Genomic DNA, 144,179 nt, shown 5'->3' on the forward strand with positions numbered 1-144,179 from the left:
TGGAAAGCAGCTCCTGTATGGAACACTCTCAACACCAGCGACACTCTAGATCTGCTCACCACAAATGTCTGTTTTTCTATCAAAATCTTTAAGCATAGGATTAGCACAGTGCCATCCACGCCGAGATAGAAAAGGACAAAGTCTTTTGCCTTTTGTACAGCAAAGTCTTTAAGCATAGGACTAGCACAGTGCTGTCCTTGCCGAGCTGTAAAATGATAAAAGCCAATTACCACTCCAGGCACAGTATTACAGCTTTGAATTGATAAAATACCAATCAAGCCAACCTGAAATGAGTAAAAGCAACCCCTGACACAGTGTTTCGCTCTAATTAGAGCTCTTCAGAGAGGTATAGCTTTGTCCAGACACAAGGGAGCACCCAGTATAAGTCAAAGAAATACCCTTTCAGGCATAGAGTGACGAATAAAATATGCAAAAAAGAAGCAGAGAGCTCTGGGTAGTTCTCAAGTTTAGCTGGAAAGCAGCTCCTGTATGGAACACTCTCAACACCAGCGACACTCTAGATCTGCTCACCACAAATGTCTGTTTTTCTATCAAAATCTTTAAGCATAGGATTAGCACAGTGCCATCCACGCCGAGATAGAAAAGGACAAAGTCTTTTGCCTTTTGTACAGCAAAGTCTTTAAGCATAGTACTAGCACAGTGCTGTCCTTGCCGAGCTGTAAAATGACAAAAGCCAATTACCACTCCAGGCACAGTATTACAGCTTTGAATTGATAAAATACCAATCAAGCCAACCTGAAATGAGTAAAAGCAACCCCTGACACAGTGTTTCGCTCTAATTAGAGCTCTTCAGAGAGGTATAGCTTTGTCCAGACACAAGGGAGCACCCAGTATAAGTCAAAGAAATACCCTTTCAGGCATAGAGTGACGAATAAAATATGCAAAAAAGAAGCAGAGAACTCTGGGTAGTTCTCAAGTTTAGGTGGAAAGCAGCTCCTGTATGGAACACTCTCAACACCAGCGACACTCTAGATCTGCTCACCACAAATGTCTGTTTTTCTATCAAAATCTTTAAGCATAGGATTAGCACAGTGCCATCCACGCCGAGATAGAAAAGGGCAAAGTCTTTTGCCTTTTGTACAGCAAAGTCTTTAAGCATAGGACTAGCACAGTGCTGTCCTTGCCGAGCTGTAAAATGATAAAAGCCAATTACCACTCCAGGCACAGTATTACAGCTTTGAATTGATAAAATACCAATCAAGCCAACCTGAAATGAGTAAAAGCAACCCCTGACACAGTGTTTCGCTCTAATTAGAGCTCTTCAGAGAGGTATAGCTTTGTCCAGACACAAGGGAGCACCCAGTATAAGTCAAAGAAATACCCTTTCAGGCATTGAGTGACGAATAAAATATGCAAAAAAGAAGCAGAGAACTCTGGGTAGTTCTCAAGTTTAGGTGGAAAGCAGCTCCTGTATGGAACACTCTCAACACCAGCGACACTCTAGATCTGCTCACCACAAATGTCTGTTTTTCTATCAAAATCTTTAAGCATAGGATTAGCACAGTGCCATCCACGCCGAGATAGAAAAGGACAAAGTCTTTTGCCTTTTGTACTGCAAAGTCTTTAAGCATAGGACTAGCACAGTGCTGTCCTTGCCGAGCTGTAAAATGACAAAAGCCAATTACCACTCCAGGCACAGTATTACAGCTTTGAATTGATAAAATACCAATCAAGCCAACCTGAAATGAGTAAAAGCAACCCCTGACACAGTGTTTCGCTCTAATTAGAGCTCTTCAGAGAGGTATAGCTTTGTCCAGACACAAGGGAGCACCCAGTATAAGTCAAAGAAATTCCCTTTCAGGCATAGAGTGACGAATAAAATATGCAAAAAAGAAGCAGAGAACTCTGGGTAGTTCTCAAGTTTAGGTGGAAAGCAGCTCCTGTATGGAACACTCTCAACACCAGCGACACTCTAGATCTGCTCACCACAAATGTCTGTTTTTCTATCAAAATCTTTAAGCATAGGATTAGCACAGTGCCATCCACGCCGAGATAGAAAAGGACAAAGTCTTTTGCCTTTTGTACAGCAAAGTCTTTAAGCATAGGACTAGCACAGTGCTGTCCTTGCCGAGCTGTAAATTGACAAAAGCCAATTACCACTCCAGGCACAGTATTACAGCTTTGAATTGATAAAATACCAATCAAGCCAACCTGAAATGAGTAAAAGCAACCCCTGACACAGTGTTTCGCTCTAATTAGAGCTCTTCAGAGAGGTATAGCTTTGTCCAGACACAAGGGAGCACCCAGTATAAGTCAAAGAAATACCCTTTCAGGCATAGAGTGACGAATAAAATATGCAAAAAAGAAGCAGAGAACTCTGGGTAGTTCTCAAGTTTAGGTGGAAAGCAGCTCCTGTATGGAACACTCTCAACACCAGCGACACTCTAGATCTGCTCACCACAAATGTCTGTTTTTCTATCAAAATCTTTAAGCATAGGATTAGCACAGTGCCATCCACGCCGAGATAGAAAAGGACAAAGTCTTTTGCCTTTTGTACTGCAAAGTCTTTAAGCATAGGACTAGCACAGTGCTGTCCTTGCCAAGCTGTAAAATGACAAAAGCCAATTACCACTCCAAGCACAGTATTACAGCTTTGAATTGATAAAATACCAATCAAGCCAACCTGAAATGAGTAAAAGCAACCCCTGACACAGTGTTTCGCTCTAATTAGAGCTCTTCAGAGAGGTATAGCTTTGTCCAGACACAAGGGAGCACCCAGTATAAGTCAAAGAAATACCCTTTCAGGCATAGAGTGACGAATAAAATATGCAAAAAAGAAGCAGAGAACTCTGGGTAGTTCTCAAGTTTAGGTGGAAAGCAGCTCCTGTATGGAACACTCTCAACACCAGCGACACTCTAGATCTGCTCACCACAAATGTCTGTTTTTCTATCAAAATCTTTAAGCATAGGATTAGCACAGTGCCATCCACGCCGAGATAGAAAAGGGCAAAGTCTTTTGCCTTTTGTACAGCAAAGTCTTTAAGCATAGGACTAGCACAGTGCTGTCCTTGCCGAGCTGTAAAATGATAAAAGCCAATTACCACTCCAGGCACAGTATTACAGCTTTGAATTGATAAAATACCAATCAAGCCAACCTGAAATGAGTAAAAGCAACCCCTGACACAGTGTTTCGCTCTAATTAGAGCTCTTCAGAGAGGTATAGCTTTGTCCAGACACAAGGGAGCACCCAGTATAAGTCAAAGAAATACCCTTTCAGGCATTGAGTGACGAATAAAATATGCAAAAAAGAAGCAGAGAACTCTGGGTAGTTCTCAAGTTTAGGTGGAAAGCAGCTCCTGTATGGAACACTCTCAACACCAGCGACACTCTAGATCTGCTCACCACAAATGTCTGTTTTTCTATCAAAATCTTTAAGCATAGGATTAGCACAGTGCCATCCACGCCGAGATAGAAAAGGACAAAGTCTTTTGCCTTTTGTACTGCAAAGTCTTTAAGCATAGGACTAGCACAGTGCTGTCCTTGCCGAGCTGTAAAATGACAAAAGCCAATTACCACTCCAGGCACAGTATTACAGCTTTGAATTGATAAAATACCAATCAAGCCAACCTGAAATGAGTAAAAGCAACCCCTGACACAGTGTTTCGCTCTAATTAGAGCTCTTCAGAGAGGTATAGCTTTGTCCAGACACAAGGGAGCACCCAGTATAAGTCAAAGAAATACCCTTTCCGGCATTGAGTGACGAATAAAATATGCAAAAAAGAAGCAGAGAACTCTGGGTAGTTCTCAAGTTTAGGTGGAAAGCAGCTCCTGTATGGAACACTCTCAACACCAGCGACACTCTAGATCTGCTCACCACAAATGTCTGTTTTTCTATCAAAATCTTTAAGCATAGGATTAGCACAGTGCCATCCATGCCGAGATAGAAAAGGACAAAGTCTTTTGCCTTTTGTACTGCAAAGTCTTTAAGCATACGACTAGCACAGTGCTGTCCCTGCCGAGCTGTAAAATGACAAAAGCCAATTACCACTCCAGGCACAGTATTACAGCTTTGAATTGATAAAATACCAATCAAGCCAACCTGAAATGAGTAAAAGCAACCCCTGACACAGTGTTTCGCTCTAATTAGAGCTCTTCAGAGAGGTATAGCTTTGTCCAGACACAAGGGAGCACCCAGTATAAGTCAAAGAAATACCCTTTCAGGCATAGAGTGATGAATAAAATATGCAAAAAAGAAGCAGAGAGCTCTGGGTAGTTCTCAAGTTTACGTGGAAAGCAGCTCCTGTATGGAACACTCTCAACACCAGCGACACTCTAGATCTGCTCACCACAAATGTCTGTTTTTCTATCAAAATCTTTAAGCATAGGATTAGCACAGTGCCATCCACGCCGAGATAGAAAAGGACAAAGTCTTTTGCCTTTTGTACAGCAAAGTCTTTAAGCATAGGACTAGCACAGTGCTGTCCTTGCCGAGCTGTTAAATGATAAAAGCCAATTACCACTCCAGGCACAGTATTACAGCTTTGAATTGATAAAATACCAATCAAGCCAACCTGAAATGAGTAAAAGCAACCCCTGACACAGTGTTTCGCTCTAATTAGAGCTCTTCAGAGAGGTATAGCTTTGTCCAGACACAAGGGAGCACCCAGTATAAGTCAAAGAAATACCCTTTCAGGCATTGAGTGACGAATAAAATATGCAAAAAAGAAGCAGAGAACTCTGGGTAGTTCTCAAGTTTAGGTGGAAAGCAGCTCCTGTATGGAACACTCTCAACACCAGCGACACTCTAGATCTGCTCACCACAAATGTCTGTTTTTCTATCAAAATCTTTAAGCATAGGATTAGCACAGTGCCATCCACGCCGAGATAGAAAAGGACAAAGTCTTTTGCCTTTTGTACAGCAAAGTCTTTAAGCATAGGACTAGCACAGTGCTGTCCTTGCCGAGCTGTAAAATGACAAAAGCCAATTACCACTCCAGGCACAGTATTACAGCTTTGAATTGATAAAATACCAATCAAGCCAACCTGAAATGAGTAAAAGCAACCCCTGACACAGTGTTTCGCTCTAATTAGAGCTCTTCAGAGAGGTATAGCTTTGTCCAGACACAAGGCAGCACCCAGTATAAGTCAAAGAAATACCCTTTCAGGCATTGAGTGACGAATAAAATATGCAAAAAAGAAGCAGAGAACTCTGGGTAGTTCTCAAGTTTAGGTGGAAAGCAGCTCCTGTATGGAACACTCTCAACACCAGCGACACTCTAGATCTGCTCACCACAAATGTCTGTTTTTCTATCACAATCTTTAAGCATAGGATTAGCACAGTGCCATCCACGCCGAGATAGAAAAGGACAAAGTCTTTTGCCTTTTGTACATCAAAGTCTTTAAGCATAGGACTAGCACAGTGCTGTCCTTGCCGAGCTGTAAAATGACAAAAGCCAATTACCACTCCAGGCACAGTATTACAGCTTTGAATTGATAAAATACCAATCAAGCCAACCTGAAATGAGTAAAAGCAACCCCTGACACAGTGTTTCGCTCTAATTAGAGCTCTTCAGAGAGGTATAGCTTTGTCCAGACACAAGGGAGCACCCAGTATAAGTCAAAGAAATACCCTTTCAGGCATAGAGTGACGAATAAAATATGCAAAAAAGAAGCAGAGAACTCTGGGTAGTTCTCAAGTTTAGGTGGAAAGCAGCTCCTGTATGGAACACTCTCAACACCAGCGACACTCTAGATCTGCTCACCACAAATGTCTGTTTTTCTATCAAAATCTTTAAGCATAGGATTAGCACAGTGCCATCCACGCCGAGATAGAAAAGGACAAAGTCTTTTGCCTTTTGTACAGCAAAGTTTTTAAGCATAGTACTAGCACAGTGCTGTCCTTGCCGAGCTGTAAAATGACAAAAGCCAATTACCACTCTAGGCACAGTATTACAGCTTTGAATTGATAAAATACCAATCAAGCCAACCTGAAATGAGTAAAAGCAACCCCTGACACAGTGTTTCGCTCTAATTAGAGCTCTTCAGAGAGGTATAGCTTTGTCCAGACACAAGGGAGCACCCAGTATAAGTCAAAGAAATACCCTTTCAGGCATAGAGTGACGAATAAAATATGCAAAAAAGAAGCAGAGAGCTCTGGGTAGTTCTCAAGTTTACGTGGAAAGCAGCTCCTGTATGGAACACTCTCAACACCAGCGACACTCTAGATCTGCTCACCACAAATGTCTGTTTTTCTATCAAAATCTTTAAGCATAGGATTAGCACAGTGCCATCCACGTCGAGATAGAAAAGGACAAAGTATTTTGCCTTTTGTACAGCAAAGTCTTTAAGCATAGGACTAGCACAGTGCTGTCCTTGCCGAGCTGTAAAATGATAAAAGCCAATTACCACTCCAGGCACAGTATTACAGCTTTGAATTGATAAAATACCAATCAAGCCAACCTGAAATGAGTAAAAGCAACCCCTGACACAGTGTTTCGCTCTAATTAGAGCTCTTCAGAGAGGTATAGCTTTGTCCAGACACAAGGGAGCACCCAGTATAAGTCAAAGAAATACCCTTTCAGGCATTGAGTGACGAATAAAATATGCAAAAAAGAAGCAGAGAACTCTGGGTAGTTCTCAAGTTTAGGTGGAAAGCAGCTCCTGTATGGAACACTCTCAACACCAGCGACACTCTAGATCTGCTCACCACAAATGTCTGTTTTTCTATCAAAATCTTTAAGCATAGGATTAGCACAGTGCCATCCACGCCGAGATAGAAAAGGACAAAGTCTTTTGCCTTTTGTACTGCAAAGTCTTTAAGCATAGGACTAGCACAGTGCTGTCCTTGCCGAGCTGTAAAATGACAAAAGCCAATTACCACTTCAGGCACAGTATTACAGCTTTGAATTGATAAAATACCAATCAAGCCAACCTGAAATGAGTAAAAGCAACCCCTGACACAGTGTTTCGCTCTAATTAGAGCTCTTCAGAGAGGTATAGCTTTGTCCAGACACAAGGGAGCACCCAGTATAAGTCAAAGAAATACCCTTTCAGGCATAGAGTGACGAATAAAATATGCAAAAAAGAAGCAGAGAACTCTGGGTAGTTCTCAAGTTTAGGTGGAAAGCAGCTCCTGTATGGAACACTCTCAACACCAGCGACACTCCAGATCTGCTCACCACAAATGTCTGTTTTTCTATCAAAATCTTTAAGCATAGGATTAGCACAGTGCCATCCACGCCGAGATAGAAAAGGACAAAGTCTTTTGCCTTTTGTACAGCAAAGTCTTTAAGCATAGGACTAGCACAGTGCTGTCCTTGCTGAGCTGGAAAATGACAAAAGCCAATTACCACTCCAGGCACAGTATTACAGCTTTGAATTGATAAAATACCAATCAAGCCAACCTGAAATGAGTAAAAGCAACCCCTGACACAGTGTTTCGCTCTAATTAGAGCTCTTCAGAGAGGTATAGCTTTGTCCAGACACAAGGGAGCACCCAGTATAAGTCAAAGAAATTCCCTTTCAGGCATAGAGTGACGAATAAAATATGCAAAAAAGAAGCAGAGAACTCTGGGTAGTTCTCAAGTTTAGGTGGAAAGCAGCTCCTGTATGGAACACTCTCAACACCAGCGACACTCTAGATCTGCTCACCACAAATGTCTGTTTTTCTATCAAAATCTTTAAGCATAGGATTAGCACAGTGCCATCCACGCCGAGATAGAAAAGGACAAAGTCTTTTGCCTTTTGTACAGCAAAGTCTTTAAGCATAGGAGTAGCACAGTGCTGTCCTTGCCGAGCTGTAAATTGACAAAAGCCAATTACCACTCCAGGCACAGTATTACAGCTTTGAATTGATAAAATACCAATCAAGCCAACCTGAAATGAGTAAAAGCAACCCCTGACACAGTGTTTCGCTCTAATTAGAGCTCTTCAGAGAGGTATAGCTTTGTCCAGACACAAGGGAGCACCCAGTATAAGTCAAAGAAATACCCTTTCAGGCATAGAGTGACGAATAAAATATGCAAAAAAGAAGCAGAGAACTCTGGGTAGTTCTCAAGTTTAGGTGGAAAGCAGCTCCTGTATGGAACACTCTCAACACCAGCGACACTCTAGATCTGCTCACCACAAATGTCTGTTTTTCTATCAAAATCTTTAAGCATAGGATTAGCACAGTGCCATCCACGCCGAGATAGAAAAGGGCAAAGTCTTTTGCCTTTTGTACAGCAAAGTCTTTAAGCATAGGACTAGCACAGTGCTGTCCTTGCCGAGCTGTAAAATGATAAAAGCCAATTACCACTCCAGGCACAGTATTACAGCTTTGAATTGATAAAATACCAATCAAGCCAACCTGAAATGAGTAAAAGCAACCCCTGACACAGTGTTTCGCTCTAATTAGAGCTCTTCAGAGAGGTATAGCTTTGTCCAGACACAAGGGAGCACCCAGTATAAGTCAAAGAAATACCCTTTCAGGCATTGAGTGACGAATAAAATATGCAAAAAAGAAGCAGAGAACTCTGGGTAGTTCTCAAGTTTAGGTGGAAAGCAGCTCCTGTATGGAACACTCTCAACACCAGCGACACTCTAGATCTGCTCACCACAAATGTCTGTTTTTCTATCAAAATCTTTAAGCATAGGATTAGCACAGTGCCATCCACGCCGAGATAGAAAAGGACAAAGTCTTTTGCCTTTTGTACTGCAAAGTCTTTAAGCATAGGACTAGCACAGTGCTGTCCTTGCCGAGCTGTAAAATGACAAAAGCCAATTACCACTCCAGGCACAGTATTACAGCTTTGAATTGATAAAATACCAATCAAGCCAACCTGAAATGAGTAAAAGCAACCCCTGACACAGTGTTTCGCTCTAATTAGAGCTCTTCAGAGAGGTATAGCTTTGTCCAGACACAAGGGAGCACCCAGTATAAGTCAAAGAAATACCCTTTCAGGCATAGAGTGACGAATAAAATATGCAAAAAAGAAGCAGAGAACTCTGGGTAGTTCTCAAGTTTAGGTGGAAAGCAGCTCCTGTATGGAACACTCTCAACACCAGCGACACTCTAGATCTGCTCACCACAAATGTCTGTTTTTCTATCAAAATCTTTAAGCATAGGATTAGCACAGTGCCATCCACGCCGAGATAGAAAAGGACAAAGTCTTTTGCCTTTTGTACAGCAAAGTCTTCAAGCATAGGACTAGCACAGTGCTGTCCTTGCCGAGCTGTAAAATGACAAAAGCCAATTACCACTCCAGGCACAGTATTACAGCTTTGAATTGATAAAATACCAATCAAGCCAACCTGAAATGAGTAAAAGCAACCCCTGACACAGTGTTTCGCTCTAATTAGAGCTCTTCAGAGAGGTATAGCTTTGTCCAGACACAAGGGAGCACCCAGTATAAGTCAAAGAAATACCCTTTCAGGCATAGAGTGACAAATAAAATATGCAAAAAAGAAGCAGAGAACTCTGGGTAGTTCTCAAGTTTAGGTGGAAAGCAGCTCCTGTATGGAACACTCTCAACACCAGCGACACTCTAGATCTGCTCACCACAAATGTCTGTTTTTCTATCAAAATCTTTAAGCATAGGATTAGCACAGTGCCATCCACGCCGAGATAGAAAAGGACAAAGTCTTTTGCCTTTTGTACAGCAAAGTCTTTAAGCATAGGACTAGCACAGTGCTGTCCTTGCCGAGCTGTAAAATGATAAAAGCCAATTACCACTCCAGGCACAGTATTACAGCTTTGAATTGATAAAATACCAATCAAGCCAACCTGAAATGAGTAAAAGCAACCCCTGACACAGTGTTTCGCTCTAATTAGAGCTCTTCAGAGAGGTATAGCTTTGTCCAGACACAAGGGAGCACCCAGTATAAGTCAAAGAAATACCCTTTCAGGCATAGAGTGACGAATAAAATATGCAAAAAAGAAGCAGAGAACTCTGGGTAGTTCTCAAGTTTAGGTGGAAAGCAGCTCCTTTATGGAACACTCTCAACACCAGCGACACTCTAGATCTGCTCACCACAAATGTCTGTTTTTCTATCAAAATCTTTAAGCATAGGATTAGCACAGTGCCATCCACGCCGAGATAGAAAAGGACAAAGTCTTTTGCCTTTTGTACAGCAAAGTCTTTAAGCATAGTACTAGCACAGTGCTGTCCTTGCCGAGCTGTAAAATGACAAAAGCCAATTACCACTCCAGGCACAGTATTACAGCTTTGAATTGATAAAATACCAATCAAGCCAACCTGAAATGAGTAAAAGCAACCCCTGACACAGTGTTTCGCTCTAATTAGAGCTCTTCAGAGAGGTATAGCTTTGTCCAGACACAAGGGAGCACCCAGTATAAGTCAAAGAAATACCCTTTCAGGCATAGAGTGATGAATAAAATATGCAAAAAAGAAGCAGAGAGCTCTGGGTAGTTCTCAAGTTTACGTGGAAAGCAGCTCCTGTATGGAACACTCTCAACACCAGCGACACTCTAGATCTGCTCACCACAAATGTCTGTTTTTCTATCACAATCTTTAAGCATAGGATTAGCACAGTGCCATCCACGCCGAGATAGAAAAGGACAAAGTCTTTTGCCTTTTGTACAGCAAAGTCTTTAAGCATAGGACTAGCACAGTGCTGTCCTTGCCGAGCTGTAAAATGATAAAAGCCAATTACCACTCCAGGCACAGTATTACAGCTTTGAATTGATAAAATACCAATCAAGCCAACCTGAAATGAGTAAAAGCAACCCCTGACACAGTGTTTCGCTCTAATTAGAGCTCTTCAGAGAGGTATAGCTTTGTCCAGACACAAGGGAGCACCCAGTATAAGTCAAAGAAATACCCTTTCAGGCATTGAGTGACGAATAAAATATGCAAAAAAGAAGCAGAGAACTCTGGGTAGTTCTCAAGTTTAGGTGGAAAGCAGCTCCTGTATGGAACACTCTCAACACCAGCGACACTCTAGATCTGCTCACCACAAATGTCTGTTTTTCTATCAAAATCTTTAAGCATAGGATTAGCACAGTGCCATCCACGCCGAGATAGAAAAGGACAAAGTCTTTTGCCTTTTGTACTGCAAAGTCTTTAAGCATAGGACTAGCACAGTGCTGTCCTTGCCGAGCTGTAAAATGACAAAATCCAATTATCACTTCAGGCACAGTATTACAGCTTTGAATTGATAAAATACCAATCAAGCCAACCTGAAATGAGTAAAAGCAACCCCTGACACAGTGTTTCGCTCTAATTAGAGCTCTTCAGAGAGGTATAGCTTTGTCCAGACACAAGGGAGCACCCAGTATAAGTCAAAGAAATACCCTTTCAGGCATAGAGTGACGAATAAAATATGCAAAAAAGAAGCAGAGAACTCTGGGTAGTTCTCAAGTTTAAGTGGAAAGCAGCTCCTGTATGGAACACTCTCAACACCAGCGACACTCCAGATCTGCTCACCACAAATGTCTGTTTTTCTATTAAAATCTTTAAGCATAGGATTAGCACAGTGCCATCCACGCCGAGATAGAAAAGGACAAAGTCTTTTGCCTTTTGTACAGCAAAGTCTTTAAGCATAGGACTAGCACAGTGCTGTCCTTGCCGAGCTGGAAAATGACAAAAGCCAATTACCACTCCAGGCACAGTATTACAGCTTTGAATTGATAAAATACCAATCAAGCCAACCTGAAATGAGTAAAAGCAACCCCTGACACAGTGTTTCGCTCTAATTAGAGCTCTTCAGAGAGGTATAGCTTTGTCCAGACACAAGGGAGCACCCAGTATAAGTCAAAGAAATTCCCTTTCAGGCATAGAGTGACGAATAAAATATGCAAAAAAGAAGCAGAGAACTCTGGGTAGTTCTCAAGTTTAGGTGGAAAGCAGCTCCTGTATGGAACACTCTCAACACCAGCGACACTCTAGATCTGCTCACCACAAATGTCTGTTTTTCTATCAAAATCTTTAAGCATAGGATTAGCACAGTGCCATCCACGCCGAGATAGAAAAGGACAAAGTCTTTTGCCTTTTGTACAGCAAAGTCTTTAAGCATAGGACTAGCACAGTGCTGTCCTTGCCGAGCTGTAAAATGATAAAAGCCAATTACCACTCCAGGCACAGTATTACAGCTTTGAATTGATAAAATACCAATCAAGCCAACCTGAAATGAGTAAAAGCAACCCCTGACACAGTGTTTCGCTCTAATTAGAGCTCTTCAGAGAGGTATAGCTTTGTCCAGACACAAGGGAGCACCCAGTATAAGTCAAAGAAATACCCTTTCAGGCATTGAGTGACGAATAAAATATGCAAAAAAGAAGCAGAGAACTCTGGGTAGTTCTCAAGTTTAGGTGGAAAGCAGCTCCTGTATGGAACACTCTCAACACCAGCGACACTCTAGATCTGCTCACCACAAATGTCTGTTTTTCTATCACAATCTTTAAGCATAGTATTAGCACAGTGCCATCCACGCCGAGATAGAAAAGGACAAAGTCTTTTGCCTTTTGTACTGCAAAGTCTTTAAGCATAGGACTAGCACAGTGCTGTCCTTGCCGAGCTGTAAAATGACAAAAGCCAATTACCACTCCAGGCACAGTATTACAGCTTTGAATTGATAAAATACCAATCAAGCCAACCTGAAATGAGTAAAAGCAACCCCTGACACAGTGTTTCGCTCTAATTAGAGCTCTTCAGAGAGCTATAGCTTTGTCCAGACACAAGGGAGCACCCAGTATAAGTCAAAGAAATACCCTTTCAGGCATAGAGTGACGAATAAAATATGCAAAAAAGAAGCAGAGAACTCTGGGTAGTTCTCAAGTTTAGGTGGAAAGCAGCTCCTGTATGGAACACTCTCAACACCAGCGACACTCTAGATCTGCTCACCACAAATGTCTGTTTTTCTATCAAAATCTTTAAGCATAGGATTAGCACAGTGCCATCCACACCGAGATAGAAAAGGACAAAGTCTTTTGCCTTTTGTACAGCAAAGTCTTTAAGCATAGGACTAGCACAGTGCTGTCCTTGCCGAGCTGTAAAATGACAAAAGCCAATTACCACTCCAGGCACAGTATTACAGCTTTGAATTGATAAAATACCAATCAAGCCAACCTGAAATGAGTAAAAGCAACCCCTGACACAGTGTTTCGCTCTAATTAGAGCTCTTCAGAGAGGTATAGCTTTGTCCAGACACAAGGGAGCACCCAGTATAAGTCAAAGAAATACCCTTTCAGGCATTGAGTGACGAATAAAATATGCAAAAAAGAAGCAGAGAACTCTGGGTAGTTCTCAAGTTTAGGTGGAAAGCAGCTCCTGTATGGAACACTCTCAACACCAGCGACACTCTAGATCTGCTCACCACAAATGTCTGTTTTTCTATCACAATCTTTAAGCATAGGATTAGCACAGTGCCATCCACGCCGAGATAGAAAAGGACAAAGTCTTTTGCCTTTTGTACATCAAAGTCTTTAAGCATAGGACTAGCACAGTGCTGTCCTTGCCGAGCTGTAAAATGACAAAAGCCAATTACCACTCCAGGCACAGTATTACAGCTTTGAATTGATAAAATACCAATCAAGCCAACCTGAAATGAGTAAAAGCAACCCCTGACACAGTGTTTCGCTCTAATTAGAGCTCTTCAGAGAGGTATAGCTTTGTCCAGACACAAGGGAGCACCCAGTATAAGTCAAAGAAATTCCCTTTCAGGCATAGAGTGACGAATAAAATATGCAAAAAAGAAGCAGAGAACTCTGGGTAGTTCTCAAGTTTAGGTGGAAAGCAGCTCCTGTATGGAACACTCTCAACACCAGCGACACTCTAGATCTGCTCACCACAAATGTCTGTTTTTCTATCAAAATCTTTAAGCATAGGATTAGCACAGTGCCATCCACGCCGAGATAGAAAAGGACAAAGTCTTTTGCCTTTTGTACAGCAAAGTTTTTAAGCATAGTACTAGCACAGTGCTGTCCTTGCCGAGCTGTAAAATGATAAAAGCCAATTACCACTCCAGGCACAGTATTACAGCTTTGAATTGATAAAATACCAATCAAGCCAACCTGAAATGAGTAAAAGCAACCCCTGACACAGTGTTTCGCTCTAATTAGAGCTCTTCAGAGAGGTATAGCTTTGTCCAGACACAAGGGAGCACCCAGTATAAGTCAAAGAAATACCCTTTCAGGCATAGAGTGACGAATAAAATATGCAAAAAAGAAGCAGAGAACTCTGGGTAGTTCTCAAGTTTAGGTGGAAAGCAGCTCCTGTATGGAACACTCTCAACACCAGCGACACTCTAGATCTGCTCACAACAAATGTCTGTTTTTCTATCAAAATCTTTAAGCATAGGATTAGCACAGTGCCATCCACGCCGACATAGAAAAGGACAAAGTCTTTTGCCTTTTGTACTGCAAAGTCTTTAAGCATAGGACTAGCACAGTGCTGTCCTTGCCGAGCTGTAAAATGACAAAAGCCAATTACCACTCCAGGCACAGTATTACAGCTTTGAATTGATAAAATACCAATCAAGCCAACCTGAAATGAGTAAAAGCAACCCCTGACACAGTGTTTCGCTCTAATTAGAGCTCTTCAGAGAGGTATAGCTTTGTCCAGACACAAGGGAGCACCCAGTATAAGTCAAAGAAATACCCTTTCAGGCATAGAGTGATGAATAAAATATGCAAAAAAGAAGCAGAGAGCTCTGGGTAGTTCTCAAGTTTACGTGGAAAGCAGCTCCTGTATGGAACACTCTCAACACCAGCGACACTCTAGATCTGCTCACCACAAATGTCTGTTTTTCTATCAAAATCTTTAAGCATAGGATTAGCACAGTGCCATCCACGCCGAGATAGAAAAGGACAAAGTCTTTTGCCTTTTGTACAGCAAAGTCTTTAAGCATAGGACTAGCACAGTGCTGTCCTTGCCGAGCTGTAAAATGATAAAAGCCAATTACCACTCCAGGCACAGTATTACAGCATTGAATTGATAAAATACCAATCAAGCCAACCTGAAATGAGTAAAAGCAACCCCTGACACAGTGTTTCGCTCTAATTAGAGCTCTTCAGAGAGGTATAGCTTTGTCCAGACACAAGGGAGCACCCAGTATAAGTCAAAGAAATACCCTTTCAGGCATTGAGTGACGAATAAAATATGCAAAAAAGAAGCAGAGAACTCTGGGTAGTTCTCAAGTTTAGGTGGAAAGCAGCTCCTGTATGGAACACTCTCAACACCAGCGACACTCTAGATCTGCTCACCACAAATGTCTGTTTTTCTATCAAAATCTTTAAGCATAGGATTAGCACAGTGCCATCCACGCCGAGATAGAAAAGGACAAAGTCTTTTGCCTTTTGTACTGCAAAGTCTTTAAGCATAGGACTAGCACAGTGCTGTCCTTGCCGAGCTGTAAAATGACAAAAGCCAATTATCACTTCAGGCACAGTATTACAGCTTTGAATTGATAAAATACCAATCAAGCCAACCTGAAATGAGTAAAAGCAACCCCTGACACAGTGTTTCGCTCTAAATAGAGCTCTTCAGAGAGGTATAGCTTTGTCCAGACACAAGGGAGCACCCAGTATAAGTCAAAGAAATACCCTTTCAGGCATAGAGTGACGAATAAAATATGCAAAAAAGAAGCAGAGAACTCTGGGTAGTTCTCAAGTTTAGGTGGAAAGCAGCTCCTGTATGGAACACTCTCAACACCAGCGACACTCCAGATCTGCTCACCACAAATGTCTGTTTTTCTATCAAAATCTTTAAGCATAGGATTAGCACAGTGCCATCCACGCCGAGATAGAAAAGGACAAAGTCTTTTGCCTTTTGTACAGCAAAGTCTTTAAGCATAGGACTAGCACAGTGCTGTCCTTGCCGAGCTGTAAAATGACAAAAGCCAATTACCACTCCAGGCACAGTATTACAGCTTTGAATTGATAAAATACCAATCAAGCCAACCTGAAATGAGTAAAAGCAACCCCTGACACAGTGTTTCGCTCTAATTAGAGCTCTTCAGAGAGGTATAGCTTTGTCCAGACACAAGGGAGCACCCAGTATAAGTCAAAGAAATACCCTTTCAGGCATAGAGTGACGAATAAAATATGCAAAAAAGAAGCAGAGAACTCTGGGTAGTTCTCAAGTTTAGGTGGAAAGCAGCTCCTGTATGGAACACTCTCAACACCAGCGACACTCTAGATCTGCTCACCACAAATGTCTGTTTTTCTATCAAAATCTTTAAGCATAGGATTAGCACAGTGCCATCCACGCCGAGATAGAAAAGGACAAAGTCTTTTGCCTTTTGTACAGCAAAGTCTTTAAGCATAGGACTAGCACAGTGCTGTCCTTGCCGAGCTGTAAAATGATAAAAGCCAATTACCACTCCAGGCACAGTATTACAGCTTTGAATTGATAAAATACCAATCAAGCCAACCTGAAATGAGTAAAAGCAACCCCTGACACAGTGTTTCGCTCTAATTAGAGCTCTTCAGAGAGGTATAGCTTTGTCCAGACACAAGGGAGCACCCAGTATAAGTCAAAGAAATACCCTTTCAGGCATAGAGTGACGAATAAAATATACAAAAAAGAAGCAGAGAACTCTGGGTAGTTCTCAAGTTTAGGTGGAAAGCAGCTCCTGTATGGAACACTCTCAACACCAGCGACACTCTAGATCTGCTCACCACAAATGTCTGTTTTTCTATCAAAATCTTTAAGCATAGGATTAGCACAGTGCCATCCACGCCGAGATAGAAAAGGACAAAGTCTTTTGCCTTTTGTACAGCAAAGTCTTTAAGCATAGTACTAGCACAGTGCTGTCCTTGCCGAGCTGTAAAATGACAAAAGCCAATTACCACTCCAGGCACAGTATTACAGCTTTGAATTGATAAAATACCAATCAAGCCAACCTGAAATGAGTAAAAGCAACCCCTGACACAGTGTTTCGCTCTAATTAGAGCTCTTCAGAGAGGTATAGCTTTGTCCAGACACAAGGGAGCACCCAGTATAAGTCAAAGAAATACCCTTTCAGGCATAGAGTGATGAATAAAATATGCAAAAAAGAAGCAGAGAGCTCTGGGTAGTTCTCAAGTTTACGTGGAAAGCAGCTCCTGTATGGAACACTCTCAACACCAGCGACACTCTAGATCTGCTCACCACAAATGTCTGTTTTTCTATCAAAATCTTTAAGCATAGGATTAGCACAGTGCCATCCACGCCGAGATAGAAAAGGACAAAGTCTTTTGCCTTTTGTACAGCAAAGTCTTTAAGCATAGGACTAGCACAGTGCTGTCCTTGCCGAGCTGTAAAATGATAAAAGCCAATTACCACTCCAGGCACAGTATTACAGCTTTGAATTGATAAAATACCAATCAAGCCAACCTGAAATGAGTAAAAGCAACCCCTGACACAGTGTTTCGCTCTAATTAGAGCTCTTCAGAGAGGTATAGCTTTGTCCAGACACAAGGGAGCACCCAGTATAAGTCAAAGAAATACCCTTTCAGGCATTGAGTGACGAATAAAATATGCAAAAAAGAAGCAGAGAACTCTGGGTAGTTCTCAAGTTTAGGTGGAAAGCAGCTCCTGTATGGAACACTCTCAACACCAGCGACACTCTAGATCTGCTCACCACAAATGTCTGTTTTTCTATCAAAATCTTTAAGCATAGGATTAGCACAGTGCCATCCACGCCGAGATAGAAAAGGACAAAGTCTTTTGCCTTTTGTACTGCAAAGTCTTTAAGCATAGGACTAGCACAGTGCTGTCCTTGCCGAGCTGTAAAATGACAAAAGCCAATTATCACTTCAGGCACAGTATTACAGCTTTGAATTGATAAAATACCAATCAAGCCAACCTGAAATGAGTAAAAGCAACCCCTGACACAGTGTTTCGCTCTAATTAGAGCTCTTCAGAGAGGTATAGCTTTGTCCAGACACAAGGGAGCACCCAGTATAAGTCAAAGAAATTCCCTTTCAGGCATAGAGTGACGAATAAAATATGCAAAAAAGAAGCAGAGAACTCTGGGTAGTTCTCAAGTTTAGGTGGAAAGCAGCTCCTGTATGGAACACTCTCAACACCAGCGACACTCTAGATCTGCTCACCACAAATGTCTGTTTTTCTATCAAAATCTTTAAGCATAGGATTAGCACAGTGCCATCCACGCCGAGATAGAAAAGGACAAAGTCTTTTGCCTTTTGTACAGCAAAGTCTTTAAGCATAGGACTAGCACAGTGCTGTCCTTGCCGAGCTGTAAATTGACAAAAGCCAATTACCACTCCAGGCACAGTATTACAGCTTTGAATTGATAAAATACCAATCAAGCCAACCTGAAATGAGTAAAAGCAACCCCTGACACAGTGTTTCGCTCTAATTAGAGCTCTTCAGAGAGGTATAGCTTTGTCCAGACACAAGGGAGCACCCAGTATAAGTCAAAGAAATACCCTTTCAGGCATAGAGTGACGAATAAAATATGCAAAAAAGAAGCAGAGAACTCTGGGTAGTTCTCAAGTTTAGGTGGAAAGCAGCTCCTGTATGGAACACTCTCAACACCAGCGACACTCTAGATCTGCTCACCACAAATGTCTGTTTTTCTATCAAAATCTTTAAGCATAGGATTAGCACAGTGCCATCCACGCCGAGATAGAAAAGGACAAAGTCTTTTGCCTTTTGTACAGCAAAGTCTTTAAGCATAGGACTAGCACAATGCTGTCCTTGCCGAGCTGTAAAATGATAAAAGCCAATTACCACTCCAGGCACAGTATTACAGCTTTGAATTGATAAAATACCAATCAAGCCAACCTGAAATGAGTAAAAGCAACCCCTGACACAGTGTTTCGCTCTAATTAGAGCTCTTCAGAGAGGTATAGCTTTGTCCAGACACAAGGGAGCACCCAGTATATGTCAAAGAAATACCCTTTCAGGCATTGAGTGACGAATAAAATATGCAAAAAAGAAGCAGAGAACTCTGGGTAGTTCTCAAGTTTAGGTGGAAAGCAGCTCCTGTATGGAACACTCTCAACACCAGCGACACTCTAGATCTGCTCACCACAAATGTCTGTTTTTCTATCACAATCTTTAAGCATAGTATTAGCACAGTGCCATCCACGCCGAGATAGAAAAGGACAAAGTCTTTTGCCTTTTGTACTGCAAAGTCTTTAAGCATAGGACTAGCACAGTGCTGTCCTTGCCGAGCTGTAAAATGACAAAAGCCAATTACCACTCCAGGCACAGTATTACAGCTTTGAATTGATAAAATACCAATCAAGCCAACCTGAAATGAGTAAAAGCAACCCCTGACACAGTGTTTCGCTCTAATTAGAGCTCTTCAGAGAGGTATAGCTTTGTCCAGACACAAGGGAGCACCCAGTATAAGTCAAAGAAATACCCTTTCAGGCATAGAGTGACGAATAAAATATGCAAAAAAGAAGCAGAGAACTCTGGGTAGTTCTCAAGTTTAGGTGGAAAGCAGCTCCTGTATGGAACACTCTCAACACCAGCGACACTCTAGATCTGCTCACCACAAATGTCTGTTTTTCTATCAAAATCTTTAAGCATAGGATTAGCACAGTGCCATCCACGCCGAGATAGAAAAGGACAAAGTCTTTTGCCTTTTGTACAGCAAAGTCTTTAAGCATAGGACTAGCACAGTGCTGTCCTTGCCGAGCTGTAAAATGACAAAAGCCAATTACCACTTCAGGCACAGTATTACAGCTTTGAATTGATAAAATACCAATCAAGCCAACCTGAAATGAGTAAAAGCAACCCCTGACACAGTGTTTCGCTCTAATTAGAGCTCTTCAGAGAGGTATAGCTTTGTCCAGACACAAGGGAGCACCCAGTATAAGTCAAAGAAATACCCTTTCAGGCATTGAGTGACGAATAAAATATGCAAAAAAGAAGCAGAGAACTCTGGGTAGTTCTCAAGTTTAGGTGGAAAGCAGCTCCTGTATGGAACACTCTCAACACCAGCGACACTCTAGATCTGCTCACCACAAATGTCTGTTTTTCTATCACAATCTTTAAGTATAGGATTAGCACAGTGCCATCCACGCCGAGATAGAAAAGGACAAAGTCTTTTGCCTTTTGTACATCAAAGTCTTTAAGCATAGGACTAGCACAGTGCTGTCCTTGCCGAGCTGTAAAATGACAAAAGCCAATTACCACTCCAGGCACAGTATTACAGCTTTGAATTGATAAAATACCAATCAAGCCAACCTGAAATGAGTAAAAGCAACCCCTGACACAGTGTTTCGCTCTAATTAGAGCTCTTCAGAGAGGTATAGCTTTGTCCAGACACAAGGGAGCACCCAGTATAAGTCAAAGAAATACCCTTTCAGGCATAGAGTGACGAATAAAATATGCAAAAAAGAAGCAGAGAACTCTGGGTAGTTCTCAAGTTTAGGTGGAAAGCAGCTCCTGTATGGAACACTCTCAACACCAGCGACACTCTAGATCTGCTCACCACAAATGTCTGGTTTTCTATCAAAATCTTTAAGCATAGGATTAGCACAGTGCCATCCACGCCGAGATAGAAAAGGACAAAGTCTTTTGCCTTTTGTACAGCAAAGTTTTTAAGCATAGTACTAGCACAGTGCTGTCCTTGCCGAGCTGTAAAATGATAAAAGCCAATTACCACACCAGGCACAGTATTACAGCTTTGAATTGATAAAATACCAATCAAGCCAACCTGAAATGAGTAAAAGCAACCCCTGACACAGTGTTTCGCTCTAATTAGAGCTCTTCAGAGAGGTATAGCTTTGTCCAGACACAAGGGAGCACCCAGTATAAGTCAAAGAAATACCCTTTCAGGCATAGAGTGACGAATAAAATATGCAAAAAAGAAGCAGAGAACTCTGGGTAGTTCTCAAGTTTAGGTGGAAAGCAGCTCCTGTATGGAACACTCTCAACACCAGCGACACTCTAGATCTGCTCACCACAAATGTCTGTTTTTCTATCAAAATCTTTAAGCATAGGATTAGCACAGTGCCATCCACGCCGAGATAGAAAAGGACAAAGTCTTTTGCCTTTTGTACAGCAAAGTCTTTAAGCATAGTACTAGCACAGTGCTGTCCTTGCCGAGCTGTAAAATGACAAAAGCCAATTACCACTCCAGGCACAGTATTACAGCTTTGAATTGATAAAATACCAATCAAGCCAACCTGAAATGAGTAAAAGCAACCCCTGACACAGTGTTTCGCTCTAATTAGAGCTCTTCAGAGAGGTGTAGCTTTGTCCAGACACAAGGGAGCACCCAGTATAAGTCAAAGAAATACCCTTTCAGGCATAGAGTGATGAATAAAATATGCAAAAAAGAAGCAGAGAGCTCTGGGTAGTTCTCAAGTTTACGTGGAAAGCAGCTCCTGTATGGAACACTCTCAACACCAGCGACACTCTAGATCTGCTCACCACAAATGTCTGTTTTTCTATCAAAATCTTTAAGCATAGGATTAGCACAGTGCCATCCACGCCGAGATAGAAAAGGACAAAGTCTTTTGCCTTTTGTACAGCAAAGTCTTTAAGCATAGGACTAGCACAGTGCTGTCCTTGCCGAGCTGTAAATTGACAAAAGCCAATTACCACTCCAGGCACAGTATTACAGCTTTGAATTGATAAAATACCAATCAAGCCAACCTGAAATGAGTAAAAGCAACCCCTGACACAGTGTTTCGCTCTAATTAGAGCTCTTCAGAGAGGTATAGCTTTGTCCAGACACAAGGGAGCACCCAGTATAAGTCAAAGAAATACCCTTTCAGGCATAGAGTGACGAATAAAATATGCAAAAAAGAAGCAGAGAACTCTGGGTAGTTCTCAAGTTTAGGTGGAAAGCAGCTCCTGTATGGAACACTCTCAACACCAGCGACACTCTAGATCTGCTCACCACAAATGTCTGTTTTTCTATCAAAATCTTTAAGCATAGGATTAGCACAGTGCCATCCACGCCGAGATAGAAAAGGACAAAGTCTTTTGCCTTTTGTACTGCAAAGTCTTTAAGCATAGGACTAGCACAGTGCTGTCCTTGCCGAGCTGTAAAATGACAAAAGCCAACTATCACTTCAGGCACAGTATTACAACTTTGAATTGATAAAATACCAATCAAGCCAACCTGAAATAAGTAAAAGCAACCCCTGACACAGTGTTTCGCTCTAATTAGAGCTCTTCAGAGAGGTATAGCTTTGTCCAGACACAAGGGAGCACCCAGTATAAGTCAAAGAAATACCCTTTCAGGCATAGAGTGACGAATAAAATATGCAAAAAAGAAGCAGAGAACTCTGGGTAGTTCTCAAGTTTAGGTGGAAAGCAGCTCCTGTATGGAACACTCTCAACACCAGCGACACTCCAGATCTGCTCACCACAAATGTCTGTTTTTCTATCAAAATCTTTAAGCATAGGATTAGCACAGTGCCATCCACGCCGAGATAGAAAAGGACAAAGTCTTTTGCCTTTTGTACAGCAAAGTCTTTAAGCATAGGACTAGCACAGTGCTGTCCTTGCCGAGCTGGAAAATGACAAAAGCCAATTACCACTCCAGGCACAGTATTACAGCTTTGAATTGATAAAATACCAATCAAGCCAACCTGAAATGAGTAAAAGCAACCCCTGACACAGTGTTTCGCTCTAATTAGAGCTCTTCAGAGAGGTATAGCTTTGTCCAGACACAAGGGAGCACCCAGTATAAGTCAAAGAAATTCCCTTTCAGGCATAGAGTGACGAATAAAATATGCAAAAAAGAAGCAGAGAACTCTGGGTAGTTCTCAAGTTTAGGTGGAAAGCAGCTCCTGTATGGAACACTCTCAACACCAGCGACACTCCAGATCTGCTCACCACAAATGTCTGTTTTTCTATCAAAATCTTTAAGCATAGGATTAGCACAGTGCCATCCACGCCGAGATAGAAAAGGACAAAGTCTTTTGCCTTTTGTACAGCAAAGTCTTTAAGCATAGGACTAGCACAGTGCTGTCCTTGCCGAGCTGGAAAATGACAAAAGCCAATTACCACTCCAGGCACAGTATTACAGCTTTGAATTGATAAAATACCAATCAAGCCAACCTGAAATGAGTAAAAGCAACCCCTGACACAGTGTTTCGCTCTAATTAGAGCTCTTCAGAGAGGTATAGCTTTGTCCAGACACAAGGGAGCACCCAGTATAAGTCAAAGAAATTCCCTTTCAGGCATAGAGTGACGAATAAAATATGCAAAAAAGAAGCAGAGAACTCTGGGTAGTTCTCAAGTTTAGGTGGAAAGCAGCTCCTGTATGGAACACTCTCAACACCAGCGACACTCTAGATCTGCTCACCACAAATGTCTGTTTTTCTATCAAAATCTTTAAGCATAGTATTAGCACAGTGCCATCCACGCCGAGATAGAAAAGGACAAAGTCTTTTGCCTTTTGTACAGCAAAGTCTTTAAGCATAGGACTAGCACAGTGCTGTCCTTGCCGAGCTGTAAAATGACAAAAGCCAATTACCACTCCAGGCACAGTATTACAACTTTGAATTGATAAAATACCAATCAAGCCAACCTGAAATAAGTAAAAGCAACCCCTGACACAGTGTTTCGCTCTAATTAGAGCTCTTCAGAGAGGTATAGCTTTGTCCAGACACAAGGGAGCACCCAGTATAAGTCAAAGAAATACCCTTTCAGGCATAGAGTGACGAATAAAATATGCAAAAAAGAAGCAGAGAACTCTGGGTAGTTCTCAAGTTTAGGTGGAAAGCAGCTCCTGTATGGAACACTCTCAACACCAGCGACACTCCAGATCTGCTCACCACAAATGTCTGTTTTTCTATCAAAATCTTTAAGCATAGGATTAGCACAGTGCCATCCACGCCGAGATAGAAAAGGACAAAGTCTTTTGCCTTTTGTACAGCAAAGTCTTTAAGCATAGGACTAGCACAGTGCTGTCCTTGCCGAGCTGGAAAATGACAAAAGCCAATTACCACTCCAGGCACAGTATTACAGCTTTGAATTGATAAAATACCAATCAAGCCAACCTGAAATGAGTAAAAGCAACCCCTGACACAGTGTTTCGCTCTAATTAGAGCTCTTCAGAGAGGTATAGCTTTGTCCAGACACAAGGGAGCACCCAGTATAAGTCAAAGAAATACCCTTTCAGGCATAGAGTGACGAATAAAATATGCAAAAAAGAAGCAGAGAACTCTGGGTAGTTCTCAAGTTTAGGTGGAAAGCAGCTCCTGTATGGAACACTCTCAACACCAGCGACACTCTAGATCTGCTCACCACAAATATCTGTTTTTCTATCAAAATCTTTAAGCATAGGATTAGCACAGTGCCATCCACGCCGAGATAGAAAAGGACAAAGTCTTTTGCCTTTTGTACAGCAAAGTTTTTAAGCATAGTACTAGCACAGTGCTGTCCTTGCCGAGCTGTAAAATGACAAAAGCCAATTACCACTCCAGGCACAGTATTACAGCTTTGAATTGATAAAATACCAATCAAGCCAACCTGAAATGAGTAAAAGCAACCCCTGACACAGTGTTTCGCTCTAATTAGAGCTCTTCAGAGAGGTATAGCTTTGTCCAGACACAAGGGAGCACCCAGTATAAGTCAAAGAAATACCCTTTCAGGCATAGAGTGACGAATAAAATATGCAAAAAAGAAGCAGAGAGCTCTGGGTAGTTCTCAAGTTTACGTGGAAAGCAGCTCCTGTATGGAACACTCTCAACACCAGCGACACTCTAGATCTGCTCACCACAAATGTCTGTTTTTCTATCAAAATCTTTAAGCATAGGATTAGCACAGTGCCATCCACGCCGAGATAGAAAAGGACAAAGTCTTTTGCCTTTTGTACAGCAAAGTCTTTAAGCATAGGACTAGCACAGTGCTGTCCTTGCTGAGCTGGAAAATGACAAAAGCCAATTACCACTCCAGGCACAGTATTACAGCTTTGAATTGATAAAATACCAATCAAGCCAACCTGAAATGAGTAAAAGCAACCCCTGACACAGTGTTTCGCTCTAATTAGAGCTCTTCAGAGAGGTATAGCTTTGTCCAGACACAAGGGAGCACCCAGTATAAGTCAAAGAAATTCCCTTTCAGGCATAGAGTGACGAATAAAATATGCAAAAAAGAAGCAGAGAACTCTGGGTAGTTCTCAAGTTTAGGTGGAAAGCAGCTCCTGTATGGAACACTCTCAACACCAGCGACACTCTAGATCTGCTCACCACAAATGTCTGTTTTTCTATCAAAATCTTTAAGCATAGGATTAGCACAGTGCCATCCACGCCGAGATAGAAAAGGACAAAGTCTTTTGCCTTTTGTACAGCAAAGTCTTTAAGCATAGGACTAGCACAGTGCTGTCCTTGCCGAGCTGTAAATTGACAAAAGCCAATTACCACTCCAGGCACAGTATTACAGCTTTGAATTGATAAAATACCAATCAAGCCAACCTGAAATGAGTAAAAGCAACCCCTGACACAGTGTTTCGCTCTAATTAGAGCTCTTCAGAGAGGTATAGCTTTGTCCAGACACAAGGGAGCACCCAGTATAAGTCAAAGAAATACCCTTTCAGGCATAGAGTGACGAATAAAATATGCAAAAAAGAAGCAGAAAACTCTGGGTAGTTCTCAAGTTTAGGTGGAAAGCAGCTCCTGTATGGAACACTCTTAACACCAGCGACACTCTAGATCTGCTCACCACAAATGTCTGTTTTTCTATCAAAATCTTTAAGCATAGGATTAGCACAGTGCCATCCACGCCGAGATAGAAAAGGACAAAGTCTTTTGCCTTTTGTACAGCAAAGTCTTTAAGCATAGGACTAGCACAATGCTGTCCTTGCCGAGCTGTAAAATGATAAAAGCCAATTACCACTCCAGGCACAGTATTACAGCTTTGAATTGATAAAATACCAATCAAGCCAACCTGAAATGAGTAAAAGCAACCCCTGACACAGTGTTTCGCTCTAATTAGAGCTCTTCAGAGAGGTATAGCTTTGTCCAGACACAAGGGAGCACCCAGTATAAGTCAAAGAAATACCCTTTCAGGCATTGAGTGACGAATAAAATATGCAAAAAAGAAGCAGAGAACTCTGGGTAGTTCTCAAGTTTAGGTGGAAAGCAGCTCCTGTATGGAACACTCTCAACACCAGCGACACTCTAGATCTGCTCACCAGAAATGTCTGTTTTTCTATCACAATCTTTAAGCATAGTATTAGCACAGTGCCATCCACGCCGAGATAGAAAAGGACAAAGTCTTTTGCCTTTTGTACTGCAAAGTCTTTAAGCATAGGACTAGCACAGTGCTGTCCTTGCCGAGCTGTAAAATGACAAAAGCCAATTACCACTCCAGGCACAGTATTACAGCTTTGAATTGATAAAATACCAATCAAGCCAACCTGAAATGAGTAAAAGCAACCCCTGACACAGTGTTTCGCTCTAATTAGAGCTCTTCAGAGAGGTATAGCTTTGTCCAGACACAAGGGAGCACCCAGTATAAGTCAAAGAAATACCCTTTCAGGCATAGAGTGACGAATAAAATATGCAAAAAAGAAGCAGAGAACTCTGGGTAGTTCTCAAGTTTAGGTGGAAAGCAGCTCCTGTATGGAACACTCTCAACACCAGCGACACTCTAGATCTGCTCACCACAAATGTCTGTTTTTCTATCAAAATCTTTAAGCATAGGATTAGCACAGTGCCATCCACGCCGAGATAGAAAAGGACAAAGTCTTTTGCCTTTTGTACAGCAAAGTCTTTAAGCATAGGACTAGCACAGTGCTGTCCTTGCCGAGCTGGAAAATGACAAAAGCCAATTACCACTTCAGGCACAGTATTACAGCTTTGAATTGATAAAATACCAATCAAGCCAACCTGAAATGAGTAAAAGCAACCCCTGACACAGTGTTTCGCTCTAATTAGAGCTCTTCAGAGAGGTATAGCTTTGTCCAGACACAAGGGAGCACCCAGTATAAGTCAAAGAAATACCCTTTCAGGCATTGAGTGACGAATAAAATATGCAAAAAAGAAGCAGAGAACTCTGGGTAGTTCTCAAGTTTAGGTGGAAAGCAGCTCCTGTATGGAACACTCTCAACACCAGCGACACTCTAGATCTGCTCACCACAAATGTCTGTTTTTCTATCACAATCTTTAAGCATAGGATTAGCACAGTGCCATCCACGCCGAGATAGAAAAGGACAAAGTCTTTTGCCTTTTGTACATCAAAGTCTTTAAGCATAGGACTAGCACAGTGCTGTCCTTGCCGAGCTGTAAAATGACAAAAGCCAATTACCACTCCAGGCACAGTATTACAGCTTTGAATTGATAAAATACCAATCAAGCCAACCTGAAATGAGTAAAAGCAACCCCTGACACAGTGTTTCGCTCTAATTAGAGCTCTTCAGAGAGGTATAGCTTTGTCCAGACACAAGGGAGCACCCAGTATAAGTCAAAGAAATACCCTTTCAGGCATAGAGTGACGAATAAAATATGCAAAAAAGAAGCAGAGAACTCTGGGTAGTTCTCAAGTTTAGGTGGAAAGCAGCTCCTGTATGGAACACTCTCAACACCAGCGACACTCTAGATCTGCTCACCACAAATGTCTGTTTTTCTATCAAAATCTTTAAGCATAGGATTAGCACAGTGCCATCCACGCCGAGATAGAAAAGGACAAAGTCTTTTGCCTTTTGTACAGCAAAGTCTTTAAGCATAGTACTAGCACAGTGCTGTCCTTGCCGAGCTGTAAAATGACAAAAGCCAATTACCACTCCAGGCACACTATTACAGCTTTGAATTGATAAAATACCAATCAAGCCAACCTGAAATGAGTAAAAGCAACCCCTGACACAGTGTTTCGCTCTAATTAGAGCTCTTCAGAGAGGTATAGCTTTGTCCAGACACAAGGGAGCACCCAGTATAAGTCAAAGAAATACCCTTTCAGGCATAGAGTGATGAATAAAATATGCAAAAAAGAAGCAGAGAGCTCTGGGTAGTTCTCAAGTTTACGTGGAAAGCAGCTCCTGTATGGAACACTCTCAACACCAGCGACACTCTAGATCTGCTCACCACAAATGTCTGTTTTTCTATCAAAATCTTTAAGCATAGGATTAGCACAGTGCCATCCACGCCGAGATAGAAAAGGACAAAGTCTTTTGCCTTTTGTACAGCAAAGTCTTTAAGCATAGGACTAGCACAGTGCTGTCCTTGCCGAGCTGTAAATTGACAAAAGCCAATTACCACTCCAGGCACAGTATTACAGCTTTGAATTGATAAAATACCAATCAAGCCAACCTGAAATGAGTAAAAGCAACCCCTGACACAGTGTTTCGCTCTAATTAGAGCTCTTCAGAGAGGTATAGCTTTGTCCAGACACAAGGGAGCACCCAGTATAAGTCAAAGAAATACCCTTTCAGGCATAGAGTGACGAATAAAATATGCAAAAAAGAAGCAGAGAACTCTGGGTAGTTCTCAAGTTTAGGTGGAAAGCAGCTCCTGTATGGAACACTCTCAACACCAGCGACACTCTAGATCTGCTCACCACAAATGTCTGTTTTTCTATCAAAATCTTTAAGCATAGGATTAGCACAGTGCCATCCACGCCGAGATAGAAAAGGACAAAGTCTTTTGCCTTTTGTACTGCAAAGTCTTTAAGCATAGGACTAGCACAGTGCTGTCCTTGCCGAGCTGTAAAATGACAAAAGCCAATTACCACTCCAGGCACAGTATTACAGCTTTGAATTGATAAAATACCAATCAAGCCAACCTGAAATGAGTAAAAGCAACCCCTGACACAGTGTTTCGCTCTAATTAGAGCTCTTCAGAGAGGTATAGCTTTGTCCAGACACAAGGGAGCACCCAGTATAAGTCAAAGAAATACCCTTTCAGGCATAGAGTGACGAATAAAATATGCAAAAAAGAAGCAGAGAACTCTGGGTAGTTCTCAAGTTTAGGTGGAAAGCAGCTCCTGTATGGAACACTCTCAACACCAGCGACACTCTAGATCTGCTCACCACAAATGTCTGTTTTTCTATCAAAATCTTTAAGCATAGGATTAGCACAGTGCCATCCACGCCGAGATAGAAAAGGACAAAGTCTTTTGCCTTTTGTACAGCAAAGTTTTTAAGCATAGTACTAGCACAGTGCTGTCCTTGCCGAGCTGTAAAATGACAAAAGCCAATTACCACTCCAGGCACAGTATTACAGCTTTGAATTGATAAAATACCAATCAAGCCAACCTGAAATGAGTAAAAGCAACCCCTGACACAGTGTTTCGCTCTAATTAGAGCTCTTCAGAGAGGTATAGCTTTGTCCAGACACAAGGGAGCACCCAGTATAAGTCAAAGAAATACCCTTTCAGGCATAGAGTGACGAATAAAATATGCAAAAAAGAAGCAGAGAGCTCTGGGTAGTTCTCAAGTTTACGTGGAAAGCAGCTCCTGTATGGAACACTCTCAACACCAGCGACACTCTAGATCTGCTCACCACAAATGTCTGTTTTTCTATCAAAATCTTTAAGCATAGGATTAGCACAGTGCCATCCACGCCGAGATAGAAAAGGACAAAGTCTTTTGCCTTTTGTACAGCAAAGTCTTTAAGCATAGGACTAGCACAGTGCTGTCCTTGCTGAGCTGGAAAATGACAAAAGCCAATTACCACTCCAGGCACAGTATTACAGCTTTGAATTGATAAAATACCAATCAAGCCAACCTGAAATGAGTAAAAGCAACCCCTGACACAGTGTTTCGCTCTAATTAGAGCTCTTCAGAGAGGTATAGCTTTGTCCAGACACAAGGGAGCACCCAGTATAAGTCAAAGAAATTCCCTTTCAGGCATAGAGTGACGAATAAAATATGCAAAAAAGAAGCAGAGAACTCTGGGTAGTTCTCAAGTTTAGGTGGAAAGCAGCTCCTGTATGGAACACTCTCAACACCAGCGACACTCTAGATCTGCTCACCACAAATGTCTGTTTTTCTATCAAAATCTTTAAGCATAGGATTAGCACAGTGCCATCCACGCCGAGATAGAAAAGGACAAAGTCTTTTGCCTTTTGTACAGCAAAGTCTTTAAGCATAGTACTAGCACAGTGCTGTCCTTGCCGAGCTGTAAAATGACAAAAGCCAATTACCACTCCAGGCACAGTATTACAGCTTTGAATTGATAAAATACCAATCAAGCCAACCTGAAATGAGTAAAAGCAACCCCTGACACAGTGTTTCGCTCTAATTAGAGCTCTTCAGAGAGGTATAGCTTTGTCCAGACACAAGGGAGCACCCAGTATAAGTCAAAGAAATACCCTTTCAGGCATAGAGTGATGAATAAAATATGCAAAAAAGAAGCAGAGAGCTCTGGGTAGTTCTCAAGTTTACGTGGAAAGCAGCTCCTGTATGGAACACTCTCAACACCAGCGACACTCTAGATCTGCTCACCACAAATGTCTGTTTTTCTATCAAAATCTTTAAGCATAGGATTAGCACAGTGCCATCCACGCCGAGATAGAAAAGGACAAAGTCTTTTGCCTTTTGTACAGCAAAGTCTTTAAGCATAGGACTAGCACAGTGCTGTCCTTGCCGAGCTGTAAATTGACAAAAGCCAATTACCACTCCAGGCACAGTATTACAGCTTTGAATTGATAAAATACCAATCAAGCCAACCTGAAATGAGTAAAAGCAACCCCTGACACAGTGTTTCGCTCTAATTAGAGCTCTTCAGAGAGGTATAGCTTTGTCCAGACACAAGGGAGCACCCAGTATAAGTCAAAGAAATACCCTTTCAGGCATAGAGTGACGAATAAAATATGCAAAAAAGAAGCAGAGAACTCTGGGTAGTTCTCAAGTTTAGGTGGAAAGCAGCTCCTGTATGGAACACTCTCAACACCAGCGACACTCTAGATCTGCTCACCACAAATGTCTGTTTTTCTATCAAAATCTTTAAGCATAGGATTAGCACAGTGCCATCCACGCCGAGATAGAAAAGGACAAAGTCTTTTGCCTTTTGTACATCAAAGTCTTTAAGCATAGGACTAGCACAGTGCTGTCCTTGCCGAGCTGTAAAATGACAAAAGCCAATTACCACTCCAGGCACAGTATTACAGCTTTGAATTGATAAAATACCAATCAAGCCAACCTGAAATGAGTAAAAGCAACCCCTGACACAGTGTTTCGCTCTAATTAGAGCTCTTCAGAGAGGTATAGCTTTGTCCAGACACAAGGGAGCACCCAGTATAAGTCAAAGAAATACCCTTTCAGGCATAGAGTGACGAATAAAATATGCAAAAAAGAAGCAGAGAACTCTGGGTAGTTCTCAAGTTTAGGTGGAAAGCAGCTCCTGTATGGAACACTCTCAACACCAGCGACACTCTAGATCTGCTCACCACAAATGTCTGTTTTTCTATCCAAATCTTTAAGCATAGGATTAGCACAGTGCCATCCACGCCGAGATAGAAAAGGACAAAGTCTTTTGCCTTTTGTACAGCAAAGTCTTTAAGCATAGGACTAGCACAGTGCTGTCCTTGCCGAGCTGTAAAATGACAAAAGCCAATTACCACTCCAGGCACAGTATTACAGCTTTGAATTGATAAAATACCAATCAAGCCAACCTGAAATGAGTAAAAGCAACCCCTGATACAGTGTTTCGCTCTAATTAGAGCTCTTCAGAGAGGTATAGCTTTGTCCAGACACAAGGGAGCACCCAGTATAAGTCAAAGAAATACCCTTTCAGGCATTGAGTGACGAATAAAATATGCAAAAAAGAAGCAGAGAACTCTGGGTAGTTCTCAAGTTTAGGTGGAAAGCAGCTCCTGTATGGAACACTCTCAACACCAGCGACACTCTAGATCTGCTCACCACAAATGTCTGTTTTTCTATCACAATCTTTAAGCATAGGATTAGCACAGTGCCATCCACGCCGAGATAGAAAAGGACAAAGTCTTTTGCCTTTTGTACATCAAAGTCTTTAAGCATAGGACTAGCACAGTGCTGTCCTTGCCGAGCTGTAAAATGACAAAAGCCAATTACCACTCCAGGCACAGTATTACAGCTTTGAATTGATAAAATACCAATCAAGCCAACCTGAAATGAGTAAAAGCAACCCCTGACACAGTGTTTCGCTCTAATTAGAGCTCTTCAGAGAGGTATAGCTTTGTCCAGACACAAGGGAGCACCCAGTATAAGTCAAAGAAATACCCTTTCAGGCATAGAGTGACGAATAAAATATGCAAAAAAGAAGCAGAGAACTCTGGGTAGTTCTCAAGTTTAGGTGGAAAGCAGCTCCTGTATGGAACACTCTCAACACCAGCGACACTCTAGATCTGCTCACCACAAATGTCTGTTTTTCTATCAAAATCTTTAAGCATAGAATTAGCACAGTGCCATCCACATCAAGATAGAAAAGGACAAAGTCTTTTGCCTTTTGTACAGCAAAGTCTTTAAGCATAGGACTAGCACAGTGCTGTCCTTGCCGAGCTGTAAAATGATAAAAGCCAATTACCACTCCAGGCACAGTATTACAGCTTTGAATTGATAAAATACCAATCAAGCCAACCTGAAATGAGTAAAAGCAACCCCTGACACAGTGTTTCGCTCTAATTAGAGCTCTTCAGAGAGGTATAGCTTGGTCCAGACACAAGGGAGCACCCAGTATAAGTCAAAGAAATACCCTCTCAGGCATTGAGTGACGAATAAAATATGCAAAAAAGAAGCAGAGAACTCTGGGTAGTTCTCAAGTTTAGGTGGAAAGCAGCTCCTGTATGGAACACTCTCAACACCAGCGACACTCTAGATCTGCTCACCACAAATGTCTGTTTTTCTATCACAATCTTTAAGCATAGTATTAGCACAGTGCCATCCACGCCGAGATAGAAAAGGACAAAGTCTTTTGCCTTTTGTACTGCAAAGTCTTTAAGCATAGGACTAGCACAGTGCTGTCCTTGCCGAGCTGTAAAATGACAAAAGCCAATTACCACTCCAGGCACAGTATTACAGCTTTGAATTGATAAAATACCAATCAAGCCAACCTGTAATGAGTAAAAGCAACCCCTGACACAGTGTTTCGCTCTAATTAGAGCTCTTCAGAGAGGTATAGCTTTGTCCAGACACAAGGGAGCACCCAGTATAAGTCAAAGAAATACCCTTTTAGGCATAGAGTGACGAATAAAATATGCAAAAAAGAAGCAGAGAACTCTGGGTAGTTCTCAAGTTTAGGTGGAAAGCAGCTCCTGTATGGAACACTCTCAACACCAGCGACACTCTAGATCTGCTCACCACAAATGTCTGTTTTTCTATCAAAATCTTTAAGCATAGGATTAGCACAGTGCCATCCACGCCGAGATAGAAAAGGACAAAGTCTTTTGCCTTTTGTACAGCAAAGTCTTTAAGCATAGGACTAGCACAGTGCTGTCCTTGCCGAGCTGTAAAATGACAAAAGCCAATTACCACTCCAGGCACAGTATTACAGCTTTGAATTGATAAAATACCAATCAAGCCAACCTGAAATGAGTAAAAGCAACCCCTGACACAGTGTTTCGCTCTAATTAGAGCTCTTCAGAGAGGTATAGCTTTGTCCAGACACAAGGGAGCACCCAGTATAAGTCAAAGAAATACCCTTTCAGGCATTGAGTGACGAATAAAATATGCAAAAAAGAAGCAGAGAACTCTGGGTAGTTCTCAAGTTTAGGTGGAAAGCAGCTCCTGTATGGAACACTCTCAACACCAGCGACACTCTAGATCTGCTCACCACAAATGTCTGTTTTTCTATCACAATCTTTAAGCATAGGATTAGCACAGTGCCATCCACGCCGAGATAGAAAAGGACAAAGTCTTTTGCCTTTTGTACATCAAAGTCTTTAAGCATAGGACTAGCACAGTGCTGTCCTTGCCGAGCTGTAAAATGACAAAAGCCAATTACCACTCCAGGCACAGTAGTACAGCTTTGAATTGATAAAATACCAATCAAGCCAACCTGAAATGAGTAAAAGCAACCCCTGACACAGTGTTTCGCTCTAATTAGAGCTCTTCAAAGAGGTATAGCTTTGTCCAGACACAAGGGAGCACCCAATATAAGTCAAAGAAATACCCTTTCAGGCATAGAGTGACGAATAAAATATGCAAAAAAGAAGCAGAGAACTCTGGGTAGTTCTCAAGTTTAGGTGGAAAGCAGCTCCTGTATGGAACACTCTCAACACCAGCGACACTCTAGATCTGCTCACCACAAATGTCTGTTTTTCTATCAAAATCTTTAAGCATAGGATTAGCACAGTGCCATCCACACCAAGATAGAAAAGGACAAAGTCTTTTGCCTTTTGTACAGCAAAGTCTTTAAGCATAGGACTAGCACAGTGCTGTCCTTGCCGAGCTGTAAAATGATAAAAGCCAATTACCACTCCAGGCACAGTATTACAGCTTTGAATTGATAAAATACCAATCAAGCCAACCTGAAATGAGTGAAAGCAACCCCTGACACAGTGTTTCGCTCTAATTAGAGCTCTTCAGAGAGGTATAGCTTGGTCCAGACACAAGGGAGCACCCAGTATAAGTCAAAGAAATACCCTTTCAGGCATTGAGTGACGAATAAAATATGCAAAAAAGAAGCAGAGAACTCTGGGTAGTTCTCAAGTTTAGGTGGAAAGCAGCTCCTGTATGGAACACTCTCAACACCAGCGACACTCTAGATCTGCTCACCACAAATGTCTGTTTTTCTATCACAATCTTTAAGCATAGTATTAGCACACTGCCATCCACGCCGAGATAGAAAAGGACAAAGTCTTTTGCCTTTTGTACTGCAAAGTCTTTAAGCATAGGACTAGCACAGTGCTGTCCTTGCCGAGCTGTAAAATGACAAAAGCCAATTACCACTCCAGGCACAGTATTACAGCTTTGAATTGATAAAATACCAATCAAGCCAACCTGAAATGAGTAAAAGCAACCCCTGACACAGTGTTTCGCTCTAATTAGAGCTCTTCAGAGAGGTATAGCTTTGTCCAGACACAAGGGAGCACCCAGTATAAGTCAAAGAAATACCCTTTCAGGCATAGAGTGACGAATAAAATATGCAAAAAAGAAGCAGAGAACTCTGGGTAGTTCTCAAGTTTAGGTGGAAAGCAGCTCCTGTATGGAACACTCTCAACACCAGCGACACTCTAGATCTGCTCACCACAAATGTCTGTTTTTCTATCAAAATCTTTAAGCATAGGATTAGCACAGTGCCATCCACGCCGAGATAGAAAAGGACAAAGTCTTTTGCCTTTTGTACAGCAAAGTCTTTAAGCATAGGACTAGCACAGTGCTGTCCTTGCCGAGCTGTAAAATGACAAAAGCCAATTACCACTCCAGGCACAGTATTACAGCTTTGAATTGATAAAATGCCAATCAAGCCAACCTGAAAGGAGTAAAAGCAACCCCTGACACAGTGTTTCGCTCTAATTAGAGCTCTTCAGAGAGGCATAGCTTTGTCCAGACACAAGGGAGCACCCAGTATAAGTCAAAGAAATACCCTTTCAGGCATTGAGTGACGAATAAAATATGCAAAAAAGAAGCAGAGAACTCTGGGTAGTTCTCAAGTTTAGGTGGAAAGCAGCTCCTGTATGGAACACTCTCAATACCAGCGACACTCTAGATCTGCTCACCACAAATGTCTGTTTTTCTATCAAAATCTTTAAGCATAGGATTAGCACAGTGCCATCCACGCCGAGATAGAAAAGGACAAAGTCTTTTGCCTTTTGTACAGCAAAGTCTTTAAGCATAGGACTAGCACAGTGCTGTCCTTGCCGAGCTGTAAAATGACAAAAGCCAATTACCACTCCAGGCACAGTATTACAGCTTTGAATTGATAAAATACCAATCAAGCCAACCTGAAATTAGTAAAAGCAACCCCTGACACAGTGTTTCGCTCTAATTAGAGCTCTTCAGAGAGGTATAGCTTTGTCCAGACACAAGGGAGCACCCAGTATAAGTCAAAGAAATACCCTTTCAGGCATTGAGTGACGAATAAAATATGCAAAAAAGAAGCAGAGAACTCTGGGTAGTTCTCAAGTTTAGGTGGAAAGCAGCTCCTGTTTGGAACACTCTCAACACCAGCGACACTCTAGATCTGCTCACCACAAATGTCTGTTTTTCTATCACAATCTTTAAGCATAGGATTAGCACAGTGCCATCCACGCCGAGATAGAAAAAGGACAAAGTCTTTTGCCTTTTGTACTGCAAAGTCTTTAAGCATAGGACTAGCACAGTGCTGTCCTTGCCGAGCTGTAAATTGACAAAAGCCAATTACCACTCCAGGCACAGTATTACAGCTTTGAATTGATAAAATACCAATCAAGCCAACCTGAAATGAGTAAAAGCAACCCCTGACACAGTGTTTCGCTCTAATTAGAGCTCTTCAGAGAGGTATAGCTTTGTCCAGACACAAGGGAGCACCCAGTATAAGTCAAAGAAATACCCTTTCAGGCATAGAGTGACGAATAAAATATGCAAAAAAGAAGCAGAGAACTCTGGGTAGTTCTCAAGTTTAGGTGGAAAGCAGCTCCTGTATGGAACACTCTCAACACCAGCGACACTCTAGATCTGCTCACCACAAATGTCTGTTTTTCTATCAAAATCTTTAAGCATAGGATTAGCACAGTGCCATCCACGCCGAGATAGAAAAGGACAAAGTCTTTTGCCTTTTGTACAGCAAAGTCTTTAAGCATAGGACTAGCACAGTGCTGTCCTTGCCGAGCTGTAAAATGACAAAAGCCAATTACCACTCCAGGCACAGTATTACAGCTTTGAATTGATATATATATATATACATACATCCAAAGGATAAGCATCTTTTGACTACCTTAATTCATCCTTAAGCTGAGAAAAGTGTTAAAGGTGAAATTGTTTTCTTTACAACTGTTGAATAGATCAGATTCTTAAGGCATAGTGTGTTCATAAAAGGCCAGGCCATGCGATGGCTTGTGTCTCGACTTGTTTAAAAAACCTTTAATTAATACAGATCATTGGGGAAAATATGTTTTTAATTGAAGGTATGTAGCTCCATTTTGGATCAGATCAATATTTGTCCCAGTTTTTTGGGGAAGGAAACAAATTAGAAATCCCATCACCCATGTTCTGGAATCCAGTGGCATTTTCGGTTTTTTGGGCCGTTGGCAAGAAATATTTGAGGGGGCATGGACAGAACAACTGTGAATTTATTTCCAATTTTCAGCTAATTCATCCATTCTAATGCCAAACAATACTTAATTTTTTATTAAACCTACAAAAACTGGGGCATGCGAAAAAAATCTAGGAAGCTCTAGTGAACCAGCATCTGCCAGCCAAAAACCAGCAAAAGAAGCTTTGAACAAGCATGGATAAAGGCATATCTATTTGTCCTTGGATTGAGGTTGTTTTTTCTTTCAACAATATTTTACAAAGAATTCATATTTTAATCAACCTCGGACTCGAGGGTAAGAGTCAGGGTGACTGGGTGAATGTTTAGTTGCTCAGTGCATAAAAATAAAAATAAATATTTGCACACAGTGCTTTATTTGCTAGGTATCCATAATCCCAAATAAATCCCCCTTCACAATTGGCATTCTCTCCTTAATTTCCATATCCTTCCCTGTCCCATTCCCCCACCCCTCTTTACTTGTGCATAATTTAACTTGACAGTGAGTTACGGCTTCATTGAGCAAGAGAAATAATAGGGTATGGGAGATAGAAGATGGACAGAGAGGTAAAGAGTATGGTATAGAGAGAGCGAGGTGAGGCATAGGGAGTAGAGAGGTAGAGCTAGAGATGAGGTAACAAGATCAAGGAAATAGGAAGAGAAAGAGAAAGAAGGTAAGGAGAGAAAGGGAAGGTGGTACAAAGAAAGATAAAGGGGTAGAAAAAGAAAGAGGCGCATAGATAAAGAGGTGGAGACACAAATAAGGCTTTTGAGTGAGGTAGAGAGAGCTAGCGATAGAGAGCAAGACCTCTGACCCTGGGTCTAGGTCCACTCTCTCCCCGCAGCACCGCTGTGCCGTTTCTTGCCTCCAGACCCCGACCTCCTCCTTGGGAGGTTCGAGGCTGCTGTCCGCTCCTGCGACTGCTGCCTGCTCCAACTGGGACCAGACTGCCTGCAACCACCGTAACCTTTCTCAGCTGGTTTTTTCTTAATTTTTCCTTGTTGTGCAACTGTTATTTTGCCCATCTGTGTCTTGCTCTAATTCTACCACTGTTTTTATGTTCTTGTGCCTGCCTGTTCCTTTCGCCGCTGCTGCCCCTGTTGCCCCTCCCCCTGGAATTCCCCCTGGGAATTCCCCCTGGGAATTCCCCCGCTCCCGCCTACCAGCCTCTCATCCCTCCGACCTCCCCTACTTAATGGTGGCCGCTGCACAGTTGCGCAGCAAACGAGCGCAGCAGGCGACCCACCGGTGCGCCAAAGGCAAGCCCGTCTGCACCCGACCACGACCCAACCGGGGCCAGCACCAGGAACCCTGGATCTCCCACAACCCATTGCTACGACACCACCACCCTCCACTCACTCAACCTAGGAAAACTTAGAGAATGCCAACAGGCCTCGCCGAACACGACCCATGGCCAGTTCTCCTGCCTCCACTGCTGCCAGGCCCTCACTGCCACCTCGGCCTCCAACACCGCCAATGCCAGCACTGGCAACACCCTAAAATGCATCCTCCTCAATGTACGCTCCGTACACAAACACGCCATGGAAATTTGGAACCTACTCGACTCTCTATCGCCCGACATCGCCTCCTTCACAGAGACCTGGACCAACGCATCCTCCGTCCCCGACATCAGCACCGCCATCCCAGACGGATACAAGATCCAGAGGAAAGACTGCAACAACCCCCCAGGAGGGGGCCTCGCCATCACTCACAAGAGCACCCTCCACCTCACCACCTCCAGCGAAACCTTCCCCTCTGCCGAACACCTGCACTTCCTGATCCAGACCAACCCTAAAGCCACACTCCTAGGAACCCTCGTCTATAGACCCCCCAGCCCCCAAACACCCTTTGCCACCACCGTCACCGACTTCATCGCACCCCACGCCATCGCCTCAACAAACTACATACTCATTGGAGACCTGAAAATCCACCTCGACAACCCCAGTGACCCCAACTCCACTATCTTTTGTGACAACCTCGCCAGCATCGGACTTAAACAACTCGTCAACACACCGACCCACAGAGCAATACACACCCTCGACCCCATCTTTGCAGCAGGAAACAGCATCCAATTCAGCCACACAACGCAACCGCCATGGACCGACCACCACTGTGTACATTTTGCCATCAACAAACCCAAGGCACCCAAACCGTCCCCACGCCCACCACGAAGAAACTGGAGCAAGGTTACCGACGAGCAACTTAACTCCACCCTCACCTGAGACAACCACACCTGGGCACCCGACGCAAACAACGCAGCCAGAGAACTCCACACCTGGATCTCCAACTGCGCAGACGAGCTTGCCCCGCTACGCAACCCCAACAGACAATGCCCCAGGAAAGCTGCCTGGTTCACCACCACTCTCTAAGAAGCCAGACGCACCTGCAGATGCCTGGAGAAGAACTGGAGAAACACCAAGGCAACCGAAAACCACACCACCTACAAGGATGCCATGACGGACTACCACAACCAGATCAGAGCCACCAAGAGGAACTTCATCCACAATAAAAACCTGGACAACTCCACCAACACCAAGGACATTTTCAGTGTCATTCAAGAATTCACCAACCCACGCAGCGAAGCCACAGACATCACCCCATCCCAAGACCTCTGCAACAAGCTTGGAACCTATTTCCACCTCAAGATCAAAAACCTCTACGACAAATTCATCGACCATCCACCAGGCGCCACAGATGGCCCCCACCCCCCAGAAACACCAGCAAGCCCACCATCTACATCTGACACCGATTACAGCCGAAGACACTGCCTTGACTATGAAAAGCGTCCACTTGGGGGCCCCCACCGACCCCTGTCCCCCTCACATCTACCACAGAGCCACGGCTGCCATCGCACCTGAACTACAACGCACCATCAACACCACCTTCAAAACAGGCACCTTCCCAGATGACTGGAAGCCCGCAGAAGTCAGACCTCTGCTCAAGAAGCCCACATCTGACCCCACCAACCTCAAGAGCAATCGGGCCCATCTCGCTCCTCCCCTTCGCAGCCAAAGTTGTAGAGAAAATACAACAGGAAACTGAGACGGTTCATTAGAGAGAACGCCGTCCTCGAACAGTCCCAATCCGGATTCTGAAGCAACCGCATCACAGAGACCGCCCTACTTGCCGCCACAGATGACATCCACAGCCTCCGGAACCAAGACCACTCCACAGCCCTCATTCTACTCGACCTATCAGCGGCCTTCGACACTGTCTCCCACCGCACACTAGTCACCAGACTACACAACGCAAGCATACAAGGAACAGCCCTGGACTGGATCCGATCATTCCTCACAGGAAGAAGCCAAAGGATCAGACTCCCACCCTTCCTCTCCGACCCCATGAAAATCACCGGTGGAGTCCCACAGGGTTCATCCCTGAACCCCACACTCTTCAACATCTACATGGCCCCCTAGCAGCCATCGTCTGACAACACGGCCTCAACATCGTATCCTATGCCGACGACACCCAGCTCATCCTCTCCCTCACTAAAGAACCCACCACTGCTAAACTCAACTTCCAGAAAGGAATGTAAGACGTCGCAGTCTGGATAACCAACAGCTGCCTGAAGCTCAACGCAGAGAAGACAGAAGTCTTCATCCTCGGTACCACCCCTTCTGCATGGGACAGCACCTGGTGGCCGACTGCCCTCGAAAGCCCACCTACCCCCTCATACAACGCCAAAAACCTTGGCATCATACTCGACTCATCACTCACCATGAACCGACAGGTCAATGCCGTCAACTCCATCTGCTTCAACACCCTCTGCATCCTCCGCAAGACCTTCAAGTGGATCCCCCTGAGTCAAGGAAGACAGTCACCCATACACTCATCACCAGCAGACTGGACTATGGAAACGCACTCTACACCGGCATCAACAAGTCCCTACTCCACAAACTCCAGACAATACAGAACGCCGCTGCCAGGCTCACCCTCAGCATCCCCCGACACAAACACATCAGTCAACACCTATGAAGTCTCCACTGGCTCCCCTTGGAGAAAAGAGTCACTTTTAAAATCCTCATTCACGCCTACAAATGCCTACACAACAACGGACCCAAATACCTCAACAACAGAATCAACTTCCACGTACCCAAAAGAAACATCTGATCTTCCAACCTCGCACTGGCAGAAACCCCATGCATCCACAGAGCCAGAGCAGGTGAAAGATCCTTCTCTCACATTGCAGCTAAGACCTTGACCGAGCTACCGGCAGACATCAGATGCGCCCCCTCCCTGAACACCTTCAGGAAGACCCTCAAGACCTGGCTCTTCGGCTAAACAGATCTGCGGACCCCCCCTCAGCGCCTTGAGACCCTCACAGGTGAGTAGCGTGCTTACAATTCCCTGATTGATTGATTGAGAGCATAACATGAAGACAGAAGTAGAGCCAGATAGAGGTAGATGTATGTGGAGAAATTAAAAGAAGTATAGTTGCAAGGTAGAGAGTAGTTAGTTAGAAAAGGAAGCAAAATGATAAGGTGTTTAGAAAAAACAGGCCAGCTCAATAGAGAAGTGAGGAAGAGAGAAAGGTACAAAGATGTTTTGAAAGGCCTAAGGTGAGGGGAGGTGTAGAGAAAATCAATGAAGGAGAGAAAAAGTGATGCAGTTTTGATAAAGAGGCAGAGAGAGGAAGGATAACAGAGTTGTGATATATAGAGAAGAGTGATAGATAGATAGATAGATAGATAGATAGATAGATAGATAGATAGATAGATAGATAGATAGATAGATAGATAGATAGATAGATAGATAGATAGATAGATAGATAGATAGATAGATAGATAGATAGATAGATAGATAGATAGATAGATAGATAGATAGATAGATAGATAGATAGATAGATAGATAGATAGATAGAGTAGCTGGATTTATACAGAGTGATAGAGAGATGGAAAGGGTTAATTGGAATATAGAAGAAGGTACAGGGAGATGAGAGATTTTGTTTAACTGCCACCAAATGCATCAGACGAAGAGGGTTAAGGGTAGGCAGGCAGAGCATTGTGAGTTGTCAAATTAAAAAATAATCTGTTATTTCATGCAAATCATTAACAGTTACCTGGGGGTCCTCAATGGGGGAGGGTGTGGACAATTGCCCATGCCTCAAAATGACACTACTGGAAGCCCTTAAAAAATTGTTGGCAAATTATTGATGGCACATGTGCACTATTAGCGTGTGGAAACAGGTTACTATTAATAACTTTCACCTATTAAAGGATCGCTCAGCCACAGAGGCGGAGATCTCCCTATTGAAAAGTATGAAGACATTTAATAAAGTTTCTTTTTTTTAAACTGGTTAGTTATAGTTAAGATCATGTATCCATAGGAGATTTTTTTTTGGTTTGACGATAAGGTTGTCGCCATTTTACTAATCTTCACAAAACTTCCTCAAAAACGTCTCATCCACCTGAGCTCCATGCTGGAAATTTTCAGGGTAATTTGTTGAGTGGGTTCTGAGAAAAAAGTGTCCTTAAAAACATGTTTTCCCGATGCAATTTTCATAGGAACATTTTTATACACGTACAGCCAAAACGGCTGAACAGAATTACATGAAATATGGCAGAAAGCTAGATCTTGGTTCAGAGAGTATGCTTTTTGTGAATTGGTGTAAATCCATTTAGTGGTTTTTGAGAAAATAAGGTTTCATTTTATTTATATATCATACTTTGGAGAATCCGCTTATCCCACACATTTAAAGATACGATCAGATTGGCTTCCATCGCATCAACAAAGATGTGGTGGCAGCCATATAAGGACTCAAAAACTCATTCCCCTGTCCTGCAAAAAGAATAAAAAAACATAGGGAGGCACTGTAGGGATACCCTGCCCCTTTAGGCCTGGTTGGGGGGGTCAGAGAGCGACATACCCTAGGGCAAAAACATTTTCTAGTGGTGCCGCAAATCTACGGAGGATGTGTTGATCTTCGTTGCCGCTGAATTGAAAAAGCTGGACTCCTTCCCTTTTTAATTTTAAGCCCCTCAGGTGGGCCAGGACCTGTGGGTGGCCACAAATATTTTTGATGAGAAAGAAGGTGTGGAGCTCCCCTTCCCAAGCCATTTACAGGCCGCGGGTGATCCCATCACCCAGGCCACTATCCTTTAAATGAGGAGGGGGGCATGCTGCCCCCATCCGGGAGGCATTTTGAGACCTTGGAGGCCCAATCACACGGGGCCAATTGCATTTTTTGGCAAGTGGGCACAAGGCACCTTCCCCAAGCAATTCTTAGTCCATGGAGACTACATCTCCTGGGGCTGATTGTGTTTTTAGGGAGAGGGGGCACACATCACTCCCACCTCAAGCCAGTTATATACCATAGGCCCCATTCCCCATGGACAGTTTTTTTTTAGTGGGAGGTGGGTATGTGCGTCCCCTATCTGAGCCAACCTATGGCCCCGTGGACCCATCACCTGGTGCCAGAAGGCAGCACCCTGGGGACACTGCTGTTTCCTTCACAGGATAGTGCATTCAGGGTATACACATATAATTCTCTGTCTGCACTTTCTCGGGCAAGGAACACAGCTTTTAGATATTTGAAGATGTTTTTAACTGGCCAAATGACTTTAATGGGTCTCTGCAGTACATTTATACCACTGGGACATTATCTAATACTTCTTAGACAGCTAGGCTCTGTGCTTGTTTAATTTACCAAAATGTGAATGGGTAAGCACCCTAAAACCCTTGTCTTTCCTCTGTGAATATCTAGATGTGAGTTTTTTGGAAGCTCATTGGGACTTCATTAACCCTCTACCTTCTGTTCCGTCTCTAGCGTGACATTGTCATATCTACTCTGATGCTTCCTATTTACTTTATTTCATTTACGAAATATGACACCAATAAAGGTAGGCAATGGCATATACAAATTAGAGTTAAAATATGTATTTGACAATTCAGTAAATATATTTTATGCTCTATTAAAATAATTTTATATTATTGTGAACGACGGATTGGAAGACATCACCTGAGTGTCCCAAAGATTGATCACAAGACGTTTAATCATGTTTACAGATTATGCTGAAGTTTCTTGAAGAATCCAAAAATAAAAAGGTAACCGAAGTATCTATAGAAAGGATTTGAAAAAGAGGATCCGGAGACAGGCTGGGAAATTACACTTTAACATCTGTTAAAAGGAAGACAAAAAAAACCATATCTGAGTTAAGATAAAGGAGCAGCATTTTTAGAAACCCACAGATGAGTTGGAGATTTAGCCTGGGAGTCAGGATATTGTGCTTGACTGACTGTAAATGTAATTTATCTTCTTTATAAGACAGTATAACTTAAATAATAAAGGGAACATGTTCAATGCAAATCGCTTGAGGTTACGCATGAGACATTCAGTAGTAACTTTGGGAGCTAAATAAATAATTTTGACATTTTGCTCTGCAAATTCACCTCTTAAATATAACTTTTTGGAATACAACGTTCTAATTCAGAAATGAATGATGGTGAGAATCGGGAGGAAACGGTTCTGGTTAAGCTGAATGCTGGCTAGAGGACAGGAAAGAAAGCATACATGGAATCATTTCATGCTGAAAACAGTTAGAGAGGACCACATAGATTAACTCGGGGCCATAAAATGTTATTGTTGATATAAGTTGCTTGAAAGATGTCATGGACGCATGACTGCTTCCACGTTGAGGATGCTATAGTTAGCAAAAACTGAACAGAGCACAACGAAGTGGAAAGATATTTGAGAATGTGTTGCTTCTCCTTTGGGGAAAGTGCAGCCTGACACTGTTGAAAGGCTGTTGCTTAAAGGCCAACTGCATGGGCACCTAGCTGCGCAATCTACCATCCATGGATAAAGCCAGATAGCATTTACTGAGAAATACAGATGGACTGTATACTCTGCTTAATATTGCCTTCACTGCTACATGTGTGTATGTAAAACCCAGGTTTGCAGATTCAGTGCCACAGTTTGTAAGTGCGGATGGCGTGCACATTATGACAGCAACAGTGGGTTGATTAAAACATCGTTTTAGTTTTGTGTTTCAACCTGCAAACACATAAGCAAGCTATGAAAATATATAGAATAACTTCATATAGTAGACAAAAGGGGATTAAATAAGGAAGGACTATAATAACTACAAAACTACCCAGCAATAAAATTTCAGCACCAATAGCAAATAAAAACATTGAACCCCTGATTGGAAAAATAAATCAGAAGTCAACACATGCACATTTCCGACCTCGTTGTCAGCTTGTGGGAGTCTGAACAACAAAAACATGCTGCCTTGCAAATAGGTCCAACAGGGAAAATGACTGCACCTTATTCCCTGGTGTTTGCAGCAAGAGTTAACTATTGTATAGTTTATTATTGTATGGATAGTGTTCCATGAATTAACTTTGATTACTTTTACACATCTTCGTAGTCCTAATAACCGAGCCTTGAACATTCTGTATGAAAGCTAAAAATGGGTTTGTTTGTTATTGATCACTGAGCGACAGATTTTTCAGGATAGATTTAATAATGACAGACTGACTGGGACTAAGGTATGGCACCATGGGTGAAGTTTATTATATAATACAACATCACTGCTTTGTTAGAGGAGCATTTTGCTGACACTGTCATGTCACCCCATGTCAGATTTCCAGCCTAGCTGAATCCTGTTTACCTCCTGAGAAGGATCGTGCCTAGCTCTACACCAAGACGGGCTCCAAGATGAAACATACCCACAGGTAACTGGGGAGTTAGATCACCCTGGCAGATCCACCTACCCTGAGCACACTAGGATAGGGAGCACTAGGTTGGGTCACAAATATAATTGTACTTATATACAAGCATATTTTCTCTGTAACTGCACAATATTTTACTTTACTATTCTCGTGATGCTGATAACTCTGTTTTGATTCCTCTATTGATTATTGCAGCTCAGGTATTTTATACAAGAATCAAATTGCATCAAAAGATATTTCAAATGCCAATTTGAGTATTTCTTGTGTCACCCTTTGGGCATACAGGAGTTATCAAACAAAATTGTTCTAGATCTGTTTCCATGATTTTCTTGGAGAGTGGGGGTTGTCATGTTCTGAGGTTGCACATATCACCTATTACCTTGCTAGGTTAGGGGTACAGATGGTGCACTGTGAGCTAGCCAGGACTAAGGCCAACATATCCTGATGGTGTGCGTGGACTCAGTCCCGTGCGGTTTTGACATTTATGTTGTCCAACAAATACAGTATGAACCATACGACACCAACCCTACTGATTTTGGGGATGTTCCATTCCCGTTCCGACCCTGGAAAGAAAGTAATTTCATCACTTGACAAGAGTAATTATCAAACTCATATTACAGTCAGAACGGGTCAGTGAGGAGTTTGTGACTACCTACAAATGTGTAAGACATTAGTGTCGTGGGACACCCAATCCCCACCACTGCTTATAGATTTACAGAGACAAAAGTCTCTGAAAGCAAATCTATCTACATGTGAAAAACCACCTGTTCTGAATTAGAAATAGATTTTGGACACATAAATCTAGCTGCTTCAACCAGGATACCAGACTCCCAGAAGCGAATAAATGGTCCCCATTTATAGATCCAGCAAACTAAATCTGTACATGTGAGACTATCGAGCAGTCATAAAAGGTGATTGGCAGCAAAATTAAATTCAAATATTACTGGATGACAGTTGAGCAAAGTACCAGAAGACAAAACCTCTGTTGTGTATATGTTAAATTCCAAATCACAACAAAGTCCTATTGATTATGAATCCATGAGATCTACACACGCACAGCATCAGGAGGTATATTTTAATAACATCTTCATCTTCATCACACCATTTATGGGTATTTGTTTTACTATATCCAGCCAATAAAGGTCTAGTGCTCAGTTGCATTTTAACTAGGCTTGCACTATTAAGTGTCACATACATACACGTTCAAATGCCAAATGCAACAATTACAAAGGATAAAGCTGAATGCACATTCACACACACACACACACACACACACACACTTTGGGCTCAGAAACAAGTGATTCCAAGCCTCCTTCCCTCTTTGTGGCCATACACACAAACAAAATGCCACCAGCTGTGAGTCAAATTCCAACCATGGCTTAGAGAGTAAAGATCAAGATACAATTTAACTCAAAAAGCACACACATTGACATTTAAAAAAAACATGGATGCAACTACTAGCCTCCTTAGTGTTTCAACCTTAGCATACACTGTACAAAATAAGGAAAAGTGCAAGGAGATTTGAGGCTTCAGGCTACATTGTGTTTTCCTTATGTAGCACTTCTGATACAGATTTTAGACGTTTTGTAGTAATCTGATATCATCCAACAGTGACTTCAAGCAATTTATGTCTGAATTACCTTGCCTGACAGAAGCACCAGCCATGCACAGATGTGCAAGTGGCACAGGAGCCACAACTACCAGCATGAGGCCAAGTTCCAAGCAAAAATCAATAATTTTTCTAATAAAGCAATGTAAAGTCCACTTTTCAAGATTGTAGAACATTTAATTAATCCCAAATGCAACGTCTCACTGTCACCCATATCCCAAATTCATGTTCTATGCACTCTTTATATAAATTCTTAATTGAAAAATCCAATGTGGGCTGTAATTAATATTAAGAAACTGCCCAATGTTCAGCCTTTCTTTATCTCCCCACTGAGCATGTTGTCTGTCCACAGTGAGGACATACAAAATGCTCCCGGCCTCAAAAGGCCTTAGACCTGAACAGATGCACACAACCTTTGGCCTGCTGATATTACAGCAGCTCACTCAGACTTATTAGCCATACCTGTGACTACATTTATCAACAGCCTCAGGTAAGGCAGGATTCATAGCCTACTGAGGGGCTCTTTCATCCCATAATAAAAACACCCAAGCCCACAGAGACCAAAACAATCTCTTCCCAATCAAGGCTTTCAATAGATCTTAGTAATGTTTACAAATTTGCCCAACCCATCTCCAAAGTCACAAAGAGCCAAAATCTTAACACACGTCAACCATGGTGTAGGCCAAACAAGGTAGAGAAACCATACAATTTAGAAAGTGAGCTAACCTACTTGAAATTGTAGATGAGGGAAGTCACTTAGCAGACGTACTCAACATGTCTCTCAGCTGCATTTAACAAAATACTAATAGTTTTTACCACCAAAGGGTGTTGTTCTTTTAAGCCTAAGTTTCTTCCATTTTGGATGTCTTAGCCCTACAGACAACCCTCTTAACCTCACTGACTTCCATCAAGCAAAAGTTGAACGCAAGTAACATTCACTAGATAGTTTTAAGACTAGCCGCTTGAGACTAAGTAGAATAGTGAGGTTTTTTAATAAATGCTGGTCAAAAGATGTCCTGAACTGTGACCAACAGATCAAACATGGATACCACAAGCTTTAGATGCGCACCCTAAGCATGAGGATAGAACTCCTTTTGCAAACCTGTAATGTCACCTGAGATGACCACAGAGATACCCAATATCCTTCAAATAAAACTTCTAATGCCCTTTTTCACCTCCCATGACTTGCAATTCCACTCCTATGTGAATGGAAGCTCGATTTATCGTGAAGTAACAGAACATTTGAACCAATTAGAAATCAAAGCAAATCTCTCACGATCATTGACCAATGGATGAGGGATAATAGTATAAAGCTTATGTATAAAAAAAAAGAAATCTATCTCCCATGTTCCACACAGAGCTTCAAGAAAGTAAATACATAGTGCCCAATTCACAAAGAAAGTTGTAAATAAACACTTGTAGATTTACCTCGATGTTTGAGTGTAGATTTACTGCTTTCTGGGATTCACAGGAAATTCCTTCAGATCTGTAAGGGAAGCTGCACTAGGTACAGGTGTCCCTCTGGATTCATGGGAAAAGTATGTGACATTCCCATTGATTTTCAAATCTCGCTTTGTGGAGTTATTTATGGTGGAGAACTTTGCACATGGTGGATAGGATCACTGTGCAAATGTACCTTTTTTTTCTCTGTAGGGAATATATTTTCCCTGTGGAGAAATCCCTCCCCCATTACCCCTCCAAATCTAGGGTCATTCATTCCAGTTCCCTCCCTGCTAAAGGATTTATAACAGCATTGTGCTAGAGTAAAAATGTGACCCTTTCTCGGCTGGACATGGGAGAAAGATGCTTTTTTTAATGCTCAGTGTTGGATTTGGCCCTTTCTGCAGAGTCATCACCAAACCCTTTGCCTTCACTCCTCCTATTTTACTGAATTTTCTTTTTTGTTGGCTTTAGGACTCTGTGCACTTTACCACTGCTAACCAATGCAAAAGTTCTTCTGCTCTCTTCTTTACACATGATGAAAACATCTTACACACAATTGTCACATCTAATTTGCTTATAAGTCCACTGCAAAATAGTACTACATGTACCCAGAGCCTGTAAATTAAATGCTACTAGTGGGCCTGGAGTACTACTTGTACTGCCCACTTAAGTAGCCTGTTAAACATGCGCATGGCCTGCCATTGCAGCCTGTGTGTGCATTTTTCAACTGCGACCTGGCAAGATGATATTCCTTAGCAATGCTGATACTGAGTGTGTTTATCAGAAGGCCTGTCATTCAGGGAAATTGGTCACAAGGCCACACCAGTCGTAACCCCCAGAGCTGCACTTATAATTATAGGACACAGTCAGAATGTTCTTGAGGTTTGTGTATAACTTTGGTGCCATTTGACAAATCTTCATATAATTTTCCCCAAATAAGTTTGATCCACCTCAGCTTTTGCCTAGAAAGTTTTGCAGTTATCCATCCGGTGGGGAACGGGAAAAATGTGGAGTTCAAAAACACATTTCCCCATTCATTTTTCCAGAGGAAAATTGAAGAGTGATACCGCAAAAGCTGCTGAATAGAATTACACAAAGCTTGTCTGAAAGCTTGATCTTGAGCTAGAAAGCATGCCTGTTGTGATTTGGTGTTCAGTAGTTTTTGAATCATCAAGGCTCAAAATCTTTTTATATTTCACGTTGTGGAGCCAACAGATCTTTGGATAAGATCTAATTGGCTGACACTACATCAACAAAGATGTGACAGCAGCCATTTTAGGCTGCGGGACCCAGCCCCCTGCCCTGAAACAAATGCAGAAGCATATAGGGCCAGGGTATCCCCCCACCCTAGGACTGGTGAATGGGGGAGTCCTGCGGGACCTCCCCTGGGGCCCAAAAATATTTTTTTCAAGAAAGGATCCACGAATACACAATAGAAATAAAGAAAGGTATGGGCTCCTGTGCTTGAAAAAAAACAGGGTGAGCCAGGGCCCGTGGGTGGCAAACTCAGTTTTTGAAGTGAGTGAGATGTCTGCCCCCCCGCCTTGAGCCTTGATGAGGCCCTAGGGAACCCATCCCCTTGGGCCATTTCAAAATATAGGGGTCTGGGCATACAGCACCCCCATCCCTGAACCTCAGAGATGCCCCTGGGACCCCCTCCCAAATCTTTACAGGTAAGGGGTGTTTGGGGCTCCCCTCCCTGAGCTGAGATCCGGCTAGGGAACCCCATACCTGGGGACAGATATTTTGCAGTGTCTAGGGACCACATCTCTCTGAAAACTGCAGTCTCCTGCCTGGGAGAGTGCAGGCATACCCTGTCTACACTCTCCTAAGCAGGGAACAGAAGTTTGCTCCTGCCCAGCACTTAAAAAAAATGCTGTTCCTGCTTAGACAGGAGCAAATGGGAATGGTGCCCGCTCCCACCAACACCTAGTATGGTGGTGACTAGGGAGCCATAATGGGTCGTGGGGGCCCTACTGCTCTCCATGTGACCCTGAACAAAGCCAAGATTATGACTGTCCCGGGTGGGCAACGGGACACCTTCCGCAAAGTTGAAAACTGCTGGTCTCCTGCCAGTGGATCCAACGGGAGTCGCATGGGCCCCTGATCCCCCCCCCCCTCGCAAAATCCAACATGAAAATTGCTTTCGGGTGTCCCCAGTTGTTTAATTAAAAAACATGTTTCTGGCTCCTCTATAACCCAAGAGGCCGCTTGCAGGGAGCCAGCAGGCCTCAATGCCCATGGGCTCCCTCCACAACCCTAAACAAAAATTGAAAATGTGGGTTACATGGGTTGGTACGGGGGGAAACAGAAAATAATAACAAAAGAGAAAAATAAATAACAATAAATAAGGAGCAGTTCAATATTTTTCACTGCTCTGCCATGAAGCCCCCCATAATGCCCTGTGAGGGTTTTTAGTTAAAAAATGTTTATCCTAGGAGTATTGGCAAAAACACTTAAAGTGGAATATACAGCTTTTAGTTGCCCTGCCGTTAGAGGTGGATAGGTCACACCTCATAGATAAGTACTGTGACAGCAAAAAGAATGATTCCAAAAATGTACAGAAAGTGTCAGCAAACATTTGCAATCTATTTTGTTCCCATTTCTTTATTAGCATTTCCAATTTACATTCTGCCAGTACTTTACAATATTCATCAGAAATATTACAACCAGCAATGAATTCCAAACAACATTGCATAGAGACCTTTCTTTCATTCACTGTCTCTTAAGAACCTCTTGGTCTCAGGCTGTGGTGGATGGCACAGGTAAGATCAGTGAGGCGGGGTGGGGCGGGGCAAGGTGGGGGTGGTTGAAGTCGACAGAACCCGGGATAGTAAAAATGTAATTAAAAAAAAACACTTACCTTGCTCTCGCCACATTGCTGAGCGCCTCACCACTCTGACCTGTGCCAGTCGCCACTGGTTTCAAGGATAGTTATATATGTGGGTAGCTGTTCATTAGATATTTAACCCTTTAAGAGAGTCTTGGGAGGTTTGGTCCGTGTAATATAATTGTTTTTCTGAGTTCATTATCTTCCTCCACACCAATACACATATATCTGCAACTCTCAGTTTGTGTTACTTTGTCATTAACATCACTTATATTGTTTTAAACAATCTGTCTTAGATATCATCCCCTTATTGTATAAATAAATCATAAATATATATATTTAAGCATGTTTAACAATAACATCCTGCATTTGGTCAGTGGTCAGGTTCTTGCTGACTATTCTAAGCTATCATCTGCTACTAAATTACAGGTCTGCTGTGGGTGGGCATGAAGGAATCTGAGGTGTGGGATCAGGCTGCCACCAACTGCACAGGAGGTATGTTCTGACACTGTTTAGCCTTATCCTAGGACACTATTTTCCATAAGGTGTATCCATCACCAACAGTTTTGTTCTCACCGATTTTGGGCTCTTCTTTAGTTTCTTACAGTGTGCTAGAGGTCCTTCCCTATGTCTCTAATGGTCTGATTGGACTGTGCTGTGCTTCCCCTGCTGTTCAATCCCGTAGAAAATCTAGGTAGTCTCTTCCCTTTCATGTGCTATGGGTTTCCTAAACATTAGCAACCTACTTGGAAAAACAAAGATATTTTGATAACAGTTTTGACTGTGCAGTAAGTCAGTTTTATGACTGAGACGTCAACCTCTAGTGTGCATGATAGTGGATCTTAAATATGTTGCATACGATAATGGCTTCTTAAGACTCATTCATAATAGGTAAATTGCACTCAACAGTGGCTGAAGACCACAGTGCATAATTGCAGCAGCATCGCTGACTGTGCTTTTTTACACCTCCTGAAAAAAGTATATATTTCCAGATAGTGACCGACTTTATAACTACCTTGGAAGCTTTGCTTCTTTGGCAACAGTCTTTGAGCACCACTCTGGCACCACTGAAAGGAACCGTTCCCACTGGTGCTTATTTCATCAGATGTTTGGAGAAACGTAACCACACCGCCACAGCAAGGAAAGACCCACACTGGTTTACCCTCCAGGCCAGCATCTTCTTCAAGCCCAGCTGCATCATCTACAAGGAACCGACAAACCTACTTAGTTGGTTGAGAATCTAAAAATATCAGCCAGAAGTCACCACACTAGGGGCCAGTGCATCCCCACACAAGAGTTGCAGATTTACAAGAAGGTAAAGGCTAGAAGGCAGACCTCTCATTTACGAAACTAGAATTCAGAGCAACATTCACATCAACACATCATTCAGAACTGCTCTTACCGTCCTGCAATTCAGAAACCCTCCTGTAATTCGTAAAGAAATGAAAAATGTCTCTTCAAAGACCATTACCACCTCCACACACAATGAGCCCGATTCACAGAACTAACTTAAGACAAAATCCTAAACTTACTGCCATTTTGGTATTCACAGACGGCACTTACTCATTTTGGTATTCACAGAAGGCACTTACTCATTGATGAGTAAGTGCCTTCTGTGAATACCAAAATGAGTAAGTGCCTTCTGTGAATACCAAAATGGTAGTAATTTTTTGAATCGGGCCCTAGGAACCTATTGTTACCGACCTGACTGTAAATAATTTACACCCCAAAGCTCTCACTCGCTATTCAGTGCTCTGTTGCGTCCCAACTAGCTTTGTCTAGCAGGTCTGTACTTACATACCATAACTTCACAAATCGGTATTAAAAAAGGACAGAATTAATCATGTTTTCTTGAACACAGCAAGTGTCTGGCATCTGCAGCTCTTATTTCATGATCCTTAAGACATTGTTGCTGTGGAAATGCGAATCCAAACAAGTTTGGTCTGTTAATGCCTGTGCTAAAAGAAACTATGCAGAAACGGCAGTATCTATAAACAAATACCTGCAAAATGATTTTCCTGGCAGGAGCTTATGCAATACATTTTCTTAGTCAAAACAAGGTATGTTCCTCTTTCAGATTTTTTTAAGTTATGTCCTTGGCTAAATCCTTCTCCAGACATACAGGTAAGTGTGTGTTTGTAAAAAATGTTTCTTGAGCACCACAATTGCGCCTTTTTAAACCACACATAGGTTGTGCGTTCGGAGATTCTTCCAGTAACAGTATCTTTGTTTTAGTAGAAAATCATGCCAGCAATCTAATTTATATTCGCAAAGGTTTCCGTGGAAATTGCATTGCATGATTTTCTGAAATTGAATACTTGAAATGTTTCAGGGAGTTAACCCAAGAACATAGCTTCTGTGTTTGGGGAGGGGGAGGGGGGGGGGGGGGGTTAAGGAAATTTAGGTTTCTTGGCCTAATGCAAGAGCTGCTTTGCAAAGGATAGGCAGGGAACACTGCACCGAAAATGACAGGACATAGAGGGGCATATTATCAAGCCAGGCGATAAAATTATCGCCGCTAAAACGGCGATAATGGGCTTGATAATATGCTCTATGGAATTCCAGTTGAAGCCCATGTTAGATGTGAAGGACATCTAGCATGGGCTTCAATTGGAATTCCATAGAGCATATTATCAAGCCCATTATTGCCGTTTTAGCAGCAGTTTTCTGCCGCTAAAGCGGCGATAATTTTATCGCCTGGACTGATAATATGCCCCATAGCCCATAGTGAGCAAAAGCAAACGATGGGAGCACAAATCCAGGTGTGTATTCTCCTGTTGGTTTAACAAAAACACAAGCTGGAAGGCATACAAGTATGAATAAATGTGCAGGGAATTAGCAAGCATTGGAGTACGTTTTCAAGTTACGCGTATTACGGAAAGAAAATATTTCAACATCTTTTAAACAACGATTATAAGGAACATTCTTTGGAATGAGTAGTTGTGCGGTGCAGAGCATTTTTAGCATTTAACTCACACTTGACTGTCCCTGGGTTCTGTAAATTTACATGCATTTGAACGTTAGGTGGGGAGGTTTTTTTAAATAGTTTAAATTATTGTTATGTTATTGTTTGCATTTAATTTAATTGATGTTAATGATAAAATATCATATAAATACACATCAAGGGCAAACAAACATCACATATAAATACAAAGAACCCTTAACCTAATTCCGATTACTAAATGCCTAATAACATTAAAAAATAACACCATAAACTCACAGCTTTACTTTCCCAAACAATAAGGGCTAAAAACTAGAAAGTGCATCCACATTAAACAATAAATCAACATTAATTAATAATCAAGACAATGAACAATAAAGTGCATTGGCATTAGATTATAAAGTAACTATTTTTATTACTAGCAGGAGGGCTTATACATGTCAATAAATAACACAGAATATTCTAAAGAATACCACAATAATTACCAAAATACATCAAGTATTAAAAAAGTATCAGAACATCTAAGGGGTGGTACGGGAATTGCTGTGGGAGAACCGACCTCCCCGGATTGCCATGAACAAACTCACCATGGGATGGTACGATGGGGGTATAGGGTTGTCGGACATGCGCATCTACTATCAAGCATTGCAGTTGACAGCCATTAACAGATGGGTTTGGACAGCATGACGGTCCTAGTTTTCGCAAGGACCATTGGCTAATGGGTAAGGGGTCTACAATAGGGCATTGTATACAAACTATCGGAAGCTGCGTTTGACTGGCCCCACGGCACATACGATGGAAGTGTGGCATGGAGTCCAGAATAGGCTGGGGTGGCAGGGACGCCTGATGAAGGCTACCCCCTTGTGGGAACCCGATATTTTGGGCCACCTCAGTACCTATTCAGGGTTTGCTAAATGGGACATGATTGGGATTTCTATTGTGGGGGACATGTGGGTGAAAGGAAAGAAGGCAACGTTTGCGGACCTTCAAACTAAGTACCAACTAACATCTTCGGAGACTTTTCGATATCTCCAGACCAGCCATGCCATTGATTCGTCCCTTCCGAATGGTATCCCCCTTCCGGATTCCTTGCCGTTAGAGGACAGACTATTGCTGGACCCAATGGACTGTAAGGCCATTTCCCCCACGTATAAGAAACTAGTGAACAACCGAATTGACCCAATGCTGAAACTACGGTCGAGCTGGGAGACTGATCTGGGGGAGATGGCCAACGAGGACTGGAGAGAGGCGCTGGCTTCTCCCCGAGAGGTGGCGATTCAGATGCGACTTCGATTGGTCCAGCTCAAGATTCTCCATAGGGTATAATTTGACGCCAAATTGTTATTTAGGTTGGGTAGAAGACCTGATCCGCTCTGCCTCCAGTGGTGTAACCAGACTGGCACATTCACACACATTCTCTGGGACTGCCCCCACATACAACAATATTGGAAGGACGTCACCCGACAACTAGCCAGGGCATGTGACAAACCCATTTAACCATCTCCCAAACTTTGCCTCCTCAATATCTGGGAGGCAACTGACCTCTCACAGGTGGAAAAATCGTGGGCCCGATGGGTTGGATTATCGCCAAACGTAATATCGCCCAGAAGTGGGGGTGGACATGACACTGCACGTACGTGACTGGGCTCAGGATATGGACCATGTCATGATTGCGGAAAAAACAGTGTATAAGGGGAGGGGGTGCCCATGAAAATGGGACCATAAATGGGGAAAGTGGAACAAATATAGGGGTGAGATCTGTATTTCTCCTACGGTGGAACTGCAGAGGGAGAGGCGAACATTGTTGGAGAGAGAGGGTGAGACGGTGGTAGACCCCACACAGGACAGCCGAGGATAACATGCAATAACATACGAACCAGTGACTGGTTTTCTCACAGTTTTGACCCGGATACACGGCTGTAAGCATGAAGGAATGCTTTGCCTTTGAGGATTGTGGTCTTATGTATTCCTGATTTTGTAAAGGTTGTGAAACAATGTTGAGATCTTGTGTAGCTTTGCCAAAGATGTGTGGATGATGTCTTATAATGCTGCAATTTGTTATTAATAAAAACTGTTTAAAAAAAAGTATCAGAACAATGTATATCAATATAAACTAAATGACAAACAAGTGTAAAAATTGCAAATTTAAAGTTAGTACGAACGACAAAAATAATAATTCAACTTTGGTCAATTATTTCATTCATCGAAGAAAGTTTTATAAGGGTCACCTTTAATAATTGACCAATAGCTGAGGGAAATGCAAAAATACAATTTAAGGCCAAAGTCCGATACTGACACCCTTTCTTCAAGAAGAGAGGACAGTCAAGAAAAGGTGTACCATGTAATTTTTAACATTTAAATTTTTAGGATATATACCTTCTTTTAATGTAATTTTAAGTTGAAAATGTCCACATTACCATGAAAAATCCACACCAATACGGAACTTTAAAATGCAGTCCCTTATATGTATGCAAGACCTCAAACAGGTAGGGGGATATTTCTTTTTACCCAACCCGCTCGTCCACATTTTTTTACAGAACACTTTGAAGCTAAATAGGTAGCCTTATGATTAAAACTTGATAGTTGTACTTTCTCTTCTAATACCTGTTTCATCTTCAGTAAGCCTATTGGACAACAAAAATTGGTCTTAGAAGGTTCTCTGCAAGCCAACCAGAGTATAAATGAGAAAAATCATCCACATTCATTAAGCAGGCATCATTGTAATGCCCGACTCAGCCCTGCCATAAACCATTTTCAGTAGGGAAGTTACTAGTCAAAATACATTTCCTGTTCAAATCAATCTTTGCCCAATAATGGGAGTGTTAAGTGATGTATAATACACAGAAGGTCCTCAGGTGCATTCAACACCTGGAGTTTTTTGCAAATGTTGCGATCTACCAGGTCAAAAGTGAAAGGAAAGTCCACAAAACAGCAACAGAGCTAACCCGATGACTTCATCGCTGTTTTCACTAATGACCGCAGGACCAAACAAACAATAAGCAATCGTTTGTAGAGTGATTTGGATAAAACACCCCTGTTCCAGAGATATTATATTTTCTTTAGTACCCTCAGAATAATAAAAAATCTAGAGGGACTTTTGCATAGATTTTAGGTATAAAGTCGAGCAGGGAGATCAATCTGTAATGAGAAGATAACGAGTTATCAGCCTTTTCCAGGAGCAATTTTAAGATCACAACATGAATGAGGAGACACTCCTTTGATGGTGGACCATTTAATAAAGGGTTCACTCTATAGAGTCAACTTTAAAGATGACTGCAGGAAAGCAATTAGAACCACTTGCTCAAGATGAGTTTAGAACTTCAACTGCTTTTTTTACAAGACCAACCTCCAATAAGGCCCTTAAGCCAGCAATGGAGTTATTTCAGGATTTAATAATGATAGTTCTAGAATGTTAGTCTTTCAGGTATCTTCTGGGAAGACACTCTCGGAGATAACATTAAGAACTCTAGAATTCTTATTAGCTAGTGACAAAAATTTCCTTGAATTATCCACTTGAAGCACGGACTGCATCGCCTCTCAACCAGCCTTATTGCAAATCATTTTTTTGGAGGAGCAGGAGATTCCTATACTTAATTTTAGAAAGTTTCAGGGACAAGAGAAGAGAGACCATTTTTTAGCCTCTGCTGGATTGTGTTAAGGCTCGTTCTAGGTTCCTGGCAGTCAGCAATGAACCATCTGCAGCATTATTATTATTTTTTTAACACATTTTTATCTGGTTTCCAAATTTTATCTTTAAAAAACTCTCTGATACAATCAATAAACCTTGCATATCAAAATAGGTCAGGTTCTTCCTAATTGTTACTATGCCATTGTTTTTAAAATTCACGTTCTTGAAAGCTTCACGGTTAGACTCGTTGAGACACATTATTGTCCTATGTGAGAAAACCGAGGAGACAAGTATTTAAAGCTTTGATATGTTATCATGAGTATCTTTATACCGATTGTCTAAGGCTGTGTGGTCACTAATAATGACGCCTACAATTCTAAAGACTTTTACATTTTTGAAGTGTTCTGTTGAAACAAATGCATAATCAGTAGAAAACAGGCATTTGCCCTATTTAAAGATAGATGTTGTAGGACTATCATCAACCAAACATCAATTGAGATTAATAAAGTTGTGGTGTACTAATATGTAAAATACATTTTCGGCCTTGTCCACACAGCAGTTTGTTGACAAAGTTTGCCATAATCATCCCACAAGGAACGTAACCTAGTTTACTCAGGGGCAATTTTAAATTCATGTCACCTGCAATTATAATAGACGAGGATGGGTACATAGATCTTAATTTCATCAGGTCGTAATCAATTTTTGTTCCATCAACTTTGAAGTTATTGGCTGCTGAAGGAATATATATTATATATGGTCTCATGTCCACACCCGATGGTGAAGTACAATAAAATAAAATAAAAGGATTTTTTTAGTTACCCGAACCGTGCTGCTGCTGCCTGTAGAGATTTTGGAGGCTTGTGTGGAGACGTTTCAAGCCATCACCAGCTTAATAACGCTCGAGTGAAAATAACCCCCTAGGAGTGCTGGATCATTTCCTTGAACGTAAGGGAATTTGTATGCCCTATCTTAAAAGCTTTGGGGTGATTTGGCAACTGGGGTCCGAAAAAAAAGGGGGATCTCAAAACATGTTTTCTCCATGTTAATTCCCATAGGAAACTTTAGACATGGCTACAGCCCGAACTGCTGAACGGAATTACACCAGTAGCCATTGGGTCAGAAAGATCCCTTTTTGTTAAATGCTATAAATTCGTTCAGTAGTTCATGAGAAATTGGAAAAAGAAAAAGTTTCAATATCTGGGCGGAGCCTAACGACACATCTCACGTGAGATCTGATTGGCTGTCAGCACTTCATTCTGGAATTGCTGGCAGCCATCTTGGGACCAATATACATGATAGTACCCCATTTAAATGGATTGTAGTGAATCAAAGATTTTAAGGGTTACCAAAAGCAGAACTATAAAGGGTGAGAAAAGACTTTATTTACATTAGAATTCATTTGTTGATGGTACCATACTAATTTCAGGAATTGTGGAGTGTTCTAACGTTATTTTACCCTGTGAAAAACCTTCTGCTGGGATATCATGAATCATGTTTGAGAGAAAACTGAAGCTACAATGAGAGCATATTTTCTGTAAAATTCACATTATCTTTCTCAGTCATGTGAGAATGAAGTCTGTCATTCTCAGTAAATCATGTACATCCAACAAGGGCAGAGACTGTCAGTTGATTCCTTTGTGTTCTACTGCAGCTTCCCAGGGTGTTCTAAAGTACAACTAGAGCGCTAACAGCCTTACTTATGACAAAGTATGGCACACCGGAAGCCATCTTGATTGGAATAAATTGGTAACACTTAAAACATTTAATTTAAAAAGTAACTAAATGATGGGGTTCATTTTGTCATAGAAATTATGGTTAGTGCTGTAGAAAGAAAAATTAGGACATGTTTCAAGTGTGATCTCAAATATCTTCCTATTATATTTCAACAGGAGCAGCCTGTCAGTTGATGCCTTTGTGTTCTACTGCAGCTTCCCAGAGTGTTCTAAAGAATAACCAGAGCGCTAACAGCCTTACTAATGACAAAAGTATGGCACACCTGAAGCCATCTTGATTGGAATAAACTGGTAACACTTAAAACATTTAATTTAAAAAGGAAAAAAAGGATGGGGTTCATTTTGTCATAGAAATTATGGTTAGTGCTGTAGAAAGAAAAATTAGGACATGTTTCAAGTGAGATCTCAAATATCTTCCTGTTATATTTCAACAGGAGCAGCCTGTCAGTTGATGCCTTTGTGTTCTACTGCAGCTTCCCAGAGTGTTCTAAAGAACAAATAGAACGCTAACAGTCTTACTTATGACAAAATTATGGCACACCTGAAGCCATCTTGATTGGAATAAACTGGTAACTCTTAAAACATTTAATTTAAAAAGGAACAAAATGAGGGGGTTAATTTTGCCATAGAAATTATGGGTAGTGCTGTTGAAAGAAAAATTAGGACATGTTTTAAGTGAGATCCCAAATATCTACCTGTTATATTTCAACAGGAGCAGCCTGTCAGGTGATGCCTTTGTGTTCTGCTGCAGCTTCCCAGAGGGTTCTAAAGAGCAACTAGATCGCTAAAACCCTTACTTATGACTAAAGTATGGCACAGCTGAAGCCATCTTGATTAGAATAAACTGGTAATTCTTAAAACATTTAATTTAAAAAGTAACAAAATGAGGGGGTTCATTTTGTCATCGAAATTATGGTTAGTGCTTAAGAAAGAAAAATTAGGACATTTTTTAAGTGAGATCTCAAATATCTTCCTGTTATATTTCAACAGGAGCAGCCTGTCAGTTGATGCCTTTGTGTTCTACTGCAGCTTCCCAGAGTGTTCTAAAAAACAACCAGAGCGCTAACAGCCTTACTTATGACAAACGTATGGCATACCTGAAGCCATCTTGATTGGAATAAACTGGGAACACTTAAAACATTTAATTTAAAAAAGAAAAAATGAGGGGGTTCATTTTGCCATAGAAATTATTGTTAATGCTATAGAAAGAAAAATTAGGACATGTTTTAAGTGAGATCTCAAATATCTTCCTGTTATATTTCAATAGGAGCAGCCTGTCAGTTGATGCCTTTGTGTTCTACTGCAGCTTCCCAGAGTGTTCTAAAGAACAACTAGAGCACTAACAGTCTTACTTATGACAAAATTATGGCACACCTGAAGCCATCTTGATTAGAATAAACTGGTAATTCTTAAAACATTTAATTTAAAAAGTAACAAAATGAGGGGGTTCATTTTGTCATAGTAATTATGGTTAGTGCTTTAGAAAGAAAAATTAGGACATTTTTTAAGTGAGATCTCAAATATCTTCCTGTTATATTTCAACAGGAGCATCCTGTCAGTTGATGCCTTTGTGTTCTACTGCAGCTTCCCAGAGTGTTCTAAAGAACAACTAGAGCGCTAACAGCCTTACTTATGACAAAAGTATGGCACACCTGAAGCCATCTTGATTGGAATAAACTGGGAACACTTAAAACATTTAATTTAAAAAAGAAAAAATGAGGGGGTTCATTTTGCTATAGAAATTATGGTTAATGCTATAGAAAGAAAAATTAGGACATGTTTTAAGTGAGATCTCAAATATCTTCCTGTTATATTTCAACAGGTGCAGCCTTTCAGTTGATGCCTTTGTGTTCTACTGCAGCTTCCCAGAGTGTTCTAAAGAACAACTAGAGAGCTAACAGTCTTACACATGACAAAATTCTGGCACACCTGAAGCCATTTTGATTGGAATAGACTGGTAACACTTAAAACATTTAATTTAAAAAGGAACAAAATTAGGGGGTTCATTTTGCCATAGAAATTATGGTTAGTGCTGCAGAAAGAAAATTTAGGGCACGTTTTAAGTGAGATCTCAAATCCTCTTCTATTTCATTAGAAAATTCTGACATGCAGACTGAAACAATCACTTTCAATACCCACAGTAGACTTGCAGTTAACTCCCTGGTGAGCAGTAGCTTTACTACAGTGATCTAATGAACAACTAGAGTGCTAACATTCTGAATTTATGGCAAATGTGTGACACATCTGAATGCATTATTGATGGAATCAAATTAAAAAACTGAAAGCATTTCCTACTGAGGAGATTGCAGTAAATGAGGAAATTAGGAAACTTCATAACAAATAAGTCTCCAAAGATGGCCACCGGAGAAAAATGAGCCCAAATGTAGCACACATATCACCCAGATGTAGCCCACATATAGCCCAATGACAGAAGTGTGCAAAACACTTTTTATTTTTAGTTTTTCTGCAGTTTTATATAGTGTAGACTGGTCAGGTATTGGAGCGTTACATCTTACTTGGACCCCTTATTGCGTATTTTGCACGAAGTACATGATCTTGCGAAACATTGTACTTTACGATTCTGTTAACCTGAAGCTGCTCTGAACCGGGCTTTGTAACACCCGTTTTTACCTACTGGTTTTAATTAATTCTCACTGTATTGTTTTTGGAAAGAGGATTTACTGTTTTTATGTACACTTTTATGATCTATGTTTCTAAATCAGATCGAATAATGTTTAATGAATTCTATGGCAGGACGGAGGCGAGGATTATGCATATCTTTCCTCACTTTATTTGCATAGCAGTTCAAAGAAAACGTAGCACAACAATCATTAAACAAAAGACTACACAATCCATGAACCATGAGCGTGGTAGTCTCCAAGGAAACTATAGTCCAATCATATCACAGTCCATCGTATATAATATCGTGACGTCCATTCCGCTTACTCTTTCTTCACTGCTTTTCAGTTAAGTGCATTCCTTACCTTCTTGGCTTAATCTGACGATGTTGCTGTTTGTATAGCAGTTTCTTGTGCACGTTATTAGCATTATTGCCTTGGTATTGTTTCATATTCCCTTGCCCGAGAGCGTTCTCCCCCTCGCAGTTTCTCCCGCTGTGAGCTCTGCGTGCGGTGAGATCCTGTCAGGCGCATCTGGTCTGAGCGAGGCATCTCCGTCGAGGGCTCCCGCTGGTCTTTACGTGCGTTTGGGAATCCGGCCACTCCTTTAGTGTCTGCTTGATTCCCAACCAACCCTCGCCTAATTTTGACACCGCTACGCGGTGATTTCCCCACACGGCCATGTTAGATTGGTATTGCGCCTCAGTCTATTCTTATAACAGCTTCGGGGAAAGCTCAGCTGTTGGAACACCGGCGAGGGGGCTGCCTTAAGGATTTTAAGGGAATTTGTTCTGTGCTCACACCCTCTGCTATCATGCCTTCTCCACAAGACCATTTTTACTCCTCCTACCAGGAAGTGGAGGAGGAATGGCCCCCCAACTTCTCCCTCCAGCAGTGAACCAAGCCCTCTCTCTGGCTATTTCTAGGGCGCTGGCTCCTCTTAGGGATCAGGTTGATAAGCTGGCGAAAGCATCCCTGGGGTGTTCAGTGACCCAGATCTGGTGGTGGCGTGTCCCAGTAGCTCCCAGATGGGGAATAAAAGGGCCGTTAAGCATAACGCGGGGCACTTGGAATGCTTTGATAAACTTACGGAGACCTTCCTCAAGATTGCACGAACGCTAAATCATGCACCCTGCCGGGAGGAGAAGGAGTCCAGAGAAAATTGCGATGCTATCACCACTATTGTGGACCCCGACGGCGGGTTTCCCTTAGAGGGAGAGGGTGTATCGGAGGACGATTTCTCCTCCGATAAGGATAAGGACTCGGGGCGTCCCTGGCATCCAGAGTCCCACTCCTCTCTGTCCCGGGTTGGGGACGGGGTCCACTCGGACATGTTCGAGCCTACCCAAATTTACCATCCTAGGTTGGTGGAGTGGACCCCTGACACCAAAGTGGCAGAGTATGTGGTAGGGAAAATCCATCAACCCCTTGAAAGGGAGGTCAGGAGTAGGATGAGGGGAGAATGCCCCAGGCCCTCACTGAAGGGGAAGGTGGCACACACGGCTGAAATTGATGAAAAACTATGTACCTTTTTCTCCAAGTATATGAGGGATCCCAAGAAAGGAATTGATAGGTCTTGGACGTGGTAGGGCCCTTGACACAAATTATTCAATTGGCGGAGCGTTCAAAAGAGTCAGAATCCCCTTTGTCCACGGATATTGTGGCTGGTTGGGCGCACTACCCTAAACCCTAAAACACTACCCCCTTGACTACCCACACATCACTGCACTACCCTAAACCCTAAAATACTACCCCCAGCACGACACCCTACACTACCCAAACATAACTGCACTATCCTAAACCCTAAAACACTACCACTAGCACGACTCCCTACACTACCCAAACACCACTACCCTACCCTAAATGCTAAATCTACCCCAGCACAACCCCCTACACTACACAAACACCACTGCATGACCCTAAACCCTAAAACACTACCCCAGCACGACCCCCTTCACTACACAAACACCACTGCACTGCCTTAAACCCTAAAACACTACCCCAGCATGACCCCCTACACTACACAAACACCACTGTACTACCCTAAACACTAAATCTACCCCCGGCATGACCTCCTACACTACACAAACACCACTGCACTACCCTAAACCCTAAAACACTACCCCCAGCACGACCCCCTTCACTACCTAAACACAACTGCACTACCCTAAACCCTAAAACACTACCCCCAGCATGACCCCTTCACTACCCAAACATCACTGCATGACCCTAAACCCTAAAACACAACTCCCTACACTACACAAACCCCACTGCACTACCCTAAACCCTAAAGCACTAGAACCCAGCATGACCCCCTACAGTACACAAACACCACTGCACTACCCTAAACCCTAAAACACTACCCCTATACTACACAAACACCACTACACTACCCTAAACCCTAAAACACTACCCCCAGCACTACCCCTACACTACACAAACACCACTGCACTACCCTAAACCCTAAAACACTACCCCAGCACTACCCCCTATGCTACCTAAACACCACTGCACTACCATAAACCCTAAAACACTACCCCCAGCATGACACCCTACACTATACAAACACCACTGCACTACCCTAAACCCTAAAACACTACCCCCAGCATGACTCCCTACACTACCCAAACACCACTGCACTACCCTAAACCCTAAATCTACCCCAGCACAACCCCCTACACTACCCAAACACCACTGCACTACTCTAAACCATAAAACACTACCCCCAGCACGAACCCCTACACTACACAAACACCACTGCACTACCCTAAACACTAAATATACCCCCGGCATGACCTCCTACACTACACAAACACCACTGCACTACCCTAAACCCTAAAACACTACCCCCAGCACGACCCCCTTCACTACCTAAACACAACTGCACTACCCTAAACCCTAAAACACTACCCCTATACTACACAAACACCACTACACTACCCTAAACCCTAAAACACTACCCCCAGCACTACCCCTACACTACACAAACACCACTGCACTACCCTAAACCCTAAAACACTACCCCAGCACTACCCCCTACGCTACCTAAACACCACTGCACTACCATAAACCCTAAAACACTACCCCCAGCATGACCCCCTACACTATACAAACACCACTGCACTACCCTAAACCCTAAAACACTACCCCCAGCATGACTCCCTACACTACCCAAACACCACTGCACTACCCTAAACCCTAAATCTACCCCAGCACAACCCCCTACACTACCCATACACCACTGCACTACCCTAAACCCTAAAAAACTACCCCCAGCACGACCCCTACACTACTGCACTACCCTAAACCGTAAACACTACCCTAGCACTACCCCCTACACTACCCAAACACCACTGCACTACCCTAAACCCTAAAACCCTACCCCCAGTATGACTCCCTACACTACCCAAACACCACTGCACTACCCTAAACCCTAGAAAAAAAACACCCCATGCCCAATCCCCCTTACCTCTCACTCCTCGTGGTTCCTCTCTCCTCATGGTTCCTGCTTCACGTCGTCTCTGAGGGGCAGTGCATGATGTTGTGAGGAAACGGAACAGCCTCTGTTTCCTTACAACAACGTGGATCTTCTACATGTTTTTTAGAACGCATGGTCATTTACTATACATACCTTTACAACAAAATTTGTTGTAAAGGCATGCGTGGTAAATGACCATGCATTCTAAAAAATTGTGTAGTAATGACTTCACGATGTACAATGCATGCGTGGTAATGCATGAGTTGTAATGGTATTGCGAAGTAAAAAAGTCGTTGTAACGGCTGTTTACCGATCGAAGCTGACCCCTGTTCTTCAGTGAGACGTTTATTTGATTAATTAGAAGGAAGGAATGTGTTTTTTTTACCGAAAAGTGCATTCCCAGCTGTTGTGTTGTGAAAGTGTCCGCGTGGCCTGGTTTCACTTCCGGTGAGAAAGTGGAAGAGTCTGTTCGGATCTAAAGGAGTTCTGTTGTTGGACGGGGCAGGCGCAACACGTCATCAGAAAACATAGCTAATGGGAAGCGTCCTCCCTGAAGTGTGGAGCAGTGCCATGAGAGGTCAACGAGTGTGCGTCTCACCGCAGTATGACCGTACCGCGTGACCCATGTGCCGCCTCCAGGGTACGGGAGGCAGAAGCAGCATCGCAGGTCCTCTTGAAGACCGTTATAGCACTAATTCTACATTTTGGTACTAGGGCATTTTAACTTTGTTGTTCCTGCCATATACAAAGAGAAGATCCTGTGTTATTCAGATCCCTCATTACCTTTTTTGTGGGTTGTGATGCATGTCATTTCGCTGTCCCGCTGGTGCACACGACTGGGCACCCCACCTCGTGTGCCATCTGCAGGGCCTCTGCCCTCGGATAACTGGTTTCGGTTTCTGGAGTGCCAACATAAACAGTTGCTCCTAAAGGACAGGCCTGAACACTTAGGTGAATATCCCCTGCACCCGCATTCCACGGAAATTCTTTCCTAGCTCTCCCACGTTGACGAGGACATCATAATAGCACGGCTCCGCTTGTGACACTGTATGACGTCATCGGAGCCTTAAGAGTACTTGGTCGGCGTGCTGACGTCAGTTCCACCCATTTTTTCTGTGCCACCGAGGCAAATAGGCGGACCAAGACATTTTCACATGTATACATAGTATAATAAATATAGATATATTCACTGAAAAAACCATAGGTTTCAGTGACGTTATAGTTAGAAATTATCATTTAAAAAACCTTAGAAATTCACTGAAAAAACCATAGGTTTCACGGGCATTATAGTTAGTTGGACATTTCACTCGTACAAAACCATAGAAATTCCCCCGTTATAGTTAGTTCAGCTAACTATAACTCGCGCGCCCGCAATGCACTGCTGATGATGTCACATGTTACATCACTCATGACATGGTCAGTGACATCACTCATGACATTACTGATGACATCTCAAATGACATCACTGATGACATCATCCAGTGAATGTGTGTTTTTCTGAAAATTAAATATGTTTGATATATGTATATCTCAAGGTCGAAGGAAGAATAAATGGGTATATAAGTGTCTAAATGGATGATTTTTTTTGTAAAATTGATTGTATAACTGACTGGTTAAGTGTATCTTAGTGAATACATGGGTTAGTGAGTAATGTTTAAATATGTAAATATCTGTATCAGTCTCTCACTTTGTGTATAAGTGGCTGCATTAGTTGGTGAGTATCTACATGAGTGTCTATATGGGTTATTAGTTGTTTTTTTGAGTATCAGTATGAGTGTCTTAGTGTCTGTATGGTTCAGTGGGGGGCATTACTTAGTGCATAGATGCATGAATGAGTGATTCGCTGTTTGTATGTGTTGAAGACATCATGTGTGCAGGACTGTGTAGGTGGATGAGTGTGTATGGGTGTGTTAGTGAGTGAATGACTGTCTCAATAGTGTCTTTATGAGTAACTACATATGTTTTAAAATAGTATATGTGAGTATTGGTGTATATAAGTGAGTATATGTGCGAGTGAGAGATTGGAAGTGATTGTTTAAGAAATTAAGTATGTGTAAGTCTCTGTAGATGTAAGTGTGGTAGTGTGTGTATAACTGTATATGCAAGTAAATGGATGTTTGATACTTTGCATGTGTGACTATGTGTGTGAGTAACTCTATGGATGAGTGGCGGTGTGTAACAGGATGTATAGGTGTATGAGTACATTTGATGAGTGAGTACATGTATGAGTGACTGTATAGGGACTGTTGGTGAATGAGTGGATGTGTTTGTAGATCTTGGAATTACTGAATAGGTGTGTTGTAACTGGTATTGGTATGTCCATTGTTTTGCAAATGTTAGTTTGTATTTTTGAGTGTGTGTATCAAAGATTATATTAGGGTGAGAGGAGGTCTGCCACTCTATCACAAGGATGATGTCATCAGTGATGTCATTTGAGATGTCATCAGTGATGTCATGAGTGATGTCACTGACCATGTCATGAGTGATGTAATATGTGACGTCATCAGCAGTGCATTGCAGGCGCCGAGTTATAGTTAGCTGAACTAACTATAACGGGGGAATTTCTATGGTTTTGTACAAGTGAAATGTCCAACTAACTATAACACCCCTGAAACCTATGGTTTTTTCAGTGAATATATATATATATATGTATATATATGTATTTACATACTGGCAGTCGCCAGTAGGTAGATATAGTTAGGGCCTAGTTTCCATAGGAAAAGCGTTTTTTGTTGTCCCAATAACTTTGGTGCCGGTTGACGAATCTTCGCGAAATTTTCAAAACTAATGATCAGCTCCGGTCAGCTCCGGTCTTGAAAGTTTCGGGGTGATTCACCAAGCGGGGGCTGAGAAAAAAGGGGGTCCCAAAACGCGTTTTCCCCATGTTATTTATTTCCATAGGAAAATGTAGACAGAGCTACAGCCCGAACTGCTGAACGGAATTACGCCAAATTTGGCAAAAAAGTAGGTCTTGGATCAGAAAGAGTCCTTTTTGTTAAATGGTGTAAATCCGTTCAGTAGTTCCTGAGAAATTAGAAAAAGAAAAAATTTCGATATCTGGGGCAGCGGTGGGTTCGCGAACTCTCCCGACCACGAGCTTCTTTCTAATTGGCTGCCAACACTCCAAACCAGGAAGTGTTGGCAGCCATCTTGGGACTCGGTAGAACCGAGTCACAATAAAACAGTAGAAAAAACATTAAAAAAGAAGAAAGGGACAGGGTAGAAACACTCTGACCCCCTGGGCCTGCTCAGGGGGACCCACAAGGACCCCCAGGGCCAAAAAAAGCATTTTTTAAAATAATTTTGGCAGAAATCGCGATGGGGTTGCTACTCCCGCCGAAATTATTGAAAAAAACGGATCACGGACTCCCGCGCTTTGTTTAAAAAAAGCCCCTGGGTGGGCCAGGTACCCGGGCCCCTGCAGCCCCGGGGACTGCCACCTCCCTGGGGCTGTTAAAAAAATGCATGGGGGTCCCAATCCCCCCCACGTTGCCCAGGGACCAGCACCTCCTGGGGCTTTTACAAATAACCGTGGGGGCATGTGGCCCCCCCGGCAGCCCCGGGGACTGCTACCTCACCGGGGCTGTTAAAAAAAAGCGGGGGGGTCCCAATACCACCACGCTAACCTGGGGACTGCCACCTCCCCGGGCTCTTAAAAAAATGTATGGGGGGTCCCAATCCCACCACGTTGCCCTGGGACCACCACCTCCTCGGGGCTTTTACAAATAACCGCGGGTGGGCATTTGGCCCCCCGCAGCCCCGGGGACTACTACCTCCCCGGGGCTGTTAAGAAAAAGCATGAGGGGTCCCAATCCCCCCACGCTGCCCCAGGGATCGTCACCTCCCAGGGGCTCTATTTTTTATAAAATAACCTGTGTGGGGGGGCTAGAGCCACCCCACACGTCCCGTGGACCACCACCTCCCCGGGGCACTACAGATGTAAATGCGGGGGTCCGTTACGGACCCTTGAGCCCCGGGGACCACCACCGCGGCCCCCCTCCTAGAGCCCTACATGGCCCTGGGGACCACCACCCCCCAGGGCCAGCTCTTGCAGTGTCCCGGGACACTGCTGTTTGCTATCACAGGGCCCTCTGGCACATTGTAAGTTGGGGGATTAAGTCCCCTTGAATCCTGAGGGTCCCTTGGGTCCAAGTAGCCCACCAGGTACCTCCAGTAAGCGCCCATGAGCTGCGTTGCAGAGAGGTGTAAAAAAGGGGCGTGGCCTCGGAACCCCTCTTTGCAACGCAGCTCTGTGCCACTTCCTGGAGGTACCTGGTGGGCTAGTTGGCCCCCAGAAACCCTCAGGATTCAAGGGGACTAAATCCCTCAACTTACAACGTGCTAGGGGGCACATTTGTACAGTGGTGCAGGGAGGGGGCGGGGCCAGATATAAGAAGTTAGCAATCCTGCTGTGTGGGACTTACTGGTGGTAATAAAAGGGATAGTTTGCCCCCAAGGCTGACGTTGAGGGCTAACTACTCCTCCTGTTGCCTCCAGTAAATATCAAACAGTGGAATTGCTAAGAGGTGTTTCGGATGCCACGCTCACCTTTCTCCACCACTCTGGAAACGCGACTGGTATGTTAGAGTTAGAAATTAGCATTTAAAAAACCTCTGAAATTCACTGAAAAAAACATAGGTTTCAGGGACGGTATAATTAGTTGGACATTTCTCTCGTAAAAAACCATAGAAATTGCCCCGTTATATTTAGTTCAGCTAACTATAACTCGCGCACCCACAATGCACTTCTGATTATGTCACATATTACATCATTCATGACATGGTCAGTGACATCACTGATGACATCTCAAATGACATCACTGATGATGGATAGGGGCCATGTAGATCCCCTGCCCTTTCGTGTAAAAGGCCCTGGGGGATGAGGTCTCCAAGGCCTAAGAAGGCTTGGGGAAGGGTTCATGCGGCACCCTCCCCTTTAATGTAAAAGAATAGCTCCGGGGGAGGAGTTGCCAGTGCCTAAGAATACTCAGGGAGGTTGGCCATGTGGCCCCCCTCCCCTTTAATTGCAGTAGTGGCCCTGGAGGTACAAGGCTTAGGGAGGGGGCCTACATGGCCCCCTCCCCTTTAATTTAAGAAAATAGCCCAGGCAACTGGGTACCCAGGGACTAACAAGGCTCGGGAAGGGGGCTTATGTGGTCCCCTCTCCTTTATTTTCACTTTACGTTAAAAAAACAAGAAATTCACTGAAAAAACAAAGGTTAAAGTAGCGTTATAGTTAGGTGTGATAAAAAGATCTATATTTTTTTAAACTCTAGAAACTCACTGTAAAAAACTAAGATTAAAGTAACGTTGTAGCTAGGTGAATATGTCAGTGACAACATTAACGTTTTGAAGTAAAAAAACACAGAAATTCACCAGTTATAGTTGGCACAGCTATCTAAAACTTGCGCCCCCGCCATGCATTGCTTAAGACCTCACATATTACATCACTCATATTATGTTCTATGACATCATTTATGATAACACTGATGGCTTCTCATCACTGATGACATCATCCAAGCTTCTTTTGGACACATTGCTCTGTAAATGAGTATGCTATTTCTAAAGACAGTGGTCCCTAGACAGTATACTAGTATAACAAGAATTAATATAGACTCAATCAGTGCTATATCTGCTGTTGGCGGGGGTCGTGACTCGTGATGCCAGTACTGGTGGGAGAAGGCTTGCAGTCTTCAATGGAGCGGCAAGGAACCGGGCTGTGTAAATAAGCCGGTGAATTGGCATGAATATCAAAGTGCCGGGTGAGGCGAAACGAATGCGGAGACCACGTCAGTGATGGGTAATCCTTGAAAAATTAATGTTGTTGGGAAAGTGGAGCCGCGTTCGCGATCTCCAATAGTGGCAGTGCGAAGGGATCTTGGCGCCTGGCTTCCTTGATGCGGTCTCAGTGGTTCACAGCCCGAGTGGATCTCAGCGTCTGGCTGTGGTCTTGGCATGGCCACAGACAGACGCCGAGATCCACTCGGGCTGTGAACCCCCGCCAACTGCTTTGTGTATACAGGCATGTCATTCTAATGTCCTGAAGATGATCCCACTAATTATTTAAGGGATCGAAATGCCGTCGACAATATGTACACCATATACATTTACAAAACTGCTGTGTTAAAATATGTAATGGTGTCTCTATGATATTCTGTCTGTTTCATTTGTATCAAATTTGTATACAGACAAGTACTCTTTGCCTGGACCCTTTACTTAATGTTGTTTGTTTGTTTATGTTAATAGGACTCAGGTTGTGTCCCACTTGGATTTTTTTCCCTTACTTTATGTTATACATTTATTATTCATTAAATACCTGTCCGGCTGGACAGCATATATAGCACTGATTGAGTCTATATTAATTCTTACTGTACTAGTATACTGTCCAGGGACCACTGTCTTTAGAAATAGTTAACTCACCCAAGGTCCCTGACCAATTGCCTTATGGGTTCCCTTGTGCTTTTCAACACTAAATGATTATAGCACTAGAGTAATGAAAGTAAGTGCAAAATTGATCAGAACAATGTGAAGCTTCAATATCCCCATGGGCAAAGCATGCTTGTGTTATGTGCAACATTGATCCTATACCTACACTCCATTGGTAGCCGAGTTCATGTTTACTATGAACCACAGATGAAAGGGTAATCTATCCTGCACACAGAAGTGAATCTGTATACATCTGTGTTGTAATTTCCCGTATTCCCTCTTTCCTCCCCCCTCCCCCCTCCTATTCATGGGTATTGGTACTGCCCAGGTTGTAGAACCTTGGTGAGGAGTTGACTTTAGAATGTTGGGGTGTGGAGGTCAAGCAAGGCGAAGGATCCTATCGGAATAAACGCAACTTTACTTCACCACTCCTGGCATTATATTCTTTTCTTCTTAACAATCTGTTCAATTAAAATCAAGTTCTTCCTGATACGGAAGCCCTGTTACATAACTAATACCCTACTATGAACAGTCTTTGTCAATACCACCGCATAAACTCCGCACTCCCAAACAGAGTGGAATTTTTCCCATTCCTGCATTCATCACGTAATTGCGAGTGTGCAGGAAGCAGGAACATCTCAAATTAACCGTTCACATTGGTTCTTTGTGTGAGGAGCCCTTTTTTTACAACAAGGAGGCAGTCTCACAGAGACTCCATCTTCCGGTTCCTGTCCAGCAGGTTCCTCCCAGTGCTTTGTCCACCTCCTGGACATTTCTAATTTGGATTTGGAGCTACAAGGATCACTCTGTTTGACTGCTGCATGAATAGCATTGGATTTGAGGAGGTTTTTTTTGTGATACCACAAGTAAGTTAAAAAACGGTTGTATAAGCGTGTTGTTTGTTTGATAGAGGGCATGCACCAGGATTTATCTGTACTTTATTATTAAAATTTATTGTGGTAGGTGGCCTGCAGTTTCAGAAGGGGCCTAGTTTTTTTTGCATGTATTTTTCTTCTTTTAGAAAGGAAAAGTGTTCACAGTTCAGTACAATTTCTCCGTGTGTTTTAATAAATTAGCAATATTCATTTAATTCACTATGTGGCCTAGTCTGTCAATCGGCCTTCCAGCCAGTAGGCCCAGTACTAGTCATGGGCCATGAAACAACTGTTTCTGTGGTGTGGTGTAGTTTTTAGGGTATTTCAACAGGATTTATCTGTACTTTATTATTACAATTTATTGTAGTAGGTGGCCTGCAGTTTCAGAAGGGGCCTAGTTTTTTTGCATGTATTTTTCTTCTTTTAGAAAGGATAAGTGTTCACAGTTCAGTACAATTTCTCTGTGTGTTTTAATAAATTAGCAATATTCATTTAATTCACTATGTGGCCTAGTCTGTCAATCGGCCTTCCAGCCAGTAGGCCCAGTACTAGTCATGGGCCATGAAACAACTGTTTCTGTGGTATGGTGTGGTTTTTGGGGTATTTCACATTTTTTTTATAAACAGTGTATAGGTGGGGTAAAATATTTGAGGATTTTGGAGGATGTGCATTGTTGTAAAACATTTTAGCCCAGTTAGTTTTTTGTTTTTGGACGTGCTAAATTAATGCTGTTTTACCTGTTTTTCCATGCCTCCTTTGTCTGGTCAGTGTGTGAGCGTGTTTGCCAAAGGCCACCATTTGCCTTTGTTTTCCATGCCATGTGGCAAGGGGCCATTTTGAACAGTCATTATCCATAGGCCTTCATGTGTTCTTTGTTTTCCATGCCACCTGCTTGTTGTTTGACCATTTGGCTGGCAGCTATTTTGTGAAGGCAGCCAGTGTGCTTTTGCCATAGGTCTGCATGTATTCTTTGTTGTGGCCATGACTCCTTGCTGAATGTTGTTGTTGTTTGACCATGTGGCCATTTTGTGTAGGCAGCAACTGTGCTTTTGCCATAGTCCTGCATGTGTTATTCGTTGTGGCCATGACTCCTTGTTGGTTGTTGTTGTTTGACAATGTGGCAAATGGCCATTTTATGTAGCCAGCCAGTGTGATTTTGTCATAGGCCTGCATGCGTTCTTTGCTGTGGCCATGCCTCCTTGCTTGTTGTCTATCCATGTGGCAATTTTGTGCAACCATCCTTTTTTCAGTTTTGAAAGCCATTTTGTATGTAGAGGCGTAAGCCTTTTTGTTTGTGCTCAGAATAAATAGAATACATTTTGGATTTGTATATAAAAAAGTACTGTATATGTAGCAGAAGTTCATTAGGGGAACAGATCTTTTAGCTCCTGGGAGGCATTTGACAAGAAATACAGGTCTAGTGGGTGTATTTTTCCATATAATGTTACTTTCCCCCCTTTTCCCTGACCTACAAGTACTAATATTAGGGGGTTCCTTCATTTATTATGGCTACCAAGAAAGTGGCCAGTGATAAAGAGGAGCTTATGTCACCCCAGACCTTTTTCGGACAACGTCAGATGCCTGCCGCACCAGCCTCCGGGAAGCAAGCTGGGAGCAGCACTCCTGCATCAACAGCCCCACCCCGACCTAGGCCCAAGCCCATGTCTGGCACAGAGGGAGTCACTCTAATCACTGCAACGTCGATGAGCAGTAACGTTGAATTAGAGTTATCTCTTTTGCAAAAGTAGTACCTAATCGTTGCCGGAAACTCAGCTAAGTGGACAACAACAGCCACAGCAAGCATTAGTAGTTCCTCCTGGAGTAGGAGGATTTAAGGAGATTGAGCTTCATGCTGAGGAAGTAGAAGGCACCCCTCTTTCAGAAGATCTGTTGTCTTCCAGATCTCCAGCAAGAAAAAGGAAGGGCACTCCACCATGTTCTTCTCCAAACCCTCCTTCTGATGATCAAGATTCCATTTGGATGCCGCCTCAGTCTAAGACAGGGAAAAGGAAGGTTCCTGAAATCCTTAGAGTTATGGATAAAGAAGAGGAGGATGGCGATGACCCAGTCATCATGGATGTTAGCCCAGCCCAAGAGGAGACCGACGTTACCTCATCTCAACCTGCACTGAGGGATGTGGCACAGATACCACCACCGCCACTAGCTTCCATATTTGTAAGGCCCCTGCAACCTACATACACAACCACCTCAGTAGAAGTAGGCACTGCAGAGAGGCAAATGTTGAAACACCCACCTGCCGCTACTTCTTCAGAAATGGGCAGTGGCACAATTGTCAGAAGGTTGACCTCCCCAGTTTGGGACTTCATTATGGTTAGCAAGCAGAGGGCGAATATTGTCATATGCTCCATTTGCAACACAAGTGTTAGTCGGGATAAGCTTGGTACAAACTATGGTAACAGAGGTTAAACAACCCATTTGAGAAAACACCACACAATCCGCTTGGAGGTGCACCTTATTAAAAAAAATACAAGTGGTGTTGGTGAAGGTGGTGAGAGCAGGGTGTCATTTTCATTAGGCAAATCAGCCTTGTCCTCAAAAGTGCAATAGTATCACCCACATCAGCCACATCACAATGGCACAAGACTCAGAATCAGGTGATGTCACATCATCACATTATGCACGCGCTAGGCCAAATGTTATGATGATGATCCTGACAGTGATGAGTTTGATCAGCCCGATACCTGCATCCCTTTGCCTGTGATTGTTGGTTGTTGTTATTGCGCTCCCTTAACTGGTTGCAAATGAGTCATAAAATTAATGATTGCAAAAGACTATGCTCTTACTCTGCCTCTGAGTCTTCTTGGTGCACTCCTTATGAAGCTTAGCTTCTGTCCTTCTCCTTGACTCTACAATATCGTCTCGTATTTCAATCTGCAGGCTTTCTCTTCTCCTGAACAAAAGGCAAACGCACCATAACACTCATGCTTACCTTGCTGGAGCACTTCAGTAAGGCACCCAAGATGGACAGACAAACAAAGAAGAATACAATTACACCACCCAATTTGGCAATACAATATCATTTTTCTTTTAAGATTCTTTTTTGTAGAACTGTGTGTGTTTGTTTCACTCCTACATAATTTGTATTTACAATTTTTAAACCTAGGTGACAGAACATTTAGTTATATATTACTATTATAACTTGGATGTCTGGGGCTGACAGACTGTTTGCATTGCATTTAACTTAATTGTGTCATACTCATTCCTTCATTTCCTTCCTCAACAGACTGAGGATGATTGGCTGCTCATCACCCAGATGACTATTGTCTTTCTGTAGTGTTTGTCTTTGTCACACCTTTCCCCAACCTCCCTTTCCCATCCATTCATCAAACCCCTAAGCCTCTTCTCCTGGGCAGTATGATTTATTGAGGTGTGACTTTACACCATAAATTGATCAACACTTGGTGGGGCAGATTGGTCAGGAATTCAATTAATTTAATTGGCAGAAATGGCAAAGAACTGGTCGAAAGTGGCAATCTCAAGAAGGCTAAAAGATATCCTCATTGGAGGAGATTGCTGCTGTCTTCTGTGATAGCCCATAGATAGTGTCTGAGAGTTCTTCAAGCTCTTCCTGGTTGGTGTGACTGGGAAGAAGGTGAGCGATCTAGTCTTTCCTGCACGAGTGGATTCGGCAGGGCTCAACTCGCACGCTCAATCAATCAATCAATCAATCAATCAGTACATTTATAGAGCGCGCTACTCACCCATGCGGGTCTCAAGGCGCTGGAAGGAGGGGGGAGGGTTGCTGCTACTGCTCGAATAGCGAGGTCTTGAGGTGTTTCCTGAAGGTGAGGTGGTCCTGGGTCAGTCGTAGGTGGGCGTGGAGGGAGTTCCACGTCTTGGCAGCCACGTAGGAGAATGATCTTCCCCGGTGGTGGCTCTGCGAATCCGTGGGATGGTGGCGAGGGCGAGGCTGGTGGAGCGGAGCTGGCGGTTTGGCGTGTAGAACGTGGGGCGGTTGTTGAGGTATTCGGGGCCCATGTAGTGGAGAGCTTTGTGTGCGTGGGTGAGGAGCCTGAACATGATCCTCTTGTTGACGGGGAGCCAGTGCAGGTCTCTCAGGTGGGCAGAGATGTGGCTGTGGCAAGGGATGTCGAGGATGAGTGGCGCAGATGTGTTCTGTATGCGCTGGAGTCTTTTCTGCAGTTTGGCCGAGGTTCCAGCGTAGAGGGCGTTCCCGTAGTCCAGTCGGCTGGTGACGAGGGCCTGGGTGACCGCCTTTCTGGTTCCGGTCAGGATCCACCGGAAGATTTTCCGGAGCATGCGCAGGGTGTTTAAGCATGTGGATGAGATGGCGTTGACTTGCTTGGTCATCATGAGGGAGGAGTCCAGGATGAATCCCAGGTTGCGTGCGTGGTCCGTGGGTGTCCATGCGGTGCCCAGCGCTGTTGGCCACCAGGTGTCGTCCCAGGCGGATGGGGATGGTCCTAGGATGAGGACTTCCGTCTTGTCTGAGTTCAGTTTCAAACGGCTGAGCTTCATCCATTACACGACGTCCCGCATACCTTCCTGGAAGCTGATTCTGGCGGTGGTGGGGTCTTTGGTGAGGGAGAGTATCAGCTGGGTGTCGTCGGTGTAGGAGATGATGTTGAGGTTGTGTTTGTGTGCGATGGCGGCGAGGGGGCTCATGTAGATATTGAAGAGGGTAGGGCTGAGCGAGGAGCCTTGGGGTAAGCCGCAGATGATCTCGGTAGCCGTGGAGCGGAAGGGGGGAGGCGGACTCGCTGGATTCTGTCAGAGAGGAACGAGGTAATCCAGTCCAGGGCCTTTCCTTGGATCCCAGTTTCGTGGAGGCGGGTTTTTAGGGTGTGATGGCAGACGGTATCGAAGGCGGCCGAGAGGTCTAGGAGGATGAGAGTGGCAGTTTCCCCGTTGTCGAGCAGGGTCCTGATGTCGTCGGTGGCTGCGATGAGGGCTGTCTCGGTGCTGTGGTTGACTCGGAATCCGGACTGGGATGGGTCGAGGGAGCCGTTTGCCTCGAGGAATGCAGTCAGCTGTTTATTGATGGTCTTCTCGATGACTTTTGCAGGGAAGGGGAGTAGGGAGATGGGGCGGAAGTTCTTGAGGTCTTTAGGGTCTGCTGTGGGTTTCTTCAGTAGGGCGTTGATTTCCGCATGCTTCCAGCTCTCTTGGAAGGTGACGGATGTGAAGGAGTTGTTAATGACGTTCCGGAGTTGGGGTGCGATGATGGTGTTGGCTTTGTTGAAGATGTGGTGAGGGCATGGGTCGGAGGGTGAGCCGGAGTGGATGGTGTTCATCACGTGGGTGGTGTCTTCAGTGCTGATGGGAATCCAAGCACTGAGGGTGGTGGTGGGGGGCATTGGTTCGGAGGCTGGAGGCGGGGACTGGGCGCCGAAGCTGTCGTGTATATCGGCGATCTTGCAGTGGTAGAACGTGGCGAGGGAGTTGCAGAGGTCTTGCGACGGTGTGATGTCGTTGCTGCTGGCGCTGGGGTTGGAGAGCTCTTTTACGATGCTGAAGAGTTCCTTGCTATTGTGTGTGTTGTTGTCCAGCCGCTCTTTGAACGATGTCCTTTTGATGGTGCGGATCAGCTGGTGGTGTTTGCGCGTGGTGTTCTTGAGGGCTGTCAGGTTTTCTGTAGTCTGTTCGTGGCACTAGGCTTTCTCGAGGGTACGGCAGGATTTCTTCGAATCTTTAAGGTCATTGGTGAACCATGTGGCTCTCCTGTTGCCGGGCATGTCTGGAGGGATCTTCAGTGGTGCAAGGGCGTCGGCGCAGTTGGTGATCCACTGTGTGAGGTTGTGGGCTGTGGCGTTGGTGTCGGTAGTGTCAGTTGGTGAGTTCTGGCTCAGTGCTGTGGTTAGCTGGTCGGTGGTTACTTTGCTCCAGCATCTGCGGGGGATCTGTTGCAGGCGGTGGTGGGATGTCGTCTTCTTGAAGGTGAAATGGATGCAGCTGTGGTCGGTCCAGTGCAGTCCGGAGGAGTGGCTGAAGGTGACGTGGCCACTGGCTCAGAAGATGGGGTCGAGCGCGTGGCCGGCGTAGTGGGTGGGGGTGTTCACCAGTTGCTTGAGTCCAAGGTTGGCGAGGTTGTCGAGCAGGGTGGTGGTGTTGCTATCGTTGTTGTTCTCCAGGTGGAAGTTCAGGTCCCTTAGGAGGATGTAGTCTGGCGAGGCGAGGGCGTGCGGGCTGATGAAGTCGGCGATGGCTTTACTGAATTGTGCGCGTGGGCCCGGGGGTCTGTAGATGAGGGGTCCTCTGAGGATGGTCTTGGGGTCGGTGTGGATCTGGAAATGTAGGTGTTCGGCAGCGGTGAGGGTGTCTTCAGAATTGGTTGTGACACTGATGGTGTTCCTGTAGAGATGAGTGTTGCACTTCAACTGACTTTTTACTAAGACTGGAAGTGTCTCCACCAGCTCTGTAGTTTAGAGACTTGGCCCTTTTTGGCTAAGGTCCCTAAACTTTTTGCTTTCCCCTAGACCTTTTTTCTGACATGGTGTTGCCAACTTAGATGCTTTGGACACTTCCCCACTGCTAAACAGTGTCAAAGTGTACGTGTTCCCTGTATAAAGTAATGGTAATTGGTTGCCCATGATTGGTATGTTTCCCTTTCTAGTAAAGTCCTAGTACAGTGCACTATGTGTGCCAGGGCTGGTAATGCAAATGCTACTTGTGGGCCTGCAGCACTATTTGTGCCACCCACACAAGTAGCATTAAAAAGGGAATGGGGTCTGCCATTGCAGGGCCTGCGCACAGTTTGCTAAACTGCCATGTTGTTCTGTCAAATGCATTCACTTGCCAGACCTTAACCTTCCCTTTCTAGGCACAACAGACACCCCTATGGTAGGTCTAGGGTAACCCCTGGACAGGGTGCATTGCCTGTGAAAGGTAGGACATGTACTGAGGTGTGTGTCATGTCCTGACAGTGAAATAATCTCCATTTCACTTTTCACTGTTGAAAGGCTATCTTGCCCATAGGACAGAATGGGAAGGATGTGTAATATGTTTTCCAGCCTATCTTCCCAAAGGCTTAAGATGGAAAGGTGAAGTTTAGTATGCCTGAACTCACATTGTAATAACACATCTTTTTATGTAGGTGGTTTTTGCATTGTGTGTTCAGAAGCCACTCTTTTAGAAGTGTCTGAGTTTTTGTGCTCTGACATTTCTGTGTGTCTCTGCCTGGCTGTGGATTGACTGTCTGGATTTGAAAGCGATAGGATCTGGGGAATGTCTTGACCCAGGGGAGGAAGTGAGACAGCAACAGGCTGACCTGCATCTGGAGTGTAGGGGGAAGAGAAGCCCCTAGAGGTGAAGAGACCTGGGTTGCTGCTATAAAACAATTGGCTCATCTCCTGTTGAGTGATTGAGAATCCAGACCCCACTAATCAAAGGAAGAAAGGTGTCACTGGCAGGGAGGCACCCAGAACTGGTTTGAAAAGGGGTCAGTGCCCCCTAAAGCACAAAGACTTCAAATCCATTGAGGGGTATAACTATGAGAGCCGAATCCCCTGAACTTTGGAGAATGGCTTGATCAAATGTGAACAAGACTGGAGCTACTTCATGGTCAAGAGGACCTTTGCCTAGGAAGAAACATCTGAAGAGACTGAAGGATAGGACTGGCCCTTGCTGTGTGATCTGGGGCTGGCCTGCAGTTTGCTGTTTCAACCAAGGAAAGGCTAAAGGGACTTTGCTGTGTGCTTTGTCACCCTGCTTGAAGGACTTTGCTGTGTCCTGAAGTAACTTATCTCCAAGGGCCTGAGGTGAGCTGGCTCCCTGTTCGGAAACACAGGAACACAAAAGTTTCCAGGAGAGTCTCAGCGGCACTGTGTGTGCATGCTTGTTGCAGCCTGAGACCCTCGTAAGTACTGCCCTGTGATCGTAGGTGCCTGGAGTCCAAACAAGGATCAGCGACGTGGTGTGCGTGTGCTTTGTGCAGCCTGAACCCTTTTGTGAGGATTGTCCAGTGATGGTGTGCACCGGAATCCAAGTGAGTCTCATCGCCGCTGTGTGCGGGTGCATTGGGCACCGTGAGACCTTCGTGAGGATTTGCCTTGTTATCGTGTGCACCGGAATCCAAGTGAGTCTCATTGCCACTATGTGCGGGTGCGCTGTGCACCGGGAGACCTTTGTGAGGATTCCCCTTGTTATTGTATGCCCTTGAGTAAAGTGAGTCTCAGCGACGCTGTGCGCGTGATCTTCGTGTAGCGTGAGATCTGTATATGGAGTGCCCAGTGATCGTGCACCCAGACTGAAGGAAGACTCAGCGACACAGTGTGTGTGTGCTTTGTGGCAGCCTGAGAACTTCGTAACTGAAGTGGCCCGGACCGGCAGTCCCGGAGAAGCTGTGTTGCCGGCCCGAGCCGCCATTGCCATTTCACAAAGCTGCATTGGAGGCCCAGCCGCTGGATGAAGTGAGGAGAGTGAGTTTGCGCCCCCCAGGTAACGTGTGTCGACTCCTGGGGCGGAGCGCTGGCTCGGAGGGAGATGCTCTTGGCCTCTCTCTCGTGTTTGGCAGCGTGAGCCTCAGCTTTGGCTCGTATCGCGCCCGTATTGCCAAGGGAGTAGCGGCACAGGGGCCGGAGTGCGAAGCTTCACTTTGGGATTACATCGTACTGTGTTGGGGGCAACTGTGAGAGGCTGACTGCAAGCAGGCGCGTAGCTAGGGGGGGGCGGTGGGGGTGGACCACCCCAGGCGGCACTATATTTAGGGCGGCTGCTGCGGCCTTTATAATTTATTTAGGGACACTGCAAAAGGGCACAGTGTCACTAAATAAATTATAAAGTCCGCCGCGGCCGCAACGGCGCGCGCGGCCGGGCGGCCCAGTTTTGAGTGCAAGGCAAGCAGCGCGCTGCGCACTGCACGCACTGACCTACTTGGTTGTAGTGTGCGCCAGTGCGTCAGCGCCTGCTGCTGCAATTGATGATTGATGCATTGACCGTTAATCTGCCCGCGTGGCGCCGCCCACGTATACTGGTCCCATCCCAGCCTGCTCCAGGGCCATCCACCTTGGAGAGCGCGCGCCAGCGCTACCAATGACGGCCCTAGGCTACATTTTTGCCCGGCCCTCGCGTCTCGCGATGAGAACGTAGCGGTGACGCATCACGCGCTTCACCACTACGCACTCTCATGAGGACCCCGTGGGGTAGTCTGCTCTGCTGCGTCCGTACTCCGTGGATAATTCGTTCTAGTGCAGTACTAGTAGGTAAGAGAATGTGTTTCTTTTCTTTTGAAAAATATGCGCAGGCCCAGCAGGACACGTACTTCGTGTGCGCTTCATTTAAATAGTTTTTATCATTATGGCCGATGCAGGACAACAATAAGACAATAAAAGATGCCCCAATAACGCTGGTGATTAATGATCCACTGGAGAGCAATTATTTGTCTGTTAGTAGTTTTTAAATGCAGATTAACTGTATTTTGTGTGGAAGCTCAGCGGGTTGCTGCCTTTGCCACAGAGATACTTGTGTTACTTGCAGTTCAGAAGTTACAATCCTAACATAGGACAGTGACTAATTAACTGTCACCCCGGCTCGTTTAATTTAAGCCCTTGATTCTGAGGCCTGCCGGAGCGTAGGACCACTCCTCTTTCTTGGTGAACCCCACCCTCTCTGAATGATTGCACTTGGGCGCTTCAGGCTGCAACCTGGGCTTCCCAAAACTGTGTGTCAATCAGCAAGGGTTTCAGTTTGTAGGCAGTGCATGTGATAGGCGTCATCACGGATGCCGGGTCACATGCTGTAAAGAGATACAGCGCGTATGTTTCACTTTTATGGAAACATGCACGCTGTAGAGATGTTGTGTGGAGTACTGCCTGTGAGATTTCCCCACTAATGTCATCACAGAGCAGCATGGCGGGCCAGGTTGGCACCAGTTATGTGCCGTTTGTAGCAGCAAGTGTAAGTCCTTTTGCTGTTGCGTTCGCTCCGTTTTTGTTGTGCGCTGTGTTGCCAGTAAAACATATACCTTCCTTGATCATGCCGCCGCCCGTGCGAGATCATGGTGCCTGCAGTAGCTACCTGATGAGAATGCTGCGTGAATTCGACCTTACCGGACCTCGGACCCTGCGGGAGCAGTCATGGTGGCTCAGCTCTGTCCCATAATGGTCCTCGCTCTGTGATGTAAATTAGTGTCAATATATTTACCTCCTTTGACAAACTTCTTAAATCTCAATTTCTAGTCCGCCCGGCTCCCAAAAGTTATTTGCTCCCTGTGTCGAGTTTGAATATTACAGGAGGAGGCCGGTGTTTGGCCTGTCACCTCCAGACCTCGACACTTCCTGCCTGCTTAGCCCCTGTCCTGGAGGATCGCTGAAGGTTGTGTCTCGTCACAGCGTGAGTCTTTGAGCAGGTGCTGTGTCTTTAAAAGGCACAAGCACTGTTCTCAAGACAGCGGTGCCACATAGCAGCTTTTCTCACGGTCATACCTGAAATATATCCCGATTGCCAGCAGCAAGAAGGGTGAGAAACTCCAAGAAACTACAGAGGCCCATGGCCAACAGTCTTTATATCTCCAGCTGCAGCACTGTGACTCAGAGTCTTGGTAAGTGTGAAAAATGAAAGCTGCTGACATTATAAATGTTCCTGCTATGGTCGGAGTTGTAGTTTTAATATCATGGTTAGATATTTATTTTACGGTATGATCAGGTTACAAGGGCACCGGGTTCGTGCCCAAAGAGCTGCATACAAACATGAATGGTATAGATTTGTTTTGTGATATAGTTAGAACTTCCTCAGTCTTTCATCATTCTAATGTTGCTAAAATGAGTATGTTTGGGCAGAGATACATTTTTATCAGTAAAGCTGACCCCCATGGAATACTCTTTTAAATCCTAAGGTTGTGTTTCCCCAGACCAAATCCCTCTCAAAATATACTGCCTACCAGTATGGATGACATGTGATTCCTACACCTTGTAATCCTCATTGGCTTATGTGACATTCCCTGTAGACTGATTTACATACTTGAATGATTCATTGTCTCTGTATAATGTGTTCGTGGTGTAAAGTGCTGACACACTACACTGATATGAGTAGCGCTAAACAACAAATGCATATGAGAGAGGGGCTACGGAGCGATGAGGGGCACTGGTGGAGGGTGGCAGTGAGGGAATCTGAGGAGGAGGTAGTTGGAGGGGCTGTGGAGCGATGAGGGGCACTGGTGGAGGGTGACTGCAGGGCTCGAGTCGGGGTACCAGGCGGGTGGATGGCGTCCCCTCACTTATTTTAACGGGAGCTCGATTACTGGAGCAAATGGAGCCACACATTTACTCTTTGGCCTCTCTGGGGCGAGATCGGAGCTCATTCAGAAAGCTGCTCACGCGCTGGCTTCTCTGATGCAATGGCATCTAAGGGGTGAGCGAGGGAAGGCAATGAGTCTGATGGTGCAAGCCACCTTTCGTGACATCACTTGCTGTTGTGACGTCAGCGTCCCCCCCACTTCTTTTTTTAGGACTTGTGCCCTGGGTGACAGTGAGGGAATCTGAGGAAGAGGTCATGGTGTAGAGGGGGAGCTAGGGTGAGATGAGGAGCACTGGTGGAGGGTGGTAGTGAGGGAGTCTGAGGAGGAGGTCATGAGGGGGAGAGGCTACAGAGAGATAAGGGGCACTGGTGGATGGTGGCAGTGAGGGAGTCCAAGGAGGAGGTCATGAGGGGGAGGGGCTATGGGGAGATGAGGGGCACTTGTGGCGTGAGGCAATTTGAGGAGGAGGTCACTAGGGGGGCCATGGAGGGATGAGGGGCACTGTTGGAAGGTGGTAGTAAAGGTATTTATGGAGAAAGAGGTTATTAGTGTGGCGCCAAAAAAGACTTTCGCATCAGCGCTAAAGCCGGCCCTGTCATGGCCTTTCTGTTTTTGTTTATTTAATTAGCAGTCGGGTCATAAGGGCTACTGTGGAACATACTTTAAATTGCATGCTAATTATATTTACTGCTATATTCAATGTTTTAAGTTTGAAGGTGATTTTACTAATGTTTTTACCGGGAAAAAGCCAAGTGGAGCCCGATGGTGCCTGATATGGGGCTGGGGCCCAAGGTCAGCTGTGAGATAAGGTGCACTGGAGAGAGGAGTAGTGGATAATCAAGCCTGTAAGGGAGAGCGTTGCCAAGTCCGGGGTCAGGCGGAGGTAGTAATGAAGAGAGATTCTCCCTGAAGACACGCACAGAGGGAGCCTGTAAGGGAGTGCGTTGCAGAGTCAGGGGTCAGATGGAGGTAGTAATGAAGAGGGATTCTCCCTGAAGGCTCGCACAGAGGGAGCCTGTAAGGGAGAGCGTTGCTGAGTCCAGGGTCAGGTGGAGGTAGTAATGAAGAGGGATTCTCCCAGAAGGCTTGCACAGAGGGAGCCTGTAAGGGAGTGCGTTGCAGAGTCCGGAGTCAGGTAGACGTAGTAATGAAGAGGGATTTTCCCTGAAGGCTCGCACAGAGGGAGCCTGTAAGGGAGTGCGTTGCAGAGTCCGGGGTCAGGTGGAGGTAGTAATGAAGAGGGATCCTCCATGAAGGCTCGCACAGAGGGAGCCTGTGAGGGAGTGCGTTGCAGAGTCCGGGGTCAGGTGGCGGTAGTAATGAAGAGGGATTCTCCCTGAAGGCTTGCACAGAAGGAGCCTGTAAGGGAGTGCGTTGCAGAGTCCGGGGTCAGGTGGAGGTAGTAATGAAGAGGGATTCTCCCTGAAGGCTCACACTGAGGGAGCGTGTAAGGGAGTGCATTGCAGAGTCCGGGGTCAGGTGGAGGTAGTAATGAAGAGGGATTCTCCCTGAAGGCTCGCACAGAGGGAGCCTGTAAGGGAGTGCGTTGCAGAGTCCGGGGTCAGGTGGAGGTAGTAATGAAGAGGCATTCTCCCTGAAGGAACGCACGGAGGGAGTCTGTAAGGGAGTGCAGGGCAGAGTGCGGGGTCAGGTGGAGGTAGTAATGAAGAGGGATCCTCCATGAAGGCTCGAACAGATGGAGCCTGAGTAGTATCACTTGCCTGATACTCCCACCTCAGAAACCTCCTCTTCCCATCAAAGGAACATTACATGGAAAGTGATAATATTTAGAAAGAGATTTGGAAAAGAGTGTGTTTTACTGGTCCTTATAAGACTAAGAAGAGATGTATGGTCATTTAATGTCAGCTGTAGATGAAGGTTACATGAACAGTGTCATGTATGTGCATGTTTGCATTGTGTTGAGGGGATTACCAGGTAATTGTTCACGCAGCTCTCTAATGGATGTCACATGCGGTTTTTCTGAGTCCCCAGATGGATCATGCAGTCTGTGTTCTCTTTTGTACTGCCAGTCACCGCTGTATTCAACTGTGTAGCCTTGGACCGTGTCATGTATGTGCATGTAAGTTGCATGATCAAGGTAACTATTAGCGGCGATACTACGTGTCTCTCGGACCTCTTTGAAGTGCATGCCCTCCCCCCCCGCCGGGGGCAAGGGGGGGCGGCAATCTGAGGGATAGCCCCGGGCGCCACATGCTCTAGCTAAGCCACTGACTGCAAGTCAGAAGGAGAGGCGGAGAGACCGCCTAAGGCCCGGTGATCGGGCCTGAGTGTATTAAGCATTATTCAATTTCTGCAGAACAGAGTACCTGACTGTCGTATTACACATTGCATCATTTCTGCATAACCGAGTACCTGATTAGAGTATTACGCATGGCATTTTATCTGCATAACGAACCACCTGATTGTCGTATGATGCAGTGCCTTGTTTCTGCATAACGAACTACCTGATTAGCGTGTTGCGCATTACATTATTCCAGCATAACAAATTACCTGATTAGTGTATACGCATTACCTTATTTTTACAGAACAACATATCTGGTGGTTGTAATACGCATTGCATTATTTTATCTTGCAAAGTGCCTGATTGTTGCGTTACCCATTGCATTCTTTACATTGCAGAGTGTCTGATTGCTACTTTACGCATTGTAGTATTTTTACATTGCAAAAGTGCCTTATTGTAGCATTACAAACTGTATGATATGATATTAGGAGTACAGGAGAATGTTTAGAAGTGCTCATTGACATCGCCAGAACTTACAAGGGCTGGCTGGCCTAACAACCGGCAAGGAGAAATATTACACAACCTCATATGTTGTTTTTATATTGTGCAGTCTTATCATATATCTTTTTACATGAAGTTTATACCTGTATTACAAAACTTGTGTGGCGTCTATTTGTGGTGTCATCTTTGGGTTATTGTGAGCGTGGTAGCGAATACTTTACACATTTGCCTTGAAGATAAGCCTGGCTGCTCGTGCCAAGCTACTGAGGTGGTGGTGCGGGGCTATCTAAGAAGGTGACCTTCCTTTCCCTGACGTTGGAACGCGGGTCCCTACTTGGCCTAATGGACCTACCTCAGCCAACCAGGGATCCCGTGTCTACCACTTATTTTTAGAAAAATTAGAAGGAGTTAGTGTTCCAATTTCAACGCATGTGTGGAACACTCGGAACACGCATACCCCTGAGTTTTAAATTCGATTGTCCTGCATTGGCAATTACGAAGTAAGTTTTACTAAAGAAGAACTTACCACAAGTAAGACTGCCTGAGTCTTTCACCAGTCCGTTAAAGAGGAGGCGCATCAGACAAGGTATTTCCTTTCTATCACTAAAAGTGGATTAGAGACTTTGGTGTTAACGCAAGGTATTCACGAGGCAAGAACAGAGTTCAGCGTAGCGGACTTTCTAATTTTTAGATAAAGCCTTTCAAAAAAAGATTGCAAGGAACAATAATATCGCTAAAGGATAGTCGTCTAAAGTAAAAAGAATTTAGCAGTTTTAATTAATTAGTAAAGGAGTCGGCAACAAGAATTTTAACAACAGTACTGTTGCAACAAATAGGAGAGAATTTTGAAAAGAAACTCAACAAGAGTAAAATCACATCTAAAGAAGAAAGACAAGAATCAAGTAATACAAACTCAACAGCTAGCACAGACAGTGAAAGACAGTCAGAGTACATCTATACATTTAGCAAGGGTCTGAGTCAATCTAAGAGAGAGGCTCATGCCTTGTGAATACTGGGTAAAGGTTTGATTTGTAATGTATAATATGTAGGAAAAGAGAAAAGTATAGGAGAATGTTAAGGATGTTGCTTTCTTCTTTTTTTGCACTTACAGGTACATTCCTTCAAGCACCCAGATAGTGATAACTAATAGAATAAGCTAAAGAAAGCAGTCCTTATCTTCTACATGGCATTCTCTCTTGTGATTTTCTCCACTTCCCCTTTCCCCCAAGCTGTTGTCACATGCTGACAGGTTTTTTTCCTTGTGAGCGTGGCTAGTGGTTAGGAGGATTTGGAAGTCAGCTTCAGCTCCTGTGGAACCAATTCAGGTACTCTTGACAAGATGTGGTGAAAGCAACATCAACTTACTGCAGGATCTTAAATTCTATTACCTAAACAATAGCCCACACTGGCCCCATTTACCCACCCACACATCAAAAGTGATTGATATTTTAGATATAGAAGAACATCATTCGTCAGCATCATCATTCAGGCATTGTGTTGCGTAAACGCTTAAACTTGTCCACTCCAGACTTTGAGTCTACTTCATGATTCGGGTATTTTGTCACTTTAGTTTTAATTAAATTAAAATACTAGCTCACCATTGCTATGAAGAATTTGCTATTGGTATTTTTGTTATATTTTCACTATTAGGTAATCTTTGTTGTGTAGTAGTCTGGTCTTGATTGCTTATAAGGCTACAATATAATAAAATATAATATAACCCACTAACTTAGTGTATTTATTTCAATGTAGTTGTCTGCGATGATTAATCCTTCCGCTTAATCCTACAGTTGGAGTCCATCTAGGTGGAAAGTGGGACCTTGCGTCTGATTCCTTCACTCTTGAATGTGTTAGAGATGGCACCTTGAGAAACCATGCAGCCCTCGCTTCATCTATTCAGGTAAGAGAACTATGAAGAGTTGCTGTAGGCAATATAGGCAATGGAATCCCCAACCACCTTAGTGGTCAATATAGTTGCAGACTGCAGAGACTAGGAGAGTAATAGGACAAGGGCACTGCATAACTAGTTGTTATGCCAGATTTTAAATACAGGCTGCACAAAAAGTCAGCAGTGCAAAGAAAAAAAAGATTTGAAAACATGCACAAAAGTTGCAAAAGGAGGAGACATGGAGACATTGATGGTAATAGCAATAAAGGCAAAGAGTGGCCTGTATTTAAACAAAAGCAACAAAGTAGAGAGACAATAATGAGGATACTCTATTACATTGAATGTACATTTAACTTGTACAAACTTGTGCAAATTTGTGCTAGTGAAAAACAAGGAGAACGGCACAAGTGAAAAACAAAAACAGCGGAAAAAGCAGTGCAGGAGAGAACAAAAATGTCAATATATACAGAGTACTTCAAGGTGGTTCCAATACATTAATACAAAGTTAGAGAAGAAGGGTAATTTGGATGAACCACAAACGTTGCGCTAAGAATTGCACAGAGGGGTCGATGGAATTTCTACCTGTGTACAATTGAGGTCATCTTGAGGACCAGGATATGCATTGAAGGAGTGCTGCATGAAAGCCAGAACCCAATTCCAGTATGTGAAAGGCACAAAAGCCATAAGGGGCTGAGTTAGAGGAGAGAATCCAGGGGATGACGGGAGGCCACCAAGTAAAATGGACTTCTTGGATTGTTTGCATATCTTGGGTGCCTGGCTGAAGCGGTCTGGTAAGGTAAGCGTAAGTGTTCTGGATATTTTGTCTTTTGTGCAGGGGAAGAGAAGGGCTGAGGGTTGTAATACTTACAGAATACACCTACTGAAATATTGTGTCCATACCGGGATAAAATTAAAACTGGCTTTAAGGTATGATTCCCCTTAAAGGACAGATTAAAGTTTCCGTAAAAGATTCTACTTATTTGGGAGTGCAATCCTTGTTAATTTATGATGGCATCATGTCTCTTTCTCATTTCATTGTTTTAATCAGGAACCTTGTTGACAAAGAAAGAGTTACGTTTTTAACCCCTTCGATGCTCATGACGGAGCGGTTCCGTCATGAGCGTCGGTTGGGCTGTGCTCATGACGGAACCGCTCCGTCATGAGCACAGCCCCTGGGAGAAGCGCTGGCGCTCCCCCCCTGGGGAATCCATCGTGCCCCCACAGAGGGGGATGGCAGCGGAAGAGTTTCCGCTGCCACCCCCGAGCCCCCCCACGCAATCCCATGACGTCAGAGCGCACAGCGCGCGCCGACGTCATCAGGAAGCGCTGGGACGCCTGGAAGCCATTTGTTTCCAGGCGTCCCAGCAAGGAGCAGGTAAGTTTTGTGCTCCGGTGGGGCCGCGGGGGGGATTTTCTAAGTATTGAGGCATCGGGGGAGAGGAAAGAGTATTTCTTCTCCCCTGATGTCTCAATACAGGGCATTCCTGCAGCACGATCGCGCACAGCGTCGCGATTGTGCTGCAGGAATGCCACCACTAGGCACCAGGGATGTTTCATTCTAGTAAAGGAAGCGACCCCTTGGGCAAGGGTCACTTCCTGGGGCCCCATAATGCATGCAAGACTTTTCTGCCCCCTCTGGGGGCAGATCAGTTTTATTTTTTCGCCGTTTCTGCTCCCAGGGGGGGCAGAAAAGCCCACTAGGCACCAGGGATCTAATTATTATTGTAGGAAGTGACCCCTTGGGCAAGGGTTGCTTCCTTGGCCCCCTAATTTATTTGAAGACTTTTCTGCCCCCTCTGGGGGCAGATCGGTTTTTTTTTTCACCGTTTCTGCTCCCAGGGGGGGCAGAAAAGCCCACTAGACACCAGGGATCTGTTTATCATTGAAGGAAGCGACCCCTTGGGCAAGGGCCGCTTCCTGGGCCCCCAATTTTTTTTGAAGACTTTTCTGCCCCCTCTGGGGGCAGATCGGTTTAATTTTTTTGCCGTTTCCGCTCCCAGGGGGGGGGGCAGAAAAGCCCACTAGACACCAGGGATCTGTTTGTTATTGTAGGAAGCGACCCCTTGGGCAAGGGTCACTTCCTGGGCCCCCAATTTTTTTTGAAGACTTTTCTGCCCCCTCTGGGGGCAGATCAGTTTCATTTTTTTGGCGTTTCTGCTCCCAGGGGGGGCAGAAAAGCCCACTAGACACCAGGGAATTAGTTGAAATGAAAATAGAAGTGACCCCTCGCTTCCAGGGTGCAATTTTTTATAATATGTATTTGGCTCACCCGCCCCGGGCCTTTTTTTTCCTGCTGTTTTCTGCCCCACCTGGCACACAACCTGATTGACCATTTGGGTAGTGACATAGCATGTTATAATGTTTATTGTTATATTTTTTGTGAATTGCAATTGTAATGTTTTTTTTTTACTTTTTTGTTCTAGGTGAAGGCTTTTGCTCTTTTCAGTTTGCCGTTTTGTTAGTGTTGGTTCTACTGTTTGATTAGTTTGGTAAGAGATCTTTTTTTGTACAATTTAAATGTGTTTGATTTCTCTGCATGGATTTTTTTTGCAAATGGTGTAATAATAGCAGTATGTTTTGTTTTTGAGAGTCAAAAACTTTTTGCATTGGTGCTCGATGTGTATTTTGTTGTCTTGTGAGTAATTTGTTTTTTTTTCTTCTTTCTAGTTGGATATCGTTGGTTTTTGCTGTGTCACTGCAGAGTTGGTTTCTGGTGAGTGCAGCTGTCTCTTGTAATTGAATTGTATAGTTTTTGAGTACATTGATCTTTGTGATAAAGGTACACATTTCTTTACTTACTTGGTTTGCACATTGTTGGTTGTTGTTGACTTGTTTGTGCAGTCTTCTATCTTAGTAAGTATAATGGCTAGCCGCAGGATTACTGCTCAGCAGGTTGTTGGTTTGCTGTTTGAGTCTTCCTCTGACTATGGTTCAGAGACTGACTCTGCATCTGAGGGAGAGGAGGCAGGGGACGATTCTGGCAGTGAGTTGTCTCTCCGTATGGAGTCATCGGATGATGAAGATACTCTTAGTGCGGATGAAGTGCCTGTGTTAGAGGAGGAGACTGATGTGCCGATAGTGCGGCAAGAGGCATCTGGGCTGCAGCCTGGGGCTGCAAGGCTTCCCGTTGGTGTAGTGCGGCAAGAGGCATCTGGGCTGCAGGCTGGGGCTGCAAGGCTTCCCTTTGAAAGTGATGACCTCTGGGTTGCCCCTGGCATGGTGCAGCTGGCATTGCCAGAGTTTACTGGTGTTCCAGGGTCTAGAGTGAATACTAAAAACTTTTTGGCTGTAAATTCTTTTCAGTTGTTTATGGACGATGTGTTTTTGGCAGAGATTGTTGAGCAGACTAATTTGTATGCCGAACAGTTTTTGAGGGACAACAGTGCCAGACTTAGGCCCTACTCTAGAGCTACCCGGTGGACTCCCACAAATGTTGAAGAGATGAAGAAGTTCTTGGGTTTAACTTTTTTGATGGGCTTGCTAAGGAAGCCATCAATGTCTTCATATTGGTCTAGCAGTCCCTTGATGGCAACGTCTATTTTTCCGGCAGTCATGAGTCGTGACAGGTATTTGCTTCTGCTTCGGATGATGCATTTTGTTGATAATGGTTTAGCGTTGCCACGAGATCACCCTGACTGTGACCGTCTTTTTAAGATTAGTCCTGTCCTTGATCACTTTGTTGATCGATTTTCTGAGATTTATGCCCCTGGGAAAGAAATTGCAGTGGATGAGTCTTTGGTGTTGTTCAAGGGCCGCTTGGTTTTTAGGCAATACATTCCTAGTAAGAGGGCACGCTATGGAATAAAGCTGTATATGCTGTGTGACAGTAGGACTGGATATGTGTCTAATTTCGGGGTGTATACCGGTAAGGAATCTAGGATGAACCTCCCTGGTTGTCCGTCCACTTTTGGAGTGACTGAGAAAATTGTTTGGGAACTTGGTAGAGGATTTTTTAACAAAGGCCACCATTTATATGTAGATAACTTCTACACTGGTGTGCGGTTGTTCAGGGAATTGGCCAAAGTGGACACTGTTGCTTGTGGCACAATCTGCTCTAACTGTAAAGGTTTCCCGAAAGAACTTGTTTGTCAAAAGCTTGTGCGGGGACAGTGCAGTGTGTTGAGTTGCCAGGAGCTTCTTGCTGTGAAGTTTTCAGACAGGAGAGATGTCTACATGCTGACTACCATCCATGATGAAAGCACTGCACCTGTGACTGTTTGGGGTCAGGTCGCTGAAGCGCGCAAACCTGTGTGCATTTTAGACTACAATAGGCACATGGGTGGTGTTGACAGAGTAGATCAGAGGTTGGAACCTTACACTGCTCTTCGTAAGGCTTACATTTGGTACAAGAAGTTGGCTATCCATCTTTTCCACTTGGCAATGTTTAATGCTTTTGTTGTGTTCCAGGATTCTTGCCCTGAGTCAAAGATGACTTTTGCTAAGTTTCAGGAGTCTGTATAGGCAGCCTTGTTGTAGTGGAACAGGCAAGTGTTCCTAGAGTTGGAGTGGTGGAGGATGTTGCTAGATTGAAAGATCGCCACTTTCCAGATCACATTCCTCCCACACCCTCAAAAGATTTTCCCAGTAGGAGATGTAGAGTCTGTTGGCGAAGAGGTACGCGGAAGGAGAGTCGTATGTACTGCCCGACTGTCCTTCTCATCCTGCACTGTGTCTTCCTGCTTGTTTTAGAGCGTACCACACGCGAAAGAATTATTGGGAGCATTCATGAGTGGTAAAGTGAACTGCCTGGTCTGTATTCTTTGGATAATTTGATTCTGTTTCAAGGTTGGTATTAGTGCAATGTATTTAGTTGCTGATTTTCTGTTAGAAGATTTGTATCTATTTGCGATTTGTTTGTGTTTTTATTTTTTTCTAAAAAAATGCTAAATGTGATGGCGGTGTGTGTAGGCTTGCGCTTGGCTGTTGGTGTGTGTGGACTGGCACTTGGTTGGTGGTGTGCGTGGAATGGTGCTTGGCTGGCGGTGAGCATGGACTGGCGGTGTGCATGGACTGGCGGTGTGCGTGGACTGGTGCGTGGCTGGTGGTGTCAGTGGACTGGAGCTTGGCTGGCGGTGTGCGTGGAATGGTGCTTGGCTGGTGGTGTGCGTGGACTGGTACTTGGCTGGCGGTGTGCGTGGACTGGTGGTGTGTGCGGACTGGTGCTTGGCTGGTGGTGTCCATGGACTGGAGCTTGGCTGGTGGTGTGCGTGGACTGGAGCTTGGCAGGCGGTGTGCGTGGAATGGTGCTTGGCTGGCGGTGTGCGTGGACTGGTACTTGGCTGGCGGTGTGCGTGGACTGGTGGTGTGTGCGGACTGGTGCTTGGCTGGAGGTGTCCGTGGACTGGAGCTTTGCTGGTGGTGTGCGTGGACTGGAGCTTGGCAGGCGGTGTGCGTGGAATGGTGCTTGGCTGGCGGTGTGCGTGGACTGGTACTTGGCTGGCGGTGTGCGTGAACTGGTGGTGTGTGCGGACTGGTGCTTGGCTGGAGGTGTAGGTGGACTGGAGCTTGGCTGGCGGTGTGCGTGGATCGGCGATTGGCTGCCGGTGTGCCTGGACTGGCGATTGGCTGGCGGTGTGCCTGGACTGGCGCTTGGCTGGCGGTGTGCCTGGACTGGTGGTTGGCTAGCGGTGTGCGTGGACTGGCACTCTGCTAGCGGTGTGTGTGGACTGGCGCTCTGCTAGCGGTGTGTGTGGACTGGAGCTCGGCTGGCTGTGTGTGAGTAGTGACTTTCTGCTGTTCACTACAAACACTGCTAGCTGAGTGCCACTCCACGCAATCCATCAGCATGTGTAGTTGCTGTGTCTGGATTGTGGGCGTGTGAAAGTGATGGGCCCTTGAATGGCGCTGTGTGCTGGTGTGAGTTTTGTTATGTGACGGGCCCGCAGCTGGCGGTGTGAATGGTTTTGTATGTCTCACACGTATGAAAGGTGTATGAATGGCCTGTAAAGAGGTTGGTGCCTTGTCGTGGCTTTACAGCTCACGAGCTGTGAGTCAATGGTTCAGTTTCTCGCCCTTTCAATTATTACCAGTGCATTTCATGTTTTGTGAAATCACTTGCTAATACAATTGTATCTACTGAACCATCACTCGCCCTCGTGCCAAATCCAACCAGTATGTGTGTGTGCTTGCGGATTAGATGGCTGTGCAGTAATATTTGTCTTTCTGAAGCAGGGTGTACCTTGTCCCTTTTTGGTGAATTTTGTACTGTGTTGCTTTTGTACCTGGTGGTGCGAATGGTCTTGTTTGTATCACGTATGAAAGGTGTGTGAATGGCCTGTAAAGTGGTTGGTGCCTTGACGTGGCTTTACAGCTCACGAGCTGCGAGTCATTGGTTTGGTTTTTTGTGAATTTAATTATTGACAGTGCATTTCATTTTTGTGAAATCTCTAGTTAATAAAATTTAATACACTGAACCATGACTCGCCCTCGTGCCAAATCCAACCAGTATGTGTGTGTTTGAGGAATAGATGGTTGTGCAGCAATGTTTGTCTTTAGTGTCACCGCCAAGGTACACTTTCCATGTCAGAATAACCCACCAACTGTAGATATTGTCGAAAACCCATGGGAGTTCATGGTGATGTCTCTCTTGTGAATTCAAAAAATGTCCTGCAAACCTCAAAATGTCTGCCACATTTTCTTTGCAATTTTACTCCAAAATTCTCACGCTGTAGGAACAATAGTTAATCTGGTTTTGCAAGGGGGGTCACTTTGGTTTTTGACCCGGTGCTCGGCGGCCATCTAGGGAAACCTACCAAACCCACACATTTCTGAAAACTAGACACCCGGCAGCTTCCAGGGAGGTATGGCTTGCATGGATCCCCCAACGTTTCCTTACCCAGAATCCCCTGCAAACCTCAATTTTAGCTGAAAACATCACTTTTTTCACACATTTTGGGGTGGGAAAGTTGTGGCATCACCGGGCTCACACAAATTTACCACCACCCAGTGTTCCCCCAGGTCTCCCGGTAAAAATGGTGCCTCACTTGTGTGGGAGGCCCAAGTACCCGCGGCAGGCAAGGGCCCAAAACGTAGTGAGGTGACATCAAAATGGCCTATCGCAAAACCACCTGGTTTTGCAAGGGGGGTCACTTTGGTTTTTGACCCGGTGCTCGGCGGCCATCTAGGGAAACCTACCAAACACACACATTTCTGAAAAGTAGACACCCGGCGGCTTCCAGGGAGGTATGGCTTGCATGGATCCCCCAACGTTTCCTTACCCAGAATCCCCTGCAAACCTCAATTTTAGCTGAAAAAATCACTTTTTTCACACATTTTGGGGTGGGAAAGTTGTGGCATCACCGGGCTCACACAAATTTACCACCACCCAGCATTCCCCGAGGTCTCCCGGTAAAAATGGTGCCTCACTTGTGTGGGAGGCCCAAGTACCCGCGGCAGGCAAGGGCCCAAAACGTAGTGAGGTGACATCAAAATGGCCTATCGCAAAACCACCTGGTTTTGCAAGGGGGATCACTTTGGTTTTTGACCCGGTGCAACTTTGTTATCCTATCCAGAGTATAGTAAAGCCTACAAATAGTACGGAATTGTTGCAACTTTAAGTTAACAGAATGTACAGAATTATTTAGTTTATCTAGTGCTAACGTGATTTCAAATGCATCTACATTCATATTCAAAGTCTGACACCATTTATTTGCTAATTCATTAAGATCATCAGTTCTAACACCACATAGATGTGTATACATTGTGCTAATTTTAGTTTTATGAGCAGGATTTAAAATATATGTGAGAACTACATGATAGTATGGTAGTTGCATTAATTTTCGTTTAAAAAAGTAGTCTCTAAGTTGTAAGTATTTGAAAAATTACTGGTATGGAAGGCCAAAAGTTTGTTGCAACGATACATAAGTGGAGAAACCAGAGTAATCATATAGCTGTCCCAATCTATCAATACCATATCTAGCCCAATTACAAGCAGCTGGGTCATGAAATATATTCGGGAGAGATGGATTATTCCATAATTTGTAATATTCATGTCTAGTCAGATCCTCAAAAGGTAAAGAAAAATAACCAAGGATTTCATTCCATATGCGAACAATGTCCCTTATGGTCTTAAATCAGACGCTTTTATAATAATTGGGGTCATTAACCCTGTACAGAAACATACAATGATCTGTACCTAATGCCAAGGTAAATCCATAGTATGACAATTTGTCAGTTAATAAGCTTTGAATCCACCCTCTAAATGCTGCCCAGTAATGCAACTTAAAATCAGGAAGTTGCAAGCCACCATAGTTATAAGAGAACTTAAGAGATTTTATCGAGCGGCGAGCTTGCTTATATCCCCAAATAAAGCTGCTTTTCGCGCCCTCTAATTTAAGAAAGAAATAGTTAGGAACCCGTATAGGAATAGCCAGAAACGGATATAGAAATTTAGGCAATATTGTCATTTTAATTATATTAATTTGTCCAATAATAGTGATTGACAGCTTATTCCAGTTCTTAAGTTGTTTGATTACTGTCTGCAGTAATGTTTCGTAATTAAGTTTCCAGATTTGATCTACGTTTTAGTGACCCTAACACCTAGATATGTCGCTACAGTACAAGTACTAGTGATAGGTATTGCAGGTTCCAGATTATGTACTATTTGGGTTTTATTTACATTAAGTTTATATCCCGAGAAGCTCCCAAAAGTATTAGCCTCTTCCTGGATAATACTAACCGTTGTTGCGGGTGTCTGATGTGAAAACCGCGATATCATCCGTGTATGCTACCGCCTTAAGTTGCTATATACCATTGCTGAAAGGGATAATATCACTATTTTGATTTAAAGTTTGAATAAAGGGCTCTATATAGAGAGCAAAGAGCAAGGGAGATAGTGGGCACCCCTGCCTTGTACCGCGTTGTATTAAAAATGTATGAGAATACAAATTAGCGGATGATTATACAGTGCCCTAATCCAATTTCTGAATCGATCAGGTAAGCCATTCTTAGGCAATATCCGCCATAATGCATCCCATACCACCAATCGAATGCTTTTTCAGCATCTAAAAGAATCATCCCCATATTACTAGAAGTTTTATTAGCAATATCGAAAGCAGTTATGGCTGTATTGACATGTGCAGTAGTATCCCTGCCTGTGATAAATCCATGTTGGTGTTCTGATACCAGACCCAGCATACACGATGTCAACCGATTCGCCAGCACTTTAGCAAATATTTTAGTGTCAGTATTATTAAGAGATATTGGGCAATATGACCCACAGTCGTCAGCACTCTTCCCTTTCTTAAGAAAAAAGACAATATTAGTCATATCCCAGGACTTAGGGACTTGCTTGCATTCAGCTATCTGATACATAACCACTTGAAACAATGGAAGAATTATAGTCTTAAAGACTTTATAGAATTATGCCTGAAGGTAACGCAACTATAGCAGTCATAATTTCTACTTCTGTTATATCAAGCTGAAGGTGGTCTTTAGCTTCTAAATCAAGAACCTGAGGACTCAGTAATTATAAATATTCTTCAGCCACCGCTAACTCAAAATTATCAGACATAGCGTATAGCTCTGAATAGAACTGGTAAAATTGTTCTAGAATTGAGTTAGTCGAGGTATACAATTGACCATCTCTACCCTTAATTAAGTCTATCCGGGTTTTAGCTTTTTTGTCCGCTACCTGGTAAGCCAGTAATCACCCAACCTGATCCCCATATTCATATTGGTTCAGTTGAATTTTATTATAGGCAGCTGCAGCCTTCTCTTTGAATTGTCGGGTCATAAGCGCCCTTGTGTTTATTAATGCAGAGTATATGGCTTCTTTGTTTTATCCATTCGACATAATCTCTTGAGCATGGGATAGTTCTAGTTTTGTTAAAGTGTTACGGAGCTCCTTCACCCGCCTCTGAGTAACTTTATTCAGATGATATATATATTGCTGCGTATCCCAAACGATGAAAGGCGATGCAGTATCCATAATATTTTGAAATAAATCAGTAAGAACCCCTTGAGTGTGAGAAATATACTCTGGATCAGACAACAAGAAATGAAAAAGGGCGACTGCTCATGTCTTCAGCAAAAAAATGCAAATGTATCAATAACGGATTATGATCAGATGTTATTCGTGGACAGACCTCTACATTAGATTTTTCTATTAGGCAGCTACTCACAAAGATTAGATCAACTCTAGAATAATGTTGGTGTGGGCTGGAAAAATACGTAAAGCCGGGCTTTGCAGGGTATAATGCTCGCCACAGATCAGTCACCCCCTAAAGCCAAGCCATCTCAAGAATCGACTTTCGAACCCTACTCATCCTTGGAAAGGCAAGTCGATATGTTGAGTTAATTGAATAGTTTAAGGTGCAATTAAAATCCCCCAGGATTATAATTTCCTCTTGCCAATCCAAGAGCTCTAACATTAATTTATCAAAAAGAGTAGGTTCATCCTGATTTGGCCCATATAATGCGCACAGAACTAATTTCCTATTGTTAATTTCAAGTTGTAAAATTACTCATCTACTACCTGGTCAGATGCTTTTTAAAGTTTTTTACAGACAAAATGTTTATCTTTAAGAATAGCTACTCCTCTAATTGCTACATTTTGCAAGGTACATTCTAATACTTCTAAGCCAAGCTGTGTGAACAAACCCCTATCTTTGTACGCCAAATGTGTCTCTACTAAAACGATCAAATGCGGCTTATACATCTTAAGCTCCTCTCTCACCAAGGATCGCTTAGTGGATGAATTTAGCCCAGCCACATTCCAGTTTATACATCTGATTGTACCCATTATGTAAATTTTTAACACTTCGGGCTCACACTGATTCTCCCCATAGAGGGCTTCCAAAATAGTATTGCATACAACATCCATTTGAGTAATTGAATAGAGAACACAAACAGATTATTCTTGCCCATGCAAATTCTATAATTTATAACCATATTTTGTACTGGTTTAGTCTGTACACCACTTAATTTACACCCCCATAGCAATTGTTTATCACCACATGACAACTTAGTCAGCAACAACCCTCCCTACCCCGTTCACCACCCCTCCCCCAACCTTGACAGGTTGCCCCCCCTCCCACCCTGTGTTCTAGAAAAGGAATCACCCCCATGGACCTGCTGTCGATTGATGACAGCATAGAAAAGCAAAGCTCTCCAAGACCCTCCTGACAATGGCGAGATGAGAAAAAGAAAAAAAATGATAATAACAAAAAGAGATCTGAAGACGGTAGAGGAGAGAAAAAGGGAACGAGAGAAAAAAAGAGCATATAAGTATGAAGAAAGGAGCATTAATCTCACATTTATTCATAATAATTCAAAGCAAGTTTTGCACCACATGCCCAAAATCAAAAAGATACTATTAATCCAGTTCCTATCTAACGATGTTGTTGTAGCTTAGCAAGCACCAGTTTTGCCTCCTGATCAGTATGATAAATCTGTGACCTGCAATCTTTAATAACCTTTCAAGATATGTGACGACCCTTATATGGGATGCTTAATGTCCATTCTATTAGTAACTGCCCGTCTATGTAATGCAAGAGAGTGGATTAGCCCTAATCGCCTTCATTATTGGATTGGTTGATTCTTGTAAAAGATATTTATGAGAAAGAATGTACACTTGCTCAAACTCGATCGACCCGTTCAATGCTTAGATTTAATCGTGTTTGGAATTACTTTGAACATTATCATGTGTGATATTGGATTAATAGAGGATGCTTTTTTTTTCAGAACATTTCTGTACAAGCATGCTAAAATCAACTCGAAGTGTGGCTATGATTTTCTTTTCTAAAGCCCTGTATGGATTATTTGTGGTCATGCATATGTAATGTATTTAATTTATAATCTTTTGTTAGAAATTGTCTGTACACCTTGCTAAAATAAAAATTCTTTAAAAAAAAAAAAGGAGGATAAAAGTATACTGGTGATTGTAGTGGGTCACAAGTTGGGGAGTAGGGTGGGTCTCCCTACCTCATAAGCACCACACTTATAGTTGGAAGCCAACAGATAACGTGTGAATTTCTTGGGAGCGCCAATTTCCCTTTAATAAATCACCCGTTCGTACAGAAGACATAAATCACTAGAATTCATTTGGCAAATTCCCCAAAATGAAAGAGGTAAGGGCCTGATTCAGAATTCGGTCTGGAACAGTTGCTATATCACAAATGTGACAGATATCACGTCCGCCGCATTAGAAGTGCTATTGAACATGATGCAGTTGGAATGTAGCAGACAGGATATCCATCACGTTTGTGCTGGAGTAACCTGTCAACCGAACTTTAAATCAGGCGCTCAGTGTCACGCATGTTAGCCCCTGCAGTATTTCACTTGTAAAATGTTTATTAATATTTTGGGACCTTACATGGCTCAAACATTTACTAAACTAACACTCTGAAGATACATGTTGTAAGAAACTGGAGTTATTGGTTAAGAGAGGGAGGAAACCCCACTCAGCCAACAACCACAGTCCGAGATGGGGCGTGCCACAAAAGTCATGAAATTAGCCTATGCTTAACCTTCTGGTAGCTTGGCACAAAAGTAGTCAGGCTTAACTTAGAGGTAATGTGTAAAGTATTTCTGCAGCACACAAACAGTAATAAAGTGATGTTGGGCCTGGCTTATCCTGCAGTCACACCAAGCTTTTCGCCTTTACTCTCTTCCTTTTCTGAACCTACTTTTAATGTCTTTTGACTTTTAGAACTCTGTGAACTGTACCATTGCAAACTAGTGCTAAGGTACTTGTGCTCTCTTCTTAAAATACTATAAAATTGACCTACACCTGATTGACACATTTAATTTACTTATAAGTCCATAGTAAACGGTGCTACATGCTGCCTGTAAATTAAATGCTACTAGGCCTGTGCACTTATTGGGCAAACCACTAAAGTAGCACTTTAAAATATGACTCATTCCTAACATTGCTGCCTGTAGTGAAATGTTAAACTCCCAATTCAATTTGCCAGGCCTAAACCTCCCTTTCATATAAGTCACCCCTAAGGTAGCCCCTAAAGACACATCAAGAAGAGTCCTTGTAGTGAAACACTCCTAACTTCATTTTTCACTACCGAAGGCCTACTTCTCCTGTAGAATAACATTGGGTTGCCTTATCACATTTCCATAACTTTTGATTGACATCAGGGAGAAATGTCATGTTCAGACTTAAATTAGTTGCTATTTTAAATGATCTTTAATGCTAAAGTTGGATTTTAAATTGCAATTTAGAAAGTTGAAGAATCTACTAGGACTAAAAGAGAATTCACTACTCGAGCACTTTGATGAGCGTCACAATAAAATTAACCACTGTTTTTCGTTCTATTTAATCCAATTCCACATAGTCTAACATAATCAACATGATACTATTGAAAAAATAATCCAATAATGATTCGCAGTTCAGTAAATTCATTGCTTCATGAATCTTGATTTATTCTCTTGGATTTTCTTTCTTTTCTGACAAAATTCCATACAGAAAGGAATCATAAGTAATGGGCGTACATCACTCAATTCCAATGCATTTTGGGCGCTGTGTGCACCCTTCCTCAGGGACATCTGAAAAGAAAGAAAATCAAAGAGAATAAATCAAGATTCATGAAGCAATGAATTTACGGAACTGCGAATCATTATTGGATTATTTTTTTCAATAGTATCATGTTGATTATTTAAGACTATGTGGAATTGGATTAAATAGAAAGAAAAACGTTGGTTAATTTTGTTGTGATGCTCTTCGAAGCGCTCGAGTAGTGCATTCTCTGTCTAAGACTTTTAGTCCTAGTAGATTCTTCAATTTCATTTGGTGGTGGGGTAGTACCACCACAGAGAGTGCACACAAAAAATCTTTTTTACTATTTGTTTCTTTGGTTTACTAGTTGATTATTCTAAACACGAGTGCAACAACAGCTGGTTTTGTTCTCACTTTTAGAAAGTTGACATTTTCCTGTTCAAAAGTTTCTACGGCCTTTTAGGAGTCCAGCTGCCTGGGCCTGTTAATGGGTCCCCCATTAAGAAATATATTCTGCAACAGCAAGGGAACCCAAGAGAAGTCGACCAGGGACCTTGGGAGACAATTGTTTTCAACAACAGTGGTCCCCAGAAAGTGAAATGGAAACTAAAGGAATGAATATAGTCTCAATCGTAGCTATATTTAGTGGACCTGTCCAGCCAGAGAGAGGTCTGATATTTACTTGTAGGTTTAGGCTATAATCATACAAAACAAAACATAAAATGGGACACAATCCTGTGTCCTACTTAGCCAGTAGAGTACATAAACAAGGTAGAAAACGAAAACAGGGGGCTCAGGCAAAGCTTTTCCGGTTTATTACACAAGGAGGATATACAGTGTTACAAGAACAAATCACTACAAAACACCTTTACAGCGGAATGAACAAACGTTTTTTTGTGTATAAGGTGTATTAGGATGTCGACGGCGTTTCGATCCGTTTAAGGGATGAGCGGATCATCATCAGGACTTTATTAACATGCCTGTTAAATAGAGCATCATTAGCCGCAATTCCAGAATGAGGGAAATTAGGCGGGGAAACGAGGGCTGCTATAATGGCGGCTCCAGATATTTGACAAATTCCAGCTCAGATACGGGGGGAGTCGCCTTCGCGTACTCTAACGGCTCAGTCGCCAGTATGTTGCAGGGAAGTTGCTGAATAGCAGGATTCTTCCGGGTGTGATTATCACACCCGGAAGAATCCTGCTATTCAGCAACTTCCCTGCAACATACTGGCGACGTTGCTGAATAGCAGGATTCTTCCGGGTGTTGAAAACAATTGTCCTCCATTAAGAATGTGTATAAGGCACAGACAATAAACTATAGGGGGACTAGATGTGGGAGGGATGGGTTAAGGGACGGATGGGTTATTCTGCCAGGATGGCTGGGAGCAGAGCTGTTTCCTGCCCTCTTACGTTTCAAAGGGCTGCTATCAGGATACACGCAAAGTTGCCTGACGCCTGTCTCTTGTCACCCCAGTCTACTTGGAGCCTTGGCAGCAGAAGGGAAGTGCTTTCCAGACCCGAGTAGAGGGCAGCCCAGATGTCAAACCAACTCACTCCAAAGGCTGACACCAGATATAAATAGTGCCTCTTCTGAACCACTCTTTAGTACACTCCAGGACCTGTGGACATTGCAGAAGAAGGACTGCCTTATTCCCTTGAGGACTGCCCTTCTGTTTAAGGCCCTTCTTGATCCACAAAGGACTGCCCTGCTGCTTGAGGCCTGCCATTTCCTCAGAGGATTGCCCTGCTGCTACCAGAGGACTGCCCTGCTGCTTGAGTCCAGCCGTGTTCTCCAGAGGACTGACCTTCTGCTTGAGGCCTGTCCTGCTCTGTGACAAGGAAGACTGGACCTGCTGCCTTCATCCCAGGCTAACCTGAGTGATTCCAACTAAGGGGTCGATTACGATGTCGTCCGGAAAGCAGTCCAACCAAATAGTTTCGGAATGCTTTCCGACCGACTCGTGTTCGAGGAGTCCGACAGACCGAATACGATGTGTCCATACACAGTTCGGTCAGACTCCCATTGACTTCAATGGGATCCTGTGTTCGACTGACTCCACAGGCTACCATGCAAGAAAGGGGTGGTTGGGGAAAATTGTGCACTCTGTGGCAGGCACCCCATGGTGGCTGCCACACTGTGCATGCATTGAGAGGAGGACCCATAGGTACCCCCATGGGCCCCATTTGGATATCCCCAGGTGACAGAGGGCCTGCTACAGGCCCCCAAAGTCAGATTCCGACAGTTGATCTGTGTCGGAGCAACCGATTTGGAAAGGCTGTCTGAATCCAACATCCTAATCGCTCGTTCGGGAACCCGGTCCGTAGACCGCTACGATTCAGCTCCGAATAACTCAGTTACTCCGAATGCCGTTTGAAACATAGTCGGACAGTACGAAGGGTTTCCGAACATCAAAATCAGTCATTTGGAAATGTTTCCGAGTTGGTTGGACACAAGGCTTACAAATTGGATTCGAACAAATTGAATCCCGTTTGGAGCCTTTCCGCACAACATCGTAATCAACCCTATGTATTTTATAGGCTGGCATTTATACAATGCTATGTGTATTTTATTGCTATTTTTCAACTGTTTTGTACTACTTTTATGGCTGGTGACAGTCGAATAAAGATGATTCTGATCTGATCTGACCCTAAGGATCAGTTGGCTGACCTCTTATCTGAGCTACAGGGACACACAAGCTCCAGAAGCCTCCTTGCAACTGATGAAATGACTTGCCGCAACAGGCCCTGCCTGGACCTGCAGCTGGACCTGTTTGAGTCGAACTGACCTGTACTGGACTTGCCTCCCCAGGTCCTATACCATAAACTGCCTTCAGATAAGATCCTTCTGCGGAATCCTGAAGTTTTGAACTCTTTGCACCAGACTTTCAGAAGGTAACTCTTTCAGTAAGACTAACCTGGTCCTTTATCCGGCCCTTGATCCATCGCAGTCGGCCTGAACTTGTGACTTGTCCCCAACCTAGCATGACCAGATGGCTGTGAGAGGTGCTTTGTGCTTTTATATGCTATATTCACCTGAAACTTTGAAATTCTGGTATTATTTTATTTATTAAAATGTACTATATTTTTCTGAATTGATGTGGGATTTTTCTTGTCTTGTGTTTTCACTTTATTATTGTTTGCACACTGCATACTTAACACAGTGCCTCTAATGTAAGCCTGACTGCTTTTGTACCAAGCTACCAGGGGGTTAAGCACAGGTTAATTTTGTGAATTTTGTGGTTCGCCCTGACAAGGATTGTGGTTGTTGACTGAAAAGAGGTTCCACCCCTCAACTAATAACCTTATTTTGTACATGTAAAAACACAACACAAGAAAAATCCCTAACCAATTTAGAAAAATAGAGTAAAAAATTATACAAGAATTACAAAAATCCAATAAGTAGAGCTGGAGATATTGAATTTGAAAGTTTTAGGTTGAAAATAGCACCGAAATGTGCAGCGTGCCAACTGAGAGTTTCTGGTCATGCTGGACTGTGAAAAATTCACATGTTCAGGCCGCTGGGAGTTGTACCTTATGTCCTTGTTGTGAGGTCTGTGTGACTGTGCATTGCAAGGTTTCACATCTCTCAGCTTTGCAGGGCTTTGTGTCACCGGCCTCTGTACCGATGAAGCTATCAGCTGTTCAGCAAGGCTTTGCAGGGCTTTATGTCGCTCGGTGTCAGTTATGAAGAAGTTGTCAGCTGTGAGGTGAGGCTTTGTGTCGTGTTGGATTTGATAGAACCATCAGCTAGCCAAGGAGGAGTTCTCTCTGATGACTGCCAAGGGTCCAGGACCTTGCAGCCTCCTCTTGGGGATTAAGACTCACTCCAGCAGAGGTCAGCAATAGTGCTCAGGCAGGCCCAGTTCAGTTCCAGGCAGGTGCTGTTGCTGAAGGTCAGGTGGTCAGTTGCAGGGAGGACTCGAAAGCTTATTGTGTCCCTCTAGCTCATACAAGAGGTCAGTGAACTGACCCTTGGAGTCACTCTGGGTAGAACGGGAGCAAGGCAAGTGGGTCCAGTCTTCCTTCTTCAGACAGCAAGGCAGTCCTTCAATCAGCAGGGCAGTCCTCCTTCTTAATTGTCCAGAGGTCCAGGAGTTCCGAAGAGTTACTCTTGAGGTCAAATATTTAAATCTTTTAAATCTGGTGCCAGCCTTTGAGTGTGGGGTTTCCCTGTCCTACCCCCACATCTTTTTCTAGAAATGTAATCCTCTTTCCCTGTCAAGGCTCCAAATTGTCTTGGGGTGACAAAATGCAGGACAGTCCTCATGTCAGATTCCTTTGTGTCTGCAGAAGGCAAAGCCCTTTGAAGTATACATGGGGCTAGGTACATCCCATCCCCAGTTATCCTGTCAGGATGGTCCATACTATCCACACCTAAGCCCCCTTTGTGTTACTGTCTGGAAGCAATACACAAACCCCTACAGCAGAGCCATTCACCATCATGTGTCCTAGGAAGCTGGCAGAAGGTAAAGATGTTTGGGACAGGAAAATGTCAGTTTTCTAAAAGTGGAATTTTTTAGAATGATAACCTAAAGTAAGTGTTTACCATTAAGGAGGATTTAAAATTACAATTCTTTTGAGTATAAACAGCATATCCCTATTTGCCCCTAATCTATAGTTAGCATTTAAATGTAATCAGGTAACCCAGTATTAGTCAATGGGAAAGATATGTCTTACAAAAGAAAAAATGACTTTAGGAGTTTTTCACTGTCAGGAAATGTAAAACCTACATATATATGTCATATATTTTAAATACAATGCACCCTGCCAGATGAGCCTTTAGGGCTTACCTTAGAGGTGACTTATAAGCATTGAAAAGGAAGTTTTAAGTTTATTTTGCCAGGTTGAAATGGCAGTTCAAAACTGTACTATGGGCTAAAGTGGGAGGACGAAGACATGTTTTTGAAGTAATGCTTTATTGGGTGGCGAAATGAGTGCTGCAGGCCCACTAGTAGCATTCAAATTACAAAACCAATTACTAGGGACTAACAAGCAAATTAAATATGACAATTAGGTGCAAGCCAAATGTACTTGCTTGAAGGAGAGTGCCCAAGCACTTTATCCTTGGTTAGCAGGGACAAACATTCAGCAACAGAAGGCATAAATCTAGGGGTGACCCTGAAAAAAGGGTCAGGTCCAACACAATGCTAGACTTTGTGAAAGCACATAATATTTTAATTTGAGAAGTGCTAGATCTACCAAATACATTTTGGAGCATGTATCAAGAATGTAAGAGCAATGTTTGCTCTATATAGGCACTCCAGCTCTTTCTTACTTCAGAGGGAGTCATTCCAGGTGCCCAGAGTAATACTCTTGTGTCTGATAACTGTAGTTACTTGTCCCACAGGGAATACGAGAGATGAGATCTCTGTATCAAATACCAGGAAACAGTACAAAATCACAGATTCGTACATGTTGATCCCAAAAATCATGTCATCAACCCTATGGTTACCAATGCTCCCAGTATCAGTAATGCCAAGAGGCTGGATACTATTAACAAAAACAGTACTTTCTCTGGACAAAACTTTATAATTATTGTCACAACTTTATAATTCATGAAGGGCACGAGACGTCTACTCATGTGTATATTTTGTATTTTTTAAATTAGACTCATTTGGTAATCGAGGCAACAACACACACATCCCATCCATTTTTGTTTTATAAGAGACCACAGAACAAACTTGTTTTTGTTTTGTTGTGGATTCAAACCAATTTATAACAATATGACATTTATGTTATTAGAAAAATTATAACTGACAATGGTTTCTTTTAAAATAAAACAGATGTGCATGCTGTGGCCTTGATTACCAGATGAGTCTAAATTCCAAAAATACAAAAAAACAGAGGAGTGTGACTCTCTTGTCTTTGATGAATTATAAAGTTTTCACAACATTTTTCCCAATGAACCTGTTTTGTTAACAGTTAAGTCTGTTCAGGTTTTCATTAGCATGCACCTTTGTCCTTTATATTTATTTTATGGGGAGATACTAGACAGAAATCGAACCAGCTCAGAAAATTCATAATGGGTCTAATTTACAAAGGTAACTTACATTTAGTAAAGTTACAAGGGTGGAGTCTCTGTAATAGCGGCGCAGTCTCCACACCAGTGGCAGAGTCTCAGCTTTCGCAGAGGATTCTCTGTACTTGTGGCAAAATCAGGGTGAAATCTCCGCACTGCGCTCTCACTGAAGTGTGCAGTGCAAAGATTCCACCATGAGTGCAGAGATTCCACCATGACTAAGGAGACTCCACTGCAAGCCCAGGGAATCTGTACTTATGACTTTATTGCTCATTAATTACCTTTGTGAATCGAATTGTTATCCTTATTCGGTCAAGAAGATATCAGACCATAAAAGCACAATACAACGAATATGAAAAATAAGGCAATACCTTAGAAACAGGGTTCCAAACACATACAGATCATCCCATAATTATAAAACAACAGACCTTTCCATATGCCCATTTAACAGTCAATTAAAAACGAAATTTAAAACTTATATCTTTAAAAATATTCATGGTGTAAAATCATGGAGCAGCAGGAAGGTAAGAGCCTCAGTAATACTGGGCCCGCCATACCTGCCTGTCATGCTCACCTGACGCAATCACCAATCTTTAAAAATTTCATGTAGATCATCATACAGTTCATAAAACAGACTTCCTAGCGTAAATTACACTCCACAGAAAGGATGACATTCTGAGGCAGATTTCAATTGTCGAAAGGGACTGCAAAAATAGATACGCTGGACAACATTGAAGAAAATCTTGATGCTTTAGGTAACTTAATATATAATGCCTCCTCCATTTGTTATACAATTTGCAGAAGAGAACAATGTGCATTGTTGTCTGTGCCAAAACATTATCGCATGGACATTTGGATAAAGTGGAGGACCAATCATTTACATCTGGAAACGTAACCATGCGATGAATAATGTCCATTCTAAAACGTGTTAAAACACATCTATGCTTTTGGTGTGGGACCTGGATAAGATATAATTGAGTATCTTAACTAGTTAGAATTAGCTGGTTTCTTTGAACAGAACATTTCAATAGTTCTTCCGACAGCCTTTTATTCTCCAGGTGTACTAAACAGTCAGTTTTTAGGTCTTTCCTGTTTAGTTTCGCTATGCTTTCAGGAATATTAAAATATTCTGGGTGGCCTAAATCGTTGCAAAAACTCTCTACATATTTTGGCCAGGTAATTTTTGCGTATTGAGTAGAGTTTAGGCAGTCCCTAATGACAAGTTGATTAAAACCAGTATACTCGGATGTCCACAATTTATGCCACAAAATTATGGGCTCTGTCTTAATCAAATCTGTAAGAAAAGGTAGTCCCAGCTCTGCATAACAGATAAAAGTTGATGTAGATTTAGGAGTAGCAAGCAGGTATCTTAAAAATTAATTTTCCACTAACTGGATTGACTTAGAGTTCACGTGTCCCCAGATGCCTGCCCCATAAATAGCTTTGCTGACACACCGGGCCTTATAGATGATCAGCATTTCCTTAGGGGGATTTGTGCCCAATCTAAGAGCGAATTTGCGTAGTGCCTTGTAGGCACTTCTAAAAAGTAACAACCTTGTTTTAACAGCTTGATTCCAGGAGCCGCCTTTCTCAAATAACACATCGAGATATGGGAAGGTGTCAGTGGATTTAATAATGGAGTCCTTAGTTCTCATAGCTTGTGTGTTACCAAGTTTCTTACCACACTTCACTATATACGTTTTTGCCTGGTTTACATGGAGGTCGAGATCCTGCATGTATTTAACAAAGTCGTTAAGTACCAGCTGCATTGAGTTTGTGGTGCGCACCATCAGTATCGCATTGTCAGCATAGAGAAGGACGGGCACAGGGCGGTGTCCTACCTGGGCCAGGTCCCTTGGATAAAGGGCCAGGGCATTACCCACATTGTTGATATAAAGTGAGAATAGAAAAGGTGCAAGGACACAGCCCTGCCTCACACCTCTACTTATGCTGAACGACTTAGTACATTTGCCATGGAGTCCATGTCTAATCCTAGCTTTGGCACCTGCATAAAGATCCCTAACTAGGGAAATTATCTGGGAGTCCACTCCCATCTCACCCATTATTGTCCAAAGTTTAGAGGGACCGATTCACAGAACTAACTTAAGACAAAATCCTAAATTTACTACCATTTTGGTATTCACAGAAGGCACTTACTCATTTTGGTATTCACAGAAGGCACTTACTCATTCGGTATTCACAGAAGTTAGGAGTCCTAACTTTAGGACTCCTTAATGCCTTTTGTGAATACTGAAAGTCTTAAAGTTAGGATTTTTCTCTTTCGTATTCACAGAAGGCATTTAGGAGTCCTAAAGTTAGGACTCGTAACTTCTGTGAATACTAAAATGGTAGTAAGTTTAGGATTCTGTCTTAAGTTAGTTCTGTAAATCGGGCCCAGAGTGATTAACACAATCAAAGGCGGATGAAAGGTCGACAAATCCCAAATACAAATTGCAACCTTTAATTTTTGTGTACTTCCCTATGAGGATGGACAAGTTAAGACTCTGTTCAATCATCCCCACCCCGGTACGAAACCCATATTGTAAATCGGTGAGCACACCTTTACTATTGGCCCAATCTTGTAATCTATTTAAAATTATTCTGCCAACTATTTTGACTAGTGAGTCAAGCAGCGAGATTGGTCTATAGCAGGCGGGATTGTGTGGGTCCCCTTTTTTGTAGATGGGGACTATAATAGACTCCCCCAAGTCAGAAGTAATGCCGACGAACAGCAGACTTTAAAAACAATAGTTAGGATGGGCCCCCACAGTGGTATGTTTGCTTTATACAGATCCAGTGGGATGGCATCAGGACCGGGTGCTTTTCCACCTTTGCTAGAATTTCTCCCCTCGATTACCTCATCTAAGGTAAAAGAGGGAAATGTTTAATGGCTGATAAGTATCCCTAATACTGTCATTAATAGTAAGTAAATCAAGGACGGGCTGTTTGGCGTATATGACAGAAAAATGTTTGTCCAGTCGTCCTCCGCAATTGCAACCACGATGCCAGGACCAGTATCTTCACATAATGGAGAAGAATTTACTAACTTCCAAAATGTGTTGTTATCGTTTGATCTGCTTGCTTCGCACAATGCAACCCAGGCCTTGTCACTTAACCTTGTTTTTTGGTTTTCTAAAGCCTGAATCAGGCTCGTAGAGAAGACATTTGATGTGGCTAGTAAAGTACACAATAGTAACTCTTCTCCCTGATACAATCACATCACAACAGAAATGGTGTGCCAAAACAGTAGTAGGAATAAGAACGTGAAGATACAGATGCTGATTGCTACGATTTCCCAGCAAACAACTGCAAGCCTCAGGACATGTTCAGCTTCGTCTGTGGCAACACTGCACTTTATTGAGCACTGCCATCAACCTATAATAATAGCACCCACTTCACTTTGCCTGTCTTTTAAAGACAATAACCAGGCACAAGAGGTTATACCTCTAAAGAATAACAGTAACACAGACACAAATAAAGGGAAACTTCTTCGAACATAATGGTAAAAGTCAGGCATCAATTTTGCTTTGTCCCTGGTACACAACATGGCAATGAAAAGTTGAGTATACACATCAGATATGAAGGGCTCTGAACTCACAAACAATAATGAGTAATAACTACGGGGCAAGCATTATGAACATTTATTATCAACACTTTAAATCATGAAAATATCAAACATATCTAAAGAAACGCAGCAATGAAAATCTGATTTTGAAATTAAAGAAAATCATTGCCTGCCTCACAATGAAACCCTTCCCTTGCCAAAGATCACCTAATCATGTCATTGGGATCGTAAAACGTTTATAAGAAAACCAACAAATATTATCACAATATGAATCTGAAAGGTTGGGCATTGATGTGACGTACATGGGAAGAGTGACCCCTTGTCAAGGCCAAGGAGGATATTCTCAAGAATGTGTGATAACCATTGCAAATTTAGCTTAATGCAACTTTGCATATCGCAGTCCATCGCAAGAAAATAACACCGTCTTAACGTCCAATTCCCAACCCGGCGGCCCCATGCAATAGCAGCAAATATCGTGCCAAATGACCAAATAAAAACCAACGCGACAAACCAAAAATGCGAAACATGAATGCCCAAAAAGTTGCGATGCCCCAAAGCGTGATACCAAAATCAGCGAAAACCAGCGACAGGCCTGCAATTCCCACGCCTCATGCGGGAAAATGCACTGTAAAAGCAAAAAAAAAAAACACCAAAACCAATTTGAACTGCGTAGCACCATGGATGCACCCAGACCGAGTGCAGAGGACAAGCCGAACTCCACAAGCCGCACGGAGGACCAGCCAGGAACCCTGTGTTTGGGTAAGGTCAAGGTGAAGAGGAAGAGGAAGACGGGGTTCAGTCCTCAGGAAGATCGGGTCATCGTCACGGAGGTGAGAGAACACCATCAACAACTGTTCGTCACCTCCACTGCAGCACTGGCAACCCAAACAGAAATATGGCAGTCCATCATCACCAGCGTCAATGCAGTCGGAGTGTCGAAGAGGTCAATAGAGGCGGTCAAGAGGTGCTGGCATGAAGCGCACAGCCAAACCAAGGAGAAGCTCGCCTCCAACAGGAAGGCAGCAAGGGCGACTGGAGGTGGGAGTCCTGCACCACAGGAGGAGGTGGATGAGCTGGAGGAAATGGTGGCCACAGCCATTAGTGTGGAGATGGTGGCAGGTGTTGAGGGTCTTGACACAGCTAGATATGACCTGACCCAACAGCAACAGGGTGAGTAACAACCAGGGACTGGGGGGCGGGGGGAGATGGGCACAATGTCACACATGCACAATCATGTGTAGCACACTGCACACGCACAATGACTGTGGAACAGGTCCCTGATACATTTGCAACACTGCAGCACACACACAAACACCAAGTAGGCCCCCATCCACCATGTGCACATATGGGCCCCCTCCAAATCACCAACGACACAACCGAGCCATGCACATGTTATGAATCCAGAAAAGCAGCGGCTGTGTGAGCCACACTGACTGCAAGTGACATTGCATGACCGATAGCATTGCAGCAGCCAAAATACATGACACGGTGCACGATTCGACATAGAGGTGGCCCAGTGCGGATCACATCCGTAAAGCGGCAGGTCACACTCTGACATATCCACGTGCACCCACAACCCATGCCGTCCAATACACACAGCAGATGAACAATACACAAGGCCACCAAATCTGTCCAAGAGCACATATGACCCAAGCCGCAAACATTTCAGCCCCCGAAAAGCACACAATTCAAAGGCACACCGCCTCAAAGGGATAAGGGTCCACGAAATCAGATCTGCAGGGGCAACTCCCCCACAATGCAGGACACACACATAACAATCACAGAACATCAGCAATGACGGCAATGTGGTACAAAGTGCAACACCTACACCACAGGACTTAGGACACAACAGGTTCTGCTAAGCGTCAGCATCCATGGGAAACTTTGCTAACCTGCATCTCCCCTTAACATTACAGAGGGATAACCAACACTTACTGCAGGGCAGACCACAAATCCCATCATTGATGATGTAGAGAACAACCTGCACATCTGTAAAGACACCCTGCAATAGATAATGGACAACCTCCGCACCCCACCCCCAGGAGCAGGGCAGGCCAGCTGCCTCGAAGTGACCCCACTACCTGCACAGACCACATAGCAGGAAACACACACCACCATGGCTGTCTTCCAGGACCCCCACGAACAATACATGTAATTGCAATGCTGTGTGTTGGGTTGCCAGGTGGAGTTGGCGGATCAGCTGCGGGTGGGGTTCGAGCACGTGGGAGCTAAACTCGATGCCATACGTGGGTGTCTGAGACCCCCTGTCCGCACCATGCTCACCGACAATCCTTGGCTGACCTCGCTGGGGCCAATACTAGGATACAGGAACTGTCTAGTCAGACGGGCACCAGCGATGACAGCACAGAGTTGGCACAGATGCGGAGGACAATGGAGACCATGGAGCAGATACAGGCTGGAAGAATGGCTGCCAAGGCTGAACACCAGCGAGATGTTGCTGGGATCTTCCGTGCCCTGTCGTTCATCATCTTGCCATTGCTGCCACTGAGCCAGTCCCAGATAACTGCAGCGGGAACTTCGACAAACACATCTCTGACCCCTGCTGTGTCAGTGACACGCAGTGATACAGCCCCATCGCCTTCGCACCCTGTGAACGTGGCTCTCATACCCGTAAGTGGCTCTCATACCCTTAGGCCCGCACCAAGCAGAATAAAGAGGTCTAATTGATGACACCGGCAAATTTTTACTGGATTATCCAAGGGATTGAGGAATTCAGAGGTAGAGAAAATTTTCCTGTACATGAAGGGAGGGAATTGAGAGCAAAACAAGTAAATGAAAGGAATACGAAATGGCAAACACTCATTTATTGAAAAAATGTAGTTCATTAAATGCTCACCCCACTTGCACCTCACATTATGTTCTGTGGGATTAACATGCCCATAACATTAGTGACCCATAAGGTTTTGTGGTATTCATACAGTGGCATAGCTACCAGTGGTGCAGCTGGTGCAATGCTTCGGGACCCAGAAGTGTGAGGGGGGGCAATCAACGGCAGCCCCTTGAGCCATGAGAAGGAATCTAAATAATCATGCTGGATTTTCAAAGGTGAACGTGCATGAAAGAAGACTTTACATTTTGTATTGTGTTGCATTCAAAGACAGGGTTTAAATATCAGTCTAGTATTCTGACAAATTTAAGCTTATTCTTTTAACGTGGAGACTGGTGTTCACTTTTCTTTTGCTTATGGCAAAGTTTGAGGATTTTGTGAAGTAAACTCTGTGACAATCTTGCTAGGTTGTAAGGAAAGAAAAGGCTGCATGCTTTCATTTTCATCTCAATCAATCACTCAAACAGGGGTTTGTAAAGCATAGCTACTCACCTGTGAGGGTCTCAAGGCACTGGGGGGGGGGGCTGCAGATCCATCTGGGCGGTGGGTTCATTTAAAGAGCCAGGTCTTGAGGTTCCTGCTGAATTGGGACAGCGATGAGGATTTCCTGAGGCGGGGGGCATGGTATTCCAGGTCTTTGCGGTGAGGTAGGAGAAGGATCTTTCTCTGGTTCTGGTCCTGCGGATCTGTGGGACAGTGGCCACTGACAGTTGTGCAGAGCAGAGGGTTCTGTTGGGTACGTGGAATGAGAGGTGGTGGTTCTGGTATGCTGGTTCGGTGTTGTGGAGGGCCTTGTATGCGTGGGTGAGGAGCTTTGAAGGTTCTTCTTTTGTCGACTGGGATTCAGTGAAGTTCATGCAGGTGTTGTGTGATGTAGCAGCTGTGGGAGATGTTTAAGACCAGTATGGCTATGGCGTTTTGAACGTTCTGGAGCTTCCGGAGGAGTTTTTGGGTGACGCTGGCATGGAGTGCATTGCCGTAGTCGCCTCTGCTGCTGATGATGGTGTGGGTGACGGCTTCCTGAATTTGGTGGAGATCCATCTGAAGGTCTTTCGGAGCAGGTGGAGCATGCTGAAACATGACGAGGAGACAGCGTTGATCTGGCGGTTCATAGTGAGTGTGGAGTCCAGTATGATGCCGAGGTTGCGTGCGAGGTCCGTGGAGGGTTCTAACACAACAACATTTAAATACCTATAAATAAACAGTACAAATATTTCAAAATAAATAAACATTTCGGAGAGGACACATAAAGCTTGTTTTTCATACTCTGAATTGCAATGGAAACATGGATTTTGATATGATTAAAACAAATCAAGACACGATTATTGGTGATGCACAAATGACAAATTCACTGATACCATATTTCCGCATATTATCGTTTGTATGCTATGTTGAAAACTGTATGTCTATGCAAATTTAATGGCCATTTTAATGGAAAATGTGCTGTAATTTAATGACAGTGGCTATCACACCATGCTCTAGTAATATATATTTAACAGTGTGCCTAAATGCAGCACCAGTTACACACTACACCTTACTTCTGTTTTTCTGAATGGGCATGGCACATTTGTGACACCTGTTCTTTGTCTGCTGCTTGGATTTTTCATAATCCCTATAAATTTGCTGCCTTCTAGGACCACTAGAGTACTTACAGCACTTGTGAGCTTTCTGTTAGCTTCGTCCAATTCCCTCAGGTGCAGGAGTCAGACTCCAAACCACTGAATCTTCTTTTGGGGGCACTGCAAAGACTTCATTGCACGCATACTAAATGGCAGAGTAGTGCGTATTCTAACTTTTGTAAATACACCATTCGGCCCTGGCTGCCTGACGCCGGCAGAGGGTAAAGAAGAAGTTGTGCCCATGCTGCTGGGTCTCTTTTAAAGACAAGACAATCACAGTAAACACTGTGGTCAGCTGCACGGGTTGATGGCAAACAATGGGAGTTAGTAAATGACTTAGAATAGATTGCTGAAACTGTGAAAATGAATGGCTTGAGAACTGTTTGTTTAATTTTATGGTGAAAAAAATGCAAAGGTAACTTTAAACATCTTCTTGTCGTCGCTAATGCACAATTCCTCTTTATTAAAACTAGAAGTTGGAACAGTTATCCTTCTGAGACCTGTGGAATCTAGTCAGAGCCTCAGAAAACAAGATGTTGCTCTCCAGTGTGACTACTGTAGTAGAAATGGGTAAGCCAACAAATTAACAGCGGGAACCAAGACAACAGTTTGTCTTGGCTTTTAGATATGAGCGATGGGAACATTTGGCATGGAAATCATGCAACAGATATTATATAAAAATATGATAAATAGTTTTCAAAATTCAAAAAGTATATTACTTTGACAAACAATGCACCTCAGTGCTTCACATTATTTCACTGCATTGAGAGGTGTTTACTAAGAGTTTTTCAACATGAACTTAGAAACGTTCAAGAATGCCAATAGTGAACTAAGAGACAAATGATATGTCATGTGCTCCTTTTATGTGGGCTATACTCTTAGTTTACACAGTGCAACATTATAGTTCATTAAATCAAATACAAGAGAGATTTTTGTACAGCACACATCCTCACGTATTTCAAGGTTTTCTCCTATTCAGTAATAAACAAAGTACGAGGAACAATATAATAAAACAAATGCCTAGGATAACACAATTTGATTATGAGGACAAGTCAGGATTGATTTTGGTGTATGAGGTTAGAGAGTTGGGTAGTAGTAGAAGCCACAAGAAAGCTCAGCTAATTTTGAGCTTGAGGGCTCCAGAGGACCTCAAGCTGGACCAAAGTTTAGCATCTGGTTCCAGCCTTTAGTGGCTCACCCACCTCAATACTTTACTCTGGGTAACTGAAATAAGCTTGGATGCTGCTGCCAGTGTGATACCTTTTTTGCATGTGAGGATACCTTAGCTTTCACTGCTGATGACCATCTTGTACCTGTGCTGCATGCGGAGGGAACTCACATTGCTGCCAAATGTGGTTTACACACAGGCTTGGCCTGCTGCTGAAGTTGCTGTCCATATTCTGTACATTTGAGGGGCGCTTGCATTGTTTCCGATCAAATAGGTATGCATTGTATGGGAGTGAGGGAAGTGTGTACTCCTGCCCGGTACTGTACCTGTTTTGTGTGTGGAAATCTTGCAATGTCTGTGAGTCAAGCCTGAACTCATACACCCCAGTGTTTTTACTTATACTGCACAGTGCCACACTCATTTCATGTCTGCAAAGGAAGTTTGCAATGGCCCAGCAACACCACACTTGTTCCATGTCTTTGAAGGAAGCTTGCACTGGCTGGTTGTCCGTTACCACACTTGTTTCCATGTCTTTGAAGCAAGCTTGCACTTGCAACCTGTGCAGCACTTGTTCCATTACTATTCCTAGTGAGTGGTTGAGTGAGTGGATGTGTCAGTGGTATATGGGTGAGTGACTGGATATGTTAAAGGTATTATAGGTGAGTGATGGCATTTATGAGTGACTGTATGAGTGAGTGAGTGAATGTGAGAGTGGCTGTATGAGTGAGTGTGTGTTTGTGTCAGTAACTGTATAGGTAACTGTATAGGTGAGTAAGTACATGTTAGTATCTGTATGAGTAAGTAAGTGAGTGTGTGTGTAACTGTTGCGTGAGTAAGTGGCTGTGTGATTGGCTATATGAGTGAGTGAGTAGGTATGAGAGTAGCTCTACGGGTGACTGACTCAGTGTGTAAGTGGCTGTATGGATGTATGAGTGGATATGTCAGCTGCTATATTAGTGAGCGAGTGGATGTATGAGTGGCTGTATGGGTGAGTCTGTGAATGTGTGTATAGGTCTATGAATCAGTGAGTGGGGTAAGTACTGGTATAGATCTGTGAATGGTTGTGTGGGACTGGGTGTGTGAAAGGTTCTACGGCGTGTGAGTGGGTGGGTGAGTGAGTGATTATGTGGATGATGTCATCAGTGAAGTAATTTGAGATGTCATCAGTGAAGTCATGAGTGATGTCAATGCCAATGTCATGAGTGATATAATATGTGAGGTCATAAGCAGTGCATTACGGGGGGTGAGTTATAGTTAGCTCATTAAACTATAACTGCTGAATTTCATAACCAACCGCCAGTTTATTCAGATCGCTTCAATATAAGTATTGTGTATAATCAACAATCAGCGAACATGCATTCTTAATCGATGTGTTAATCTTGATCAGAAGAATTGAAAAATATCTAGGGTGTTTCTGTGTATGAATGTATCACTCATGAACAAATATTTCATGTATTCACTGATATATATGACAACCAACAAACTTTTTTAACAAAAATTGACACAAACAAATATATATAAAAAACTTTTTTATCCAAATAGAAAAATATTTTTGATACATAACAAAATGATAAATAAATATTTGAGTGATAATAGTCATTGCCAATATTGTTTATTTTTCTGTAAGTTTTCTAGATTTTTTAGCCCATATAAATAGATAAAGTACCTTGTCCAGGTGTGTTTTCTCATTCTTTACTTATTAGTAGTTGCAGTTTCAGAGTAGTGGAGAAAGGGGGCGAGCCTCCAATCACCTCCGAGGAATCCTGCTATGTTGGACTTACTGACGATGACAGGAGGACCTCTGGCCCCCAAAAACCCTGATCATCCAAGAGGACTACATCCCTCAACCAGCAATGTGCCAGGAGGCACATTTGCACAGTAGTCCTGGAAGGGGGCGTGGCCTCTGAATACCTCTCCGCATTCCCTCTGTGTGGGACTTACTGGAGGTAAGAAGAGGGCTTACTCACCCCCAAGGACACTCTGGAGTCAAAGGAACTTCATGCCCAACCAGCAGTGCACCAGGAGCCACGTTTGTAGACTACTGGAGAAAGGGGGTGTGACCGCTGACAACCTCTCAGCAATACCACTGTGTGGTACTTACAGGAGGTTACAGGTAGACTTGTTGGCCAGAAGGACCCTCTGGAGCCAAGGAGACTTCCTCTCCCAAGCAGAAGTATGTCAGGAAGTGCATTTGCAGAGTGGTGGTGAGGGGGCGTGGCCTCGGGTGTGGCCCTCCTTTCCTGGGCCATTTTTCGGCCTCTGGGACCCCATCCCCCGAGGCCACTCCAATTATTAATGGGGGCGGGGACCGCACGGCCCCCCTACCCATGACAATTTTGACCCTGGGGACCCCATCCCCCGGCTCCAGGACTTTAAAAGAAATGTAATTTAAAAGGCAGAGGGGGCTGAGTGGCCCCCCTCTCAGGCCAATTTTGGCCCTGGGGACCCATCCCTGGGGCCCAGGCTTTTAAAACAAAAATTATAATTTAAAAAGCAGAGGACCCCATCCCCCAGTGTTGTGCACTGGTCCCACCCAAGGCACCCACTTGGCAATGTTAGGGACTGCGTGGGGGAGCATCAAGGCTCCTGCGTTCCCTGCCAGCTCCCTGCATCCTGCAGGAGTCAGCATTGCTTTGGCAGGAAGGAGCTGCTAATATGCAGATCCCTCTCTGTCAAAGCAATTGTGCTCACTTTCAGCAAGCGAGAGCATTTTCAATGCTCTCGCTTGCTGAAAAGGAGCACAGTTTGCTATGGCTTTGCGTGAGCGGTAAAGCTCATACTTAGCCCCGGGGAGGTGCGGTCCCCAGGACTGGGGTGCTGCATGGGCCCCCCACATTCAATCAACATTGGCCTTGAGAAGTGGCAGTCCCCAGGGTCTCTGTTGGGACCCCCCAAGAGGACTAGGGGGACAGGGTATTTCTACCCTGCCCTCTTTTCTTTATTTTTAAGGTTTCTTATGTGACTCGGTTCAACCAAGTCACAAGTTGACTGGCAACACTTCCTGGTTGGAAGTGTTGGCTACCAATCAGATCTCAGCAAGAGTTCTCAGATGGGGACACGGATCCTCCGCATCCCCAGTTGTATATCTTAAAAATGTCTCCACATCTGCTGAAAGGATTTACATCATTTCACAAAAAGGTCACTTTCTGGAGCAACAGCTACCTTGTGGCAAATTTGGTTTCAAAGTTACCGATGGAACTTAACATGGGGAAAAAGCGTTTTGGGATCTCTCTTTTTCTCGGCCCCTGCTTGGCCGATCAACCCGAAATTTTCAAGATCGAAGCTGAAGGGAGCATCCAACTAGTTTTGAAAGTTTAGCTAGAAATCTTCAAACAATGCTCTCCCTATGGAAACTAGGTCCTAACTACCAATTCCTACTGGCGACTGGCAGTAAGTTATATATTTAAAAAAAAAAAAAAATATATATATATATATATATATATATATATATATATTCACTGAAAAAACCATAGGTTTCAGGGGTGTTATAGTTAGCTGGACTTTTCACTTGTACAAAACCATTGAAATTCCCCCGTTATAGTTAGTTCAGCTAACTATAACTCGCGCGCCCGCAATGCACTGCTGATGACGTCGCATATTACATCACTGATGACATGGTCAGTGACATCACTCATGACATCACTGATGACATCTCAAATGACATCACTGATGACATCATCCAGTGAATGTGTGTTTTTCTGAAAATTAAATATATTTTATATATGTATATCTCAAGGTCGATGGAAGAATAAATGGGTATATAAGTGTCTAAATGGATGATTTGTTTTTGAAAAATTGATTGTGTAACTGACTGATTATGTGTATCATAGTGAATACATGGCTTAGTGAGGAATATTTAAATATGTAAATATCTGTATCAGTCTCTCACTTTGTGTATAAGTGGCTGCATGGGTTGGTGAGTAGCTACATGGGTGTCTATATAGGTTATTAGTTGGTTTTTTGAGTATCAGTCTGAGTGTCTGCATGGTTCGGTGGGGGTATTACGTAGTGCATAGTTGCATGAATGAGTGACTCACTGTTTGTATGTGTTGAAGACAGCATGTGTGCAGGACTGTATGGGTGGGTGAGTGTGTGTATGGGTGTGTTAGTGAGTGAATGACTGTCTCAGTAGTGTCTTTATGAGTAACTACATATGTTTTAAACTAGTATATGTGACTATTGGTGTATATAAGTGAGTATATGTGAGAGTGAGAGATTGAAAGAGTTCCTGTATGAATAAGTATGTGTTTCTATAAGTGATTGTTTAAAAGACTAAGTATGTGTAAGTTTCCCTAGAAGTAAGTGTGGTGGTGTGTGTATAACTGTATATGCAAGTAAATGTATGTTTTATTCCTTATTAGCATGAGTGTCTATGTGTGTGAGTAACTCTATGGATGAGTGGCATTGTGTAACAGGATGTATAGGTGTATGAGTACATATGATGAGTGAGTACATGTATGAGTGACCATATAGGACTGTTGGTGAATGAGGGGATGTGTATGTGGATCTTAGAATTACTGAGGAGGTTGTTGTAACTGGTATTGGTATGTCCATTGTTTTGAAAATGTTAGTTTCTATTCTTGAATGTGTGTATAAAAGGTTATATTAGGGTGAGAGGAGGTCTGCCACTCTATCACAAGGATGATGTCATCAGTGATGTCATCAGTGATGTCATTTGAGATGTCATCAGTGATGTCATCAGTGATGTCACTGACCATGTCATGAGTGATGTAATATGTGACGTCATCAGCAGTGCATTGCGGGCGCGCGAGTTATAGTTAGCTGAACTAACTATAACGGGGGAATTTCAATGGTTTTGTACAAGTGAAAAGTCCAGCTAACTATAACACCCCTGAAACCTATGGTTTTTTCAGTGAATTTCTGAGGTTTTTTAAATGCTAATTTAAAACTATAACGTGCCTGAAACCTATGTTTTTTTCTGTGAATTTCAAAGGTTTTTTAAATGCTAATTTCTAACTATGCCTACAGAGATAGGACATGTGAAGAAAGAAGAAAAAATGCACAGAAAGAAAAAAACAGAAGTGCAGAAAGAAGCAACAGAAGTCCTCAAAGACGAAGAAAAGTGCAGGAAGAAGGATAACGTGCAGAAAGAATAAAAAGAAGAGCAGAAAGAATCCTTGTTGCAAAATCATCCTGTACCCTCAACTTTTTCAGACGGATACTGGTGGTAACTGAGTCTGACTAACCAGTCCTAGAGCCAGTGCTATGTTAAAAGACACTTAGAATACAGTGTAAACACCTACATACACTAGGGAACATTATACGTTGGGGTCCCCCTGTGATTAGCATGACCTCATCTGTAAGTCCCTAGTATATAATAGGGCAGGGGGATTAAAACTACCTCTTAAAACAGGCCACAGGGCGTTTTTGCACACGTTAACTCAGGCCCCGTACCCTCCCTTCACCACTGTGTAAACACGCCCTGTGTCCGTTTTTAGTTGGGAGATTAAGTTCATTTGAATCCTGAGGGTCCCTAGGGTCCAAATAGCCCACTAGGTACCTCCAGTAAGTGCCACAGAGCTGCGTTGCAGAGAGGTGTAAAAAGTGGCACGGCCTGGACCACCTCTCTGCAATGCAGCTCAGTGGCGCATACTGGAGATGCCTGTTGGGCTAGTTGGCCCTCAGGGACCCTCAGTATTGAAGAGGAATTAATTCCCCAACTAACAACTCGCCAGGGGGCGAGTTTGCAGAGTGCTGCTTGGAGGGGGCGTGGCCTCCGGCACGATGCCAGTCTTTTATTTATTTTAATTTTTTAAGAAGGGGGGCTGTGTGGTTCCCCTTCTTATTCTAATTTATTGGCCCTGATGGCCCCATCCCCCAGGGCCTGTCTCCTAATTATATTTTTTTGACCCAAATCCCTAGGGCCGGCCACTGTTTTTTATTATTTTTAAAAAATATATATTTATAGATACACCTAGGACATGCTGGACAAACAGTACGTACCTATCACCATGACAATTTGCGTGAGATTCATTAAAAGGCGACTATGCATACAATGAATCCACGTGGAATGTATTTACACCACTAGTGAAGCTCTGACATGTCTGATGCCCTACCGTGCCTAATCCCGGTAGACACCCTTGTCGTTTATTTATACAAACATGGGTAGCTATTGACGGGCACATTTAATACACATGCACACCAAGCCATTCAAAGGGGATTCGACAAAAATTCGACCAAAACTATGCAAGAAACCCCCCTCACGGTTAATAAAACACACATCCACTGCCGGATGTGTAATACTTTTTATTTTACTCTCTGGAAAGGGGACGAACATCACTTGAGAGTCACAGCGCGCTCCTGGCAGAGCCCAATGCTGTGTTACACCCACCAATGCCTGCCGAGTGCCACACACCTCTGTGTTGTATTCCACCAGCTAGTGCATATGCTATGACACTCTCTAGCCCATGTGCACTGTAACACCACCCCGTGAATATGTCATGCCACACTTGTCTTCGCACTGGTTATATTGCCCCATCTAACGTGCCTTCCTCGATGCCTATGTTATAACACACAGTGCTATGCCATACATATTACAATCTGGGATCCATAGCTTTGTCACAGTGCATATGCAACATTACACTCCCCAGCACATATTTTATATTACAACTTTAGAGACTAGTTAGGTTACACAACACTGCCCTGTGCATATTACACTCCAAGGCGCATATCGCATAGCACGCGCTAGTGCCTGTGCTATCTCGCGCTCTCCAATGAATCTGTCATTGCGCACAATGTATTGCATATTATATTTCACGCCCGGTTCATCTTATATCACACTTTTTGGTGCATAGTTTATACCATACACTATATCTAGTTTTCATTTTCAATCGTGCTCTCAGGACTATGTTCTATATAACACTGTGTTCACCTACCCTTTTCACGGGCATTACATTTTGCGATAGGGGGTGGAGGGTCAGGGGGTGTTTCTGACAAGTGAGCCTGGAGTCACAGTCACAAACGTCCTCTTCTTCCTAAATAAAAGTGAGATTATGCTGCATACTTGTTCATATTTTAAGTAGTTCGCACAGACACACGTTTTAAAAACAATAAAGTTCCTAATACCCGCCTTCTCTGAACAGTTAGCTTGCTGCCCCATCCCCCTCCTCCCTATCCTCTGTTGTGTGAATCCATGGACTAGCCTCCTCCCTCCTGCCATGCATGGTCTGATGTGCTGCCACTGCCCTCAATTTAGTATGATGTACCAGTCCACTCCTCCTGCCCTCCATTGCCCAATTCTATGCCCCATCATTGACCTCCTGCTTAAACTCTGTGCTTAGCTTGCTGCCCCTATTATCCTTCCCCCTGCCCTCCGATGTCTTTGTGCATTCCCTGCTCCATCCTTTTTGCCCACCATGTTCCATGGACCTGCCACTCCTATCTACTCTGAGTGTTCTGTTGAGCTGCCACTCCCCTCCCACCTGCCTAGCATTGTCAGATGACTGTAACCTGTCCCTGCCACCTCCACCCTGCCTGTCCACATGCCATGCCCCTATCCTCTTCCTCCTGTCCTACATGGTCCATTGTACTGCCATACCCTTCTGCCCTCCCTGGTCTGTTGTGCTGCAACTGCTCCTCCTGCTGGCTCCTTGCGGTCTGTTGTGAGGCCCCTTCCCCTGAACTTTCTTGTCTGTGCACAGGTCCTGACCCTCCCTTCTATCCTCCATGGTCCTTTGTGCATGCCCCTGCACCCTCCTTCTTGCCCATCATAGCAATTGTGCTGCCACTAACCCTCCCACTTGCCATGTATGGTCTTCTGTGCTGCCATGGCCCCTCCCACCTTCCCTGTGTGGTCAGTTAGCTGCCCCTGACCCCCTCCCACCTTCCCTTCCCTCCATGGTCTGTGTGTATGCCATCACAGTCTCACTGTTGCTCTTCACGGTGTGTCTTGCTTCTAGTGCCCATCCTGCCTGATCTCCATGGCTATCTTGCTGCTCCTGCCCTGCCCCCTTGCCCCCAGCCCTCTGTTTACATGTGCAGACCCCTACTCCCTCCCTCCTGGCTTGTCTGTTCCATTGTAATGCCCCTGATCCGTCCCTCCTGCCCTTTATGGTCTGTTATGCTGCAGCTTTCTCTCCTGTCTGTCCATTATGGTCAGCTAGCTACCATTGCCTCTTGCCCCTCTGTTCTCTGTTGTCCATGTGCATGGTCCTGTCCCCTCCCTCTTGCTTTCTATGGATTGTTGTGCTGCACTCCCGTCCCGCATGCCCTGTGTGGTGTATTGTGCTGCTTCAAACCCTGATGCCTGCCCTGCAGGGTCAGTTTGGTGCACCTCTCCATGTCCCTCCTGTCCTCTGTTATCCAAGTCCATGTCCCTACCCCATTTCCTTCCATGATCCAATGTACCATACTTGCGAACATTTTGAACTTGGTAAGAGGGAGATTATGCTGAATGTATTTGCATTACTGAGTCCAACCTCAAACCCTTAAACTATTCTTTTATTATACCAGTACACCTTAATTTATTGTGAAAACATAGTCCATATTATTTTACATGTTCCTCACATTTAAATTTCTCCCAAAACAGAAAATAATAAACACAACTTCAACAAAAAGAATTGCATTTCTATTATTCATTTCTTAATTTACCATATACATCCCCTCTCAGACTCTAAACTCACCTTTAAAATTAGTTAGTTGTGAAAGAAATGTGGCACTCAAACAGCAGATTATCAGAGCCAGGATCTCTGTTCTCTACACCTCTCTCCTCTCAGCAGAACCAGATAATGGCAAACTTTCCCTCTCTTTTTCCACACATATACATGTTAGTTTCAAATCTCAGTGCTTGCCCCTTTTTTTCAAATGTAATCACACATTTCTATTGGTTGAAAACCAACCCTTTTCCAAAAGTACCCTTCCCCCAGCTTGACTTCTGCCTAGTACCCTTCCCCCAACTTGACTTCTGCCTGCTACCATAGCAACAGCTCATGGAACACTGCTGTGTGGAGTCAGGTCAGAAGTTCGCCAAACAATGTTTCAATTCCACAGAGCAAGAGTGCTTGACTTTTCAAACCTAACAGCAAATCCATAATACTGTTCTTTGGTAACACATTTTTCTGTACCAATACAAAACATGCTTCTATTAATTTACACATACAGCCTAGTTTTTATTCTAGAATGGTATGAAACAGCCAATCAGTTCTTTTTAAAAAAAAAAAAATATGTATGCCTCCATTTCCAAACTGTCTTTCTTTTCATATTGCCATTCTACTGAAAGACACCTCCTGAGTGCATCCAGTTCTCCTTTGAAGATGTTCACAGTGTGGATTGTAGGGCACAGCTATGTCTTCTGGAGTGAAAAGTATGCAGAGAAAACAGATATGGTGAGAGACCTTGCTTTGCCAAATGTAGACATTAAATGGATTGGTCAGAGAGGGTTAAAGTGGCACCAATTGATGCCATTGGTGAAATCCTTCATGCACATCCAACACCCTGACCTCATAATAGTGCACTGTGGTGGCAATGACCTAGGCACTTTGACTGGGGTAGGTCTGGAAATGCTTATGAAGGAGACCTTTGCACAACTGTTTTCACTTTTCCCTAAAACTGCCTTTGTATTTTCTAACATATGCCAAAGGCAAAAATGGAACTGGTCCAATCATTTCTGTCCGCAGATTGACAAAGCAAGAAAGCACGTCAACAAATCTGTTTCTGCTTTCCTCCGTGACTATGGTATGGGTTCCATTTACCACAACAACTTGCGTTATGACATGCAAGACATTTATAGAGGAGATGGTGTACACTTCAATGATGAAGGGAACAGAGTCTTCATCTTGAACCTTAGACTCTGCATCGGTACTTACTTGTAGGTACCACTAAAAAAACACTTAATAAACACAACGGCTCTTTTTAGAGCCCCCTAATATCTAAACACTTAAATCTGATTTTCATTTCTTTTTTTTTTTTTTTTTTTTACCGTACGCTTACCGTACGCGTACCACGCGATTTTTTTTAAAATCAATAAATGTTTTCTTTGTACTTTTCTGTCCTTCTTTGACCCCCTTACAAATGTTAGGGGGTCTGTAACTCTCCTCCTTGCCCCCTTTTCTTGTTATCACTCTTTTTTTTCTGAGTGAATCACACGAAATGGCGGCCGCCGCTTCCTGGTTTCGACCGATTCGAATGTTTACTAAGATCTAAGAGCCAATCAGAATCGCGCTCGCGCACGCCACCGTACGCGTACGGTAAGCGTACCGTAAGCGCACCGTAAGCTGGCTCAGATATATATATTGATTTAAAGGCTATTTTCTCAGAATCTACTGAACAGATTTACACCAAACCTACAAAAGGCACTTCCTTGACCTGAGGACTACCTCTCTGCCAAATTTCTAGTAATTCTGTTCAGCCGTTCGGGCTGTAGCCCTGTCTAAAGGTCCTATGGAAAAATGCATGGGAAAAACGCGTTTTGGGACCCCCCTTTTATCTCAGCCCCCGCTTGACGAATCCCCCTGAGACTTTCAGGGAAGGAGCGGAGCGTAGCGCCCCACCTATTTTGAAAAATTCGCGAGGATTCGTCGACCGGCGCCAAAGTTATTCAAAATAGAATGTTGCGGATTTCCTATGGAAACGTGGTCCTAACTATAACTACCTACTGGCGACCGCCAGTAGGTAATATATATATATATATATATATATATATATATATATATATATATATATATATATATATATATATATTCACTTAAAAAACCATAGGTTTCACACATGCTATAGTTAGGTGGATATTTCACTCGTAAAAAACCAATGAAATTCCCCCGTTATAGTGAGTTCAGATAACTATAACTCGCGCGCCCGCAATCCTGCTCATGACGTCACATATTACATCACTCATGACATGGTCAGTGGCATCACTCATGACATCACTGATGACATCATCCTTGTGATAGAGTGGCTGTCGCGCGAGTTCTAGTTATCTGAACTAACTATATCGGGGGAATTTCATTGTTTTTTTACGAGTGAAATATCCACCTAACTATAACATGTGTGAAACCTATGGTTTTTTAAGTGAATTTGCAAGGTTTTTTAAATGCTAATTCCTAACTATAACGTGTGTGAAACCTATGGTTTTTTCAGTGAATTTGTACGGTTTTTTAAATGCTAAGTTATGTATGTATTATTATTTTTTTTATGTATTTATTTTACGATAAACTACGTATTAAAAATGTTTTTTTTTAATGGTTTTTTGCCATGCGCGCACAGTGCGCGCACCCCCCGATTTTTAAAAAACAAAAATTAAAATGTTTTTTCTGCCTTCGGGGTCCTTCAGGTACCCCCTGACAAAGGCTAGGGGGTCAGGAACTCTCTACCCTGCCCCCTTTTCACGTTCGCCACCTTCCTTTTTCACTCTCGCACTGAAAACAAACAAAATGGCGGCCAACACTTCCTGATTTCGACCGATTCGAACGTTGACTGACATGTAACCACCAATCAGAATTACGCTCGCGCACGTTAGGGTGCGCGCACGGTGCGCGCATGGTGCGCGGCTATAGATATTTATGTGCTTTAACTGCAATTTTCTCAGGAACTACTGAACAGATTGACTCCATATATGCAAAAGGCACATCCCTGACCTGAGGACTACCTCTCTGCCAAATTTCAAGTAATTCTGTTCAGCCGTTCAGGCTGTACCTTCGACTAAAGGTCCTATGGGAAAATGCATGGGGAAAACGCGTTTTGGGACCCCCCTTTTTTCTCTGCCCCCGCTTGACGAATCCCCCCGAGACTTTCAGGGTAGGAGCTGAGCGGAGCGCCCCATTAGTTTTGAAAATTTTGCGAAGATTCGTCAACCGGCGCCAAAGTTATTCAAAATAGAATTTTGAGATTTCCTATCGAAAACACGGTCCTAACAATAACTATCTACTGGCGACCGCCAGTAGATAATATATAAAACCAAAGAAATTTGCTGAGCTAACTATAACTCGCGCCCCGGACATGCACTGTTTATGACCTCACATATTTCATCTCTCATGACATGGTCAGTGACATCATTGATAACATCACTGATGGCATCTCAAATGGTATCACTGATGATATCATCCAATGACTGTGAGTGTTTCTAAAAATTTTATGAGTGTTAAATATATATACCAAGCAAGGTGTATTGGTGATTCAGTGTATGAGTGCCTGTATGGATGATTCAGTGGGTGCATGACTGACTGTATTAGTAAGTGATCCGGTTTCTCAGTGAATGTATGGGTGAGTGACTAAGTTGTGTGAATGTCTGTATCAGTCTGTCAGTTGGTGCCTAAGTGGCTGTATGGGTTGCTGAGTGGGTACGTAAGTGGCTGCATGGGTGATTGTTTGGTTGTCTGAGTACCTGTATGGTTGTATGAGTGTCTGTGTGGGTGGGTGAAGGGGTGAATCAGCAGCTGTATGGGTTAGTGAGTGCATATGGGAAGGGCTGTATGGGTGACTGTGCGTGTGTATGGCTGTATCTGTGAGTGCTTGGATGTTTCAGTGGCATAAAGGTGAGTAACTGTATTTGTCAAAGGCAATATAGGTGAGTGTTGGAGTATATGATTGACTGTATGTGTGAGTGAGTGATTGTGAGAGTAGCTGTTTGGGTGACTGAGTGGATGCATGTGTAGATCTATGAATCAGTGAGTGAGTACGTAAGTACTGGTATGGCTGTGTCAAAGGAAGGATAAAGTCCCCCTGGTTACTGAGGATCCTTGGGGGCCAACTACCCCTCCTGTTACCACCAGCATGTCCCACACAGTGGGTTTGCTAAGAGGTTTTCTGTAGCCATGCCACCTTTCTCCACCACTCTGCAAACGCACCTCCTAGTGCACTACTAGTTGAGGATGAAGTCCCCTTGGCTCTTGAGGGTCCTTGTGGGTCAACTAACCCTCTTGTTACCTCCAGTAAAACTCTCACAGGTAGATTGCTGAGAGGTCATCAGAGGCTATACCCCTTTTCTTGACCACTCTGCAAAGCACCTTCTGGCACACTACTGGTTGGGGAAGAAGTCCACTTTAGCCCTCAGACCCTCAGGAGGCAAGGGGACCTCATCCCCCACCAGCAGTGTGCTGAGAGGTGCATTTGCAGAGTGGTGGAGAAAGGGGGAATGGCCTCCAACCATCCCAGTGTGTGGGGCTTACTGGAGGTAGAAGGAGGTCTTGTTTGCCCCTAGGGACCCTCAACAGCCTCTGACTTTTTTTACTTTTTTTTAAAGAATGGGGCCCCACTTCCCCGACAATTTTGGGCCCTAGGACCTCAGCATCTGGGGCCTGACCATTTTTTTTATTGATTTATTTTTAAAAAGGGAGGGCGCTGATTTTGGCCCAGGGGACCCTCTCCCCCAGCGCCCGGCCTTTATATTTTTTTTACAAAGGGGAGGGGGCTGAGCAGCCCCTCCCAGGACATTTCTGGCCCCAGGGACCCCATCCCCCAGAGCCTACCCCTTTTTAAAAATTTGTTTAAATAGAAAAAGGGCTGATTTTGGACCTGGGGACCCCATCCCATGCGACCTGGCCTCTCCGTTGGGCACTGTGGGGGGGAACCTCAATGCCCTGTGGTCCGTGCTTGCTCTCCACCTCCTGCGGGACCTGGCATTGCTTTGGGATGCAGGGAGCTGCTAACATGCAGCTCCCTGGATCCCAAGGCAATGTATGTTTCCCTGCTCGCTTTACAGTGGGCAAGGAATCAGACATGCTCTGCTTTCAGCACGTGAGAGCATTTTTTGCTCTTGCTTCCTGAAAGCAGAGTCACCCTAGGACATTGCTTGAGCCAGCCCTGGGGGGTGGTGGAACCCAGGGCCATGTAGTGCTTCATGAGTGGGGCTCCACCTTTGTTTATTAAGCCCCAGAGCGTTGGTGGTCTGGGGGTCAGCAATGGGCCTCCTTCATTATTGTATTTGTACCCCAGGGAGTTGGCAGTCCCCTGGGCTGTGTGGAGGGGCCGTAGCCCCCATACAATATTATTTATTTTAGCCCCAGGGAGGTGGTGGTCCCCGGGACTGTGGGGGAGGCCGTAGTGCCTCCCCAACATTGTTTTGTTAAATTAATTAATTCATGTTTACGGCCAGGGAGGTGGCGGTCCCAAGGGCAAGGGAGAGGCCCTTCTGCATTGCTTTTTAAATGAATTAATGTATGTGCCCCAGAGAGGTGGCAGTCCCCAGGACAGTGGGGAGGCCTAGAGCCTCTCTGTATTTATAGTATTTAGTGTCCCATGGAGCTGGCGGTCCCCAGGGCTTAACAAAAGGCCTCCATGAGCCCAACTCCTTTCGTTATGACCCCGGGGCCTGCCCACATGGGGGTTATTGCAAAGCAAGCACTTTTTAAAAACATTTTGCAGTGGATTCACAAATCCAACCATAAGCAAAATAAAAAAAATATGCTTTTTTCCCCTCGTGGGGTCCCTCATAGACCCCTACCCCAAATCTGAGGGTCAGGGCTTTCCTACCATGCCCCCTTTTCTTTCTTTTAAACTTTTTTTCTGGGACTTAGCTTCAAGCCGAGTTGCAACATGAACTCCAACACTTCTTGGTTAACGTGTTGACAGCCAATCAAATTTTTGTAGAATTTGCGAGTCCACTGCAGGGACTCACGTCCCCAGATATCTATATTTTTTAAAGATAGTTATCTCCAAAACTGCTTAACGGATTTAGACCAAATCACAAAAAGCATGCTTTCTGGACCCACATCTAGCTTTCTGCCAAATTTGGTATAATTCTGTTCAGCAGTTCTAGCTGTGGTCGTGTTCAAAAAATGTAAAATCTGCATTTACTTAACATGGGGAAAAGGCATTTTGGGACCCGATTTTTTCTCGGCCACCACTTGATGGATCACTCTGACACTCTCAACACAGCAGCTGAACCAAAAAGGGGAAGTTTTGTGAAAATTTCGTGGAGATCTGTGAAGCGGCACCAAGGTTATTGGCAAAACAAAAAACGCTTTTCCTATGAAAACTTTGGTCTTAACTATAACTACCTACTGGCGAACGCCAGTAAAAAATAATAAAGAAACACAAAAAGACATTTACAAAAAATATTAGAAAAATGTTTTAAAAAATCAAATATAAATAAATACTAAAAAATTTAAATTAAAAACACTATTAATAACAAAATATATTTAACCAATATAAGACTGGCAATAATTGATATAATATTCCCATTCCAGTTTTCTGCAACAGTAGAGAAAGTGTAGAACTTCGTAGGGGTTACATATATATTTTTCCCCCTGCATACAGTACAACAGTAGGGAAAGCGATGGACTTCTGAGAGGTTAAATTTACTATTCCTACTCCAGTGTCTGCAACAATAGGAAAAGCATTGCACTTCGGATGGGTAAGTCTTACTATTCACACTCCAGTCTGTGTAACAGTAGGGAAAGCACTGAACTGCAGAGGGGTAAGATTTACTATTCCCACTCCAATCTATGCAACTTTAGCGAAAACGTTGAACTTTGGAGGGGTTAAATTTACTATTCCCACTCCAGTCTGTGTAACAGTAGGTTAAACGTTGGACTTCGTACGGGTTAAATTTTCTATTCCCACTCCAGCCTAAGCCTATGGACTATATATATATATATATATATATATATATATATACATATATATATATATATATATATATATATATATATATATATATATATATATATATATATATATAGGTCTGGTTTTTCCTTTGATGATTTTTAATCTTTGTGATTTCACTCCATAACAAACCCAAACCAACGCGTTTCGGTCTCCACCGAGACCTTGCTTACGGTAACGCCCCTCTATAGGTCACATGTTATAAACCTCTCTTTCTCATTACATCATTTCCTGTTATTTGAGATGGGGCATTCTGGGAGTTGTAGTAAAAAAATATTTTTTCTTGCTCAAATTAATTCAAATGAAGCCTTATATGGTGATATAATCACGATGTGACAAAATTGATTTAAATGAAATAAAAGGTTTTATATATATATATATTCACTGAAAAAACCATAGGTTTCACACATGTTATAGTTAGCTGGACATTTCACTCGTAAAAAACCAATGAAATTCCCCCGTTATAGTTAGTGCAGGCAACTATAACTCACGCGACCGCAATCCTCTGCTGATGCTAATACTGTATTTAGACACTTATTTGCCCATGTCTTCTTCCATTAAATTTTAGCTATACATATATTACAAATATTTTTTTTTCATAAAGACACATATGTCATCAGCAGAGGATTGCGGTCGCGTGAGTTATAGTTGCCTGCACTAACTATAACGGGGGAATTTCATTGGTTTTTTACGAGTGAAATGTCCAGCTAACTATAACATGTGTGAAACCTATGGTTTTTTCAGTGAATTTGCAAGGTTTTTTAAATGCTAATTCCTAACTATAACGTGTGTGAAACCTATGGTTTTTTCAGTGAATTTGTACGGTTTTTTAAATGCTAAGTTACTTTACGCCATTCGTGGAGTGCGCGCCCACTTAATGCAGTTCTTTCTGTGCGCGCACAGTGCGCTTCGCGCACCGTGCGCGCACAGTGAGCACGCGGTGCGCTTCGCGCACCGAGCGCCCACTTTACGCAGTTAGTGCCGTGGATGGGCCATGTACGCTCGATGCGCTTCGCGCACCGTGCGCACGTGGTGGACATATTATGCGCTTCGTTGTGAAAGATATATATTTATATACACCGTTTGCACACGGGGTGGGGAGATTGTGAATATTTTTTTTTTTTATAAATTTTTTTACCGTACGCGTACGGTAAGCGTAATCGGCGAATTTGCGTAAAAAAATAAAAATGAATTTTTGGCCTTGGGGGTTCTTTGGGGACACATTTAGCAAGCCTAGGTGGTTGGGAGCTGTCTAAACAGTCCCTTTACATGTTTATTCTCTTTGTTTTTCATCCCCCCCTCAGAGTCCGAGAGAGAAAATGGCGGCCGCCGCTTCCTGGTTTCGAGCGATTCGAATGTTTACTAAGATCTAACAGCCAATCAGAATCGCGCTCGCGCACGTCACCGTACGCGTACGGTAAGCGCACCGTAAGCGCACCGTAAGCTGGCTCAGATATATATATTGATTTAAAGGCTATTTTCTCAGAATCTACTGAACAGATTTACACCAAACCTACAAAAGGCACTTCCTTGACCTGTAGACTACCTCTCTGCCAAATTTCAAGGAACTCTGTTCAGCCGTTCGGGCTGTAGCTGTGTCTAAAGGTCCTATGGAAAAATGCATGGGAAAAACGCGTTTTGGGACCCCCCTTTTATCTCAGCCCCCGCTTGACGAATCCCCCCGAGACTTTCAGGGTAGGAGCGGAGCACAGCGCCCCACCTATTTTGAAAATTTCGCAAGGATTCATCGACCGGCGCCAAAGTTATTCAAAATAGAATGTTGCGGTTTTCCTATGGAAACAGGGTCCTAACTATAACTACCTACTGGCAACCGCAAGTAGGTAATATATATATATATATATATATACACACATATATATGCTCGCAGGCTGCTTACGGTTCCAAAGGTCACAACGGGTGACGGAAAGCAGGCACGGACCATGATTGTTACACCTTAGAACCTGGTCTTGGCCCCTGACCCCTAATACCCTTTAGAACCCGGTTCAGATCCCGTATTAACCAGAAAGACTACATATCCCAGAAGGTAGTGGGAAGTGGGAGGAGGTTGTGTGCACTCGCAGAGATTACATGATTTAAGAGGAGGATATATAGCCTCACTCTTCGTGATGTCGGTGCTTGACAATCCCTCTTTGTGATGGACCACGCCTCCCGGAACACGCCCACCGCAGCTGTGTATTGGAACTTTGCTTGCTGTTGGAATTCGTCAGATCGCATGTTGCTGTTTTCCTGCTTTGACCACGTCTGCTCCAATTGCCTGTTATTCGTTATCGCTAACCCTGACCGTTTCCTTTGTCCTGTGCTATCTTCTCGTTCCTCCGTGGCCCCGCGGACTAGCGGAAATATCCTTGGAATCCGCCGGAGGTCGAGAGTGTGCAGGTTCTCCTTCCGGTGTCCCGTTCACCAAGTGCCTTCCTTATTTTCCTCCCGCCTCAGTCTGGCCTCTGTAAGACAGCCCCAGTTTTCAAGACCCGCACCGGTTAAAATCCACGTAGGGTGCCTGACTTATCTACACCCTCATTTCTCCCTGAAAGCCGTTACAGGACCTCCCTCTCAGTGCTTCTTGGGTGGAATATGATCATCCCGCTGCCAAAGGCGAGTGCTGAGGATGTACTTCCCGAGGAATTAAAGACTCTCAAAAAGAGCCCTGGTGCCCTCCGTGACTCCGCCGAAGTAAGCGTGCATCTTATCAAGAACTGCTCTCAGTCCTGTTGGTGTATATTCATCCTCGAACTCCTTCCAGTCTCCTGCTGTTGCCAAGACATCACCTACATCTCCACACCCTGGTGAGTCTGAGGGAGCACACAACCGAGGAGGGTAGCTACGGTAGGATTAGAAAGATATCAGGAGGGAGGGGGACAGACGTTAGAGAGAGTTCCCCGCCATATCCTTTCACTTACCTGTTGTTTCATTTCTCTCTCTGTAGGGTAATTCCCACTCCTGAGAGCCTTACATCTCTGCAGTCCCTCCTCGAAGCCTGGTGGTCCTTCGCTGTCTCTTCCCTCCCTGTGGGGCAGTTGATCCGTTCTCGAACTTATCTTTGAGGCTGGTCGTGCCCTGAAGGGAGCGTGGAGAATATTCTTCGCTCCTGAGGTTTTGTATCCTTTGTCTAGCATCGTGCCCTGACAGATGGTCAAGCCCAAATTTTTTCTAAAAACCCCCGAGCGAAGATCGATGGGGATATGACAAATATGGCTGGGGCCAAGGCAGACCCTAACCAGGTTCTCACTATGTCTGAGTTGGCCGTTATAGTCGGTAATTTACAACAAGAGCTCCAAACCGTAAAAGATGAAAATATACGTCTCCACCTAGAACTGAACACTTTAAAAGACCAATCCAAGCCCACTTTCAGTAACCCAGACGGGTCAGTGAAGCAAAAAAAGACGTATATTCAGCCGGCCCGATTTCAAATGCCTTCTCTTGCGGCAGACCCCTCCATAGGGGTTACTCCGGCGCCAGTGAACGTAACTGTTCTGACTCCTCCTCAGACTCCCCTTGCTATGCCAGAGAGGTTCTCCGGAGAAAGTCAAAAATACGCCGTGTTCATGAACCAATGCCACTTGCAGTTTCTATGCCGCTCTGCAGCTTTCCCGGACGATGCGGCAAAAGTGGCGTTCATCATATCATATTTGTCTGGCAATGCTGGCTTATGGGCGGTTCCGCTAATTGAGAACGACGACCCCGTCCTGTATGATTTGACCCGCTTCAAAGAGCGTATGAAAAACCTTTTCGCTCGGCATGCATACATGCAGGCCAGTGATAATTAACCCTGGGCGCGACACTACGCTTTGCCCACGTAGTGTACGTAGCGCTGCCTGCTTCGCAGTTTTTGAAGTAGGCGAAGCAGGCAGCGCCTATGCACACGCGAGGGCGAAGCGTAGCTGCCTGCCGCCCACCACCCGCCTCCCGCCCGCCCTACTTTTAAAAGCTAAAATACATTTGTAATAAAGCAAATTAAAGGCACTTACCTGACGCGCGGCGTCTCCCGGGGCTCCCTCTTCCTGGTTTTCAATTTTCCTGACAAATGCGCATGCGCGGACGCCCGCGCATGCGCATTTCTCGCAAGAAATGCGCAGGCGTCCGTGCATACGCATTTGTCAGGACAATTGAAAACCAGGAAGAGGGAGCCCCGGGAGACGCCGCGCGTCAGGTAAGTGCCTTTAATTTGCTTTATTACAAATTTATTTTAGCTTTTAAAAGTAGGGTGGGTGGGTGGCGGGTGGCGCGTAGTGGGGCTACGCGAAGCACGTAGTGTGCGTAGATTCGGGCACACTACGTGCTGCTTCATGTAGCCCCACTACGCCCACCCTTAGTGATAATGAGTTGTTAGGGCTGAAACAAGGCTCCAAAGATCTGGTGACTTATATCACTACCTTCAATCGGCTGGTGGCCGAGACTCAATGGCCCGAAGAGTAACGGACTTCCTTGTTTTATAGAGGACTCCGGGATGACTTGAAGGACATCCTCTCACAAATCGTAGATCCACCTGAAGACTGTCCTTCGTTCATTGATTTAGTGGTCAAGCTGGACCACAGATTTAGTGAGAGGAAGGGAGAACGCACTAAAGGCGACTTTCCTCGCTTGCTGGTGACGCATAATGAGAGAAAGGAAGTGAAAGATGGAGCAGAGCCTATGCAAATAGGTGGAATCCGTGGACCACTAAGCAAAGAAGAAAGAGAGAAGCGTAGAAGACTCGATCTGTGCTTGTACTGTGGGAAAGGAGGACACTACGCCAAAGATTGTTTGGTTAAACCAAAGACTAGCGCTAGGGCGAGTGTGGGTAAAATAGGATCATCCGTGCAGGCGGAAAACTAGTTGACTTGGAGAAACAGGAGACCAGTTCTTCAAGTCCACTTACCTCTTTGGTCTCTAGTTTTCTAGCTAACACCTCCTCTTCTACACCCAAGCACTTAACTTTATCGGTGGTGTTGTTTTTTATCCTCCACTGATAAGACCAAGCTGTCGCTCATGTTGGATTCTGGGGCTACCGGTAACTTCCTGGACATTACTTTAGCCAAAAGATTAGGGATAGAATTCATATCCAAGACACATCCTGAAACAGTCAAGGCTGTGGACGGTACTGAGTTATCCTCAGGTAGAATCACCTATCAAACCCCTGTAATGGTGATGGTGTGTGATAACGGACATACTGAAAAGATCCAGTTTGACTTAATCGCGGCTCCAAACTTCGGTGCCATAGTTGGGGTGCCTTGGCTTCAGACACATAACCCTCACATTGATTGGGTATCGCGGAAAGTTACGCTTCGGTCTCCCTATTGCTTACAGCATTGCTACATGGATACCACACCCACCACCACCTCTGTTACCTGTGCCCTCTTAGAGTCCCAGACCACCACTTTACCTGCACAATATCACGACTATGCTGCGGTGTTTGATGAGGTCAAGGCGATGGTTCTGCCACCTCATAGACAATTTGACTGTCGCATAGACTTAATCCCAGGCGCAGACTTGCCAGTGAGTCGAGTTTATGCGTTGACTGAACCTGAAAGCAAGTATTTACAAGAATACTTGGAGGATATGTTAAAAAAGGGTTTCATCCGTCACTCGACCTCCCCCGTCTCTTCCCCGCTTTTCTTCATACCGAAACGGGAAGGAGGTTTGAGAGCCTGCCTGGACTACAGAGCCCTTAACAAAGTAACTATAAAGAACAAGTATCCTCTTCCCTTAATTCCTGGACTGTTAGACCAAGTCCGAAAGGCTAAGATATTCACGAAACTGGACCTGAGCGGGGCGTATCATCTCATTCGAGTGAAAGAGGGAGATGAATGGAAGACGGCATTCCGCACAAAGTTTGGACTCTATGAGTACTGCGTAATGCCCTTTGGCCTCTGCAACGCTCCAGCAGCGTTTCAATTTTTCATCAACGAAATCTTGCGTGAATACTTGGATGTGTGTGTCATTGTCTACATAGACGATATTTTAGTATATTCACAGAACATACAAGAACACGTCTCTCACGTAAAAAAGATCCTCCAGATACTTCAAGACAACCATCTCTTTGCCAAACTGGAGAAGTGCCTTTTTCACGTAGAGAAAGTAGACTTTTTAGGATTCGTGATCTCCCCTGAAGGCATTTATATGGATCAAGCTAAAATTTCGGCCATTACACAGTGGGCCAGTCCCTCGTCCGTCAAAGACGTACAATCCTTCCTGGGCTTCGCCAATTTTTATAGGCGTTTCATAGATCATTTCTCAGATCTCATCACGCCCATTACCAGACTACTAAAGAAGGGAGTGGTTTTCAAGTGGGATGATAAAGCCGAAGACTCTTTCCAAGCCTTAAAAGACAAATTCGTGTCAGCCCCGATATTGAGACACGCAGACGAAACCCAACCTTATTACGTGGAAGCTGATGCTTCTCAATATGCTCTGGGGGGGGTACTGTTGCAGAGAGACCTTTTGACGGGAACACTCCATCCCGTAGCCTATTTCTCAAAAACTCTTGCCCCCGCTGAGCAAAATTATACCATAGGAGAGAGAGAACTCCTAGCGATTAAGTTGGCCTTCCAGGAGTGGAGGCACTATTTGTTGGGCTCTCCTCATGTCATAACCATATATTCAGACCACAAGAACCTGCAGTTTTTCAGATCAGCGAAGGCACTCACGCCTCGCCAGATGCGATGGGTGTCTTTCTTTTGTGAGTACGACTTTGTCATAAATTTCAGACCTGGAGCAAAACATGGCAGAGCCGACGCCTTATCTCGCTTAGGCAAGGACGCCAAACACACCATAGAAGAGCCTGTGCCTTTGATACCCGCCAATAAGATCATAGCAGTGGGGGAAGCATTAGAAAAAAGCAGACACCCCATTTCCTGAGAAATTGCTGCAGGCATACAAGGCCCTAAAGGAAGAAGACTGGTTACTAGACCCTTTGAATACAATCGAAAATGCCCTATTCTTTCATGAGGGATTGCTGTATGTTCCTTCTACGGAATTACAGAAAGAAATCATCCAGTGGTGTCATGCTCTCCCTCTTGCAGGACACCCCGGGGGTGATAAGACAATACAGTTGTGCACGAGGTGGTTTTGGTGGCCTAAAATGTCTCTGTGCATCCATGACAATGTTAAGGCCTGTCCTGTCTGTGCGCGACAGAAATCTCTCCATTGTGTTCCCCCTGGGTTGCTACACCCCTTACCTATTCCCTCAAGCCCCTGGTCGTCCATTAGTATGGATTTTATTACTGATTTACCCCGTTCCCAGGGTTATACAGCTGTACTCGTGGTTGTAGATATGCTGACGAAAATGGCACATTTTATACCACTCAAGAAACTCCCCTCATCCAAGGACTTAATAGAGACATTTATCATGCATGTAGTACGGTTGCATGGACTGCCCTCGGTTATTGTTTCCGATAGGGGCCCCCAATTCATTTCCAAATTCTGGCAGGGCGTATGTGCAGCTCTTCACTTAGATTATCGCCTATCTTCTGCATATCACCCACAAACAGACGGGCAAACGGAACACACCAATCAGACGCTGGAACAGTATCTAAGATGTCTGTTGAGTACTGTTACAGGGGATTGGGTACAAGCGCTTTCGTTGGCGGAATTTGCCAACAACAATACAAATCACTCTGCATCTAAAGTATCTCCTTTTTTCTTTTCCTATGGTTATCATCCAAGGTTCTTGCCCTTGTCTCTCCCCCTAGTGTAACGAAGTTCCCTGCAGTAACAGAACATAACGCTTTACTAACACAGATTTGGAAGCAAGCAATACATGAGCTCGCTGAAGCTAAAGTCAGAATGAAGAAACAAGCTGACACACATAGAAGACCTGCTCCCGAGTATCACGAAGGTGATCAGGTCTGGTTAGCCACAAAGAATTTGAGAATGCCGGGACCACGCAAGCTGCAACCCAGATACATAGGTCCTTATGAGGTGAAACAAGTCATCAATCCCGTAGCTATGAAGTTAGACCTCCCTGGGGAAATGAAGATCCATCCAGTGTTTCACACTTCATTGCTTAAACCCTATTTAACGCCCTCTTGTACAGAACCTCCTCCTCCTCCACTTATCATTAACGGAGAAGAAGAGTATGAAGTCAGGCGTATTGTAGACTCTAGACGGGTACAGGGTAAACTACAATACCTAGTCGATTGGGTAGGCTATAGCCCTGACGACAGAACGTGGGAACCAGGTGCACATGTACATGCCCCTTCTCTGGTTAGGCGCTTTCATGCACTGAACCCCGGTAAGCCTAGACCAGTGGGACGATCTTTAAGGGGGGAACTGTTACACCTTAGAACCTGGTCTTGGCCCCTGACCCCTAATACCCTTTAGAACCCTGTTCAGATCCCGTATTAGCCAGAAAGACTACACATCCCAGAAGGTAGTGGGAAGTGGGAGGAGGTTGTGTGCACTCGCAGAGATCACATGATTTAAGAGGCGGATATATAGCCTCACTCTACGTGATGTCAGTGCTTGACAATCCCTCTTTGTGATGGACCACGCCCCCCGGAACACGCCCCCCGCAGCTGTGTATCGGAACTTTGCTTGCTGTTGGAATTCGTCAGGTCGCGTGTTGCTGTTTTCCTGCTTTGACCACGACTGCTCCAATTGCCTGTTACTCGTTATCGCTAACCCTGACCGTTTCCTTTGTCCTGTGCTATCTTCTCGTTCCTCCGTGGCCCCGCGGACTAGCGGAAATATCCTTGGAATCCGCCGGAGGTGGAGAGTGTGCAGGTTCTCCTTCCGGTGTCCCGTCCACCAAGTGCCTTCCTTATTTTCCTCCCGCCGCAGTCTGGCCTCTGTAAGACAGCCCCAGTTTTCAAGACCCGCACCGGTTACAATCCACGTAGGGTGCCTGACTTATCTACACCCTCATTTCTCCCTGAAAGCCGTTACAGGACCTCCCTCTCAGTGCTTCTTGGGTGGAATACGATCATCCCGCTGCCAAAGGCGAGTGCTGAGGATGTACTTCCCGAGGAATTAAAGACTCTCAAAAAGAGCCCTGGTGCCCTCCGTGACTCCGCCGAAGTAAGCGTGCATCTTATCAGGAACTGCTCTCAGTCCTGTTGGTGTATATTCATCCTCGAACTCCTTCCAGTCTCCTGCTGTTGCCAAGACATCACCTACATCTCCACACCCTGGTGAGTCTGAGGGAGCACACAACCGAGGAGGGTAGCTACGGTAGGATTAGAAAGATATCAGGAGGGAGGGGGACAGACGTTAGAGAGAGTTCCCCGCCATATCCTTTCACTTACCTGTTGTTTCATTTCTCTCTCTGTAGGGTAATTCCCACTCCTGAGAGCCTTACATCTCTGCAGTCCCTCCTCGAAGCCTGGTGGTCCTTCGCTGTCTCTTCCCTCCCTGTGGGGCAGTTGATCCGTTCTCAAACTTATCTTTGAGGCTGGTCGTGCCCTGAAGGGAGCGTGGAGAATATTCTTCGCTCCTGAGGTTTTGTATCCTTTGTCTAGCATCGTGCCCTGACAATGATTCAGTGCTTCAAATATTTTTATTTTTATGTGCTCAGTTGGCCATGGCGCGTTTCGATCCCTCCTGGATCTTGATCACAAGACAGCGCTCATGGGCGTTTTTTACCTTTTTAAAGTGCAAGTGCATAATATTGACTTCCGGTTCTCCCTTTCCTCCCATGGACATAGAAGACATACTTTTACCATTCACTTATTGTACTACTTTTTCGTTTTTTGGATTGCCATTAACTTATATTTTCTTACTTATTGCAGTTCGTTTGTACAACTATGCTGATTATGATATCCCTTTTCAGTGCAAATAAATAAACATTTAAATATGGTTACAATAAATACCTTAATAAATACAATATAATATAAATATTATATAAATATTAAAATACTTCGCAAATAAGAGAGTCAATAATATTGTGCAAATTGTATTTTGATAAAAACCAGTGCAATATTAGAATCAATCCGATTGCCAACCAAACGGAATATAAATATACTTGATGTTTATCGCACCCACCCTTATTAGAATGCCCATCACATATTGACAGTGAGCATTCTAAGTATTTATATGTACATTGGAAGTGGTCTTAGCTGTCCTAGTTTGTTCACCCAACGCTAAAAAGTGTAAAAACATAATGTGCAAAGTGCAGACGTTTTGAGTTGTTCCAACTAGTTAAAATCAACAGTTTGGAAAAATAAAAAAACTGACACCTTAGGTTGCTGGTTGTGTGTAAAATGAGATATATATTTTTACTGTGCAAAATCACTCTAGTTAAAAAACCTTATTTTTTACGGTTGAGGTCAGACGGCAGCCTGATATTGAGTTATACAATATTACTTAATCATTGTATCAATATATTTGATTTGTTTAAAAGGCCCATGTGGCCTTACATTTATCTTATATCTATACTGTAAAGGGTTCAATATTATTTGTCTCACACCGGATTGGCCATATGATGCTGGATCTAGATGTATGTGTACAGATCTTCCATAGTGTTCAAACCCCCCGGGGATTTGCTGTCTAGATTAAGGATATACCTGGTTTCCAATTTGCGCATGGCCCCCTCTCTATCCCCTCCCCGTCTGTTCTTTGGGACGGAGTCTATAAGGTAGAATGACAGTTGTTTAAGTCATTTTTGTGGACCTCCTTGAAGTGTCTGGCCACGGGGTAGGTGGGGTCTTGGTTTGTGATAGCCCTAAGATGTTGGAGAATCCGTTTCTTTGCAGGGAGCTTTGTGCTCCCAACATATCTCAGAATGCATGAGCACTCAAGGATGTATATAGCAAAATCAGTTTTGCAGTGCAGAGCTTGCGTAATTTCTATTTCTCGTTCACAGAATGGCGTTTTAAACGTTTTTTTGTTTACGCCATACTGGCAAGCTTTGCAGCTGGTGCATTTCATGAATCCCTTTCTTTGGGTGA

The sequence above is a fragment of the Triturus cristatus genome, chromosome 9 (assembly GCF_964204655.1).
Source record: "Triturus cristatus chromosome 9, aTriCri1.1, whole genome shotgun sequence".
In the NCBI taxonomy this organism is placed as follows: Eukaryota; Metazoa; Chordata; class Amphibia; order Caudata; family Salamandridae; genus Triturus; species Triturus cristatus.